This window comes from Borostomias antarcticus (assembly GCF_949987555.1).
Source record: "Borostomias antarcticus genome assembly, chromosome: 23".
NCBI lineage: Eukaryota > Metazoa > Chordata > Actinopteri > Stomiiformes > Stomiidae > Borostomias > Borostomias antarcticus.
In genome coordinates this window covers 6,161,742-6,305,920 of record NC_140256.1, presented here as the reverse complement: position 1 = coordinate 6,305,920, position 144,179 = coordinate 6,161,742, and the positions used below count along the sequence as shown (strand labels likewise).

Here is a 144,179-nt window from a genome sequence, read left to right as displayed (position 1 = left end):
AGTCGACAAGAGCTCTTGGTGAGTTGTGTTTCTGGGCAGCCAGCCACCCCTCGCCTCTCCCGCGGTGCTGAGCGAATCATCTGCTCATATTTGTTTGTCAGCTGAGAAATAAAGTGGCTGCGACCCCGGTGTGCAATTAATTAGAGATCATTATCCCATATCCGCTTCCCCGGATAACATCTGTGCTTCGGTTCGTGTCTTATTAGCAGTAGCAACACCACTGCCACCACAACAGCCGTTGTATATGATTCAGGAACATGGCAGTCAGTGGCTGCATCCCAAACGGTAGGCAGCTGCCTGCTGCCTTGCTGTCTAATAAGGCAGTAGGCTCCTTTGGAGGCAGCGTTTTGTTCTGAAGTTGCCTGGAAAGGAGGCTGAATTGAGACGGACTTCCAAGGAAGCAATGCATAACAACGTCATGATGTCGTGTTGCTAAATACCTGGCGGTCAATCATCACATTCCCAACCCCAACCCCCATCACCATCAAAGGGGAGGAAGTCCCTGGGAGTGCATCTGAACAACAAACTGGACTGGACTGACAACACTGAGGCCCTCTACAGGAAAGGAGAGAGAAGACTGTTCTTCCTAAGGAGGCTCAGGTCCTTCGATGTGTGTAGCAGGCTTCTGAGGATGTTCTACCAGTCTGTCATTGCCAGCACATTGTTCTTTGCTGTCACCTGCTGGGAAGGCGTCATCAAGTCGGGGGAGTCAAACAAGCTGGTGAGGAGAGCTGGCTCCGTTGTGGGGCAAAAACTGGACAGTTTGGAGTCTATGGCAGAGAGGAGGATGAGGGACAAACTGAAGTCTATCCTAGACAACCCCTCCCATCTCCTTCAAGACGAGCTGTGGCAGATAGGGAGCGCTTTCAGCCACAGGCTCATCCCACCCAGGTGCAATACGGAGCGGCTCAGACGTTCATTTGTGCCAGTATTTATAACAGTACCTGAGCGTTCCGCGTGTCATGGAGGTGTGCCATGTGTATGTTTACATGTGTATCACTAGACATACCTAGACAGCTGGGATGTACAGTATGTACTGTACAATGGGGAAAATAAGTATTGAACGCGTCAACCTTTTTTCCAGTAAATATATTTCCAATGGTGCTATTCACATTACATTTTTACCAGACATTGGACATAAATCCACACATGTAGATCACAAAAGTAAAGTCCATTAATAATTGTATGTGGAATAAAGTGGAATGACACAGAAAAAAAGTATTGAACACATCAAGAAAAAGCAGTAAACCAAGGCAAGGAAAAGCAAGGCACTAGCTGAAATCCGTAAGTAATTAGTCACCATTTCTACCTGCTATCTGTGCAAATCAACATCAACTGGGTTAGTGCAAATTGATGGGCTATAAAAAGTTTTTTTGGTCACCAGGCTCTCACACAAGAAACAGCTCATGAAGGGTTAGAGCAAAGAGCTCTCTCAGACATTTGCAACCTAATTGTTGCTCAGCATCAAAATGGAACAGACGTATTTCAAAACATCTGAATATTCCAGTAAGCACCGTTGGGGCCATTATCACAGTGAAGGCTCTGTGTTACCTCCGGAAACACTCTTTATAATCCATCCGGGGCTTATAAAGAGAGTGAGGACCATTATCATTATCATCAAAATGATAGCCTATTGCAGAACTAGAGGCATAAAGGCAAAGCTCCAGAGGAGGCAACGCCTGCATTGGGAGACAGAGTGCTTTTGTCAGTGGTTCTACTATTCTACCACATACTGATCACCAAAGGCAGACACAAGCCTCTCCAAAGGTTTGAATGTACCTTTTATAATAAACAAAGGCATCTGTAAGTGGTGGATCCCACTGTCTACTGACAGAGAAAAAAAAAAATAGTCTACTGTTGGGAAGGCGGGATTTCTAAACTACATCCGCCCACATTGACACTTCTCTTACAGATATTGATAGTGATCCTGTTTGCATCTCTAAACCCTTTTCTAGGAAACAGCTCATCGCACAGGCAGCGGCCCATATAACAGTGCCCCCATATGGCCACTCTGCATGAGTGTCGCTACATTTGGAAGTAGCCAACGAGTTCACACAGTATGAAGTGTTGAACAATTTTCACGCACCTACACTTTACACACACACCATACTTTAACTTTTATTGTATTCTCTAGTGCTGTCCTATTTTATTGCACTGTTCTTTTATTATTTATTATTGTTATTATCATCTTGTAAATTATAATACTATTGCTGCTGCAAGGCTGAGTTGCCAGAACCCAAGCATTTTACTCATAGACAGTACTTGAAGGACTTGGTTCACAATAACAAGCATCTTGAATCTTGAAGTGCATACAGAAAGTAAAAGGTACTGTAGCCCATGACCCGATGACTATTTTTCACTACTATGGCACTGAGCGGCTTGAAGAAGCAAGGTAAAGTGCCTATCTACAGTCACATAGTGCCCATCTACAGTCACATTGTACTAAATAGACTGTGGCTAACATGCTGGACAGGTCAAGGCCTGAAAGTAGACCTGGTTTCCATAGAGACAGCCTGAAATGATAGACACTTGGAATCAGATTGCAACAATTACACCATCCACAGCTGGTCATTGTCCATACTTTTGAATCTAATGATTAAAAGAAATGTGCCACACTTGAAATAGTAATAGGTTTATATGAAATCAATAACACTCCATTTGAAATGGGAATACTTAACACACAAATACCATCTAACCTATACATGCAATGTTTAGGGATATGATTTCAAGAAAGCTGCTATGTGGAAGTTATGAGGAAGGTGTCATGAAGCTTTAATTTCAGACATGAAATTGTGCTCTATACATCTTTCACGTAAAGTGCCACCAAATAAGGGCCATGGCACAAGCATAACAATGTCACTTCTATAATGAGCTTGCAATGAGCCTACTGTACATCATCCAATGTGTTTTAGACAGTCTAATGTAAAAACATGAGAATACAAAGAAATGATACCATCTTTGTCAGTAAACATGATAATGTGGTCAAGGCCAAAATAGGCTATTATTAAATATTGACTCAACATTAAATAAAATAGATTTTTTTTTCCAACATCCAGTCTTCACCATTATTATAATATTAACACATTTATTTTACTTCAGAGACATGCAGAGAACAATACATTTGTGACAACTTCTCACAGGTGAGAAGATTAACAGTGCAAATACAATACTACCTGTATTTTCAAAAAGAAAACATGATTTAAAACACTCTCCATCTGAGTAAAATGTTTGTGCATTCTACTGTGTGATATTGACAATTACAACAATTCTGAGGATTTGAGGAATGTGGAGATAAGTGTTTATACAGAGACAGCTTATCTTGTACAGGGGTGGACAGTAGAGCTTATCGGTCCTCATTTCAAGTCTGTGAAAACAGTGCTACAGAAATGTCGGGACACTGTGTGTCTGTGTGATCATTATGTCATCCCCCCACTACTACTCTATACATCATGTCACTTGTTTGTCAAAGCCCACACTGTCTGGATTTTGTGTTACTTGTGGTTGCCATAGGGACCCATTCACCTTCAAAGTGGATCTTAAATTCCCTTTAGAAAAATTCTTAAGTTTCTGCATGTGTTCCATCATTGCAAACCACTTAGTCTAATTTGTTTCTTAAAAAGGGAAATGATTTTGCTTTAATTTCCGATTTTGTTGAAAGGAATCAAGTTCCAGCCGGTGGGGAGGAAGTGTGCCATTCAGAAACTGAAATGTTACTGGACAATGTGTGAAAATATGCCTTTGTCAAAACGATTTTACCTGCTCTCTGCCAATCGAGATGCACCACACACAAAGGTCTGTAAACTTGAGAAAATGGCACTGCGCATAAAGCAAATTAAAACAAGTGTGTTTTTAACAGGCTGGACACTCATAGCCTGGGAGCCAGACTTCCTTGCAAAAAAAAATCCTTTTGTGATAAGTCTGGACTTCTAGTCGCCCAGAACGATATCAGTAGGTGGGAGTACTTGCCTTGGCAAACTCCTTCAGCCAGCGTAACAAAACTTGCCAAATCCAGTCGGAAGAACGACGAAAACGCCTTTTACTTTGAGAAACTCCACTAGCGCACACTCTTATTCTTGTTTAATTATTGTTATTAAGTCTGTTTCTGCAATAATTGCACTTAAGGCAGTTTATTCTACATGAACATTACTGTTCGTTGCTTCGGGAGACTGTTTTACCAGCGGAATGCATTTAATTTTCATGCATCAACTACAAGAACCAATCAGGGGCTGTGTCCCCACTGCCCGAACAGCAGTCAGAACACAATGCCTGATTGGCCCATTATTTATGTCTATATATCGATGTGGATGGGGAGAAGTCATGGAAAGCAGAATGCGCGCTCACGTGATCAGGCTGGCGACGCCAGGCTAACTACATCAGGTTTATTATAAAAAATATAGTTGGGGTTGAAAGGCTGCGTAAAACTGCTAATGTATCTAATGACACAGTGAAGGCTAACAAACTGGCACGACTACTGTAATGGAGGAATATAAGAAATGAGCGTAAATATCAAAAACACTAGCATTCCTCTTGAAAGCTTTATGTGCATTGGTATAAGATGAACGGAATGAATTGAAACAAAGGGTCTCATCCAAAAACACCTGGTCTAGACTCCCCAGGAACAGTGAGGTGAGAGTCAAGGGGCATCACACAGTAGGACAGGCTGGTCAAGTCAGTAACAGTACGACTGTACCAGGAGTTAGTCTAGAGGCACATCTCCCAGACTTCTCTGGGGCATGGTGGCCATCTTGGACTCCTTCATCTTGTCCAGTCCGAACAGCAGGTCCAGCTGAGTCACAGGCCTCAGTCGCTCCTCAACTAGTGGCCTGGGAGGAGGTTGAGACAAAGGTCAGAGGTCAATAGTATACACTACAGAGATACAAACAGCAGCAACCACAAATGCTAATGTTTCAGGCCTGAGGTTGGCAGTTGGTAAATGAGCATTTGCATTATGAGTCGTACTTCTCCTCCTCCTCCTCCTCGCCGTCCTGGAGATGCTGGACTATCTGCTTCATCTGCTGCTTGCGGACATAGTCTCGGACGCGGTACATGGCAGCGTCGCGACACAGCTCTCTGAGGTCGCTACCCGAGTAGCCGTCTGTCTTCTCCGCTATTTCCTTCAGATTAATGGCATTGCTCAGCTGAGGAGGGGACACATAATACATTTGACACTGTTGAGCAGTTGGTTTCATGTACAATACTGTACATTTAGGAGTGATAATTTAGTCGTCATTGCCATGAGCAGTAATGTAACCTTGAACTGCACAGCAGAGTGGGATGAAAAGGGTTTGTTAATATCCTTGAACAAGAGCTTACATTTTCTCCGTCCAAGATCAACTTCAAGATCTCCTGCCTCTGTCTTGAATTCTACAGATTTCAAGAGAAAGCAATTGTTACACAGAAATCTACATAACTGACACTCAAGTTGTTTTGCTACTGTCATGTATAAGACATATGTGTGTGTGTCTCACCGGCAGGCCCACGTGGAAGGTAGTGGGCATTCTGCGTAGGATGGCAGGGTCGAGATCCTGAGGCCTGTTCGTGGCTCCCATCACCATTACCTGCCAGGACAGAAACGTGAATACAACATTACCACACAGAACCAGCCTTATCTTTGCAACCAGACAGACCAGACATTAAGACCAGGGGTTAGACATCGCCAACTCTGGTGGAATACAGAGTGAGAGACAGACTGTGGTGGTAGACTACCTGGCTGCTCGAGCTTGTATCCAGGCCATCCCACAGGCTCATGAACTGTGCCTTCATCATGGCTGTGGCCTCATGGTCCAAGCTGGAGCGGTTTCGGAGGAAAGAATCTGACACAGGGAGATGGAAAAGTTAGAATATGACCATATACCAAAAGGTGACTTCATAATATGAGGTACAAGGGTGTGGTGTGGTAGGTGCAATGCAAAACATTGCATAACCTCTAACAAAAATGTATGTGTGCTATATATTGAGATTAATATTAAAGCAATACATAGCGTTTTCTCCGGTTTTCTCGGAACTGCGCCCCCACAGGCTCTGCGAGTAAGTGCACTGTCGTACTGTCTTAACGTTATCAGATTGTCTTTTTCTTTTTCTGGATTCCTCCATAATGATGATTATGTCAATGTATTACCATACCATACCATACCATTTTATTTATAGAGCACATTTAAAAACAACAAAGTTGACCAAAGTGCTGTACAAGTCAAACAACAATAATACACAAAGAACACATAGTAAAACATACGCAGTATGTCACATGAAAAAAGGACAAGTCTCTTAGGCCATGTCAGGAAAACGCCAAAGAATATAAGTGAGTTTGTATTCTGTACAATGTATTCTGAGTAGACTGTTTGGACGATTCAGCTTACTTTTAGTAAATCTAATTGGAGAATTAGCACCAGACATCTTTGTAAAGGTCCAAATATCGCGACATATTGCTTCAAATAAAATTGTATACCTTTAATAAAAAAGTTAATAATTTGGAAATACCATTTTGGGCATATCTGAATTCCAGGATAAAGGATAAACTCACCAATTTCATCAATGAATATGATGCAGGGCTGGATCTTGACAGCCAATGAGAACACGGCAGCAGTGAGCTTCTGCGATTCGCCATACCACTTGTCTGTTAGTGTGGAGGCTTGCAGGTTGATGAACTGGCACCCTGAAGCTTTGGCGGTTGCCTTGGCAATAAGGGTCTTCCCACATCCAGGAGGCCCAAACAATAAGACACCTGAAGAGAATATAGATCAAGTAAAGTCACTCAGTTCAAACCAGTTGACATTAGTGTTTCTGATTTGATAATATTTTTTCAGACCATTTCCAAAAAGGTGACACATCTAGTCTACATCATAATTCTATTAACACTGTTAAGTATAATTTCTGGCTGTACCTTTAGGAGGCTGGAAGAGTTTGGATCCAGCCAGCAGGTGTCTCTTCTGGAAGGGAAGGATGACAGTGTCCTGTAGCTCATATATGACCTCATCTAGCCCTGCTATATCCCTCCAGGACACCTACAAGAAGGACACACTTTGCTTAATTGACAGACGTGGTTAGTAGCTATGCAAGAATGTGATTATGAAAGGAGTTTGCACACATTACACTGCCTCTTTACCTTCATACTGCGTGGGTCGACCAGCTGAGAGGCGATGTTCATCTCATACTCAGTGAGTTTGATCCCCTCTACTCCTAGCTGCTTCATCAGCTGCTCTGCCTAACGGAGAAAAGATCACAAGAACATCACCGGAAGAAAATTAGAGGGTGGTGTGAGTGCACAAGTGAGTAAATAAGTTAGTGATCTGTGCAGTACCCTTTTCTTGGCCTGAATCTTCTGTTTGTGTGTAGGGTCCATAGCCTCCACCACCCATTTGATGCTGTAGTAGGTTGCAGCTCCAAAGATAGTCAACCTCACTAACATGCCCACCACTTCATTCCGGGACAGTGGACGCATCAGGGCATCTCGGGGAATGTCTTTCAGTAACATTATAGCACTTAGATGTCAGTCCATTGGCAGAGCTCTGTGATAGGAGGTGATTGAGGAGAGCCGACTGAAAAAATAAAATGCGAAAGCAATTACTTAAATACTGACATCACAGCCTGGAGAAAAAAGTGATGTGGCCAAATTGTGGGAACACACAATGACGTGACATAGCTTGCTGGCTAGCTAACTTTATGTGACTGTATGTTAAAAAAAAATCATGCTAGCACGACACCTCATATATCTGTAACTAATCTTATCGATACTAATACTGTACCATTTGTCAAGACATCAATTACCCCAGACAAATGAATTAAAAATACATTGGTTAGCTAACGTTAGCTAGGCTACGCTTAGTGCTAACGTTGTGTAGGCTGCCGGTTAGCTAGCTTGCTAGCACGGGCCCGCAAGTAAGTAAGCTTGCAAGCTAGGTATCTAGCTAACCACTTAGTATAAAAGTATTCTGGCAAGCTATTTTCACGGATAATTATTCAGTGTAATATTGCAGCTAATAGGGTGCGATGAAAACAAAACTCACGAAAGCAGGGGCCCATAGCATCGTTGTGCACCTGTTTCTGAATACCGGGTATGAGAAATGTACTCTTACTAAAAGTTCCGCTTTGCTTCGTCCTCTCTCAATTTTATCTACAAGGTGGGTACCTTAGCCTGCACTGTTAAATCAGCAATATATAGAGGACAACACAACACAATCAGTTTACAGTAGATAGAAAATATAGGCTACAAGAATGCAAAAAAATAAACAAGTGGCCCATAACAGTAGTCTACATAGATTACTCAATGCCTATAATGCACAAAGTCTCAATCAAGTAAGTACAGTATATATGCCATGTTGTTAAAATGCTGCCTCAGAGAGTGTCCACTGTCCAGCCAGCCAGGGGATGCATTGAACGGTCTGATAGCGGCTGGTATGGAGGACCTCTGGAAGCCAACTATCTTCTAATTTAAAGGCTAAAGGCATTTAGTTCTAGTCAAGACATTCACTTATTTTATTCTGTTAAGGCCAAAGGTGTACATTTGAAGTGATTCGTTGTCTAACTCAGTTGAGAGTATGCACTAATATCCACTTTAGAAGTGGCTCACTTCACATAGATTCCAGTAGATGGCAGTCATAGCACATAACAGAGTCAGCTGAGCAGAGATCAGCACCATGGATAGCAACATAATATGCATCAGGAGGATCAGGCTAATTTTCCATTCACAGTACATCTCCATGGACTCACCAAATCTCCACGGACTCTCCAATTAACCTGGGCGAACCAGACAATAATCCATGATGAAGTAGTCACGTAGAAAGGTTCAGGGAGAAAACAATGTATGTGGTTGAGACAAATGCATCTGGTGGTAGATTGATCCTGTTTCTTTTGATTGCTCTATATACTATACCAACCCCTACATTCAGCCTCAGAGGTTTTAGAGGGAATCTGATCAAACATACTCTATCTGATTAAACAGACTCTATCCCTGGCGACAGGTCTGCATAAATCTGTTGCCATTTAGCTTTTGTGATTGGACACCAAGCTTAAGCCAGGAAGTGCTGAGACAGATTTAAATAAAGCCTCACTCTCTATTAGATTTGCATTATGTCCTGAAGCCGTCTGATAGCGGGTAATTCAGTCTTAACATCAGCCATTCAGATAAGGAGGTAACAAATGAGGCCTCTCCAACAGGCAATTCATCACACATAGTCCTAGAGGATTATGATTATCACAGCTTTTGAGCTCCCATTTGACGTTGCTGTCACAACTCGGGGTATGGTTCTCTGCAGATATTTTGAGTGATACAACACAAAGGGGTGTTGTTTTTGGAGCAATGCTGCTGGGAATGACAGAGAGTTGTGAGAAGAGGTTTAAAAACATAAATAATGATTGCAGTGAACGGTGGTCCAATGATGTTGCCCAAACAGCATTCAAAATTCCAATCCACTTGGTTCGGAAGAGCAATGTTACCCCCCCCCCAAACGCACACACACACACACCTTTTGTGTTAAACGGCAATCCGACTGGAACTGCAGACACCTTTGGTCATGAAACTGCTTCATAAAAAGCTTTAATCCCCCTATACTGTAAAAGCCAGTCCCTGGAGACAGCTGGCTGACAGGACCATTTTGATGGGCCTGGGCATGAAAGCACAGGCATGTGTATCTGCAAAGTGCAGCCAGGCCTCTGCATTCCCACAACACCTTGCACCTCACCAAAACAAGCTCTCTCAGGGAAAAAAAATACTTCAGCTTGCATGATTCTCTTCTGAATTAAAAGTAGCAGCTTGTGGAAAATATTTTCGGAGGTTTCACATGCCAGATATTTTAATTTTTAGCCTACCTTTTATTTTATTTTTACCTCCGCCCCAGCGACAGCGGAGAGCAAGAGGTAATGTTTTCGACAGCATGCGTGTGTGCGTGGGTGCGTGCATGCATTTGTTAGCAGGATTCCACAAAAACTACCTGTCCGATTTCCATAAAACTCATTGGAGGGGTGTAGCATGGGACAACTTACAACCGCTTAAATTTTGGAGCGGATCCGAATCACGGGTCGGGTCCACGTGCCGCTAAGCTAAGCTAAGACTGGCTATTCACCTCCATGAATTTTTTGGACTATGATTACGCAAAAACTACAGTACCAAATCGATTTTTATGAAACTCGGTGGAGGGGTGTATCATAGGCCACCTATTTATTTAACCTTTATTTATACAGGGAAGGCCCTTGAGAGCAAGCTCTCATTTACAAGGATGCCCTGTTACAGTGCAATTTGAAACAATACAAAAAGCAAAACAAGAGCAATCCCTATGTAACATATAATCTAGAAGAACTTTAAATGACTCTATGGAGATCAACTGGTCCAGTTTTAGTGAGTCCTGGAGCCTGTTCCATTTATCAGGAGCATAGAAGGAGAAAGCAGTCTTTCCTGATTCACTAATTCACACAGGGAATAAACAGTCTGATGTGTGACTGCGAGCGTCTTTGGTCATTTGAATCATTAGTACTTAGGAGTGAGGACAGATACATAGGGAGCTTGCCACATAGGGCTGTAAACAGAAGACAGTGTTGCTCTTTTCGAATCACAAGAGAGGGCCAGCCCAACTATATAAAAACAGTGGTGTGTAAGAAACCCCACCACCAGTTACAAAGCAAAGAGCGCTATTATACACCTCATCAAGTGGCTTCAACATGGTGGGTGAGGCATGCATATACACAACATCACCATAAACAAAAACAGACATTATCAGTACTTGCACAATGGACATTCTAGTGAAGAATGAAAAGCAAGCCCTATTCCTGTATAGAAAGCCAATTTTTCTCCTCAGCTTTTAGGTGAGGTAAGGTGTTCTACATGGGTCTTAAAAGAGAGCTTAGTGTTCAGCCAAATGGCAAGATATTTATATGAGTTAACAATTTCAATTTGCTCGCCTGTGAATACTGTATGAATTGTCGAACCTAGGGGACTGTGAGAATAGCATCCATTTAGTCTTGTCAGAGTTTAAGCTTGTGATCAACAAGAGGCTTTTTGAGGAGCGACCGATGCAGGAGTGGGGCCAAAACTATACGAAATTGTAATTGTCATCATAATAATGGATGCCACTGTACAATGCGGAGAGGGGAGTACAATATTATGTATATAGAGAGTGCACCGCATTGGCGCCCACCGTCTGTGACCCGAGGGGGGTGCCACAGAGGTGGCCAAATACAGCCACCCATTCACCTCCCGTCATTTTTGGACTAGGATTACACAAAATGAAAACAAAACTTAGAATGAAGCCAGCTTGGGGGTGGGGGTGCTAGAGACATGGGGCTTGGACTGTGATGTGTGGGGGGAGAGCCCGGAGTGCACTGCACTGCCCCCCACCGCCTGTGACCCGAGGCTAAATACAATCTGACATTTGATGGCTAATTCCCAACTAGAAATTGTGCTCAAAGAGCACAGACCTCCCCCCCTGAATTTCGTGGCTCTGTGCATGGCAAAATTGAATGGCTTCTAAATTGACCCATGCTACACCCCTCCACCGAGTTTTATGAAAAGCGGTCTGGTCCGGACATATTTTGTAGTAGTTTTAGCGTAAACCTGGTCTAAAGAATGAATGAAGGTGAATGGTCGGCCATGTTTGGGCGGCTCATGGACCCACCCCGTGATGCGGATCTGCTCCAAAATGTTATGAGTTTTAAGTTTGCACATGCTACACCCCTCCACCGAGTTTCATGAAAATCAGTCTGGTAGTTTTTGCTTAATCCTGCTAACAAACTAACCAAGAAACGGCTTGTAATTCAGATCTGCTCCAAAATGTTGTGGGCTCTTAGGTGGCCGTCCATCGAGTTTAGTGAAAATCAGTGCAGTAGTTTTTGTGGAATCCTGCTGACAGACGTACGGACATACACACGCCACAGAAAACATTACCTCTGGATGTCCCCTATTTCTAGCAGACAGTAGGAATCTATTTATTTGATGGCTGCAGCTGTTTTACACAGACCAACCTGTAGTTATCACTCTACTTACCAATGACGTCCGCACCCCTAGCCAGCCATCTCTGACTACCTCCAACAGGAGCACTTGCTGGCTAGTGAAATGGGAGGTCAGGCAGTGACAATAGCCCCAAGGCCACCCTGGCTACCACTATAGCACATCCACCAGTGTTACCCCCTCACACCTTCATACAAGAAGTTGCCCCTGACTCAATAATAAAAACCTGACAGGAATCATTCCAGACCATTCCAAGGTACAGAGCAGGGACAGAAGCATACAGGGCTGATTCCCCAGGTGAGTTCCAATAAGGAACCATCAGGGGATGCTGGGGTGGGTTGGGTTTGGGGGGGGGGGGTGCAGAGTTATGGTCTCCTTACAAGATGGACATTTAAGTTCAAAGCGTGTGAGACTTGTCTTGCAGAGTGAAAACAATTGGCCAGTTCCAGCTCTCATTCATCAAAGTGGCAGGCGATGGCTACGTGGAAATGAATGAATAAATAAAGCCAATGCTTTCAGTGTGCAGATGAAGCGAGGCTTACTGGGTAACTCCCAGCTGGGACTGGAAGAACAAAAATGAAGGCTGTCAGCGCAAGACTTATGTCAGCAAATGACATCCCCTATGGCTGCATTCTGGAACCTTTCTTTGGCATAGATCTCTTCTTCACACTGTAGCAGTTTGTATATCAGACATCACTGGTTTATGGAATAGAAGCAGTTGTGTCACCCCCACAAAAGCTTCTTTTTTTTTTTATCCAGTTAGGGAACAGCTGGTTGTTGTATTTTCCTCACAAAGAAGGCTTTCTGGCCATGAGATCAACACAAGCACATTGGAGAATAACATATCTGAGTAAGTTTCTAATGCTTATCCAAGGATTGGCATGTCTATGCAATATCTGTCATAAGGTTTCTACCTTTCCACTGCCCTCCTTTTGAGCTCTGACCTCTCACATACATTATAGATCAGGCCTTCCTCTACAGTAGCTGAGGGGTATAAGTTTGAGTTGCCTTGGTTACCTACTGTATAGAAAGCCACGTTGACCCAGAAGTCCCCTTGTGCGGTATTCACAACTGAATAAAAGCCTTTGATAGCAAAGCTTTGTACATTCCATTTAGACTGGAGCTAAAAAAAAATTGACTCACTGTATGATGCCGGTCTTTCCCAAGAGGTTAGAAAGAAACTGCAGTATTCAATGTACAGTGACTACAAAATGGATTCTTCCAAAGATTAATGAAAAACATAACCATTCCTTTCTAAATATTGATCTACTGATCAATTGATTAGGATTTATCATTTCAAATAAACAACTAATCATCAAATATCAAAATGAAATATTTATTTCATGCTTTAAATTAGTCTGCAACACTTTTCACCACATTATTCTCAGTCACATCTGTCATTCAGAATCACTTACGATTGAAGAGCATTTCAAACTTACTGTTTATGCAAAACCTTGGACCAATCCATCACTGTGGTGTGAAACAGTTTTGTACAGAGCTAGCAACTTTTTCTGAGGACAAAAAGCTGTTACAGTATTTTCATTACCGTATGGGCTCCCTCATCCATGGGGTATCATTCTAAAAGACTGACACCTTCATCATAAATCACACAGGGACTGCTTCTCCTGGCGCCCAACTTTGCTGCGGGTAACCAATGGGTGGGATGACTGTGGAGGGAAAGTGTGCCGCTCCACCACACAGCCACCCTTATTGATTACCACTCATGTTCCCTTTGAATCAATCTCCATCACCCAATGGCCATATTTGCCATTATATTTCATTTGGAGAGACAGATGATAGGTGAAGCCTTATAGAGGGGCCTGTCTGTGGTATGGGAGAGCCTCAATCAAGGGAAGGGCTTCGTGTCCCTCTCACCGCATTGGGTAATAGGAGAAGGCAGACTGTCACAGCCTTGGGATCCTGGAGGATTCCAGAGACAACCTTTACTTTGGCTGATTAAAACTGCCACCAAATAACATCACCTCACCTCCTTCAATTTGGGGACGGGGCCTTTAATGTCTGTAGTGTTTGTGTTTGTGAGCCTCCTCTTCTTGGCTTAGAATACGACACTATCAAAATAGATATATTGCGCCAAGTAATTAGCTTTTGTGTACGAACTCATTCAACCCAATTCCTTAAAATCCATAAAAAATTCTGTTGATTGAAATATCAACAGCCAAATCACATGCCTGAAGAAGCTGACAGTCCAACACAAACAACCTCACTGTGCGATGGGGATGGGTAGTACTGAAGGCCACACAATCTAAAAACAATCTCTCCTTCTCCTCGGATGATCCCCTCATAAGCCTCGTCTGGAGTGAGAAGCGATTAGCTTTGTGGGGCTCCTCTTGCTCGGCTGGTGCCGGGGCAGATTTATCGTCCTCCCAGTGTAAGCCCTCTGTGAAGCCCATGCTCACCCCAACCTCCCTGGAGCTCTCACCAATCTATCAACTCCATCAGTGTTTCATGTAGCCTGTGGTACGCTGAGCTCTGCCTTCCTCCTCTCTCCTCCTCCCATTCTCAGAAACACAACAATGGTTGTCCACCAGGTATGAATTTCTGTCCTCAGGTGGATTGCAGGGTGATATTATTTCAGAGAGAGATGCTTGATGACTTTAGATCTCCTTGAGTTAAGAAAACCTCTCCCAGTGCTCTGCCTGTATCATAGATCATTGTGCAGGGGCTTGCTGGGTGAAACGGTTAGAGGCGGTGAGGCCAACTGAATGACAGTTCTAAGGTATTTTGATTTTATTTCTTGTCATGGCTTTGAATATTGATGATTATAAATGCTCAAGGAATTCTGTTCACGTAATTGCCTACATGTTTGTGTGTATTCTAACCCCAGGTTTGGAAAATCCATAAATATGGACCTCTACAAGGTCAAAATATCAGTATCAGATTTACTCTCTGTCAAATCCTCAGTTGATCATGAAGTGTCAGCCATCTTGTAAAGAGAGGGCTAAGCTTTATATCATCCCCCATTAAAACATTGTGCAGTGTTATAATAGCTGAGCTTGGGTTTATAGGCCTGTGAAGGACATTGCAGGGAGTGGTGATATACAACCACAGCACCCACCTCTCCACCCTGTCAACCCACAGCCTTCTCATGCCAACACAACATGAGCTACACCATTAAATCAACTAGTCATACCTCCTGATTCAATTTAGAAATAGAACAGCCTCTGATTTGTAAAGGTCACCACCACACGGAACCCTTGTGGTGAAAGTAAATATTTTCTCAGGCAAACTCCTAGAGACGTGTTCTTCTCTGTTGAGTAGCTGACCCTATCAGAACTACTGTATCAGAAGAAAAAAAGTATTTTCAAAAAAGACAAGAGCAACCAACCATACTGTGTACTCTGTCTAGTGCTTTATGAATCCCATTAAAAAAAATCAGTTGGTGCCATCTCTAAGTTTTACCTCCTGTGTCTTGTTTTGGTTTAGAGAGCAACTGGGATGCACACTCTCCTTCTGTTCTACATCATCTTCAGAGCAAAGGCATCCTCTTCTCTCCTTCTGCTTAGGTTATGTGACAACATGCTAGAAAATATAGTCAAGAAATGGCAATGCTGTTGAATAAATCTAAATTCTGACCTCAACCATAGGTAACATAGAAAGGACACGTTCCTGTAAATGACTGTGACAAAGTGTGACACAAGACCAATTAAGTACCTACATACAGTACACAGATAGGGCTATACAGAATTGTAACCAACCAGCCTTGAGTCCATAGAAATTACATGAAAGCCTGCTCACCATAGATTACATTTATAAAATATCATCATCTTGTGGATGCAATCATTTGAGAGTGAATAACAGCAAATGCACAAAAAATGTATTCGCTCTCTCTGTTTGCATGAAGAGCAGCCACACGGGAAGTGTAGTGAAATCTCCCATTTCTACACATAGCATGTGTGACAGGTGTCACTGCATCGCTCGTCAGTATAGCTTCCCCCTCACTTGCCCCCGCCAGGTTTGATCTCATGTCCTCTGACTTACAAACGCGTCACCACCACTTACAAACACCTATAGCCAGCTATGCAACCGGAAAGCTAGCGATGGGTGGGTGTTTTTTTTGTGTGTTTTTTTTACTGAGGAGTGAGTTTAACCAATTCAACTTGGTTACACACGGTGCATGCCTCTGCAGTCTGCAGATTCAGCCTTGTGGAGGTCTGGGCGATGTTCAGCTGGTAGGAGCAGGAGGGAGAGCTCAGCTCACATCTGAGAGCAGGGGCTGATGTCCCGTCCTCTGGGCCCGGCAGCACTCACTCTGTCAGACCCCTGGGTCCCTCTCCGTCTCTGGGTGACCGCGGATCACACTCTCTGCCACACAGCTGTCAAAACAACTCTTGTCGTGGAGTACTTTTAAAGAACCAACTTGGAGAAAATATACTGTTTACCAGAGTGATAGAGAAAAATCTATTTAATTTACCAGGAGGACTACACAACTTTGGGCTGATTTGGGTTCACTCCTAATTTTTGTACATGCATCATGAACAGATACCGTCGTTATAACATAGCCTACATAAACAAGTCCTAGTGCCACTATGGCTGCTGGAGACTTGCTAGACCATAACATAAATTCAACAGCTCCGATGTTCCCAGTCCAGAGAGGGATCAGGTGGCCTGTTTAGTCCTGCGGCACCTAAGATGGGGAAAAAAGATAAAAACAATGCAGCACGACAAAATGGGAAAGGGAAGCGTAAAATAACATGCCATAGTGTACCATATGTTGGCAAGATTAATGACTGTTCCCGAGGATCCCAAATTAAAACACCATTGTTGTACATAGCTTTCTGACAAGGGATAATTAATTACTGTACCACCTGCATACGATTGGCTAAGAAAAAAACTAAACATGGTTGATATTTTCTAATTTTGATTCAGTTTGAGGCTCCTAGGCTTGATAGGAAATATGCCAACATGTTTGAAGAACACAGTGAACTACTGGGATTAGGGAGTCACAGCCCACACCCCATCTACCAAAAAATTGAAGAACTGGTTCATTCATCATGTCAGTCGTCGTGTGACCTCAATTGAAAACACAGTGAGTGGATAGTTGACCTACTGTAGCAGTAGAGTTAATGGGGAATATCTTGGATCATGCAAACAGTAAATGATTGGCCTTGTCATTTTAGAGATACAGTACAGCTACCACCAAGACTACAGGGAGTGCTTGCTTCATCTCATCAAACAGAAAACAAGTAGGCTAGGTCCTGTCTATAAAGGATGGCACCTTGCATGTTATTGAGAGGTGTTTGGTACTGTAGGTGCGAATAAAATGTAGAAGTGGAACAGGCCACTTGTGAATTATGGGTAATCTAGATCCAAGTGCAGTTTCAAATCCTTGTTCGTTACGTAAGAGCAAGGGAACATATCGTTGTGTAGCAGCGGTATGGTGTGATATTTCATGAGAGGTGAGACAAGACTGTGGCGTGCATATCTCTCATCTGTTACAGTCAAACATAGGCATTATTTTTGCATGCACATTTATTATTTTTGCATGCACATTTTTGCATTATTTCTCCTCTAATATAAGACTGTCATTTTCAGAGAAGCTCTCACTGATTTTTTTTAACCTTGCTGTAAGCAAGCCTCCAGCATAGCAATAATAATGAATGCATTATTTTAATTGTGTAAAAGTAAAATAAGGAATGTGTCACATTCCAATCACTCTAGAGAAGCTTTTGTCGGTAAACAATGCTGTTGATTTAGTGCTGTTTTCCAACAAGTAGTGGGTATGAACAGAAGCCTGCAACAATATTTTGAAATAAAGCATGACAATGAGTTTTGCTGATGATTTAATAAATTGTTTTTCCATTAATCAACATTTGCTGGCACCGTTGAAGAAATATTCATGTTTACACTTGACAAAATAGACCTATTAAATAGGGATTTTCCATGCCTGACATTAACTTAAAAACAAAGAATCTTTTGTTTTTGGAGTCTGGCGACAATATAAAGGTGAAAAGCAATTGGTCTTTGAAGTGGAGCAAGTGCACTTTCCAAAACAGATAGAGAAGAGAATGAATTCAAGGGAAGAGCACCGGTGCCACAATTGTTTGTGGGTATCAAAGGCTACCCTTTCATTTCATGAAACAAACAAACCATAAATCACTGCTGATTGGACAGTGTGATCATGCACTTGAAAGGTCCCTCAGTAATGGTTGCTTCACCCCCGCTGATATGACCAAGCAAAAGTCATTTCAGACTCGAAACTACAGTCTGATAGCAACTCAGGTATTTTGGGGTTTTATCTTTTAAATGAAGATGTCAGAAGGCTGTTAGTCCCACAAAAAGTTAAGTTCAAGTATAACTCAACAATATTTCAAATCTCTCATAAGTGGAGTTGTAGTCATATTACTATTTACAGTCAGATTACAATGATTTGCTCCCTGTTCTTTTACTTAAGATAGAACTGCCTTCTGTGCTGTTAAACATTTTCCTTATTGCTGTGTCCTCCACATTTATTTATTTTTTTATGGGGGGGGGTTACTGAGGTAATAAATTTGTATGCATTAGTCCACAGCTCTGTTTAAATGATGGCCCACTTTCCCCTGATGATAATCATCTTCCTAGTGGAGCACAGAAATGGTGATTAAATGTTGATTTTCCATCAGAGAAGCAGTGGGTGATGTATTTTATCACACTGTCTCAGAGTACTGCTCACTGGCTGATTGCAGAGGTTATCTACAGAGGAGCAAGAGCTTTTTCTTCCCTCAGCAAAGACCTTAAAGGTCTCTGGCTGCAAAGCTACTATTTCACTAAAGTTGTTCCCCTTGTTTCTTTTGATAATGACAGTTAACTGGCTGAGGTCAGGTCTGACGTGGTCACGTCAGCTGCAGCTGTGAAAATGTCCGCTTCGCACTCCACGTCAAGGGCATCAGGGAGAAATGCATTTGAACAGACATGGATGATTATTTAGGCAGATAAAGTGAAGCTCATCTGTATTCAGATGAATAGGGAGAGAAGGAGAAAGTAGTGAGTACATTAGTGTGGCTTTGAGTCTTTCTTGCAAATGAAAACCTCCTATTGTGGCATAGGCTACTGTATAAGAGGTACCTTGGGCTAATCATATTCTGTCAATGACAGCATCCAACCTGAAACATCACAGGTTTTTTGTTTTGTTTATACTCTATTAATCCCCCCCAAGGGGAAATTGGTCTTCTGGCCTTCTATCTTCTACCAACATTGAGGACAGAGACACTATCATCATGTGCATATTTTATTTAGATTAAGTTATGAATGTGACAATTATAAAGACATTCTCTAAGCAGTGTAGCCTAGTTCGCAAGTGAACATTTTAATGAAGCATTGTGTCAATTTCCTGGTCACCATTTGACTAAACAGGAAAAGTCACACCACAAGTTTCGGACAATAAACTGTAAAAAGTGAAGGAAGATCTTTTATCAATTATAAAGTTTGCTACAGGTACATTGGCTGAGATTGGATCCCTGATGCCTAATTTTCTTTTCATTCAGATAATCTAATCTAATTCAGATAATCTAGGACTGGCATTTAAACAAGGCTTAAAGGGTCTTGAAGAGGATTGACATTTGCACTGAAAATGTCTGGTACTATTGTTTATTTTCTCTCAATGTACCCCTGCACACTGCAATGTATTATCCCCCTAAGAGCTGCAGTAACACTTTAGAATAACTACCCCTTATAAATATTTAATAGATTATCCACAAACTGTTAATTTAACAATGTGTTAAACGTTTGTTAATAATCAGCTAATGATTAATAATCAGCTAATGAGCTTATGCCTCATAAATAATAGATCGGATCCACAAACTGTTAGTTAATGAGTTATTCATGTCTTATTAAATGTTTGTTAATAGTTGGTAAATTATTTAAAACTATGACTTATGAATAGTTAATAGATAAGGAACAAGTGATTAGTAAACTACTTACTAATGACTAGTTAGTAGTTGATCCACCTACAGTTGGCCCATCTGGCCTTCCATCAGGGGACCCATCTAAACACAAATTAATGTGGAAGGCCAAATGGTAAACTAATCATTAAGTGTAGCCTACAGTGCTGCTTGAGTTATCATCATCTTGCTGTTATTTATTTTGTGTTTTTTTGTGTTGATTTTCAGCATGACCACATATAGTGCATGTTTGTTGAATCAATGAATGACTAACATGCCCAATGTACTACCCCTTTAAATGCCTTAGAAAATGTCTGAATAAAAAAATCACTCCATTTGAAATGGGGATGTGTAAGGGTTAGAAACCTCGAAAGGGTGTTCTTTTTCAGTAATGAAAGCAGCTAAGTCTGCAGACATAATAAGCACAGACATTACAAGGTAATATAGGTTGTCATTTCACAGATAGAGATGAGACTTTGCACAGATGAGAACAGATCACCTGGTCAACTGTCCATCCTCCGGTCCAGTGCACACAAAGATATATGAATCTCCCATTACCTCATCCATGTTCAGGAAAGGTACGGGAGATTGACTCCATTCATCCGTGTCATTAGGGGCTTGGAGGGCAGCCAAAGGACAGGAAGCACAGTGCATGGGTTTGTCTTTGACAATTGAATTGGCTTGCTCCATCTTTGCACCATTGAAAGTTGACCTGCTTCAGTAGTCCTTGGTGAAGAGCTGATGGCTACATTTGACAATTCTGCACCTGCCCTTACTATTGATAACTTCTATTGATTTTGTTGATGGCAAACTAAGTATTGTATAACACGTGTAGTGTGTTTCACAAAGGGAGAGACCTTAATATTAGTTTAAGATAAATTATTAGTTCAAAATCATAGTTAATGGTAGCAGATACATTAACCTCAACAATAATGTATAACAAAACGTTGAAGCTACATTCTGTACTTTGTGCCTATCTTTAGAGAGTGACTGCCAGTGTCTGTTATCATATGGATAATGCATTCTAACTCAAGTCACGGAGAGGCTTTTTGTCAGAGGCATTGTTAAAACTATCACTTTTCATGACGCAGAAACAGATTGGCTGATCTTGATGGAACACATTTGCATAAAACAGCGCCTCTGGACTGGTGCTGTTCAGCTACTGTAGTTGCCATGCCAGACCACATTCAGATGGATGTTTCCTGCTGTGCCACACTGCACGGATCGACTCTGGATCCTCTGAATCATGCTAGTCTGCATATTAGTGAGTCTAAAAAAATCGAAATATAAAAATATTGAGAAAATAAATAAATAAATATAAACGTAAGCGGTAATGGGACGGGGTCCTACAGACACGCCCCCATAACCATAATCAGGACCCTGACAGACCGGGAGGCAGACTGACAAGCGGGGGAAGGGTAATAGAGGGTAGACTGACAGATTTTGGACTACACACCAAATGGCAGAAATGCTATTTTTTGTGTGTAATTTGACCACTTTCAGTAAAGTAATATTACAATAACATCCTATTACCATAGCATAGGGCCACTAATAATAACTAGAAATTGTATATTTTCTTAGGAAAATGTGTGTGCCTGCTGACAGCAGGATAATACGTACTTTAGATTTAGGTTTAATAGTACTAGATACTAACATTAATACAAATATATCAAACATAGATTAAGTATGAATGATATATAATGAGAATAAAGTATGAACAGTGGTAACACCAATGGTATCTAAATATGGGTATATATGTATTCAACTCTTCACTCTTAAAGCAAGAGAGTGATAAATAACTAGAACATTGCATTTCATGCAGAAAATGCATGTGAATGCTGAGCATCTGATATAAATCACAAAAGCATTGCTGAAAATGCATAAATGTGAAGAATCTGAAACCTCAAATGCAACACACTGCACACCTGAATAACATGGAAGCTGAAATGTGAAAATGTCAGAATTGGAAGCTGAACTGCACTACCTAAAGAAGCGAAGAACTTAAATACATTGCTACAAACGCTGGAAAAAACTATAATACTGTCAAAGCTGAAAGATGGATTGAATGATGGAATGTATAGCTAAACTTGGAAGCTGAAAAACCTGGGAGCTTCAGCCTGAGTAGTTTTTTGATCTGAGACTGTAGCTTTAAAGATGAGGAAGTTGTTTAAATTCAGCTTATTGACCCTTAGGCATATTAAGTAGAATGTCAAAGGGATGATGCATTAAGCAATTAGACTTTACTTCCTGTTTATGTGGCATTGTTGTTGAGTGGCAGCTACCTTAAATTGTATCCATTCACCTGTAGGAAGCATGCATATTAAATACTGTAGAATGTCAAAGGGATGAAGCATTAAGCAATTAGACCTCACCTCCTGTTTACGTGGTGTTGTGTTGCCGTTGAGTGGCGGCCATCTGACCGTCAGGCAAGTCAGTGATCCTCGGGCCATCCCCATGAACCCCCTGGCAAAGACCACATGGCTCTAGCCCACACAGGGGCCCAGTAGTTGTGGAGGTGTTGGTATGGAAGTTGAGGTGAGAAGTGCTACTACTGTAGGATAGAGTATAGCTATGCCCAGAAGTGACCCAAAATCTTACAAAATCTCGATGGACAGAAAATTAAATGTACAGGGAAGAAGACAGCTAGCAAACTAATCAGCCTGTAGTTTTATGGTATCTACTTATTACAACAGCTCATCACCCAGTGATACTGTAGGCACTGTTATGCAACAAAATTAACCTTGATGAATGGGATACGTCTTGCAGATCCATATAGAGTAGATACAGTACCTAACGTTAGCATAACTGGAAGCCTGGTAAGTCACCTTTGCTAACGTAACTGTTAATGATCTGGCTTCAAAAGTAAGCTGCACATAGTCTAGTGGAAGCCTGGTGAGACTTGGTGTGCACATATTAATCACCAGTCAAAAGGGCAGCTTGCCTGTAAAGGAAATAGCTCTACTCTACAGACACCAAATTTCTTGTTTGTGCTTGAGTGCTAATGCCCCTTTAGTTACATGCATTACAAAAGACACAACTCCTGTGTCTTTTTTTTTCTCTTTTTTTTCAGCAGATGAAGAAAATAATTTAACTTACAACTGATATTTAAAGTCATATCTATATAATACAGAAAAAATGAGAAAGATTGGTAAAAAGAAGAAAAAAAAAGAGATCACTACCACCACTGAATTTGGCCTCTGAATTTAGCCATTTAAATCTTGGAGCTTGATCTCATTGCGTCAGCATGACGGTCAGCCCTACCAGAGAATGGGTGTTTTTTGGGGCTGAGAGGTTTGAGGTGTCTAGCTTTAATAGATGATGGTGTGTAAGAGAGAGGAAGAGAGAGGAAGGATCTCATCGTGAGGAGTATGACACCTCATATCCCCCAAAAGGTAAGTGAGGTGAACAATCATCAAGTCCAGAGATGGATCATCCTGCAGATGGTAAGAAAGGTCCGAAATTTCACACAGTAAGCTGACGTGCTTCTGCCTTTTCTGGGTCTTGTTCCCAGGATGGGGGTTGGCAGGGACTTTGTCTCTCAGAGGAGTGGAAAAATAAAATAAATAGTAAAAATAAATTAACAAAAAATAAACAAAAAATTAATTATGTCATTTTTTTGGTAAAATGAGTAGTTACTGAGTAACTAATGAGGAGCCAATGATTAGTTAATGAGTAGTTACTGATTAACTCTGAGATTAGTTAATGATTAGTTATTGATGGGGACTACTACAGTAGGTACTGAGGAACCAATGATAAGTTAATGAGTAGTTACTGATTAACTCTCAATCCATGATTATATAGTAGATAATGATGGGTTACTAGAGAACAGACCGGGGTCTACTATAGTAGTTACTAAGGAACCAATGATTAGTTAATGAGTAGTTACTGATTAACTCTGAATCCTACTGATTAACTAATGACTAAGTAATGATGAGGTAGTAAAGGACTACCTAGAAACTGTTCTTTTTTATATAACTAAGTGAAAGAAGCACAGTGTCTGATTGGTTATTGATGTGAAACTAATGCAATGTGAGAATGATTCTAACCATAACAGCATGGAGATATGCTCATCTTGGCTTGGGGCAGCCATTTGTTTGAGAACCACATCCTCTGTTTCTTGTTCCCCTGCCATGTTTTTGTTTGTTGGAGCAGAAGGAGACGTTGTGCAGACTCCTCCTCTGTGGGAGAGTCTGCAATAGACCTGAGGAGAGAGAGCACCGCTTCATGGCTGCTGTTCTCTTTTTTCTGGTCCAGTCCACTCAGGTTTTTTCTCTGTGAAAGTCGCACAGGAGGACTTTTGACTCTGGAGAGAACACAAATATACCAATATACTTTAAAGTATACAGTGCAGTTCATATTATCATATTATGATCAAGACGTTGTAGAAGTTATAACCTACTATAGACTGGGCCGTGTATGGGTGTGTAAAATTGCATAGTCAGTGGTAGTGTCTATAATGTGAATTCATGGATATTAAATGTTAATCTGCAACTGTCTGTCGTGGTCCCAGTAATAAGATACAGATATTTATTATACAGATATTTTTGGAAATTTTTGCTGTGATGGTAAACACACTATATGTTAGCTGTATCCCAGCAACCCATTATTGGACACATACCCATATACATAATACACACTGCACATTTAGCAGCAAGCTTGTAGCATTACAATTGTGGTAGTATATGCAAATTAAATGTTAAAAATTCTTTCATGTTGCCTGCACCCAGAGCTCCCCTCTCATTTTCTGGCAAAAAAAAGTAAGGTCGGATCAACTCGCGGTTCCTTTCTAGGTATTCAGAGGACTTAGGGGCACAAATACTGTCCAACTCCCACACAACCTGAGCTATAAGCAAAATAAGAAACAGTATAGGAAGCAGTAGCCCATACTAGGCTAGCCTATATAAAACTCAAGACTCAAACCAAAATGCATTGCTAGTTTCTGGGTGCAGGCAACATAGCAAAGTTTAACATTATTGATTTGCATATACTAGGTTTATTGACTTTTTTTTTTAAAACAAGTCAATAAAGTTATATTTTTGCATCGAAGAAGTTAGAATGTGCGGCATCACCCATTGTCCTATGTTTACTGCCGCTGCCAGCACCTCAAGACAGTAGGTGTGCGTTCCCTCTTCTTCACTTCATTTGCATATACTAGGCTACCACAATTGTAATGATACAAAGCCTGTTGAAAATCAGCTAAGTACTTCTTTAATGAATTCAAACTATTACCTTGGAACTCCGCCTCCAGGGAACCATTTTCCGCCTCACTGAAATCGACCATGAAGTGGCTCGGCTTCCAATCAGGATTCCACTCCCTGAACACAGCAACGGCCTCCCTAATGTCGGCTGCTGTTTCTGTTTGGGTAACAAAAACACCAACCACAGTGCAGTGCACAGAATACCGACAGGTGCGGTACGTGGCATCAAGGAGGCACATCTGTTGCCCATATAAATGTAGCAGCCTTTGTTGCCATGTGGCATGCTGGCAGAAGGGCAGCTTTAGTGAAGGAGTCATTGTCATCTTCCTGGCTGGGTCGATATTTGATCAGACAGTCATGGTGTATTGGTCCAGTTGTCCACCAACCCCTGTAAATTCATATAACAAAGCTTGTGCTATTATAGGCACCAAAATATTGGCTCTGTTCACATCCTAGTTCAAACATGTTCTACCTAATATGGGGTGAGCGGCCTACATTATTCAGTGGCATGGAGGTTAAAGCCATATGCAACCAACGTTGCTCCAATCCTATAAAAAACATGTCCAACCAACCTATGTTACCTGCAGACTGACTTGGTCAATGCTTGACTGTCTTTTGCTGTCCCTTTGTCATCCTGAATATATTTCTGATATCCTAGCTCAGGCACAAAGATGGAGATGTGTCTCCTGACTTCACTGACTTTCCTAGCACCAGCCCATGCTAACTTCTCAGTGTATCTCTCTACCCTGGGATCTACTGGCTCACAGACCTCAGATGCCTGTAAAGTTCAATAATATCATGTATCTTTTCAAAAGATCAATAATATGTATATTTTAGGGAATGGCTATAACTCTTTGACTATGTAATTCTTCATGTAAACGGATCTTTAAGTAAGTCCTAAAAATAAATTATGTTGGCTAATCGCAACTGACCTCTCCTACCACAGGATGGCTGTTGTGCTCCTCGATCTCTGGGAAGCAGGCAACATATTGCTCCTCAAACTTCACTGCTGAGGGGTTCGTTGCTAATGCAAACCTTAAACTCCCAGCACTCTCCTTCCTCTGTTTATGCATGTCATCAGGTATTTGAAAAACATACAATACCAACTGATATTTATAGACAGATATTTAGCCGAATTACACTGTTAGTAATATTAGATGATTACTATAGATTCCAGCTGGGCAGTCCAGTTTCTTCGATTCTTGAAGAAAACATTGCCTCTTTATGAGAGTAGTCTGAGTGGTCATTAAGCTAAGACAAATATGGAGAGAAGATACACTACTGAAAACACACCTGCATGATGTCCGAAGTACTTAAACTATTATTCAATATTGTATTGACAAATATAGTCTACAACAGTTAATTTTGTTCACGCATTGTGATTGGCCTGGCCGAGGGACATTCCATCAGTGTTGATATTTTGTATAAGAGCACCCATACCTGGTTGGCGTAGCTAACATTATTCATAAGAGGAGCTTTAGAGTTCTATGAAGTAGCATGACGGCTACTGTTGCGGAGTATAAATACACTTTGGTGCAAAAAAAATTCCACTTGTGCGCTATGCGCGCTCGCATTACATGTCCCCACCAAGGCTCTAATCAAACATGTGCCCTTGCTCATGTGTGTGTCCAAATTCAAATCCTAACTGACACTGAACATCCCTTCATTCACTTCAATAGTACAAGTTAGAAAACAGGTATGAATTAAAAATTAACAACTCAAAGGCTAGACTGGAGCGCCATTTGTTTGAATGGGGAGCATGGTTGTCAAACAAAAGGTCATAATTCAGAAACTATAAACCACACACCTTAGACACTTACATTGTACAAATCAGCACATTACTGTGAACATTTCGATGTATAATGTGTATGAGCTGTTAAAACTGTAGGGGCGACAGCAGTTTACAAAATGTGTGGATATTTTCAAAAAACTAGCTGCCACACTAAAACCTGAACATCCCATGATATAAGAGATGAAGAAATCAGTTTATATGGTCGGTCAATGGTCAATCAAAAACGATTTTTTACAAAAATGCCAATTTCTCTAGCTTTCAACAACCTATATGGAGACATGCACCATGTGTAAATTTGTGTGAAATTTGTGTGAAATTTCAGACCAATCAGACTTACAGTTTATAAGGAGTTACTTTTTATAGGTTTTGTGAAAATGTGCATGCTTTTCAAGCTACAGCCAACTCGATCAGACAGACTAAAGGTTCTTGAGGCAAATGTGTCCCCCATTAAAAAAAAAAAAGACATAAATGACATAAATGTTTCATACATTTTCATCAAAAACCCAGCCTAACCCAAACGAGGTGGAAATGCCAGCATTTTTTAATTTGGGTTTTAATGGATGAATTATGGTCATTCTTTCTGGCATAGTTACTTGTGGCCTCCAGTTTCAACATGCAAATGTTGAGCATTTTTGGTCAAGGACTTTTTAAGTTATATTGACCAAGACAAGGAAAAAAACAATAGTGGAAGAAAATACCAACAATAACAATAGGGTTCCTACTACTGTAGGAACCCTAATAAAAAGTTTTTCTGTGTAAAATGTTGTATTACTTATTGCAACACTATATTTCATGTATAGAAATCCAAAATTGTTTTGACAGTACATGTGTTCACTTTGCAGGTGCATTTTTTATGAGATCATACTCTGATTTATCCCATCTGTCCAAATGATGTCTTTATGTACAGTAGGTATGCATCCTGGGACCTTAATATAGACATAACCTGTGCTGTTCAGATCAGATCACCCTCATGTTAAGCTAATTCTCTTTATAAATATTTCACGTATACCTGACAGTCTCACTGATTAATTCACCTCATAATTCAGGACTTGAGGGCGTTACTCATCTTCACATGCTCTGCCTTCAGAAGTAGCCTTACTATGGACAGATCCAAATGAATGTCACACCAGTCCTATCAGTCCTATATGGACTAAATTGATGCTATAACGAGTAACTTCTTGCTAAGCAAAATGTCCCCATCAGAGGTAACATACACAGAGCTGTTTCATTGTGTTATCCATGCAGTGATCATACTGTACATACAGGAACAACAGGAAAGTAACAGCAGGAAAGTATACTGCAGTTGCTTCCAAAACACTAAATTATTACATTTCCCCCAATAGTACTACTGTGAGAACACACACACACACACACACACATACACACACACTGAGCATATTCCACGTCTACACTCCATTCACAGCTCTATCTTGGAGGTAGAGCTACATTGGGCCCTAATTGTGTCTTGCAGCTACTCTCCTCATCTCTGGAGATCTCATTATAGGATCCATAAACTGGTCAGATGCGTAGAAGACCTCTTCGCTTGCTCATCACATCAGACCGTAGTTAATATACAACACAGAGCACCGAGATCTTCATTGCGCTGCACTGCGTTGACAGTACATGAAGCAATTACTGTCCATTAGGAAACTGTTCACTGTAACACAAAAAAATACAAAACAAATGAATGTACCTTCATCAAAGAATTGTTTTGCCATCTATACTGTATGCAGTGTATCTCCCTTCTCATCATACTGTAATAAACTAGTTATTACAGTTTATTTTTTCTTATCAAAGTTTTGGACAGATCTGGAAAATTCAACTTTTCCATTATTCAAGTTTCCTCTGACAGCACTGGAATGCGAATCATGCTGGCCAATCCCCAAAGAAAGCTTGAGAAGCCATATTTCAAAATCTAACAAATCTGCCATGTCTATACAGTTTTGAAGTACATCATTATTATCATTAGCATTATCATCATATAGCATTATATCTAAAGCTAAATCTTTATTTCTAAATGGTTTAGTGTGTTCCCACCATCAGTATATCACATGCATGACGGTGTGCCCTAAACAAAGTGAATTCTGGCCATATAAAAGGGATGATATACTGGACAGGAAAATTATCGTTTTGTCTCAGGGGGCTCATAAGATGGCTGGTATTATCACTGTAATATGCTACACAAAGACATGACCCACTCACACCCCCATAAAGTCCCTGTATTAAACAATAAGAATAAAGATGTACTGTTCATTACTGTTGCTGAAAGGACTAGCATCCTACACAATAAAGACCAAGTCTCTGTATCAAGTCTCTGTATCCTGTATGTCCGCATTTTCCTCGAACACTGTCAGCCTGATAGCACTCATATTTGGCACGGGTATTCGAATGGTAGATTTTTAGCAAATTTACGTTTTGGCTAATTTTAACATAACATTTCTCTGGAGCTGCCATTCCTTTCACAATACGCTGCACCGGCTCCAAATACAACCGCACCCAGATACAAACGCTGACCTATCCTTGCGCTGGTGTTCCAGTTGGCTACTTTAGAATTATTTTGCCATTGGTCAGCTTTGCCTGAAATCAATGCAGCTAGCTGCCCTGATACAAACACTGAACATTTACCTCGTGCCAGCATTCCAGATACTCTAGAATTTTTTGCAGTTGTTTGCAGCCGATTAGGGTCGTACTATGGGGGTTTGGGGGGGCAGACCAACATCTACTGTATACAGTTTGTTTTCTGAGCCTTATTAGACTATGCTCATTAAAAACATCCTCAAAGCTCCTCCCTTCACATTGGCTCCAGAGCTCTCTGCTTACTGGAACTTTCATTGCTGTCAGTTGCTTTGCATGGCATGTGCAATCAAAAGTCGGACAAGATTCATGGAGTAACCCATTTGAAATCCAGAAACTCACAGCAGAGCCAGCTGTACCAATTGTAATTGTACAACACGGTAACTGCAACAGTTATCAGGTTCTCTCGAACGCACCCTCCACTCTATTTGTCACAAGGGCTCTGTCTGAATAATGAAGTCCCCTCTCCCTCTTGGCAGGGACCCAGGTGTAAAAGGACTATTGTCAGCATGACAATGAGAAAGTACGTTGTCCCCTGCCCATGAGAGGTGTGTGTCCTTGTCCACATGCACCCCCACCCCAACCACTACCCCCCCCCCCCCCTCCCCCCACCCCCCAGGCCTATCACTCACTGTCACACTGTCTCTATGGCACATCAATGGAAAAGAAATGTGTAATGCATACCCAGTCTATTATGTTTTCCCACAAGGAGGTGCACAGTAGCTATTGTCTGATGTTTAACTGTGTAATGCTAATCCACACACACACACACACACACACACACACACACACACACACACATTTACTGTACACACACACACACACACACACACACACACACACACACACACACACACACACACACACACACACACACACAAGCAGTGAGATTTAAATGAAGCCCAGGCTCATGGAGGCTTTTAAGGGAAGCCACATTCATTTCTCTGCTGGATGCAAACAAGCCAATACTGTACTGTATATGCCATGTGTGTGTATCACTGCTACAGTACCTGCCGGGTAATTGCAGAAATTGGTCTATTTCAAGACAAAACAGTTAGTTTCTGTATCCATTCTTTCAAGTACATCATTGTTAATATGCAGTACTGTGTGTGTGTGTGTGTGTGTGTTCAGGAAATGAATATAAACAAAATGATACGTTCTTCTGGAGGTTATACTCCTGACACTGAGCTAAATTGCATTTATGGTGTTTATAAATTCTGCCTGAATAAAATAAGATATTGGAGTGGTAGGGCGGTACATGTTTAGAGGACAGAAATGATCTATTGCTTAAAATGATTAGAAGCAAAGAAGCGTAGCATGGTGCAGGCAATTTCTTGCCATCTCTTGTGGTACACCAGCTGGAAACCAAATTAAAATTTGGCTGAGAGGCACATGGGTGGGTAGAATGGCTCTTTATTGAAGGAGTACATTTTTCTTGGTTCTGTGTGCTGTACCTGGACAAGGGTTTGAAAATTGTATGATATTTGGACATACAGTACAGTACCCTTTTGGCAAGAAGATTAAAAAGAGTATTCTTACATTTGTATGTAGGACATTAGCTACTACGTGTGTAACATTTTACTGCAAACACGAGTCTTGGGTTGAAAAAAATAAAATAAAAAAATAAAAAAAGGATCAAGAATAAGTACAGCCATGTCTTATTTGCAGAATATGGCAAATATTTGTAAACATTTGCTCTAAAGCTGTGTACTTTTTGGCCTTTCTGAGCAAAGAGAAGAAAATACAGGTTGCTGACGTAATAAACTGGAAAGCTTTCAGTCATTTCTGAAGATATGTTATCCTGTGGGAGGATTATAACAATTTGAGTGCAAGGCCAGAATCCTGTAGGAGGCATAGGGAGGCTGTAGTAGAATCACATCAAACACAGGTAATTGTGCTTTCACTGTTAGCAACTGGCAACAGCAAAAACTGTCCATGGCTTTTATGAAACTGCCAAAGACAACATATTGAGAGAATCCCTAAAGTTGTAGGCAACATTTTATGAGTTGAGAGAATAATTGAGTATGAGTACAAGGAGTATAAAACACACTTATAGACCATCATAAAAATGTTTTATTTTCCTCATTGTTATTGGTGGACTGATACCAATTGAAATTTTACAATATATTACTATTTTTTAGACATCTTTACACTGGTTTATATATTATTCACTTTAAAATCATTTGTACTGTACATGCTTGAGGGATTTGACATTCCCTGGTCAGAAGAAGCAGAGGGATGAAAAAGGCACATGACTGCTCTAGTGTATTATGAGCAATACAGTCAAAAGAAAAATAAGAGAGGCCTTTTGTTTTGGAAAAGAACTGTTTCTTTCTCGGGCATGAGCAATATAAATCTCTCACCAGGATAGTATGATGTCTAAAGCAATTTCTGAAATCATAGTCTGAACTAATTATATGTTGATGTGGCAGTTGAAAGCAATTTCATCTTTTCATCTGCTCAAAGGCTTCTTTGAAATTGCTCTCCTTTTGCTCATCAGCAAAGATTTCTATGACTGGCCAAAACCAAAAAAACACATTTGCTTGAGATCTTTAACCACCTGGGAATTGCATTCCAGTTTCTTATTACTCTTTTCTTATTACTTTTCTCTTTTTTTTTTAAACATGAATGTGGACATTATAAATGTGTTAATAACTTTCTTGTCTGTCCTCCATATTTTGACCTCAGGCTCAGCTCAACATACTGTAGGTATTGATCATTATTCTTCAAAAGATTCAGCAGTTGAAAGCTCTTTGCCCTGAGGGAGGGCTCAGCGCCTAACGTCCATGGTTGAGTTGACACACTCTGTATTCTCCAGTTCAGGGCCTATGCTTCATATGGAAAATGCTCCAACTGTTGATAGTTTTACAATCCAAGACTGTCTCTTTCTCTAAGGTAATGTTTTGCTTCAGTGCCTCGGATGTTTTATCCAGTTTCGAATCATCCACTTTTGTCCAGAGCACCTCTGCACCACCAGTCGAAGGCCAAAGTTGGCATCTTTGGACATCTCAACCTCTAGGCAGCGTCCGGTATCACGACTGATAATTGGACCATTCTGTAGACAAGACATGACATTATTCTATTAGCATGAACACTTTACAGACAAACTTGATTCCAGCGATCATTGTTCAATGACTGTGATTACCCTCTCAACAGAGACAGACTTCAGGGCAAAAAACACATGATATCGCTTCTATTATTGAATGAGTGGGACACAACAGTGTTTGAACTGCTTGTGTGTATAGACCTCCTAACATCAATATCATAATCATTATTTTAGGGGGAGACACTACAGGCAAAATGGAATTTTTTCTTTCACTCATACATTTTTTTCTAATTTTTTCTCATTATTCTACTATAACATGTATACTATCACCATATTAACACAAAATGCCCAGACTTCATTAAAAACATATTTTTTAACGTTTTATCTATCCATACCGATGAAAACATCTACAGGTGAATAGTACTTTTTTCCTTTAAAGATATCCTCATGAATTTCTACCAGTTTAATCTTCACATTAAAGGGGTAGTGTGCTATTTTTGACATTTAGCCCTATTTGTGGTCTGCCTACCATGAACCTGAAAAATTGAGACCATAATTTCACTGATCGTTCCAGTATTGAGCTACAGTAGCTACAGTTTTTATGCAGGCTCTCGCTGGACTACAATGGAAGTCAATGGGGCATACGTAAATGCGTTGAAAAACTATGATACATGTGCTTTTCTGAGACGGGAAGATCAGGGTGTAATTTTACCAGTCTCAGTATGCTCTCCTGTGAAATGTATCGCAATCTGAATATTTTTAGGTGTTAAGCATGACTTGCCATAAGTGGGAACAATGAAAACAAGCGACAGGGGAATGCTTATGTCCAAGCCATGCCAAACATGTAAAAACATTTGGATTGCGATACATTTCACAGGAGAGCATACTGAGACTGGTAAGATTACATCCTGTGCTTCCCGTCTTGGAAAACCACTTTATCATAGTTTTTCCAACACATTTTCATATGCCCCATTGACTTCCATTGTAGCCCAGTGAGAGCCTGCATAAAAATTGCAGCTAGCAGTAGAAAGTCAGGATGTCTTTAAAGGAAAACAATCAACTGTTACAGTATGTCTCCCCTTAAAGAGCACATTGCAGGTTGGAGACCCCAGTGAGTCAATCTGTAGGAAAATTATTTTCATAAATATTTTATAAAATACACACTACAGCAACTTCTGGAGTTGTTTTTGTTAGTGAGCAAACCGGAAGTGACATAGCAGGGGGGAGTCCAGAGTTCAACAACAACAATACACTGTGTTCACATTATAACAATCAAACAGGTTATTTGCTCATTTGAGCTATACCAATCAATTATGGACACTATAGTCAATATTAATTTGGAAATAAGAATAACAGGAGTCACAGAAAAAAAAATACAAAAACAAAAAACAGCCAAGCGGAGTTCCAAATAAGTTAGACGCTAAATCCCTTGTTTTAATCACTCGTGTGGCTAGGCCTACTCATTTTGACAAATAAAGGCTGATCTCAATCTCAATTAGAAGGTGGGTCGACCTAATATTGTTCAGACTTTGGCTTACAGTAGCCTAGGCCTATTATCTGCCTCGCCTACCAATATGCTTTGTGTTCTTCAGAATGAACATAATGAACGAATGTAAGTCAATCAAATTTAGAACCTTCTCAACTGAGTTGGCTGGGGAATGGAAGGAAACCGTCCAGCGTAGGTTCTTGGCATGAGAGAGCAAACCTTACGTTAGCAACCTCAGCCTTCCAGGTCAGTCAGGTCAGAGACGGTCAGCCACCCAACGCCATGGAGCGGCGGTGAAAGTCTAATATTCAATTTCTCACAGAAAAAAGTACCTGTTTAGCTATAGGCTAGATCTATTTGAAGCTACATGCTACAGTACAGTATGTCTAAACTCGAGCTGACTAATAAAGCTAGACTATGATTCTAGCCAAGAAAAAGATACACTTGAAGTTGATTGCTATATCTTGTAAATCACCAGTTTGATTGCTAGGCTAACCAGCTAGTTATCTTTCAGATGTAACTAATTAGGATAGCTGTGTGAATGGTTTACCCCAACAAAAATGGCAGGATGCATTTGCTTTTTCTAGTTAATGTAACTTTGCTGCAGTATGTGCTATTGCAGATAGCTAGCCGTTTGCTGTAACGTCTATGGCCGTGACAGCCTGCAGAGTCAGGGACTCCCCCCTGCTGTCATCGCTGAAATATGAAAAAAATGAGTTTTTGGTGCGCGGCATAGAAAAACCCCTTTTCATCATATTTCTGCCCTTTGTGTCTGTAAAGATGGATTTTTAGATGTTATTTTTAATATATAAAAGTTGTCCTAATTATAAGATCAAAAATGTCGATTCTTTTTTCCTTTTTTTTCTTTTTTAATTATGCTCTTTAATATCTATGATCAGAATACCAATTTTTCACCTTACTGTAAGGAAAGTGAGTATAATGTGAACCTGAGTCAGAGTCTTTCTTACCTGTGTGAAGTCCCACAGCCTCTGGGACATACGTGAAACAGTGTCACATTTCTTCAAGCTGGGAGTGCGTCCTCTTCCATCGTCTACTAGACATTTTGTGTCAGGCAGGAAGGTGGTGGAACCCAAGGGTCCTAGCTGCAACAGGCCCTCTGTGGAGTAGCGGGCAAGCTGCAAACAAGATGAACAACACCATGCTGTGAGTCAAGATAGCTGCAGCGTGACCCCATCAATGCTCCACTTTTCCTTGAATATTTTAACTGACTGTTGTTGCATCACCCTCACCAGTGCACCAGACAGAATGTCATCATCCAAATCTTGTTTCATATAGCAAAGTGAATGAACCACAGTTTGTGTCGCTAAGTTTATCATATTTCTCTCTGAGTATTCCAATGCAGGGTACTGTATATCCTTTACTAATGCTATAGATGTTCCCCACCAAACATGATCCTGGCCAGTTTAATCCAGCACATGAAAGGCCCAGTGTCTGCGCGTATCTATTACGTAAGGACACAGTAGAGATAACATAAATTATTCATACCAGTGATCCTCTCTGAAAAATGAGATGCCAGAGATAGGGGGTCTTCAATACGGCTTAGTGTCACACACACAATCACCCATAAGTAGGTACAATGACCCTGAACAGGAGGCCAGGGTGGATCAATTGAACTGAATAGAACCTGGCTTTACAGGAACAATATGCGAGCCCGGGAGCTCAAAGCCATGTGTGCTGTGCTGATAGTAACTCTCTGGTATTAGAGACAGTTACTGTCTACTAGCTACTAGATAGTTGTGACTGTTAGAGCCTTTACACCCACTTCTGTTGGAGACATAGTAAACAAGGTGTTCTTTGGGTAATGTTGGGCACCTTAAAAACCCATTGAGAAGCATAGATAGAGAGACTCCCAATTAGAATCAATATGTTGTTGAGTTCAAGGCTCTTGTCAGTGGGATGTTTGTTTGAAGAAGATGAAATTAAAATATTTTGATTATATAAAAATTCACTGAGCTCTGCTTACAAAGCTGTTCTTCTCCACACAAAGGCGGTTAGCTTCACCCAGGCTGAACATTGCAGCCCTGGCTACAAGGCTAATAGACACTAAAAGATAAGGCGATTTGTTTTGTCATTCACTCTCCACTTTAGTTTCCCAGAGCTTAAACTGACTTGACACTCTGGTCTATCGGCATTAAGAAGCTCTAAGCTGATTTATATCAGTGGTGTAAACGAGCACAGGGCTCAGGGAAAGCCCCTAGAAGCCCTGTTAAATATGTGTTTACAGCTTAGAGTGGATGCCGTCATATCCCTAATGCACTTAAAATAGGACCATAACAAATTATTGACAAGGGGAAATGATTCTGCCAAGCCAATTAACCTATTCTCAAAGAGGAACGTCAATGCTTGATAGCTTTCTTGGCACTGTTAAGCTTGGAGACACTTTTTGGAGGTCGAGTTAATCACGAGTCCTCCTAACAACTTCATTTCCTGTACTGAATTGTAACACGAGGGTAAATATGTTTGTGTTATACGGCGCTGGAAAATTTTCCAAAGGAGTTCTGTAAACTCTGGCCCATACTCTGGCCCGAGTGACAGCGCCGCAAAGTGCCACACAGATTACGGCTGGGCTTTAAGAGGGGCCCAGATCATATCCAGGCCCACCTTAGCCATGATCACCACCAGCACATGGCCTCTGTACTGGGGGGTCAAAGTAGTAGGGGCACGTGTGAACAACCCCACCCTCAGACCCCAGCCACCACAGATCTCCTGGGGACTTCAGTGGCCTCTCTTAGCAATACGTCATGGCGAACAACACAAGGTGACACCAGACACATCCGTGTATTGCGCTCCACACATACTGTAGCTGCGCCATTCCTGCAGGTCTCAGCCCAGGGGGTAGAGCAGACTAGAGGGAGGTCAGGTCTGTCTCCCACGCCTGCCATACTGAACACTGCCTCAGCCCGGGGCTACTGTCCGTCAACGCATCCTCAGAGATCAAGGACAAAAGACAATACTTTTTAAAAGAAACACAATAAATATTCTTTCAGAACTTGGATTCGACCTAGGCTAGTATTAAAGACTTACATTGCTGGTTTACATTGCTGGATTGCACAGAAAGTCCCCCAGAAGGAGGAGGAGGGACCCTGCCAGAGCTCAACAATTGATTTATATGCGGCATGCGACTGATAATAAACATGTCACTCGACGTATGGGGGGGGGGCATGAATAACATTTGCATGATTATTTCTCTGGCGTAAGCTTTTGTTTTGCTATGCACAACTGAAATAGTCACAGCCCTGCTTGTCCTAGCATTAACCGGTCAGCACCTATTGAACATTTTTTTATATAACTTTCAGGGGGCTTAAAGAGGAAGTGGATTAAAACAAACAAATGAGAGAGAGAGAGATAGAGAGAGAGATAGAGATGGATGCTGCGTTCAAGTGCCCCTCAGAAGCCCGTACTTACAGTTGTGAAGTCGTAATTACAACATACACACATTCAAGTGCTCTTGGTTGGAAAGAGCAACAAAACATCAACAAACATGGACACCAGGGGCCTCATTTATCAAAGAGCGTGTAAATTCTGGTGTAAAAGAGGGCGTACGACGAAAACGCGGAAAATGCGAAATGTAGCGTACGACGAGAATATTTACACGCTTTTCGGATCTATCAAAAATGTTGTACGCCACGAAATCCGAGACTGGCGGAGAAGAGAGCGTACGCGCACGCGCCCCGTGTTCCGCCCTCTCCACGCCCAAATTCAACCATATATGGTCAAAACTATGACAGGGCACAACGTGGATACCCCGGAAGGAACCGACATAATATAGCGTGGAGCATTAGGACAGACAAAGACGTTTATGGAAAAACGCGGAAAGAAGAGAAACTTTTCGGAGACGGAGGTGCATGTGCTTGTTGGTGAGGTCCACGCGAGGAAAGAAAATCATCTTCGGAAGGTAAGCTATTTGTACGAGCCTACATTTGTCTGATTGCTCCTACAGTTTAGTAGCCTACTGTACGTTTCGTGCATCCTGTATGTGGCGTAGGCTACACGGACATGCTGTATTATATGGCTGTGAGGAAAACAAACATTCCACACATTCTGTGGTAGGCTATGATTGATTCAGGACCAAAAACAGGGAACGATAACACAGATGACCACTTCATAATGTTAGACCACATTATTAAGACTCATCTAAATCACCCGGTAAATCACACTTAAGCATTTATTTGGCTGCCAACAGAAAAACATATCAATTGAATATGGCTACACAATAAAATGTTTAATGCATAATCAAGTTAACAGACAAACTCAAAGAAAATGACTGAAATTGTTTCTCCAGACTCTGACGTGGGGTGGGACTCAGAGGAGGGGGAGTCTGCAGTGGTCCTCGACCTGACGGTCGTGCCCCCGCCGGTTGCAGCCTCTACATCCAGTGCCACGACCTCCAGTGCCTCCACCTCCAGCGCACCGGCCTCCACCTCCAGTGCCATCTCCAGCGCCTCCGTCTCCACCGCCCACGCCTCCACCTCCGGCTGCCAGCGTCCCTGCCTCAAGGGTCCCTGAGGGCTGGGCTTCCTATCAGACGCTGTGCTGGAGGCTCATGACCCTAGAGGCCCAGAGGGAAATGGCAGAAGGGATTGGGGCAGTTGTTCAGCAGTTGGTGGAGGTCACCACACTACACCACCAGAGCCAACAGGACATCCTCACTGCACTTCATTCCCTCACACATGCTGTCACGGACCTCACACTGTCACTCACTACCACACTCACGGACCTCACACAGTCACTCACTACCACACTCACGGACCTCACACAGTCACTCACTACCACACTCAAGGACCTCACACAGTCACTCACTACCACACTCACGGACCTCACACATTCACTCACAAACGCACTCACACACCTCACACAGTCACCCACCAACAGACAATAGAATGGTAGAAATGTGAACCTTACTTGTTTATGTCTTCATAGCTGGCGGATGACCTCAGTGTGGGCCCTTTGGCCCCGCTGGTAAACCTCATGACGGGGAGGGGGCTGAGGGCTTGGGTCCTCATTTTGTGGTGGGGTCTTGACTGGTTCTCATTCTTATCAGCTTTGAATATACATCTTGGCAAACATAACAGAATGATGTACAAGGAGGGGACAGATACCTAGTGAAAGTACTATTGGTTGCTAGTAAAAAGACAATAATGAGGGCTTGATATAAGGTGGAACCCTCAACCAAGGAGCAGTGGTGGGTGTTGTGGAGGAGATTTATGAGATTTATTTATGCATTGAGGATGCAGGAAGGAAAGTTTGAAGGGAGATGGGAAAAATGGATGGATTATAGAAGGAAGTGTGATGATACCACTAATATTAAAATTGTCATATTTGAGTAAGAAAAAAAAGCTGCATGGATGGAAGTACCCATAAGCTGTTATTGTAAGTTTTTATGTTTTATTGTATTGTCGTTGTATGGATGGAAAATGCTAATAAAGATTAAAGTAAATAAGACAAAGAATATGTATCTTGGCTATGGACACACCAACAAGCCAGCCGTCACGCGCAGCGCCTGCCTCCAGTCTAGCCCCTACCCTGCTGTGCGCCAGGATGAATGAGTCATGCGTGGAGCCAGGCCACCGTGCCACTACACTTGTGATGAGCATGTCGGCGTCACATATGATTTGGGTATTTCTAGTGTGCACATTTTAGCGATTCACATAGACGTATTCATTCACTGATGGTGCCCTTATGTGGGTGCAGTCGCCATCGCCGTCACCTCTTTGGAGTTCTATCTCGGCCAGTAGGCCGAGTAGCGCCGGATTCATTTAGGCTCGCATTACGCACAGGAGGACTGTCATTTATATGCTTACCAAAGAGCAAACAGGTCCACATGATCACATATTAATGACAATCTAATTGGTCAATTATTGCCGTTTGATGGAGTGCCTGCATTAGGTGTGTGACATATAGCGCGGAAAGGTTTGGGACAGCGCATAGGTTCAGTTTGGGGAACAAATCCATATCGGACCATTAATGAGCCGGTTAGAGGACACGTCTAATCTTGCATTGCGATATATATTGGTGCTGAATTGGGCTATTAGCCTACATGATTGTGCGTTCATGAACTGTCGCTCTTATTCTCTCCGTCAAACATAGTAATTCACCGACGCACCACCTGCGTCGCCAGTTCCCCCTGTGTTCAAAAAGGGCGTAGAACACCGTGTAAATCGGTACGACAACTTGAGAAGTGTCGTACAAAAGCGCGGAGAAAGGCGACTAAATTTCCGCCCTTTCGGCTTGATAAATCGCAATGTGGGGGGGGAAAATGGCGTACGCCTGAAATCGCGAAAAAGACTGTGTAAAAGAAGGCGTACCTCAATGATAAATGAGGCCCCAGAACGAAGGTTGTTTATTGTGGCTGATTTATAATCACCGAAAGCAAGTAGCACAGAGTTCCTGGTCCTATTTTTGTAGAATGCAAGACATAGGCTAATATAACAAGGCATAGTTACACATTTAGACTAACGTTATTTCTTTCATTGAACATTCTTTAATATAACTCTCAGGGGGCTTAAAGAGGGAAGTGGATTAAAACAAACAAATGAGAGAGAGAGAGAGAGAGAGAGAGAGAGAGAGAGAGAGACAGAGAGACAGAGAGACAGATTCTGTGTTCTAGTAGAAGTACTAATGTTACGTCTTTCATTTAATGTTTAGACTCCCTCATCAATGTTGTAATGTTATTGTATGCCTGGCCTGCATCAATAGGAAAAGGTTTGCTTGCTTGCTACAGCTAATAGCTGAAACACGAAAGTGTGCAAATGATAGCTATATGAACAGAATAACGAAATGTTATATAGAATTGTATGTCGTCAGTAAGCTGACACGGTTTCCATAGGCTACTTTCTGCCATCTTTGTTGTACAAAACGACGCGCAACGTCAACCTGGAAACTCGGGTAGCATCGTTATTTCCCAATTTCTCAGTTGTTATTACAACTTTGGGATGCCATTCATGTGCTAATAACTTGTAAATACTGTAAATACAGATATTACTAATATACGATATTTCTGAGGTGCACTTCAACGCAGCAAGACAGACAGACATACACAGGGGCAGATGAGTTACTTCCACTCCAGGATGACATGGTAGGGTCTGGACTTCTTAAGACCACTGTGAAAGGCTTGACGGGAAAATTAATTTTGTTACATTTTGTCATGATTTCGTAATGATTTTAGCTGTGTTTTTGTTGTGAAAAGACCAAAATTATGGTTTAGAACGCAGGGAAAGAACAAGAAAGAACAAGTCTATCCTCTGACCTGTGAAGACATTCCATGGCAGGGGTAGAGGATGGCTTTGTCATCGTCCTCGGACCCCTGGTCCAGACAGTAGCCACTGGCCTTGCTGTTCCTGACCTGCAACACACCACACAGGACAGGCAGACGTGATGACGGAAAATGGGAGATGCTCACTGTGCATCAGAGGGCCTAAGTCATGACATCCAGGGTTCGTTAGTGCGTAAGGTCCATGCATCTGTTATTTTTCCAACCTTTTTGTATTAGCTTTTGATCTTTATGCAAGACCGTGTGGCTTGTTAAGCTTATAGTATCTCATGGAGTAAGAGTATACTGTAGTGATTAGTCTTCCTCATAGATATCTCTTAGGATAACGCTCACAGAGACCTGTACTCTGTCCCAGCTGTGAGCCTGGTGGCAGGGTGCAAACAGGGGCGTCTGACTGTGTCATCTGAATGTGTTGTGAGATACTGTACAAGGTACATTGTGAGATATCTACTCTATCATGTCTGTTGTCAGATAGGCTCCGCTCCGCTGGTCTGGTCAGTGCTGGATTCCAGCTGTGCCAACCAATGACAGATGAGCTCTCACTTCAGCTGCTCTGCTATGGCAACACGAGGTAACTGTTCCGAGGCTTGTCAGATTTGAAATAGTGCCACCCAAATGGGATTTGCTCTGAGGAATCCATTTGCTTGGTGTCAGAGGTAGAGCGTTCATACAAGACTAAGTGGACCTGGACCAAAGCGCCTGATGAATACAGAGGTTAATTTTGATATATGCCGACAATGTGTTTGAAAAGGTTATTGATTTTTTTCTCTTTCTCCATTGGAGAAATCGATAAGGGAAAAGGGGGTACTTTGCAGTGATTTCAAATGGAGTCTTACTGTCAGCATTACATTTCTAGACCTGTCATAATCTCCACTGTGCGGGGTTGTGCAGTCGAGCTGAAAACAATCAAGATGGCATCAAAAACTAATAAGTGTTTAATTAAAACTCATTATGAGGAAATTCCATCTAATCTTTTGGCTGCAGTGTGTTGCTATGGAAACAATATACCTTACTATATCTTTGGATGACTCATAAGTTAATTCCCCTTCAAAATATAATATTTGAAGCACAGAGGGAGTGAAATAGACTGTCAGCTGTGGATGTTGTGAGTGCTACAGTATGTGAACATTTATTTGTATAGGCTATACCCTGTACTGTATCTACTCTCTCTTTGGGCCGGCACTGTGCCAAAGTGTCCTCCACTGAACCCTAAATTCGCTCACGTGCGGCATGGTGGCGCCGTGGAAGAAGAAGGTCTCTGGGCCTTCCTGTTGTCTCACGCACAGCTCTCTTTCGAAAGCCCGCGAACACCAAGGCTATAGCCCAAATGAGAAACTGACTGAGAGCCTGTATGTTTCTTTTTTGTGTTCAGAGAAAATAAATCAGCGTTCGCCAAACATTGCATTTGAGTCCTGGCAGTTTATCACCCAGCACAACACAGCGCAGAACTATATTGCACCGGCTACACCCGGGCGCCATGAACAATGGCTGCCCATTGCTCTTGGCTGCCCCTGGAGGAGGACGGCTTGGATGGGACAAATACAGGGAATAATTTCTACAAGGGACATCTGAAGAAAGCATACTCTAGTGTGTTGTGTGCTGTGTTCGCCGCTCACACGTGTAATAATCACTGTCACTGTGTGGCCAATGAAAAAGACCCTTGTGGTCATGGTATTTTCTATAATCGCAGAACTGGAGGACGACGACCGGTGTCCACGATTATCTCAACAACCGGCCAATGTACTGTATGAAGTTTACATTCAGCAGCTGTATTCTGTCACTTGTAAAATTGTGCATGAACATAATCATGTACAGCTGTTGCATGAAATTGGTCATCTTCGCGGTGAGTAAAATCAACCAAATTTCAAGAGGTGGACATCATTGGATTCCTCTTGACCACATACACACATCTACACACACAGAAACAAGTTAGTGTGTAAGATGCCAATAGACTGTAAACAGCTCTGCTTTAGATTGTAGCTAATACAGTAGTAGCAGCTATCGTTAGCTTGCTAGCTAACTATAGCAGCTACATGTTAACAGCAGCTAACGTTATCGTGGTAATAGCTAGCTGCATAAGAATGTAGCCGCAGCTTTTAGTCTGTCTTCTGATAGTAGCTATGTAGCTATGTGCTGTGGACAGAATTAAAAAATGCACAATAACTTTGTGAGCTTGAGTCTTTCTCTCACCTCTCCATAGGTGATGGTGTTGTTGTAGATGCGCATCTCTGGGTAGACGTGCTCCAGGTACCAGCGGAAGCTTTGACATTGCAGCTTCTTCCTCAGAGCCACACGCTCTGACACATCCCCAAAGTCAACGCCTGGGTTCTGTTGGCAACACATGAGAAACGTGTGTTTGGTTAAGAGATGGATGGATGGTTCCTGTCATGTGGGACCCTCATTGTTCTTCCATTAGACATGATCCTCTGCTGTGCAAATTCTAATCAGCTGCTTAATTATGAGCCCTCACGGCCTTTCTGGCACCACAGAGGTGGCTCCCCAGATTGATGGAAGGAATGCCTAATAACTGCACTACTCTGTGCCTTGGACTCCCCTCTTATCTCTCTCGTATTCACACACACGCGTGCGCGTGCACACACGCATCGCCTCATTAACACTCTTTCTTGCCTCTTTAGACTCTGAAGACATCCCATCAATGTCAGCCATATTTCAGCGTTTGTAAATAATGAACGCCAGCATGGTCTGCTGTTTTTATGATTGCAAAATTAACACTGAGAAGATTCTGCTTGGACTAGTGTGGCGACTGCGTCGATTCATATAGGCTCTGCCCTCCCACCGAAAATAATTGGACTCTCGGCTGGCCGCCTAGCCAATAGCACAACTCTGTATTTCCATGTGGGGGGGAATGGGAGATAGATTAGTCATACCATTAGGTATTTGTACAGTACATAAAATAACTCAGAGGCCACAGGACAGCTTGGGTAGCATAATAGCGGTGTGCCACGGTGTTCTTAATTCCATTGGACGAACGATGTTGGCTGGTTTGTCAGAGGGTTGCACTACCCTGTGGTACATTGTGTGCCTGTCTGACACGTTCAACTCTGTGGGCTGCTCCAGTCTGATTCCATTTCCAGTGGAATTCCTGATTCCTCCCCAGAACGGGGTTTCTGCCACATTTGCAGATGCATTGGCCCCCTTTAAGCTGTGATCATTACGTCGATTTGTCCCTTCCAGGTGGCTTGGATTGACTGCGGCAACAATCCAAGCTGCTTCCTATTGACAATAATGTTTGGAAATCATCACATTTACAAGGATTGCATTTCAAAGCCTTGGCGGCTCATTTCTGACAATGACATCGTTCGCAGTAGGCAGTGCTCAACGGAGAAATTAGTATTCGACATTAACCTTGTATTATTGATGAGGATAGCTGTTTATTATTTTTGAGTGCCGTTTCAAAGGCCCTTGAAAGCAATTAAGTTTAAACCGATGTGTAAACCTCTCAATCTGTGCGCTTCTAGTCTTCTCAGAGGCCACGAGTCAGCATTCAGAAACCAACCCTGAAGGTTTGAAGGTCAGACAGGATGAAATCTGAATTCTGAATATCCGTTGATGCCTGTCTCCAGAGAGGCAGATACCTCGCTTGTCGGCATGTACAATACTGTTCAGAGGGACTGGGCAGGAGGTTTGGAGAGAGGGAGGGTAGGAGGGAGAGAGGGGAGACTCACGTTCATTGGGATGTTCCAGGCCATGTAGACGTGGGATTTGTACTCGTCCATCCAGACCTCTGCAGCCCTCAGGGCATTCCTCTTAGCGTAGTAGTCAATGTCGTTGTTGTAGGGCTTCTTGGTGCGCTCAATGTGGGCCACTCTGGCGCAGGGCAGCACCTCCATGCTGCCTCCACACTGCCACGCCTACAGCAGAGAGAGCACAAGATCATCTAGAGTGAGTTCTATGGTGGTTTAAAGCTGCATTTTTTTTATTGGATTTTTTTAAGCGGTGCAGCTGCTTCTATACAGTACATGACATGTGTGTCCATCTGTGTGTGTCCGTGTGTCTTCGCGGCAAACACAAAGCTAACTGAAAAAAGGGTTAGGGTTAAAATAGTTTGAAATAGTTTGCAAATGTTCACAAACATTTGCTATGTTCGCTGAATTTGAACACCCCCCAGCACTAGAGGCTACTAAACCTCTACCACTTACTTCACCACCTGGATGTGTTTTTTTTATGAGGTTCTAGTGCTGATTACATTAAACCTTAATTGCAAGTTAGACAGTGGGTGGGATGTTCTTTTGCAACTTCATATTGTACATCATTCATACTCCTATGCACACTCCTGAGACTTGAGACTTGAGACATGAGACTTCTCAAAACAAAACTACTGTGGGGGCTGTAATGTGAGATGGAATCCGGAGTCATCCTTTAAAGTCGCACTGAAACGGACGATCTAACTTCTGCAGTTTGACATATTTCCGACACTAACAAGCTATGAGGGTGGGACATAAGTTTAGAGGAATTTGATTGGAACATTGACAAGTGGACGGATTTTTAGAACTTTAGACAGATTCGATAGAAGGATAGCGTTGATTGACGGGTGGATGTCGTGAGATTACTGGCCTAAAATCTAAGGTACCTGTTGTCGTCATTGCAGGTGACCTACCGTTTTCCAGGAAGTAAGAAATTATATACTTTGATATAAGATTACAACAAAAGTAGGATTTTGTAATTGTGTTGGCATACATCGTTGAATAGGTGAACACTATGACCAATTATGTGAACCAAAATGGGACAGAATGCTTTTTTAATTTCAGTGCGACTTTAAATGCTACAGAGCATTTGTATTGGAAGGATTTCCGGTTTGCTGCTTGTTTATCTTCATGAATCGCTTGTTTGTACTTGATGCAGCAAATAGGCATTAAGATCCATTCTTTTCTGCTGAAGTGAGTGGAATAAGGGAGATGAAAATGGTTTTGTTAGGGAATACCCGTAAAGATGAGTGTCCCAGAAGACTTGCCTTTGACACACTGGAAGCCTGACACTGGATCGCTGAAAAGTGTCTGCGTGTGCACAGGGCTAACATATAAAAATAGAGTGTAGATGTGTGTCATGCTGGGAAAAAAAGTCCATCACTGCAAGGAGTATTGATTGACTATGGGGGTGGAGAAATGCAGCGACACTCAACTGTGACCAACTCGATACCCAAGTTAGAAAAATGGTGACAGTCGCCCCCGCTTGTGAATGAATTATGGGTTCTAGGAAAAGCATTTTGACTCAAAAAGAAATGTGAATCGCTCTGCAAACACAATAATGAAGGATTTATATTCACAAAGAAGCTGTCTAGCAGTTAGCTACAGTTAGCAAGCAGACATTAGAAAAGAATAGCATACGGTAATGCACTCTAGTCTTTTAAACGAAAGAGCCTGAGCCACTGCCACCCACAGTCTCTTAATGACAATGATCACAATGTGTAACAGATGTTCCAAGCCATTAACATTCCTCTGAACCCCGACTTTACCACATGCTTTTCCGCATAAAGTGATCCCACTTCCACAGAATAATACACAAACTACAGCCAGGAGCTGTAGCAGCATTAACCAGTGCTACTAATGCTTATTTAATATCTTAAACATGATTTATCACCTCAAGGTGTTAGAGAGTAATAGGACTGCCGGTGTTATCACCATTGTTTTGAAGAACATGTTCAATTATAATGGAGCAATGTAAGAAATGCTGACACTTGATACAAGGTAATATGCACTGTGGGTGGTGTTCATGCTCACTTTGTCCCTATGTCAATCACTAGGGTGATACTATATGGCCTCAAAAATCGTGCTATGCAGGGCAAGCTTCACTATTCCACTGTGATTTGTGGAAGCATACTGTACAACATGGTTGATTTCCAGAAATTCACCACACATAATCCTATTCTATGTTGCCGATAATTAGAACTTTTTAAAATTCATGTAAGGAGCTATTTTTACCACTTTATAAAGCATTGGTGAGATCTCATCTAGAATTTGCATGCTCTGTCTGGTGGCCTTACAGATAAAATTGAGAAGGTTCAGAGAAGAGCTACTGTAAACTAAACTAATTCTGGGTCTGAAAGAAATGTCATATGAAGTGAGGCTAAGTGCCTTACAATTACCAACCCTAGCATCTACTGTAGGAGACATAGAGGAGACATGGCTGAGATCTACAAGCTTGTTTATTGAATATAATTACAGTATGATTCCACAGCCAAGACTGTCATCCAATTCTGGAATAATGAGTTAAGAGGGAACAAACATTTCTTTATACTTCATGCAGTAAGAGCATGGAATTAACTTCCAGAGGGTGTTGTGCAAGCTCCTTCAGTTAACTCTTTTAAAATTAAATTAGATAAATTCTGATCAACAAAGGAATTTTTGTATAACTATATGGCTGGGGTGCGATTGCACTGATTGATACTTGGTCAATTATGGAATTTTAACTAACCATATTGTGGTAGCCAAGTAGGTGTCTATGTATATTGTATAGTGATACTGTACTGTACAGTATCTACTGGACATATAGAGCATGTATACTGTATGTACAGTATACTGTATGTATGGATATGTAGAGTCTGTAGGGATGGTGTGTGTGTGTGTGTGTGTGTGTGTGTGTGTGTGTGTGTGTGTATGTTGTGAATGAGCTTAAGTGGAGGAGATGTGTGATTGTGATTATTTGGGTTATAACATGATGTTCAATATATTTGTATTGCCTGTTTGAATCTGGTATATAGGATTTTATCCTGTACCAGAAATTTCATTACATTTCATTAAATAATAAGCCCCATTGCAAAACAAACATTTCACTAATAGAGTAGTTACTGTACTTGCTGAGTGTTTGCTTACAAAACGGAATAAGCTGTGTAAATTCCTAAGAAGTAGGTCTGTGAAATTCACAGAGGCAAGGTTTTTGCATCACTGAGCCCCAAGCAATATGGTAAAGTGTGTCATGTTCATGGAAATGAGGGACATCAAACATTAATCCAAGCCTCTATTATTCTAACTTCCATGTGCAGTTACACTCAAGTGTGTTTATGTCAGTGTGTTTAACTAAACTTTAAAGATACACCGAAAGGGAAGTTGGAGAAGATTTTGCTTCCGCGCTTTGAAGTATTTCTGCCTGAAACGGGCTGCAAGGGCAGAACATACGTTTAGATGAATTTCATTGGAACGTTATCGAGCGGGCAGGATATTCAACACTTGAGGCTGCAGAGTTTTGATTGACAAGGTGGATGTCGTGAGATTATTGGCTGAAAATCTAAGGTACCTGGTGTCGTAATTGCACGTGACCCACCGTTTTCCAGGAAGTAAGAAATTCTATACTTTCATATAAGATTACAACAAAAGATTTTTTTTTATTTTTTTTTTAGCATACATCATTGAATAGGTGAACACTATGAGCAATTATATGAACCAAAATGGGACAGAATGCTTTTTTCATTTCTGTGCGACTTTAATAAAGGCCTCCAAAGCATTTGTCCTTTGACCCACGACCAAGCTCTGAAAGATGACTCTGTCCCACTGTTATACACCCTTGGTATAGTACAATAGTTTCATTCGGTTGACCCTCCAATTGGTGAACCTCATTGACTGAAAAGCCTCTCAAAGCCTTTTAAATTCAATATTGATGATCCGTGCTGACCCTGTCTTAAGAAATCAATCTACTGTTTTGGATTCCTCTCTAGTATTTTGCTTGTCTAATCTATTACCGTTCATGTCAACAGTTCACTGACTTCAGTGGTAAGATGGTCAGACATAACATTCTAAACTAGAAGTGTATGAAAATTGGTGCGGTATTTTTTTGCATAATCCTGCTGACGTATGGATGTACGGACGTAAACACGCCACCGAAAACATTACCTCTCACCTAGCTCTCGCTGGGCGCAGAGGTAATGAAGTTCTAGCATGTTATCCGCCAATACACCCCTTTCCTGGATGATTAGATTTATTTGTACCATTTTACTCACAGGTACTATAGGCCCTATCCATGTTGCCTAGCTACAGCTTTATGTCTGTCCATGCATTTATATCATCCAGGCTTGACTACTGTAATTAATTGTTCACATGTCTCAATCAATCATCCATTGACCATCTTCAACTTGTCCAAAATGCAGCTGCCAGATTTCTTACCAGGCCAAAAAGGTTTTGTCACATTACACCCATACTCGCCGCCCTGCACTGGCTACCTGTCTCTTCTAGAATACAGTTCAAGGTGTTGCTCTTCACCTTCAAAGCCATCCACGGACTAGCCCCCAGCTACATCTGTGACCTCATCCACCACCACACCTCCAGCCGGACCTTGAGATCGTCTGACCAGGGGCTCCTGACAGTGCCTCGGACGCGGCTAAAGACGAAGGGGGATCGGACTTTTCGGGCTGTGGCTCCTGGACTCTGGAACGCGCTCCCACAGGATCTGAGAGCTGCTGCGTCTGTGGCGAGTTTTAAAGGGAAGCTAAAGACGCACCTACACAGACAAGCCTTCGAGTGCTAGGCCGTCTCTATCTGCCACACTCTCTCCTTCAGCTTGCCTGTTTTCCCCTGATACTGAACTCTTTTATGTCACTATGTTTATGTGTACTCTTTCTCTTTAATGTATTCAGTGCACTTGTATGTATCTGATTGGACTTTTAATGTTCCTACTGTAAAGCACTCTGTGCACTCGTGCTATGAAGGGTGCTATATAAATAAAAAATTACTTACTTAGCTAATCTTTGTATAGCCTAAGCTCTACTGTACTGTGTAATCAATAAGAGTGTGGATTGTGTGTTGCGTTGTGTTGTGTGTGCAAACACTTTAAGTACAAGAAAACCTTGGCACCAAAAGTAAATAAAGATCAATAGGTTTCTGGAACAATTTCCTGAAGGTCAGAAACCCATTAACTAACTGGGTGCCTCTGATTGACAGGAGGCAGTACAGTCCTTGGAGTTTCTTCAGTATCTCAGAGACTTTCACTGATAAAGCCTACAGCATGCTTGACTGTGACTGCTCAAGCAGAGTGCGATGCCTGGATGTGACATGTTTGGACACGTTGTGGGCAAGGCACATCGGAGAGCGGATAAAACACACAGCGCTAGTGAGCGTAGACAGAATGCAAGGAGTTCAATTAGCCGTGCGGTTTCACGCTCACCACTAGGCAGCTATTTGATGTTTTATCTGTCCATCTGAAATAGCTGTGCTGAATCCATGCAATGTGTTGGTGTTGCTTGTCACTGTGTTCTCCTGTGAGTCCCAGCCACCACAACAATAGCTAGATCACCGGAGGGATATGCCAGCGATATGTATCTTTAGTCAGGACAGAAATCATCCCTACTGGTGCTTATATCAGCTTGAACAAGCAATGAAAAGATAGTTATGGTAGGCTAGGCCTATATCATTCCCCAAAGCCCATAGCATTGGTTGATTCTAGTGGTTTAGCCTAAGCCTCATTTGCATACCGGGATATCAAAGTCTATGTTTGATCCAGCTCAGTATTTGACTTTAATGTTTACCTACAGGTAGATTTTCATTGTTCTGAAGGGCATAGGCTACTCTGAAAAGGGGTCATCAGGGCAGGCAAATGCGGTTGAGGTTGGGTACATTTCTCCTGATTAAACAGGCAACCACACAGAACATGCCATCTGACGGGCACCACGTTTCATCAGCGACGACCTTTCCAGGGAGAGAGGAGCACTGGTGATTCAGAGAGGAAACAGGTGGTGCGCGGCAGACCGCAGACTTCTCATGTATGTCACGGCCACGTTCCGAGTCGTCTTATCACGCTCCCTTGTAACTACGTAGGCCTCCACCGCAGCATTAGCAAAACAAATCAGCCCAAAAGCCTTATTTTCCCCGGACACAAAAAGCACGATGATGGTGTGATGATTGCATCGCCGCTGTGTAGAGAACACATCGACGCCATGCTGAGAGAGCTTCTCCCCCGTGATGCTCTCTTGCCTCACATCCCCGCGTACCCAGTCACTGATCTGCAGGTGTGATCATCTGGTCTGTGAAGCCAAGTTATGAGACGTTTTTTTTGCCAGAATTAATTAACCACAGTACAACAATGTTTAGCCACGTGAAGATTATTGTTTCCAACAAAACAGCATGCATAATGCAAAGCTTAGAGCTACTGCAATGCATATGCATAAACATTTATGTATATTAGATATCAAAATATTATCCTTCCATATTATACTTTTTAAGTTTGCCCTCCTTTCAAATAGGAGATGGCAGTAGTGTGAGGCATCTATTAATCAAAGGAGTGTTCAATTGAATGTAATAATGTATATTGCTAATCTCACTGCCACTGTTCTTGTAGTTAGTTAATTAAGCAGGAGCATTTGGGTGATGAGCTCTGCGGGGATCCAAGGAAACATCAACCATAAAAACCATAAACGCTATTAACAGCAGTAAAGAGATTTGAACCAGCACTGTTGCCCACTTGGAGAATCAAGGGTGAAAGCATTTCTTTCAAAACATTTCTTACCACTACTGTATGTCTACATTATATGACTAAATGGAATTGATCATTACTCTCTCTCTGTTGCTTCTAGTTTTCATTTCATTTTACTTAACAGTTGTACAACATTTCCTTTCCTCAAGAGAAACATGTGAGTGAAAGTTCCATAATATATCCTGTTCTAGGTCGAGAGAGAGAGGAGACAAGGGAAGTAATGGTCTGAGTACTGGGTCTGGGACACAATTTGGGATGATTGGAGGTTGCTGGAGGCAATGCAGACTTTAATTTGACTGTCTCATCTAGCATGGCAGCAGAGTGATTTGACAGACAGTGCAGAAAATTGTCCGTCAGCAACTCTTGAGCTTAGCTGGTCCCCTCTAGTAACTGGAGCAGTCGCCTGGGGTCACCCACAGTTCATCCCCAAATTTATTGGCTGTTTTGTATTCATGGCTAAGCCAAGTGCCATGGACTCAGGCATAACCTCAGACAACCTTTGATTACTTCAAACTCAGCTTCCATCCATAAAGTAGTCAGTTATTGAGAGCTTTATTCTGCTGATGTGGAGGGTATTTTAAACCATAGCATTTATTCAACTTCTTGACTGACAGGCAGTCCAATTAACTGCAAGTGCATCACCTTTGCAAATTCTATACCTTTTGGGTGTAGTAAACATTCATATTGTACATTGTAAATCATACATGTCTGCTGAGTCTCTGCTTGACAGTCAAGTCAGTCCTGACTCCTGACATGAGCCAGACGCATATGGGAATCAATCCCTAAACTAATGACCTAAATCAACGATGACGCAGATAAGTAAATTACATTTTCTCAGTCACAGCACTTGGGCCATTCAGGAATCTATGCAGCTCTGAGAGTCACACATGGTACTATATTTAGTATTCCATTCAGCAATCTCAGTTGAGATTTATGGCAGTGGTTCACAAAACCTTTCTGCCTCGTGACCAACATGCTTTTTTTTTTTTTTTGAATTTCACGGGTGACTCACCAAATAAATAACGCCAATGATTCCATTGGTGATCCAGTTTCTAGTCCAGACCCAGGAGGAACTACAGCCTGCCTGACCCAGCGTTGCTCCTGGGGCCCATGCTCCTTCTGTATGGAGCCCAATTGGGGACAGTTCTTTGTCAAGTCTTTATGCAGCAACAAATGGATACAAGTATATTAAGGGGATTGTGAGGTCTTATCCGTTTTAAACAACACACACCAGGTGAATCTCTCTCACTCCAGTCAAAACCCAGGACAGAGATTAACAGTAGAGAGGAGGAAATTAAAAGAACATGTAAAATTAAAAGAAGAAAGCACTCATAGGAATTGTTTTATCAGGCAAGATAATAAGCAGTGTGTATTCAGTTATGTCTGGGGAATCTGTCTGTTTTTAATTGAAATGCTCACCCTTCTAGACCAAAAGTGCCCATGGGATATCTCTTTGAAACCAAATATCTGCTCATTTCAAAAGAAGGGCCGAGAAATGTCGATTAATATACCGGAAGACCACTGTTCATATTTGCTCTCGTCAAGCTGAATTTGTGGAGTGAAAGATAGATATTCCTCTCATCTGTCCTTTTTTAATTCCTTGTGACAGTTTGACTTTGATGACTGACTCCATTTAAGAGCCCTCTTGAGTAGTGTTGATGCCGAGCAATCAAAGTTATCATTACAAAATACATTAAAAGTGTTGACTAGATTCAGTAATGAGGGGACGATCATAATAGTTAAAATTGTTCTGAGACAAAATCATTCATACATCATACATAAAATATAATAGGATGCTGTACTTCAAATCCTTTATATTGCACAGCATGTACAGACAGGCTATTTTGCCAGCAGTGTATAGCATTACAGGGCATGAAATATTCTACACCTTAAGCTGAAATATTAAACACCTTATTCTACCTTTAAAACAAAGTTAAGTAAAGATTATCAAATCAAACCTCACAGTCTCCCCACCTAATGGCATTACTAGTATTGTCACGGTTGGGAAACCATACTAGCCATGTTGATCGAACTACAGGTGCCTAAATAAGAGTCCTCTGATCTATGTTGTTAAATAAAACAACTATAGCTAATGATAATTGTACCCACAATGCAGTAGATGTAAAGTAGATGGGCTCCTGAGTAGAATAGACTATACTCTCACTGAGACCAAGCATTGTTTTTTATGTACAAAGTAGAATGTACTTGGCAATAGAAAAATGAATTGTGACGAGCTCCCCCAGCATGTGTGACGTGTGTGACGGACAAACACACATGTACACACGCACGCGCGCATAAACCAATGTACATAGGTCGATCTAATACCCCCCTCTACCGATTACATAGATCAGGGGGTCAACATAGATCAGGTCCTCCACCCTGATGCATGTCGTCAGCATGTACAGTTGTTGAATGTGTAAGTGAAATGGGCTTTTCTAGTTTAGACTTATCTACAGTATAGAGCAGGTATATAGGCTCGTCACATTTTTTGTTTGGTTTTGTTACCTGCGCCCCAACGACAGCTGGGCGAGAGGTCATGTTTTCAGTGGCGTGTGTACGTCCGTACAGTACATGTACGTCTGTCAGCAGGATTACGCAAAAACTACTGATTTTCATAGAACTGAGTGGAAGGGTGTAGCATGGTAAATGAATGGTAAATGGACTGCACTTATATACCGCTTTTCCACCTTGAGCGGCACTCAAAGCGCTTTACAATGGCCTATCATTCACCCATTCACACACACATTCACACACCAGTGGCGGTAGCTGCCATGCAAGGTGCTAACCTGCTAATTGGGAGCAATTTGGGGTTAGGTGTCTTGCTCAAGGACACTTCGACATGTGTACAGTCGGAGCTGGGATTCGAACCACTGACCGTTCGATCATTGAACGACCCACTCTACCATCGATCATTGAATGACCCACTCTACCATCATTGAACGACCCACTCTACCAACTGAGCTACAGCCGCCACTGGCCACTATGGACCACCGTAGTGGCCATTAAATTCTGGAGTAGAGCCGAATCATGGGGCGGGTCCACGAGCCGCCCAAACACGGCCAGGCCGGCCACTTTTCATGAAATTCGGTGGAGGGGTGTTGCATGGGCCAATTTAGAACCCATTCTATTTGTCATGTCAGACAGTTCGTTCGTTGCCGCTCGCAACTTTACCGAAAGGCTCAGTGTAATATGACACATATGTAACTTATGAATATTGTGTTTCATTCGTCTGTGCCTCACACATCCTCCTGTCGACTTGCACGCTTTTTACATGTCTGACCGTTTGCAGCTAAATGAAAGGTTTCGGTGTAGTATGATACTTAAGTTCTATGTTACATTCATCCTGCTTCTCGCTCGGAATGTCGTTCGTTCTGTTTGGAGTTTTGTTTTCAAAGTGTAATCTCAAGCAGTGAACGCAGAACAACAAACATATATGACCGAGCCATACTCTATCTCTGATATATCCAACATGATTGAACTACTTACTGTAAATAAGAGTAATCTGATCTCAATACATCAATCTAATCTCATTGGGTGGGGGACAATTAAACCAACTGATAAAAAAAAAAAAAGGATGAGACAATTTACTTTAATATCTATTCCTGTGAAAGTGTATTCTAGTTGTGGTGCTGGCATGTTCAGAGAGAATTTTATGGTAATTAGCTTCAACTTTATATTCCATATAATAGACTCTGAAAAACAGAAGGACGTGAAATGCACAATACATCTGGAAGAATCTTAATTGCCTTGTCAATGTGTGTTTAAAGATAGGTGCGAATGCAGTCACACTTGAAAGAAACCTTTAATGAAGTTTATGAGTCATGTAGATAATAGGTGCAGTGACAGTTCTGCCTAATTACTTGTCCCCCTGGCCTTGCGGGATAGAGCTCCACAGACTCTCAGTCGAATGGCAGACTGTGGAAGAGGTTTTGAGCCCACAGAGCCATAGAAATCTCCAAAAGGCCTCAGGGATTTTGTAAGACATGAGCATAACATGGACGCTGTTGTTGTGGTATAAGATTTGCTTTCGTAACACAATTTGTCTCAGCATAAATTACGGACGGATACTGTTATGGCACTACCTTAAAAACAATATGAGGCCGGCTGAATTATGCAAATGCAAATAGTAAGCGCACTGTACAGTAGCTCTGACACAATTCGTTTTGAAATGATAGTGTATTAAAATGAGATTGAGTGATGTTTATTTGCATACAATAATATGCAATACCGACACAGCACAATATGACTGTAGTAGTGTAGCCTTTTCAGCTGTGAGACATTCTATGAACTAAAACCAGTGTGAGAATCGACAATAGAATCCCTTTGAGATCCAGTGGCAGCCAGGACACCATGTCTCACTGATGTATCTCAAATCAGTCCTCATTCCCCCGACGAGCGTGAGGTAAAACATACAGTAATGAACCGCTCTCAGTCCATTAAGCCCCTACAGATTGATCTGGACCCTCTAAATAATGCATGCGTTGAAAAAGACAAATGCTTGATCAATATCAAATGGTCTCCCCCCATTGTTACCTTTACACTTTGCCTATCGATGGGAAGCAGATCTCTCCTCCCACGTCCGGGACTGTATTCTCAGGGAATTCATCACTCATGTGCGAATGGAGGACCAAATAAAATCATCAGAGAGATATGCTGTACGAAGCCAAAAGGTGATGAATGGCAGAGAGGTCTCCAATTATAATGTTACTGGACCTAATGTAATAAAGATATTCAGTTTCATAATAACTGTTCTAATGTATCTCTTTCCAACGTTTATATTTGAATTATGATACAGTACACTGCAGTGTGATCCCTGATCTAAAATCAGTCCCATCATTTAGATGATGGTACTTGCTTTGGGCCTAAATGTGGTGAGCGCCACGGTCATTTAGCACTTGATGGACATGGCCATGGAGGTGATTGAGCAGCTGCTGGTGAGAGGCTAGTGGTGGTGACCACAGATGGTGCTGGCTTAATGTCCTCTTGTAACGATGCTGTTGTCCTTCTCAAGGTTACTGCATGGTCCGTAGCAGAAAAGGCAGGGAAAATGTCTAGAGAGAAGCCATGTCAACTTCTGCCTGTACCACTGTCTATGTCATTCTTGCTTATTGACATGTGGGATGCTGTGTGCATGGGGAAAGAATATCATTGCATACTTAAGACTGCTGGATTGCTTGTCTACTGTACGTTCCAATAAACAAACAGCCTGGCACAGAGAGTCGAAGGAGGAGTCTTTACTGCACTTGGCTGGAGGAGCTACATGTAGCGAAGGTTAATTAGCCCCTTAACTCTCCTTCCTACAGGAGTATTTTGTGCAGAAGCTGGAATTGAATTATCTAGACAGATTCTACCCTGAGGAGATATGACCATGGGCTTGGAGAAGTAATTTTTTTTTTAGGGATAATACATTTTTTGAGTTCATTTGAATACAGAGATAAGTACCCTGTGGTATCACAATGGGATCTACAGTAGGTGTGTAGGAAGTGTGCCTGGCCAAACTGAACTGAAGAGCGATTTTTCATTTCATATTGATTTTGTTGTTATTGACCAGTGGACAGGGAACAAAGTTAACCTTAAAATATATTTTCTTTGTGATTATTAACTGAGCCACACAGTACAAAGCATGTGCCTAAGGGACTTGGGAATGAAAGGCAATGTTGTGGTCTCACAAGATGCTTTATCAGCAAACAGGGAGGAATGGAAAATGCATGACGCAGTAAATGTGTATTGACAGTTCTGGCAGATATCATCAGTTCTATTCTATAAATTTTTTCAGTTTGCAAACTAGCCTCATAGTAAGCAGTATTTTAGTCTCTGGGTATGAAATTAGTAATTTACGTGTCACAGCGAACAGTAGAGAAAATGATACTGCTATTTTAGTGGGGGAGCTGCATCAGCATCAATGAATAACATAATAAAAGATGAGTTTATAGGAAGAAGATGGCGTAAAGATGGTGTCATGATATATAACCAACTTCCTGTATTGTGTTATATACTAACTGGTTCGCCTGCTGTTTGAAGCATGTCTATCCTCTGGGCAGTTCAGAGGTAGGCTATCCCCCCCCCTCTCTCTCTGCTGAATGCTTTGCTGACCACATTATCAGGCATGTTTTGAATTTGAGATGTATTACCCTACTATTACAACCACTTGCTTGTGCAACCATTTTTAAGGGCCTGGATCTATAAATGTACATCAACCCCCAAATATTCAAGAAAGAGTAACGCCCTTGCATGCTTCACATCAATCTTCTACGAGATGTTACACTAATGTCTCTCTCTGACCCTCTTGCTTTTGTTTAATTCTCTTCATGCTCCTAAACTACCTGGGCGGTTCTGAGCTGCCTACTATCTTAACCTTCTTACATAAAGAGGTCAGAGCCTTGGTGCCAGAATGCCTTTTAAAAAGAGAGCTGCAGAAGGCGTTAAGCACTGTAAATTATAAATACGCCATAACCTCATGTGTGAACTGTGCCTTTAATCAGGGCCCATGGTGAAATGAACTCAGACCGCCTGCTATTGAGAGCTGCCCTTGCTAATTGTTAAACATGTTCCTGTCAATCAAGCCTATCCCAAATGGCAACTCCTTGCCCGCCCCACAATGTGCTGCCTCAGACAGAGTAGCTAGAGGAATAATTGCTCTCTGCAACCAAGGAGGAGATCTCCATTCCATTAGGCATGTGTTATATGTATGGTTAAGTTGACTGCTAAGGCTATTCCTACCGGTATGCCAGTCCTGTGCATTTGCTGAATAGCTCTAATGTGTTTAATTTAATACACTGACAGAATGGTGGATAGTACTTTCATTTGTGTTGGAGATGTGCTAATAGACATACACTGACCTTTGTCCTGTAGCTCGGTGGTACGTTATTTCATAACATTCTAATATGTCAATAGTGCAAATGTCAGACCCTATGCAACTCCTGCTCCTTGGACGACTACGCTTCCGCTGGTAGACTGAGCAAAGAGAGACGGGCACTATGGCAGTATAACACGGTTCAGACGGCTTGGTCAAAACTCAACTCTGTTTAGTGTTTCTATTTGAATTTATCTCCCTATGAACCCTCAGTGGCATGGTTTGTCAGCTATCAGCATATCTACTGAAAAAGAAAACATAATTTAACCATGAGGATAGCAATCGGGACCAGCATACTATACTTTATAATGACCAATAAAATCTATGAGAAATTGGATTGTTCACTGGTAATGGTGCACTTGGCATTCACAATAGAGAGAAAACAGCCTGCTTGTGTCTTATTAATGGAGGACGCTGATAAGGCAACAATATTGAAGTCCATTTGAAATTATGAGGGCACTGAAACAGTCATCAACAACTATAAATGTCTGCCGGTTCCATAAAGGGTTGAAGTGATCTATAAACCTAGGTCTCTCCCCCTGTGTGTTCTGAAGTGCTTTTTCAAACACTTGTGAAGCACCATTCAAGCCATCTCATGGTCTCAAAATGGATGTGACGATAACGTCCAGTGAAGAGGCGGGATCTTTCAAGCATTTCTCATTTCCAATAAGCCAATAGTGAGTTTAGATTCAGAGTGGTTCCACTTGACTGGAGAGAAACATTTTCTGAATTTAAACGCTAGAGAATTCCTCACCAAGCCTCAGCTCACACCAACCGTTAAATTCAACTCAAAGAACGGGTAAGGATTTACATTTTCTGTATACCGATTTTAATGCCTTTGGCTTGACTGGAGATTAGCATTACGTTTTACCCCCCTTCCCATCTAAGAAACACATTTCGAACCTTGCAAAGTTTAAATCTTTCTGTTGATGCCTCTGGGTATTGGATCTTACGCTTTAGGCTGTAGGCTCCAAAACATAAGGAACCCTCATTACAAGCCACCTAAGAGCCTGAATATAACATTTCATAAAACATTTCCACTGGGACTTTTCAACTGAGTGCTCCTCTACCTAATATTGGATTTGTAATTACTGCTATTTGTGATTCTACACTAGTCTTTCTGCTCTTCAACCACAGCACAAATCCTTAGCTGAATGTCCTCATTAAGAAACCCAACTTTCCTTACGGCACGGCTCTCAGATATTTATTTTGCTGATGATAACTGGTTGGAAATTCTAAAAGTTTAGATTTCAGTTAACCAAAGATGTTTTTCTTGTGGTGGATTTATGTGATATAGAAATACAGAACATCTGGACTGATACAGTAGGCTACTGACCCGCATGCCAAGCTCGATGTTCTCGCCCCCGTACACCTCCATGCCAGGATCAAGCAGGCCGATCTCTCCAAAGTATTCTCTGTCCACCACAAAGGAGCAGCCAATCATAGCGGGTGTTCTAGATGAAAAGAGAAACAGAGAGAGACGGGTGTGAGAGAGGGAGAGAATTTTATAAATGCAATCTTCAGCTCTATCCTTAATCAGACACAAGCCCTTCATACACCCACCATTCTCGTCTGTTGATTACCCTGCACTAAAAACACCAGGATTTGATATGATATTTGAAATAATTACTGCCTGCGAGATACGTTTATTGTTTATATCCTGGGTTGGGGTACAGTGCAGATAAAACATGAATTCTTTGATCAGAATGGAGATTCTGTTATTAGAGTTACTTAAGGATTTACTGAAGGTTAAGCTGCTGCTGTCCTCACAAGTCTAGTAGCACCACAGGAGAAGAACTGTGATGGCCACTCAACACCAGACTGTTCTCTCGAGGTCCCTGAAGACCTTGTTTGATTCCGGGCCACTGTTACTCTCGGCTTGCTTTTAGTGGGCTTAGCCATGGAATATAAAATGCCCTGGGACAAATGCTTCATAAAATGGGATATTCAAATATAAGTGAACTGTGTGATGCGTTAAGATTAAAAAGGCTCTTTTCAATATACACTACAATCAGTAAGCAGCTGTTACTGTATGTGCTAGAGCCTGCAGCAAGGGCAGCATTCATTAACATGCATAGTGGATAATGTGCATAGGCTACTGTAGGACTACCCCATTAAGCGAGAGGTTATATAAAAGTGGGAGAAATGTGGAATCCCTACCCCCACTTTCAGGAATGGTTGATGATGTTACAGTATTTGGCACATACTGTAGGTCATAATAATTGTGCATGCCTGCAGGTTAAACGGTTATTGTAGCCCAGTTAGATGAAACATGCACCCACACACACAAAAATAACACACACACGCGCACGCATGCACATACACACACACACACACACACACACACACACACACACACACACACACACACACACACACACACACACACACACAAAGCACACACAAAGCACAAAACACAAAGCACAACCTCAGCATGGCTTAATCCCCTCCCAAAAATGCTCGGTCACCACAGACCTCTGCAAAGTCAAGTCTCTATTTCTGCCAAAATAGCTGTCTTTGTCAATAGACAAAACTGGTATTGAACTCCTAGACTGGATTCTGACCCTTGTTCCTCTGTTGAAAAGAAACAGCGTATATTTACTCATTGTCTGGCCACCTGACAGCCAGGCATCCATCTCAGATTTGAATAGCCGTATGGCTTCTATTGTTGATGAGCAGGAAGCTTGAGGAAACAAGTGGAGGAATGATTTCCAATAGGGATCCGCACCACAGCTGCCTCTCCAGGGGCTCTGTCCATTTGCCTCAGAGTGTCGATAACAGGATTTCACAGAGCAGCATCGCCTCAATGTCTGCATCCATTCCTCTGCTGGTTTTCAGATAGGCTTCCTCCTATCTGACTTAGATACGTTATTCTTAGTTAAGACAATCTCCCATTTAATATGACATTTTGTGACTAGTGCTCTTAAGCTGTTCCTGTGTACATTTTGTTTATTTATTTTTCAGCTTGTAGTCTGTCTGTTGGACCACTGACGCCTCAACTTGACACCTCATTAGAATGGTTCGATTTTATGCAATGGAGACTCAGTAACTGTCGATAAATATAGGGGTGTAGCTAAGTTGTCAGAGCAGTCAGATTCAAATCTTACTGTCTATGCTGTCTCTGTTGGTTGGCCCCTGACATTGTGTGAAATTTCACAAGCTAACGTGCTTCAACTAAGAAGGAAACATCCTATAAGTTGAGTAATCACCTTAAGTCTTCAGAGTAAATATTACAATAGGTTTATCAATTATAAATATATTATCTGGGACATACATACATACATGTATAGGCTAACATACCATAATCACCATTGTATTTTTTTTACAGACACATGATACTGGTCAGCTTTGAATGAGGAATAAGAGCTCATACACGGCATGCAATTACACTAATAACACTACTGTACATCACGCTAGCCCCATGAGCATAGAAAGATATTCATCATGGTAATTAGACTTGACTCGTGTATCGGTTGACTCATGTACAGTATATGGGTTGACTCATGTGTATGGGTTGACTCATGTACAGTATATGGGTTGACTAATGTATATGGATTGACTCATGTGTATGGGTTGATTCATGTACAGTATATGCTTTGACTCATGTACTGTAAAGTATATGGTTTGACTCATGTATGGGTTGACTCATGTAGTATATGGGTCTGAACAGTGGACCATTGAGCCAGGGGTTTGACAGTTCTGGACATGAATAAGTCATACCCTGGCCCGTTCCTATCCATATTTCATCAAACATCTTGATCTATAATGGATGGGGTGACAGCAGAGGCTCACCTGATAGGGGCTGTCTCGTCGCCCTTGTCCAGCCACTCCTGGGGAGGGATGATGTACATGCACCACAGGCCCCAGTTGTAGCCGTGCGCGGCATTAGCGTACTGCTGCACCTCAAACGTGTTGAACTTGATGTTGTCGATGGCTGGCAGGATGATCCGAGTGTGATCCTCCTTCAATCTGCTCAAAATAGGCTCCGCCCTTTGGGAGGAAAAACAGTAGAGAGAGATGTCATCAAGATGTTATCATGCAAACGTTAAAGCACTGAAAGGTTCATTTTCCACATTCACCTCAAAATATGAATACAGCGGCATTAAACTGGGTAAGGAACTTGGGGTAGAGAACCTACGGGTAGGGAACCTAGGGATAGGGAACCTAGAGGTAGAGAACCTAAGCCAAAGTCAATTTTATTTATATAGCACATGTTAATACAAGCAAATGTAGCACCCAGTGCTTTACAGAATAAGAAAAAATAAATAAAAACATAGTTTATTAGTAAATGGTACAAAAAATAAGAAAATAAAGCAGGACAGATAATATACCTAGGGGTAGAGAAACTAGGGATAGGCAACCTAGGGGTAGAGAACCAATAGGAATATGGAACCTAGGGGTAAAGAACCAATAAGAATAGGGAACCTAGGGGTCGGGAACCAATAGGAATAGGCAACCTAGGGGTAGAGAACCAATAGGAATAGGGAACCTAGGGGTAGGGAATCTAAGCACTTCTCATGTGTATGGGTTGCTAGTCAGAGCACTCTTCAACAGTGGCTTGCACCAGGGATGCTCCACTTGGCACATTTTCTTTCAGAACACATCAAGCAGAGAGCAGATCTCACTGTTTGTGTCCCTGGGTCATCGGAGTAGGAGGATACAAGGTTGACTTGATTTTAGCTTTGGTTTACACTCCAGTCTCTCTTCGCCTATGGCATGTCTGCTGATACGTTGAGAGTCACTGTCAAGGTTTCTATTCATACTGTCAGCCTTTGGCAATTACATGTACTTTTTATGTATTGCACAGTAGTCTAGCATTGGATGTCTTGATGAATGTCCCCAAATGGTGTATACTGTGTAGCTACATCTGCATACTGTATAATGGGCACAACAGCTGCATATCACATGGTTTCCTCTGAAATAGTAGGCTGCAATTATGAACCTATATGAATACATAGCATATATACAGTATACAATATGCTAGCTATATGAATATAACTAATATAACTACACCTCCTATCTCTCTCCCTTTCTACCCTATCCCCCCCCCCCCCCCCCGCAGCCTTTTAAACTTTCCGTCACCCACTCTTTCTTTCCCTTCCAAAAACCAAGGCCATTTATCTCCTAAAAGCAGAACAATTCTTTATCACATCAAAGCAAAGGAAAGACCGCAGGGGAATGGATCCAAATGGAGCTATAAGCGGAGCTGCCAGCAAAAATGACTGACAGAAGCAGCAGAAGCAGTGCTTAAAAAAACATTTAATAATTGGAAAAAGTGCTCGTCTGAAGATTGGCAGATGCCATGTGCCTCACTCTCCCTTGAGGGTATAGTGGCGATGATGAAAATAAAAACATGTGGAAGAGCGATACAGTAGGTTGCGAAGTCTACCATTAGAGCTTGGTGTAAGTACAGGGTAGTATGGGTGTTGATGTGCCAAAATTTCTCTTTGACAAAATAAGATGACATTATGGATGGTTTTGACATCATGGACATATTAAGAGAACTGGGTGAGGTATTCAAAGATCTCCAATGAAAGTTGCTCACCCAGAGCATGAAGCCGAAAAAGTTTCTTTCCAGTAGAAGACTACAGAACATGCGCAGTACTGTTTTCTTGGCCCCACCTATCCCTTTTCCCATAGACAATCAGGGTTTTTGCTATCATTTTTTTCCCCATCCGCATCAGTCATACCAAGAATGGTCACCTTTCCTCTCAGGAATGTGTGTGTGTGTATGTATGTGTATGTGTCTATGTGCTTAATATGAATGGAGGCAAGTAGCCTACAACTATTGTATCTCAAACACATGCTAACCCTTACAAAAACCACATACTGTATCTACCTACAGTAACATCCCTCATCACATGCTAGTCAATACCGAACTAGGTCTGACGACTGTTTGGCTCTTGAGGTTGAGTAAAAACCGAAATGGGAAGGACTGCATTCAGTTACACTAACGCTGCTCCTAGAGCGTGGAATGAGTTTCAGGAGTCTTTTAAACTAGATACCTTTGTCACCTTGGAGATTTTTAAAAATATGATTCAGGAATATGGGGTCGAGGTCTGTGTATGTTTTGGATAATGTTGTCATTGTATTTAAATGTTTAAAATGTATGAATGTGAGTTTATATTGTTTATATTGGTTTTATACCGTTTTATATTGCTTACAGTATGATGTACTGCATTGTGTAACCAGAGCACCATTGTGAATGAGACCTTGGTCGCAATGAACTCCCCTGCCAAAATAAAGGTATATAAATAAACAAATAAACAAACAAACTAATAAATAAATACATTAATAAATAAATAAATAAAAGCATTCCTTGACCTTCACTCCTCCGCCATTCACACCCTCATCAAAATACGAGTCACTCATTTTCTCCCGTCCTTGAGAGCCTAGACTAGCCCAGAGCTAGCGAGCAGCGTCTGGTACAGTATCTACCAGACGGGATCTACCTCAGGGATGCCATGGTGATAAGAGAGAGGACACAAGGAGGGATCTGTTGTGACTGATGAGCCTTGTCACTTTCATCTTCTCTCTGCCTCATCATTCCATAGGCAAACCACCATTACTAATTCAACTTGATATCATATTCAAATTATCCTTTTTTCAGTGATGACTCATACAATAATGTGAATACATTGTGACAGCAAGTCTAGCCATTAGCTGTTCTAGATCCTCATCCTGTTTTAGTATTGAAAGATTACCCTCAGCTGTGTGATTCATTCAATATCTGTCGTCTTGTCTTACAATTTATGCACCAAAGTACTGGAAGATTGTCTAATTCTGATGTGATAAGCAAACGTTACCCCATGCCCTAAGCAAACAAATGTGTGCAAGTGGACCGGTGGAACAGTACATCATACTGTATATCTTGATAAACATCTCCGTAATCTCAATCTATATGTACTTGACTCTACATGCCATCATCTGAGAATGCTTTCCTATCTGTCCTACCTTTGTCCTTTGCACAGAGCCCAGTGGCAATGCCTAAGAGATTACAAGCCCATTTTTCCAGATTAATGGGATTCCTGTGTGACACATCTTGAATTGCGAAAGTTTCTCAAACATACATTTATCAGATAATGGGATCTAGCTCCATTCACAACCATGCCCATGAACGGCAGGCCCCCGGGTGCCTAGTATAGGATCTTCAATTCGTTTCTAGGATAAATGCGCCAGAACATGTGGGTTGCCCATGCAGAAAGTTGAGGGTATTTCATTGTGACATACTGTAGCTTTCATTTACGAGCAAATTAAATGTGTCTGTCTCTATGTGTGCGTATGTGCGTGCGCATGTGTATGGGTGTGTGAGCAAGAGAGTGTGTGTGGAGCTTAGTCAGATATCTAAGCCTTCAGAGGCGTATAGTGCCTCTAGCCATGTTCGGACTGTGCAGATCTTGGGCCATCCCGTGAGCCAGTCACGTGTCTTCAGGGCTGTCTGGACAGCACGTACCATAACAGAAATATGAACCTCAGGCCATACTCTCCAAGGTCAGCTGACTAAAACAAAGATTTAGCAGAAGTCTAAAGTGTTGAAGAAATATTGCCATATTCCTTTCACCTTTGATGCCACTTGAGGTAGGAACGCTTGTTGTGGGCAAGGCTAGTAGATTAGTGAAATCATAAATCTCTGTAATTTCTATGTTTTTGGATGTATGTAGACATATGTTTGAGCTCTGTGAAGCAATCACCTTGTAAGTGTTTACACCATCCTTCTCTTTTCAAGACAGATAAACACTGAACCAAGACCAGTCACTCTGAGCCCAGTGTAAAGACAAGATTCACTTTACCTCATAAGAGGTTTTGAAGCGGACAATTGGCTTACAATTCTTAGAGTTGTTGAAATGGAAAACAATAGCTTTCCTTTCACACCTGTACCACACTGCAACCATACACTGTAGAGCACCCAATCCATTAAGAATGATTCATTATCAAAAGTGTGGGATTCATTTTTCTTATTGTGTATTACAATATAAAACAGTATCTCCATCCATCCACCACCAGACTGCAGTCCAAGAAACTCGGTAAGTGTTTTGAGTGCTTCACTGTCATCAAAATGTAGAGGTTTGGAAGCATTGTGCATTTCATTATAGCCCAACAGCATAGACGGCCTCTTATCTCCTTCACACACTCAGCCAGCATACCGCTAATGCTAAGCGTTAATCATTAATAAACTCAGTTGGTAATAGCGTTGGATTCAAACTCAAATAAATATCAATTTATCTGGATGCTCTTCTGTGAGGCCCACAGTTCAAGAGGCTTGGGTGCTCATTACAACCCCCTCACATTTCCTCCCATCAATTATAGTTATTTACAGAACAGAGAAATGAAGCTTAGCAAAGTTGCAGCACAGATGGATGCACTGTTTCATATGGTTGGATGGATGTCACACTGCCTTAATGAGGAAACAGATTAAGTACATTTATGATGTACATTTATGACAAAAAACTATAATAATGATATGTAATGAAGAAATGTACAAACAGAGGGAAACATATAGCCTCATGGACATATGATTTAACCATCCAATTAACTATGATGTAATTCAAAATGAGTGGAATATGCTAGGGAAAGTAATGCAAACTCAACACATTCATGCTATCAAATGTTGCCACGTTCTCTTTGGCTCTGCATTCTGGATGCCTGCATGCACTATCGGTTTCCCCAAGGTCATTCAGCTGCCTCATGACTGAGTCCAGGGGAACCATCCATCTCACTTATCACTGTATGTGCCATAGTGCATAATCATATGATGATAAATAGGCTGCCTCCTCCCTGTAACAAATGGACACATACCTACACCTATGGCTACTGTTGGAGAATTTATTTGAATAAAGGCCAGCATAGCACTACTGTGCACACGTGCAAACACACACACACACACATACACAGGCACATGCGCGTGTACACACGCACACACACACACACAGACACGCACACACACACACACACACACACACACCACACACGCACGCACGCACGCACTAACACACACACACACACACACACACACACACACACACACACACACACACACACAACCATACACATGCTCACACATCTACAACCGTAACACAAACTTACTGCCTTCAAGGAGCCTATCCTCTCATCCATCTCCATATCCCTCTGTGTAAAATGCACCCTGAGAGAATCAGAGGTGTGCAAATCAGCTGCCACGCTCCTCATGTGCCACTGTTCAAATATAGCCTCATGTAAAGCAAACACGAGGCAACGCTGAACAAAGAGGCCAGGTTATGAAAAACAAGTGAGAACTACATGAGTAAGAAGTGCATGTGACTCACGGAGGCGGAAGAGCTAACGCAAAGGAAATGTAGACAGATTGTGGCATGTTAAAGAGAGAGTGGGGCGGGCAAGCATCAGAAACAATGACGGTGGTTTCTAAGGAGGCGAGGGGGTCGTTGAGGGGGGCGGAAAGCACATCCATTTTTGAAAAGGAGCAGATGGGGAAACAGATGAGGGAACCACCAGAGTATCAATTATCTTCAGCTTCACCGGTGCTGAGGCAGCCCACTCCCACAGCGCACGGGGCTGGGGCTGACTTTTGGTTTAGAAGTGTCCATTAGGTTTCATCGGTCCTCCTGGGGGAGGATCTAGATTAATGTGAGATGAGGGGTCAAAATGCCAGATATGTGAATGCCTGATCAGATTAGACTAGACAGAATATCTGTGTTCATATTTGCGTATGACCTTGTATTCGTTATATGTAGTAAATCACAGTACCTGGCCTTTGATCTTTGCTGTTGATTTAATCATGTCAAATCTGTTTAATAATCATGCTGGGTGGAACAGTGTTTTTCACGACTCCAAGCCAATTTCCATATACTTGATATTCTTGACAATATTACCTCAGTTCTACTGTATGCAAGTCATGAGCTTAAATGTCTCACTAAAGATCTTTGCTTCCTGGTGGGGTGAATATGAGTGATGATGCTGTGACAGTATCTTGTTAGGTGAAGTGGCTGAGCTGCAGCAGAAACAGCAGCAAGACAATTTATAATCTAAACGTTTCCCTACACTCTATTCCTCCTTCCATCCAGGCAGCGAGTTTCCCTGAGAACAAACTGCACTCCGTCTTCAAAAGCCGACAAAATGACAGGCTCAAATTAGGTGCCAATTACAAGCACTTGAGTGAATTGTTTGGTGGTAAGTCTAAGTGTCGGACAGACATTGGGCTGAGACCCCCTGAAGTAATTTCAGAACGCTTAGAAGCATGGAGCCAAGCGGGAAACAAATGTGGCAAAAAAAAATAACTTTGGAGTTTTTCTCTCTTTTAATTTTCTCCCAGACATAACAATGTTTGTCCTCGGCTTACTGTATGTCAGTGAGAAAGCATTATTTCAACCAAAACAATGTCTTTACTATCCTTCCACTGTTCATTATTCACAGTTAGAGAGCGTAGGCCCAGGGAAAGCTGATTAGCTCTAAGCTGCTATTCAAAATGGGGGTCACATTCCCCCAAAGTGCTGCCTCAGGTAGAATTACTAGTGGCTAACTATGCAATATTAGGCTGGCAATTTATCAAACTTTTTAAATTCTTTTTTTACTCAAATCTGCATTTCATAGATACGGATGATAGTTTACCCAGGCCTTTCAAAGCCAAAAAGAGAGGAGAGATGGGGTGTTTTCTTACCAGGCAGTGTTGAACTCCACATGGGCATCGAAGAAGCCCACGACAGCGGCTGAGGCTGCATTCCAACCATGTATCCTGGCTCGGATGAGACCCTCTCTCTTGCTGTTCCGCACAATCTTCACAAGACCTGGGTAGCGTTTGTTCACATACTGGTCCAGGTTGAATTTCAGCTCCACTGCATGGACAGAAAAAATGACCTTATAAGAAATAATGAGAAGCAGCTTCTGTACTGTGAAATGAAGTACAGTATGAATGCAATTTCATTATGTATGGCAAAATAACAGCATACAAAAAATATTCTGGCATGTAATATTGACGATGTATTGTTTGCCTGTGAAATTTGTGTTGACACATTTTTAATCATTGCCTCAAGGATAAGAATGGTTTCAAACTACAGCATACAGTACGTACAGTATCTAGAGCAGTCGAACAGAGATGACCTTATTCATGCTGCTCTGTAAATATTTTCCTGCTCCACTCTCAAGGATAAGCCTTTGGTTGCTGTCTTCACTGGATACAAACCACTGAAGGTAAACAACAAGCTCTACAAATTGCCCAAGCAAATCTCTGTTTGTGGAGGATGGATGAGTGTTTGAGAATCCTCCCCCCAGGTTGCTGAGTGCTCCACTTTCTATGGTGGTGGGAGAGTAATAAGGGCACTTGCAGAGCCAGCGCAGCTTCAGGACTTTGTCAACGCCTGGATCTGACTTTGGCTCGGAACATAAATCAACCACAGGATGAACCCCGGGCCTAATCTGTGTCTCTCTGAACAAGGAGTTGCCGTCATTGGGGATACAGTCCGTCAGTACATTGGAAGTGTTGTCAGTGCATTGGAAGTATTGTCAGTACATTGGGAGTGCACAGTACTTTTCAGACTGAAGTTCTCCAGTGAGTGAGAGAGCTGCGAATGATGGAGATGCTGGGCAAAGTCCCCCTCCCCCCACCCTACCAAGCAAAATGACTGAAATGTTATTTATACAAAAAAATATGACTGTCTGGTATCTACTGGGTGTTTGTCTGGTATCATCGTGTTGAGCCTTGGTTACTTAATATGATTTGTGTGCAGACTATGGACACACTGAGACGGCAAAAATGATGAAACCCAACAGAGTGCAATAATTGCCGGGCTGTGGAAGAGAGAAGCTATAGTCTCCCCTTTGACGCTCAACAAACAAATGGAAAGATAGAATGCTTCCGCGCGAGAATTATGGACCAAGAACACATTTTAAAGGATTGGCAGTGCAACACAGCAAAGAATAAATAACTATCCATCAAACTGTGAATATGAAATGAAGTCATACTGGGCATGTACTGTACAGTGAGCCATTGAATTTCAGGGTGAAAATGAAAGATTGTAGAAGGCTGCTGTGCGTGATAGATGAGATATAGAAGTGAACATATATTGGGTTATTTAAGCAGGGTTGAGGACTAACACATTTTTCATCTCCAGGTATTGAGCAGTATAGTTTGATGTATGTTAACAAATGGAAATACTGCTAGGTGTCTATGTGTTCACCATGGTCCAACATCAGTATACATTAAGGACCTGGTCTATTGGCAATGCATTCATAACTCAACAGTTAAACCTTTTTCATGAGTTACCCATAATTTACATATGCCTACCACTGACAGTCTGGTTATAATATAATCGGACTGATAATATATTTAATAGCCAGTATCCATTAAGTTATATAATGGAATCAGACTCCATGTCATGAGCTGTATTCAAGAGGGTCTCAGTTTTGTAGACCCTATTTTTATTATATGAATCATTAGCTTATCATGCTTGCAGTACATTGGGTATTGGATTGTACTGTAAAGGCTCATTAAGCATTGACACATAATAATATGTGTACAACAATGACAAGTACTGTAGCTACCCCTGATGCACACAGCAGAAGCTGATCAGGAACAACATGAATCTAGCTCAGCTCGCTCCAAAATAAACCTCTCAGCCACCAATAAATGTCAGCCCTTGTCTCGGCGAAGGATATGTGTCACACAGACAAGGCCAACATGCCTCCTGTGTGTGATTCATTATTCACAAGTGATCCTCGCTCTTCCTCTGGTCATGTCACAGAGCCATCTCCAAATGAGAAGGGGCAGGCAAATCCAGCCAGAAAAGGTCAAGTAGCCAAGCCTGCATGTTAATAGTCTACACGTCACAACCTCTACAGCCTCCGCATCAGCGCAAATTACCATCACCAATCACAAGCCTCCGAACAAAGGAGGCGTGGCAGATGAGTGGGCAGATCTCATGTGGAGGCAGAGGCAATTGCTGCCATTTTTGTCTCCTCATTGGCTCTAAATGGTTGCCTATTTAAGAGCCTCTACAGGGAGCGCGGACGTGCCAATGTTGACTCTTTACTTGGTCCTCTTTCATTATGTTATTTATGCGTCTCTGTTCTTTGCCAACCTGAGGGAGACTGCGGCCCAGCTCTGTGCCAAGTGATGAAGGGCCAAGTGTCGGCTGGAATCTAGTTCACTGTCCCTCATCTGAAACAGATGGGCTTCTCTGGGGTGGGAGGCTTGGCTGCGACAATCCATGCAGGCAGGAAGCTACCAGAACCTCTGTACGCATCGCCCCTGCATCATCATGGAGACAGGGCACAGTGGCTCATCAGAGGACAGTACAGATCCACCCCTGCGCCTTCTATTTATATACTTGTACTGTACAAGTGTTCAAGAGCACGCCCTTGAGGGTTCCCACATCTCTGTCCCTTCCTCACTCCCCTCCCTCTGTACTTTTCACATACGGTACTCAGTCATCGCTCTGTATGCAGTACACACTGTTACACAACATGTCCACATGCACGCACACACACACACATACTGTACACACACCAAGTTGTTATACTTATACTTAATACGCTAAATCTAACCCATAACCATTTACCCCTCATCCTAACCATACCCCATAACCATGGGAGCTTCCAAATGTCCTCAGAAGTCCCATTTTCTTGTTTAACAATATATTTATGTCCACATTGTGAAAAACATATAGGAACACAAATACTGACAATTAATATACAGTAGATAGCCCTCGGGAGTAGTAATACTGTTCATTGACGCATAGCATAATGTAGCATGGTCTATAGCCTAGTCCCACATTCAATTCATGAAATCAGGAGACTAAAAGAGAAGGCTCTCTAGAGTTTACAGATTGCCTCATTACTGTTATCAGGTTCCCTAGTAGCATTGGGTTTAAATACGAAATATTGCCAAGCATGTGCTTTTGCCTTTGGCATCACTTTTGGTTTCGTTTGCGAATGTTTCACAGAAGCTGCTGTAAGTTTGAAACGCTTGTTAACATGTCTGTTTATCATGTTTAATGCAAACAATTAGAATGTTCTTCAAAAGCCATTCAAATTTAAGCAGAACAGACACTTGTAAAATGTCCTTACGGCAACACTACAAGGTGAATTTGCAGTGTAGTATAGGCAATCTATTCAGTAGATCACCAGATTCCTATAATTCTGAACAGATATTTGTCTTTCAACTTTCTCCATAATCTGCAGTGTGATTGTTAATTCCTTTTGTCAATTATGTTTTGTTTTTTAAAAATCACCAGTCAATCAAAGGTTACGATTGAACACTCGCCTATCCGTTCATAGGCCCGTTACAATAGGTTGTACCGGGCGAGCTTGTTGTAGCCTACAACAGCACAAATTACAAAGCCAATGATGTGACGTTTCTTTGGAGGAGGGAGCAGTGGCTGTCAGTAGCTTACTTAATTAAATAAATTTTATAAGGCTGCGTAGCCTACATAAAAATGGTGGTGGTATCGGCTGTGTAAATATGAGCTGCATTGAATGCATTTTGTGTCTGTATTGGTTTGTAGGAGAATAGCCTACAAAATTCAGATTATGGCAGTTGGTATGAGTCAACATAGTGACAGGGAGGTTTGCAAACAGTCCCGACATTTTTCGGAGGTGCCCCCATATACAACAACCATCTCTTAAGTAGCCTACAACGTGAGCAACCATGTGTAATGGTGACAGCCTATGTTTCCACTCCATATGTTCAGGTGGCAGAGTAGCGAGCTGCATCGTGGGAATTAACCTGCAAACCTCTCTTATGCAAAAATCCATTATTGAAATTCAGCCATCTATAGTAGGCCTATGCTCTACTGCAGCAGTTCCCAACCTCCGGGCCACATTTGCCATCACATCAGTGTTATGCATCTTTATTTTTATTTGCATTATTACCTACTAGGCCGACAATAAAGATGATTATGATACAATTAAATTATGTAATGGCAGTGCATGCATCTAAATGTATGTAAATAATTTGGATGGATGTAGGCTGTTAGCCCTGGAAAATGTGATTATGGTCTGCTCCACCTCACACTGTCTGCTCCAAACTGAAACTAATAAAATAAATTAAAGTCTACACTCATTTTATTTAAGCTTCCCTTGCAAGGCTCACAGGGTTGCAGCAGAAAGAATAAGATACTGTAAAGGTAAGATATAGGTATGGGCGACAATTGCTTTACATAAGAATATCCTAGCGCAATAATGATCTAGCCTACTTGCGTTCATGAGGCAGTTTGTACATGAAAGTCTGAAGAAATGTAAAAAAAATAAAAAATAATAATAATAATAATTGTTAAACAGGATCTGTTTGATTTTTTCCTGAAAAAATCAAACAGCTGACTGATGGCAGCAGTGTTAAGGATTATGACCCCTCATCAGTTTTTAATAACACTATAGCGTTATACTAATATACAATCAATAAATAATGTAACACTATAATGCGATATGCACTTGAACTCATGTGTTGGATTACGGCAATACATTCCTTTCCGGCCATGCTGGCTTCCTAGTCACTTATCAGTCAGGAGGGAGGTTTAATTCATATTGACACCCTATAGGTGATCTAAATGGCTGGGGGTCCTCGCCCATTAAGGGCTTTTTATATAAGGATGAGGACCTTAAAATCATCTCTAAATGTTAGTGGAAGCCTGATTAGGGCCGGGTTCCAGTGTCCCTCAGTTTATTTTTTTATATTAAAACTTTATTTTTTGAACCTGCGCTGCCTGCCTGCCGTCTGCTTTTGGGTCCTACCTCCACCAGCCTCAAGCCCTAACAAATAGGACAAAAATTGAGACCTTATTTGCATCAGCGTTAAAGTCTGAGGTTGCTGATAATTTTAGTAAGAGCAGTTTCAGTGCTGTGGTGTGTACTAAAGCCTGATTGATGTTTCTCCAGGATCTTATTTTCTTTGAGGAAAGGAGTTTATTGTACTATCTTTTCAAGTATCTTACTAATGAATGGGAGGTTGGATATAGGCCTTTATTTGTATGCATTAACATCTAGGTTGAGTTTCTTTAGTAAGTTTTACAACAGCTGTTTTGAAGGCATCATTGAAGATGCCTGTTTGAAGAGACATGTTTATGACTTGAAACACTGTCGAACACCCGCTTAAAGAATTCCGTAGGTACAGGGTCAAGACATGAGGTAGAGTTACACTGTCACCTGTAGTGACAATCTTACAAAGCTCTGGTAATGTGATGCGTATGAATTTCCCCATGGTTACATCTTTTTTAGAGGTTTTGCTGAGGTCGTCTAGGTTTGTCAGAGGTAATACTGGCTCTAATTGTTATTTTGTTATCGAAGAATGCTGCGAGTTCTTCACATTTTGGTGCTGAGAGCTGTGGAGGAGGGGGGGCAGTGTTGATTAACTGGTCTATAGTGGAGAATAATACGCTAGAGTTTCCAGCATTCTTTGTAATAATCTTGGGAAAGTAATCCTTTCTTGCAAGGCATGTTGCTTTGTTGTAGGCAGTCATGGTTTCTTTGTATATATTTTAGTGAACTGTAAGCCTAGTTTTCCTCCATGTTCTTTCAGCTTCCCGACATTGCCTCTTAATTTCACTAACACTGCTATTATTCAACCATGGGGAGATTCTGTCAGCTGACCTCTTTTGTACCTTAGGTACTGTGGAAGTTTTGTACCATCTAATTTAAAGAGCATTCATAGCTGCATGGCTCAAATGATCTAATAATATTGTTGAACTCTTTTGAACTAAGTTTTCTCTTTTGGTCTCTGTTAAGATTAGGTTGGTATCAAAAACACACAGTGATGGTCAGAAATATGTAATTCGAGCACTGATACATTATCAATGTTAAGACCTGTTGTTATTAGTAGGTCCAGAGTGTTACCATGCTGATGAGTGGTTTCATTTACATGTTGGGTAAGTTCAAAGCTGCCCAGTATATTCAGAAACTCCATTGCTCTGGAGTCATCCTTCTTATTAATATGAATGTTCAGGTCTCCATTCAAGATTAATCTATCATATCTAGTGAGACCAAATTAAATCAGCTCTGAGAATTCCTGTAGAAATACTGAATATCTTGGTGGCCGATATAATGTAATGATGAGAACTGATAATTCTGCTTTGAGCTCAAGAGCAAGGTATTCAAACGATGTAAATTCACCCAGGTCAATGTCATTACAAAAAAAAGTGAGTAGAGAAAATGTCTGCAATCCCTTGTCCTTTCTTGTTTTGTCTAACTGACTGATAAAAATTATAGTTTGGAGGACAAGCAGTAAAGTTGTTTAGCCAGGTCTCGACTAAAAACATGCAATGCAAATTATTTTCAGTTATCAGATCATTAACCAAAAAGGATTTGTTAGACAACGATCTGACATTAAAAAGAGCTAATTTCAGCTGTAGAGTTTCTGTGACAGGACAAGAGACTGGCTGTGGCTGAACACATTTAAGGTTACTGAGACAGGCACCAGATGGTCTGTGATTTCTACTACGTCTTACTTCTCGATGTGTTTGACCATGCCACCTGCTACAGTACTTAAGATCACTGGTATGCTTAAAGGAGTGGCATGGGGTGTGTCTCATTTCTGGAGGATAAATGGAAGATGGTGTCTGTGATTATTGGTGTGCAGTAGATAAATGAGAAAGAAACAACATCTCAAATTAGAGCTACTGTAAGACCTGTGTTTCATCCTGTAAAATATCCTCTTTCAACCAGTAGAAGTTGTGTGGTTGCAAGGGGAAAGAATTAAAAGAGCGAGTCAGGTAGGCTAGGGTTAGAGGCATAGCCCCCCTCACCTCGGTGGTGAGATACAGTAGGACACGGATAGCCTATTTGATGACTGTCAGCATTATTAAATAGGTGACGGAATAAACCTACCCATTGATTTTCATTTGTTAATTTTGATTGCATGTAATTATGTCACCAATATAGTCATGGCATTGATTGCTTGGTGTAAGATTAATTTCTTTTTCATTTTAAGACTTGTACGGCTATCTAACAAGTAGGCTATGTCAAAATGAGGGCGAAATTACTCCTACACCAAAAACCTGTTTACCCCATGAATTGCAAACAACTGGAAAATACCCATTTATGTTAGGGATATATGACACATAGACGAGGCCTTCACAAAATAGAATATTTTGCCATAGGGTAGGCTAGTGATATGTGGCTGTGTCATGAAAAATGTGTCCGCTTGCCAAACATCTCAGTATTCATAATAGGCCCCAGAAATATAAATAAAACTGTTTGGAAAATAATGTTTTTACATTACATTTAATGGCATTGAACAATATACAATAATGGAAAATTGCCAGTTAATTGAGGTAGGCTTGGACTAGGAAACTCATATCGGAACTCATATCGGAGGCTTGCTCCATACCAACTGCTATTGAATACAGTGTGTTACCCAATGTTGAATTGTTAGATAGATACGTTCATCATAACTAAATTACATCCCGAAGGAGAAAAAAGATGAATGTGTGAAATTGAATGATCCAATGATCAGACTATATATAGATATAAGAGAAATACACTGTGAACCAAGCCTGCTAAATCTGTTTAAAGATGCCAACTGGCAGTGGTGCGTCACTGAAATGAAATAACACAGCCAGAAATTTCACAGGATTTCCCCAGTGAAATATCACGATGGTGAGATGCTGCAGCAGGGATAAGTGCTGAAGGCTCCCCACTGTAAGGCCCCACAAGCTCATGGACCAGCGGCATAGTTTTCTTTTTCACACATTCTTCAAGGGTACAAGTAGCAGCGTCTCCCCCATACTGTACAGTATATGGTGGCTGCCAATGACAGCAGAGACAGAGCAGTACTTAGCAAGGCATTTAGCCCCCTTTTTGGGCATCCTCAGTTGTTGGAACCTTCTTACGATCAACTAATGTGTACTTGTATGTTCTAGGCTGCCAAATATGAACACAAGTAGTATGCATCTGCACCCTAGCTCTGAGATAGTATTCAGGTGAGATTGGTACTTAAAGACGTTGGTCATGAAGGCTAAGGTCAAATGTGTAGGATACCTCCAGAACAAACATCTCTTTGAATGCTTCATTGACAACAGCACCTGGTGTATTACTGTAGCAGTCACATGTGTAAAAGTTGCTGGGTTACTGCAGAGATGGAACATGGTGAGATTGACACAGGAATGTTTGTACATTTTCACTGACGTTGGAAAATGGTTATCTTAAGCAATAAACCACGAGAGGCTGTGGGTTACAGTGATTTTAGAACAGCTTGCATTGTTAGGCACGGCGTCAGTGTTAATTTTGACAGCAAATTTTGATTTAGTTTTAGTCATAGTCTTTTGACTAAAAATGCTATTCAGTTTCAGTCATATTTGAGTCATCTGAATTTTTTTTGTTTTAGTCTAGCTTTAGTTGACTAACTAGACTTAAGATTTTAGTCGACTAAATCTACAGCAGAGTGTAAGAGTAAGGCATTATTTAACCATTTCTCAATCATTTCCAAACTCATACTCCTGGACGAAACATCTATGAATGGACATCATTTCTATGCGCTCTCCCTGCCTGTGTTCAATTTTTTTTCAGCGTGAGCCGTGTAGGAAATCTCAGCATTCTGATTGGATCTCTTCCCAAATCTTCCAAACATTTTCGTCGGAAATCAGTCAGTAGATAAAAGTATTCATAAAATAGTTTTTATTTAGTTATCGTCTTGTGACGATAACTAAGTAAAGGCCGTTGATAATTAATTTTTGGCATAGTTTTCGTTGACGAAATGAACACTGTGAAGACGTAGCCCTGGTCCAGGTCGATATACTATTCAAAGCAACCCCTCCCCAGTCAGTAGCTGTTTAGCTTGTATTCCTGCCTGTGTTGTATGGCAACCATTTTGTAATTTGAGGAACTATATTGTTTGGTGGTGTTTTATGTTTTGTGTTCAGTAAATTGGCGCATTTCATGTTGCTGTGTGTTTATTTTGTGGAATCTTTGTATAATGTCTTTTACTATCAAGTCCACTATTCTTTCGTGACGTGCTATGTACATTCCTTTCTAAGCATAACAGCCATTCAATATGTGTGAGATTGACTCAGTGACCTGTTCAGTGGTGTGATGCAAACCTGAGTAGGAAATCAGGGCTGCGTTCAAATTCAGTGAACAGAAGCGAGGGCTTGTGGCGAACATGTTTTCTTTGAACAGTTACACTTGAACAGTGAGCCCTTCAATCTGTCCTTCCTTTGTTCACCACAAACTACCTTCTCAGATTTTGGATGTAGCCCTGCTAGTACAACCTAATTTAACATTAAAAGTAAAAGGGCCTCTGGTATTCAATTAATTCATTTCAAATCATACAATGACATTTCCCTTAGTCCAGCATCTATTGTTGTTCACTGCAAACTACCTGTCAGACTGTTCACTTATGTTTGCAAACGTTTGCGGCGAACACAAGGCTAACTGAAAAGTTTTAAATAGTTTGCAAATGTTCGCAAACATTTGCTATGTTCGCTGAATTTGAATGCACCACAGATAGGTTGCATCTGGTGAGAAGGATGAATTGAATTTCTATCCATGTCAAGGTGCTCTGCTTATTCATTTCATGATTGAATCCGTCTGGCACCATTTCATTTATAACAGACAAAAACCTCATACTACTGTACCAAAGACTGAAAAGTCATACTTGGCCTGCCTTTTCAGCACTTACGTAGCAGCTTTATAGCAACATTACACAATAACGCACTGTGGCCCCAAGGGCTATTGTGTTCAAGGTCAAATTTTATACAGGACAGAGCATACCTAGTATAGCTTGGAGTGGAGTAACATGCTTCATATAGAAAGAGATGGATCTCTTACCACTGTCACTGTTGTCATCTACTAGGATGATCTCCTTGAGGAGGTGAGCCGGAGTGTGGTTGACCACACTGTGAACCGACCGCAGGATGACTGAGAGAGCCTCGTTGACGAAGATGAACACCACCGAGATCTGAGGGAGGTCTTCCGGATAGGTCAGCTGCTTGCACCTGGGGGGGGGGGAGGGGAGGCAGGGCATAAGAGTTGTGGAGTGCAGAATGGTGCAGTGTGTGTTCTGTCAGGCAGTCCAAGTGAGCAATCATCTTGTGAAGGACTGCTTCTGCCCTTCACACGCATCGGTGATGACAGTAGATGTCTATATGTTAAGAAAAAACCCAAACCACTTAGGGAAGCCGTCTTAAGTGGGCTTCCAAAAAAACAATCACCATTCCAAGCGAAAAGGACGGGGGAAATTCCATTTGAAAAAAAAAATCCATTCCATTTGAACACAAACTACTGTTTGAGGTTTTGTTTCTTAGCAGTTGCTGTGCAGCAAGCATTGGAGCTTCTGAATCTAGTAGGCGGAGTGTGATATATCAGCTGGAAGTGTGCGAGGCTAAAGGCAGATACTGTAAGGTATGAAAAACAGGGCTGGAAGGATAACACCGGTGCAGGGCTCTCCTCCATCCTCCTCAGCCCAGAGGCTCTGGCTGGAGATACAACCTCTCAAACGGCAACAATTGGGTGCCAGTGATTACATCGACACCACGGCCACTGCGTCTGTGGAGCAATGATTGGAACATGATTTCATGTTGCCATTTTCATTGACTGAGTTAACTAATTGATTAGCACCTACTTTACGCTCATGCACACGCACATGCATGCATACACATAAAACATTTGTGCTGTGAAGCTAAATGCAAACATGCAACACTATTTTTTATTCCTGTTTTCTGTGGATAATCTTTGTTCTTAAGAGTCCACAGTATCTGATTTCTCCCCCTTCCCTTTAATAGTCACATAGCAATGAAGACAGTTTGAGCAAAATTGGTCACACTGCTAAGGATGCCTGATTTATATGGTAACCGTGAGCACCAATGATCAGTTTTTTCTAAAGCAGTCCCCACCACTCCAGTTATGTTATTATGACAACAGCCAAATGTTTTACACTTGCTTCTGTTCTCTAACCATCTTGTTGTGTTGTTCATTTGTTCATATTGATTGTTCTGTTCTGTTTACACTCTGCAAATGTTCTATTATTTGGTTGAAATTAAGTGTTTATTATGAGGTTGGCAAAACATAGTAAAAATTTGTTACCATCTGTTGTTTTGCAAATTGAGGCATCTTTCACATAAAACTAGTCCTCTAGTGGGCATGGTCCACACATTCAGGCTAGCTCTGCACACTTCTATGCTTGTCTGGTGAGATAACAGGATTCTCTGTCTTGGTGGGAGCCATTTAAACTATGCCGGTAGTGTGGGGCTGAGTTCAGGTGTAGTCACGCGCAAACATGTCATGTTGGGTGAATCAACGCCGAAGGCCCGGCAACGGTAGAGCCAACCTGGAGGGATACAAGGGCAGCAGATGGCACCCACTGTGGTGCTACATCCTCTACCCACTGAAGCTCGTTGGGGAGTGAGTGTGTTTGCGTGTGTGTGTGTGTGTGTGTGTGTGTGTGTGTGTGTGTGTGTGTGTGTGTTTGCGTGCGTGCGTGCGTGCGTGCGTGTGTGTGTGTGTGTGTGTGCGCGTGTGCAGTCAGTAGCCTACTCCAGACCAATGATGTCAAAAGTCCCATCAAAGGCATGTGGGATTAGCCCGTATTGACTGTTGTCTCCGACTTCCAAATACAGGACATGATATGAGAGACTGACAATGATATGGAGAGAAAAGACTGAGGTGGTTTCCTACTGAGAGGTGATGGAGTCAGGGTAGTAGGCTCAAGGGTTTCAATATGCTGTACATTACTGTACACTGTATAAGCTAAGAACACACTCAGACTATAATAACGGTAGTCCTCAAGCTCAAGAAAACTACAGTACAGTTTCCAGCATTGTAGCCTACAACAATTCACAGCTGAGAAAAATATAGGGGACTTGTCTCTATGGTTGAGGATTTTGACAGGATACTGTATAGGAATTTAAGTTCTAATAAAAAATGAGGCTATGCAATACCCATTTGTCTCATAATGAAAAATATACAGTACATATTTTGCACCTGCCTCCCTCTAGTTGTACGAGCAGAGATACACACTCATTTTGATTGATAAGTCCTTTCACTATATCTCTGAAATTCGTCCACATGCATTCCTTTTCTCCCTCAGTGAGTTTCTTTTGTTCCTTTACCAAGGTTCTCCATTGCCTCATTTAATCAGCCATGCAGGCCACAGAAATACTATGACACTTTTGGCAGTGAGTACAAGTGAATCTTTGTGCAATGGCTTTCCTTTGTAAAGACACAGCCATGAGATGACAACCATAAAAACAGAATTAAATATAAGATTGTTTTAATGGTCAGCATATATTTAATGAATATTATTACCATATCAATGTCTTGTAGCTGTCAGAAGGGGAGAGTCCTACCATCACTTTGGCTTGAGTTCTTGTGTCTGTGGCGAAAATTCTGTCTCGAGATTGTAAAGTAATACTGTACAGTAGTTACATTGCCCTAGTTACTGAATCCAATTTCAGACATTGTTCAACCTAAAATTTTTACCTGTCTGCAGGACCAAAGGATGCTTGTAGGCCATAACAGGATGAGCGATCGACTCATCTGTTTGTAATGGAACTGAGCTTACTGGCAAACTCTCATAATTTGACCTGGAACAAGCTCTGACAGAAACGGAGTGCCAAATTAAGACCTATTCCCATACTGCTCCCCCCTGCGCGGCGCGGACGGCAGGCCCGGCCCAAGCCCGTCTGCTTCACCACAGACCTGTTATTTGCTGTGAAATTTCACATTAACCTTCGATAACCCGTGCAGCACAGGAAATGTGAAAGCAACTTTCCAATAGAGAAAGCTCTCCTCCCAAAGACAATCATTTGCCTTGTCATTTCTCTGCCCAGTTGGGGAGATAAACTCAACTGCTGTCGCAGGAGCAACAATTTGATCCGAAGGCTTTTACTTATAAATGGTCGCCGCCGTGACCTGGCAATCCCATTCTGTGGTATCAGAGGCTTACGAGACGAGGTAGACCCTGCTCGCTCACCTTCCTGCTGCTGTACTCTGGACTTATCTCTCTGTGACAGGCAGGCAAAGAGAGAGATCCTCAGGTAACAACAGCATCTTTTGCCTTTCATCTATAGACTTTAAAATATTAATGAATATTTTGACATGACATTCGTCATGCTAGTGAGGACATACTGTACTGAAGATGCTATGGTGATAGTAACTGAAACAGAAAATTATTGTGAAGAATGATTCTCGAGGATTGGGGAGGGACAACATAGCCTGTATGAACAAGGCAACAGAGAGCTAACGTAGCATGGCAAATTGCATGTCTTTGTTTTATTTTTTCATTCATTGGCTATCCTTGTGCTGTATACGCTCGGTAAACCTCAGGTACTTGCATATTTTTTCTTTTCCATTCCCACAGAGGTGCTTTTATTGTAGCTCGGCCGCCCAAGGACAGCCTGTGACCACCTCGTAGTGATTATAAATCCTCTACTTAATATCCTCCATATTTCAGTTACAAATGTCACCACTGGAGGTGAATGGCCACATAAAGTGCAGACCAATGGACACTGAAAACAGATAATAGGTTTTGTTTTTTAGAAACGGTCACTTTACGAATCCAAATTGTACAATGAGCCGATAGTGGGCGTAATTAGAATTAATAGGTTTGTGATGAGGCCGCTAAATCCCTACAAAGGAGAAAAATCAATATCATATCCAGTGGATAGGGTAAACAAGAAGAAGGAGTGAAAATATGGAGATCATTCAATCATGGGCCTGCTTCCCTACAGTCCTCAAAGACCTCTGCTCAATGACTCCTGTGCAATTAAAAGACCATTACACAAATCTCACATTGAAATGCAGTTATGTTCAAACAGCAATGTCGCAATTCACCCTGAAGAATGACTGTGGCACTGTACACTGTGGCACTTCTGTTCCTACATTGAGAAATTAGTCTCACCGATGAAATCTCTGTGCTTCTAATGTCTAATCAATCACATCATCAAGGTCATTGGAGATGAATGGACAGTGCTGTTCTAATTTCAGCCGAGCTATAGTTCAACACAGATGCAGCAGTCTGGCAATACATAGGAACAGTGTATACCTGTAGTTCAACTTAACATATTGATTTCCATTGTGTACATGGAACACACAACACTTTATCTTCATCATACAGTAGTTTTACTGTGCCTGTACTCTATATGGTTCTAAACTACTACGTGGAGGTTTTTCTCTGTCTGAAATAACTTGTTTACAAATCATTGAGGACAGCTCAATGAGCAATATTATTTGTTGATGGAAGTGTCAATAATTGTTCATCTAAAAAGGAAGTGTGGTGTACACTATGAATTCCATGGAGGATTCAGTATTCTAACCACATGCTTTATTAATAACAGATCCAACCCTGTGAAAACGGTGTTAAACGCACATGACTGACAAGATCAACAATCAGGCGAAAACAAGCAATCATGCGGAAACCAAAACACACTATCATGAAAATGACTGTGAAAACCAGTAACACAGACTCGCTGTGGAATTGGCTGTCTCGTGAAGAGTAATTTATTCAAATCCTCTTTTCCACTAACCCGTTCAAGCCTGTGTTATTAATTAGTGCCCTTCTTTTCACTTGTCTTCCCTCCCATTTCCCTCATCCATTTTGCAGCGTCAAAGAAGGGCGAGAACAAAGGGGGATGTGGATGGAATGGATTGTTCGCCCCACCAAGCCAGCAGACAGTCTCTGGCCGTCATGATTCCCTCCCGGCATCTCTGTCTGTATTTGTTATCTGACACCGTGTGATCTAAATGCCAGCGGTTGGTTTTATTATCACCCTCCCACTCACTGTACGGGAGATATCGTCCCACGTTCTAATAATAAAATTAATTTAAAAAGACCATTAATATTCCGACTCTGTCTCCGCGGTCTCTTTCATAAAAACTGCTTGGACTTTCTCCTGATTGCATTATGAACCGTCCCCGACTATCAACATCATCTCAGCAGCCGGGGTACAATGTCCTTTCATGTTCTGATTTCACGTGCCTTTGGCAATTTCATTTGTGTGGTGGTGCCACACAGCCTAGCGTGAACGCTGCCCCCGGCTGCCCTGGACGCCTACGCAGACCAGGGTTCTCTACTTGGAAGGGGAAGACAGGCAGAGGTGAGGAAGGCAAGTGAGGGATGAACAGGGGTGGTGGAGGAGGAGGAGGAGGACAGAGAGGTGAAGTAAGCAGAGGAGAGGGAGCAGGAGGAGAGTAATGGAGGACACAGCGCGGGAGGAGGATGGATTGCAGGAGAGGGGACGTCCACCTACTTTTTGGGCCTGTAGTCAGGTATGCTCCTGTCCAGAGAGATGCGGTCGCTGAGCTGGGCGTTGTAGCCGTACTCCTCGTACTTCCCCTCCACGTCCCGGCTGTCCTCCCCCAGTGTGGCAGCGGCTCCTCCCTGGCCAAGACCCCCAGGCCCTTCCACCAGCCCCATGGGCTTAGCTAGGCCTGGCGAACACACACGCACGCACACACCACACACACACACACAGGTAGAAGCAGGTAAAAGGAGAGCCCCATGCAGAGGGCCAGCTGATTGACATTCATGGGTTGTGAGGATGGTGTATGGAAGCTCTTCGACTCTGTGGGGCTGTTCTGTAGGGCATCATTACACAGTCTGTCTACAGAGAAGCTGCCTACACCAGCCTGGACAGGAATCTCAACGCTTGTCACAGCATAGCAGAGAAGAGACATGGAGAAGGAGCACTGTGAATGCGAACATTGTTTTATAGACTTATACAGTACAGTACATGCTACTGTACCCCCTAATGAGTATTTGTATACATCAATTGCGAATTATCACCTGGAATGTCCGGATCATCCCCTTTTGAGTATTTGCTGTGATTCAAATCAGGCTGGATAGTTTATAATTGGGACATATGGAGGCTTGCCAGAGCAAAAGACACCGGTGATGATTCTCCTTATTCTCTACATTGACTGGGCTCTACAGCTGGGCAAATGCAGAACATATCACCACAAAAACATATAGCTGTCCATCTACAGAATGACAACAGTGCTGAGGAATGATTATCTTCCCATCTCCTGGGTCTCGTCTTCTGACGCCAGATTCCTTGGATTTAAATCACCCCGAAGCTCTTATTAAAATTACGCGATGAGTTTCTCTGTGACTGACATTTTAAAAAGAGAGTGCAGCGGCTATGGTTTATCAGAAATGCGATTTTCAATCCATCTCAGCTGATCAAAGGAATCTTTAAGTCGCCGTGTCTTCTACATCTGCAATTGATCAATGTTGACGTTGTTTCTTTCCATGACAACATCAAAGTCTATGTCATAATGATAGTGCTCGCTTATACTGTATCTTCTCATTTTACCTTTCATACATTGTCTTCTTTAGTTAGCAGTCCCATAACTCCCTCTGGCTACTCTGAAGTGACATTGTGGGGACACAATTTGCTATTCCTGTCATACTTCCAGTGTGGCCTTTCTCCACAGTGGAATCAAACAGCCTCTCCTCAACAGATGGACACAGAGACGACGAGTAAACAGTGCATACCAATGAAGAGCTTTGGCCACAGATTCCCCTACGAGGAATAGCAGAACAATCAGTTTGGAGGGCTACTAATCTTGAGCTTCTATTGGAGAATTGTAATTGGAGCTGAATAGCTGTAAACTGTCAACACACAGGGGAAGGATTAGGACTTTGTCAGCCAATGGCATGCAAGAATCTAGAAAGAGCGGGGTTAAGTTAGTTCGATTTTTTCCGGTCAGTTATACACAATAACAACAAACTTGCCGTACAGTTATGACAGTGGTGAAATGCTTCATGCTGATGATGGCTTAAGGCCGAAACACGTCCGTTTGCCTATTAAACTCTGAAGACTATACTGTCTATTTCGGGAGTGCCGGTTCTTCTCTTTATCTAGTGGTTAAATAATACTAAATCGTTTTAGCACAAATAAAACAAAATCAAACAGTTTTCTCTGGGGTCCACGGTTGTGTAGCGGTCTAAGCTTTGGGTTCCAGTACAACAGGGGTTCGCATTCTGGTCTTGCCAGATCCAAATAATGGCTGGATCCCACAGGGGAGTGGCATATTGGGCCGTCACTCCCGAGGGTGGTCAGTTTCATTTTAGCGCGAGGGTCCACCGCTGTCCGAGTCACGGTCACTGGCTTGAGAGTCAGGCTGGCTCTCTCTTCCAGATATGAAGACAGATCATAACCTTCAGACATTTCTGTCATTTCTTCAGAATGATTTTTTTCTCTCAATCTTTTGTATGTTTCAAATGTTATTTTTAAACTTTCTCTTAAACTTGTATATATTACTATAGTATTTTAGTTCATTAATACAACCATTCCATGATTCATAATCTGACCCACTTTAACTGTTTCCCGTTACAGATAGATTCTAAATCTGAAAATCAATCAATCAATCAATCAATCAATCTCTCTCTCTCTCTCTCTCTCTCCCTCTCTCTCTCAGCATGAGCCCTGGAAGCTGAGACATCTCTGCCGGTTTGTTTTTCCCCCAGCCTTGTTATTTTGCTTCTTTCCCCCCCTGCTCTCTCTGTCTGGTTTTAAAAAATCCATTACAGGATGAGCAGATACACTATAGTGAGCCCTGAGAGTCCCTATGTGGCTGACTGCTGCTGCAGAGTGGAGGGGCATTTTCACTTTGGCATGAATAAGAGAACTGATACAGTGGTACCTTGATCTTGTGCATCATTTTTGACTCTTTACTGAGCAAAAAGGGAACAGGACCTTGAGAACTGACAACAGTTCATAGGCTTTGCTGAGGAGCCTTTGTTATGTTGCTAATAGCTACATTACAAACTGCTTTGATAAAGCCTAAGAGGATCATTTGTGGTAGTTACAATGCTCTGCCTCATGCTGATTCAAATTTCCATGTCACTTTTTTATCCTGGAGGCTGACTTTTCCATTACGAGCAAAGATATCCTTATGCTGTGTTCACACCGGGCGCAAATTTTTCCGGCGGCGCGGCGAGTTTACATAGAAAGTCAATACAATTTGCGCGAACTGGGGGGCGGGCGGCACGGGCGTCGCGAATCGCCGAACCCGGCGGCGCGGCGGCCAGGATAAGTAAAAGCTGGAGGTAAAAGGATAACAAATCCAGGATAACTTTTCGCTAGCTCGCTCGAGTAAACCAAACAACCGCAATCACAGATAAAGGGTACCACAATGGTGGCTATCAATTCTACCCAGCTGATCCAATCTAGCTATGAGCGTGTTCATGTTAAAAGGGGAGGTATTTGCACAAAATGACCAATCGCAACCTTAGTATGGGTATTTGGACACGGCCATGCTCCAAGCTCCGTCCACCGCATTTTACACATGAGGAGCAATATTAATGAAATATGAACTATATTATCCAGGCGCAACACAGTCGCTGCTGTCAAAGGCAGGAAGGAAAGTTGACAAAATATTGCCTATGCTGTGAAGGCTAGGCTATCTCTATAATTGGGCCATATATTTGTATGCCATGTAAAGCCTATGCCTATCTTATTCTTTCAGCTGCAACCCTGTAAGCCTGGCAAGGGATGCTTAAATAAAGCAAGTGTAGGTTATAATTTATTTGATTAGTTTCAGGTTGGATCAGACAGTGATGTCTCTATACAAGAGGAGTTTAGAACTCAATATTAAGATGGAAAAAGTGAAGCTTAAGGTGGAGAAGTAGGCTAGCCTACGAAAAGAAGGTATCCTATTTCAGTAGCCTACAGTATGTCATTTATTACCAGGCATGGGTGCTATAACAATTCAACTAAAATTAAGGCTAATTATCTTTGTTCCTATGAATGGGAAGCTAGTCTAATGAATCACAATACTTGAAAATGGAATAAAAAATGTACTTAATTAATTAATTGGTTAATTGGTTCTCCACATCACCAGCCTAGCCTACATGAAACTGTAGCCTAAATGCAAGTGCATATCTTACAGTCTGCGGGACTGTAAATGCATACGTTCGGGCAAAATATAATCTGACAAAGCCATTTCGCAATCTGTAGGCTAGCTACCTTTCATATGATATCAGAAAAAAACAAAGAGGGGTTTGTCGGTCTGTAAAATAACCTCTCACTATTTGCGCACTGAGATTATTTTGCACACGGAAGTTCCACATGCCATTTTCCAAGTGAATTGATCAGTCAGCGGGCAGTGCTTAATACGTTTTGATCCGTAATCTGGAATTTAACCTGCCCCAGAGCAGGTTATCTTGGCAGCATAAGTTACCATGGCGATATAGCATGGGAAAAAGTGATCCACCTTTGTGATACGGATAAACCAGGCTTGAGCCTTAGGCTGGGTTGCACCAACAAGGATTAACTATTAAACTAGGTTTAAACAAGGTTAATCTTTTAATCCAGTTGCACCAAACTTTAAACCTTTAATCCAATTAATCCTGGTTAAATCTAACCCTTTGGTAATCTCAGTTTAACTTCCATTTAAACCTATTAAATTCAAGTCTGTTGCACCAGTAATTCTAATCCCAGTCTAAACCTCAATATTTAAACCACCCCCAGAGCAGATTTATCTCAGTGCTATTGACAACATGGCTAGCTTTGAACATGTTCTGTATATTTGTTGTGCAACATATCAACTGTCCAGTTCCCAGCTAGCAATCATTTGTTCTAAGAATGTTCTAAGAAAGTGAAAAAATTAGCAGAACGTGATGGGAATGTTCCCCAATGTTGTGGGAACATTCCCTGCTAGCTGGGGCTGTCAAAACTAACACTTGTTGTGTTAGCCAGCTATTTTTCCTGACAGTATTATGATCATTCACGAGACAGGAGTGACAGCCTCAGCTACTGTAGCTTGCTTGACATTATTGTAGGTCAGTTAGCAAGCTAGTTTACAGAGCTCTATATTGTGATATTGAGATATTCTCCCCCCCCAATGAATTAATACTTACACTAGTGTTTCATTAACCATCCACAAAAATCGGAGTGAAAATAAATGTTCAGAAGTATTAGAAGATCTTCCCCAAACCAGCTAATTCTGCTAACCATTTCTCATGAGTGTGGGCATGGCAGATCAAGTTTTGATTGACAACTGTGCCGATACCGTTAGCAATACCGAGATGCAAGTGATCTCTCACAATTTTACCTAAACAAAACTCAAAAGGTTACGACAGCTAGCTAATTAGCTAGATAGATTAATTAGCAATGGTGCAAAAGCTTGACGAGCAAGCTGGTTTACTAAGCTGCTTTTTGTCTGCCGTAAAACTGCGGTCTGATCACTCCAGACCAGGCCCCTCATCCCCAGGCCAGAGCGTTATGCTCAGCCCCAGCACAGGCCCTCATCCCTGGACAACAGGGCTAGCTGTATCCGCTGGTGTGTCAGTCTTTGGAACTTCCTGTTTTTTTTCTGCTAGTTAATTTTAGATGTACCAATATTCAAATAACCATATCTTCTTCAAATTGTGCAGATTTTTTTTTAAGTTTACAATTTGCATTCTCATAATCTGTAAATTAGATTGCAAGGTTGGATAAAGTTCCATCATCGGTAAATTGTTGACATTATCAGAATCCATCATGGACACATAAACAAATCCTGTTTTAACCCATGTTTAAACTAGTTTAACAAATCCAGGGTTAAAATTAAGTTGTGCAACACATCTCTGATTAATTATAAAACCGGTTTAAACCTAGATTTACTAAACCTAGATTAAGTCTAAACCAGGATTAATTTAATCCATGTTGGTGCAACCCAGCCTTAAATTATCTCGCTAACCCTGTAATCCTGTTTTGTAGTACAGGGCCCTGTTCCTTCCATTGCTCTGTAGGCTAGTACCAGAGTTTTAAACTGGATGCGAGCTGCTACAAGGAGCCAGTGTAGGGAACGAAGAAGGGAAGTTGTGAGGGAGAACTTGGGCTGGGTGAACACCAGGCGAGCAGCTTTCTGGACAGGTTCCAGGGGTTTAATGGTTGACGCCGGGGCCCCAGCAAGGAGGGAGTTGCATTAGTCCAGGCGGGAGATGACAAGGTCTTGAATGACGTTTCATCAGTGAGGAAAGGTTGAATCCTCCTGATATTCATGCTGTATCAGTGGAATATCGTCAATATCCTCTACCCACCCGAGTCTCCTGTAAAGTGCATGCTAGCAAAATAACTTAATTATACTGTACTACAATGAGGTAATTACAGCAACTTCTGGCTCCTTCACTCTAAACACATGGTTAATTCCCTATCTGAGGGGATTAGCACATTACTGGGATGAGGATGATGTACTGGGTAGGGTGCATGAGATCAGATGGAGAGATTTGCGAGAAAGAAAGGCAGACTAAGGATCAAACATCAGTCTAGGTGCACTATGTTCAAGTATATCCTTCTCAATGGCCTCTCAATCCATTTGTGGAGAGCAACAACATGATGTGTGAAAGCCATAACGGTAATAAATTATGGAACCTTCAAAAAAGTGTCTGATACAGCCTGGTTTTGTTTCAAACTAAAAAACACCCACACTTTTGTAAATGATTTACAGGAAGAGTGAATTTATGCATGTGAAAAGTGATGTTGAGGTGCTCTAAATATTGATGTCTCAGACGATGCTGAGTGATCTGTTGTTGAAAAAGTGGAATATCATGAATCCTTTGTTCTTAGCTAAAGTGCTGAAATGTTAGTCTTGTAAGACCATCCTGATCTTGCAAGCTCACATTCAGTTTCACTCCGCATCTCAATCTGGACCTCTCCCTATCTAGAACTATTCTCCGATTACGTTTTTGACTGGGCCAATCAGGGACTGTGTTCTGACTGCTGTTCTGCCCCCCCCAGTAGAACGTAGGCCCTGATTCGTTCCCGTAGCAAAACAGTCTCCCAAAGCAACAAGCAGTAACGTTATCGTTAGTAGAATAAACACAGCCATACATGCAGTTATTAAAGAAATAGTATGAGATACAACAAGAGTATGCAGAGTTTCTAAGCGGAAAATACGTTTTCGCCATTCTTCACACTGGATCTGGCAACGGTTTTGTGGCTCCCACTGGCTGAAGGAGTTAGCCTGTCAAGGCAAGTACTCCCGCCCACTATAATCGTTCGAGATGGGGGAAGGCCAGACTGATGTACGGAGAGAAACAGAATGTGAGCTCGCTAGATCAGGATGGTCTCACAAGGCTACTGAAATGTGGGAATGATTCATAAAACATAGACCACAGGGGTAAATGGCTGGTGCTCAGTATAGGCACGCCAAGAGATCACCAGGATGGCATGATCATCGAGGGGTGGCGTGGCATGAGATCCAGTGATTATTATGCATGTCTCTGCACGAAGAACAGCCATGGTAACCGTTCAAGCTCACATGGCAACACATGCACACCACTGACAGTGGATAACATCTTAACATATTGTAATTTGCCCAAATAACAAAAATAGAGGTGAATTATGAAATAGAATGGAAATTATTTTGTGATTAAAGGCTGTGCAGTCTGTCTCTGAATCACAGAAAGCCTTCAAGTGCAAGGCCATCATTTCACACTAATGTTACAGTATCTACCTTTAGAAAAAAGAACAAATATATATATATTTTATGTTTGTTAGTTGCATTGGCCAACTGTGGTGCTTTGTCAACCATAAATGATTTCTAGTGCCTACATGTATTGGTGTTCCCTTGCAGCCTTGTTCAGAATGCAGCTTCTCAGATGAGCCTGGGAATAAATTACTGAGATTTCTAAAAGGCGGGGATGAATTGATTCTCATCACTTACTGCAAATGTTTTGTCTACAATTTCTCATCTACATCTCATTATTAATATTTCATTTAATCAGGCTACATACTTTACAGTTCTCCAGTCCGTTTCTCTGTCTGTAGTGCCACCATCCACACTGCACAAAATGATACACACATGGTTATGAATATCATTAAGGTGTGTGGTAAGAGCATCGAGTATGTGCCCGAGAGAGAGAGAGAGAGAGAGAGAGAGAGAGAGAGATGCATTCTTGATTCTTCAAAAATTCCCCCCTATGAGCTTAGCATAAACAATGCTGCATTCTTCAAGGTAATTGAGCATTATACAGTAGGAGGCATACTGTATCAACATCTACATACTCAGGATGAAACCAGGAACGACAAGCATCATTGATGGCTTGCCGTTGGTCTGTTTTTGCACTTTGCACTGGTTGAACTGGTTAAATACTCCTCAGTATAAATACTGGATATACGTAGCTTATCGGCTAAAAGTGGTGGTTATGAGAGGAGTGTGTTTGTCAGTCAGAGGATCCGAATTTGAATCTTGTGTGGGCAAGAGGGTGGAAGGTATTGTATACTGATGAGCAATGCAGTGACACCTGTTAAACACAGAAATATGTTTTACTCCACTCCATTTCCTAAGAGCTTTTTGTTATTCAATACAGTACATTGAAAGAACTATGGGATATCTTAGGACTAATGGAAACCAATAGAAATGTTTTTACACAACGGGATGTGCAAATAGCTTAACTTAGGGCAAATTGCCCAAATTGGATTTCACAATAAATGCACATTGACCCAAATATTCAAGACAAAGTTACACAGTATGCACGCACACGCTACAATGCAGGGGACTGAGAATGCTCTCTTTGTGGTTGTATTCTTGTATGTGGTACAGTATACTAGGTAATATAAACCCTGCCCCTTCTAATGCACTACCCAGATCAAATCACTATTCTATAAGCCTGTCGTCAACAAGCAGCTTAGAACAGAGATGCTGATGACTCCTGTGTCAGTCACTTCTGAATAGAGGGAGCTACTGAAAAATGTTGTTTTGTTACCTAAGGTTTTGTTTTGTTTGTTTGTTTTGTTTGTTGTTTGTTGTTACCTAAGGTATTGCTTTCGGTAGCGTGTTCATTTGTTTATTTGTTAGCAGGATTACGCCCAAACCACCAAACTGATTTTCATGAAACTCGGTGGTGGGGTGTAGCATGGACCACCTTAGGACTCATTACATTTTGGAGCAGATTGGACTCATGGGGCAGATCCACGAATGAAAACAAAACTTTGAGTGAAGCCAGCTCCCTGTGTGGGGGTGCTAGAGACACAAGGTTTGGACTGGGGGGTGCGGGGGGAAAGTCTGGAGTTCACCAAACCACCCTCTGCTGGCTGCGACCCAATGGGGGCGCCAAAGAGCGGCTCAAACAAGGCCGCCCATTCACCTCCATTAATATGGATCATGGCGAAGGTCAACTGCTTTGAATTAGCTAGCTAATGTATGCTCGTAGCTAGAAAGATTACTGCTGTCGGTTCTGTTATATCTACTGTAGCTAGGTATCTGGGATACATCAGAGAGCAGAGATGAAGAGCACCCATTCGGTTAATGTCCTCTAAGTATCACTGTACACTGATGACATGTATTCATGGGCGGAGGTCTGCGCTCTCCGAGTGTCCTTTCTAGTTGTTGTTGTTGTTGTTGTTGTGGTTGTGAGGATTCACCTGTTCTTCCATTATTGTGCAAAGCCCTGTGAGTAAGAAAGTGTAAAATGCCCTTTAAATCTAATTAGGCCTTGTTTTAATCCCCTCTGCATGTCATTGTTAGACAATAAACAACTGAATAATATTTCAAATCACTGCCGGGACATGGTAATTGTTATTGGCTGTTGGCACACAAGGTTGTACTTACAGTACAGTGCTTTCCAGTGGCAATGGAATGCAATTAATGGTCTGTGCACCATTTAGAAAAGGTGATAAAATGGAATATTATGAATGTATGATTGTGTGTTTAAATAAATTGGCAAAAGACAGAGCATGAATTGATAGTGACAGTGGAGAAACATTGCCGCTCTAGACTCCAGGCAAAAATAGAGAGACTTGCACAAAGTAACAGCCTCTGAATGAGAGGACACATTCTACTTTTCTTGAGGCTGTGCCTACTGGCTTGCCTCCAGATGCAAACCATAACTCAAACTGACAGAGTGACCTCTTTCATACACAAATGATGCCAGGACTAGGGCATAGTAATAAGATCAAATAAACCACTCCAGAGTGGGGGGTGTTTGGGGACCATGCAGCTGAGGATTGCTTGAGTGAAAGCATAAGAGCATTTCTGACCACCTTGACTTGTGATGATGACGCTGGACACAATGAATCTAACCTCTGCTCATATTAAAAGCATGAAAAAGACCATAACATATCACCAATGTGAATAGCAAGTTTAGGGAAGTGAAAGGAAAGGAAGTACAAAAAGAAAAAGACAAAAAGAAACAGCTTATTATAATATTAGTATTAGGCTCATTATAACATGCTGGTCTCTCTCAATTATGGAGATTTCTATAAAATGCAAAATCGTTATAAATCATGCAATCCCTATAAAATGCTAATCCTGTTAGCTGCTTCAAATGAAGTGTTTTACAATTTAGTTTGTGGATATAGTGGGACAAGAAAAACAAGGGGAATACTGAGCCTTGAGTCTATTTTAACATGATTTGAGGGATCCAGTTTGGGCATCTAGACCAACCCCCCTTGCATTGCAGTAACTAATGGCTATATAATGAAATAAGGCTGGCTTTTCATTATATTAGAGAAACATCTTATTTGAACGTATCTCTGATTTCAGAAAGATCAAAACATATGCTGTTTTGAGGATTTACAGGCATTTTCAATGTTCAACTGCAAATACAGGGCGGTTGTTTGTCTTCAACTGTTGATGCAGGCATGGATCATGCTATTGATTAGGTATCTGATCATTGATTAGGCTATACATAGTAGATTCAGTCTATTGACTTGATGAAGATCATTTCTGACAAGTAGTAGTGAAAGTAGTAGTAGTAGTGATCTTCTACTAGTAGCCTAGTAGTAGAAGGTCAGTTCTGACTAATAGTGCACCAGCAGTCGTTATGGTAATGGCTCTTTACAGAATGGCAGGTGGAGGCTATCAGTGACACATTGCATTGTTAATTGTCTCATTATTTCCAACTGATGACAAACTCCTTAACATGTAGCGACTGAGCATAGTTTTACATGCATTCAGGCCTCTATGCATGCAGGCCACACGAATCTAGGCTACTGTAGGCAAGCCCAACTAGGCTAATAGGCTACATACCATTCAATTGATTGTAGACAACATCTTCCAGCCGCTCAAGCCTTTGAAGTATGGACTGTCTGTCCACCAAGTTGGAAACTTTTCCATTCCTGGCTCGCAGTCTCTGGTCTGTGATTCGGCCGATCTGTATAAGTTCCTCAGATCGGTCCTGAATCCTGCAGTACACTGAGAATAATATAATTCCCACAAAAACTAAAATGTTTACCGTCAGCAAAGTTTTTATTTTTCGTGCCACTGCCATTAAACCGAAAAGAATAGCCGGGCTGACGCCGTCAAACCAGATAATAGGCTAATCCATTTAGGCTAGTGTGCCGCCTGAAAGAAATGAAAGGCTCACGTTCTTGTTGAATCAACTTTGAGAGACTGGAGACCAGCGGAGCTATCCTTTCAGCACCACGGACCTACGTTTGCAGGCGTGCCGTATAGGCTACAGTCATGGAGATGGAGAATCGGATGAAGAAATTCAAGGTTGACGAGGATACTCAACGATGATGCTTTGTTTTCCTTGCGATCATAACCAACGCCGTGTGCTCAGATATACGCTGATGTAGACGGTAAAAACAGACACTCTACTGTCATTTTCACTACAGCTAAACAGCGTCAGACATACATCTCTATAAGCGAATCTTAGTTTCGGCAAAACATTCTCTGCCATGTGAAAATTGTCAAATCCTAATCCATGTTTTGCTCCATTCTAAATATCACTGCACTATCCCGTATTTGAGAAGCATCCTCTAACACTGCTTTGACATCTCTCAAAGGCGCTGTGGTCACAGGATTCCTTAACAGACGCGAATATATAAAACTGTACGAACAGTTTCTCTTGTCATTCCACAATTGATCGCAGTCGAATATCTAGGTGGCTATAGATAGAAGTTGAAGCGCGTTTTGTCCTCAAACGCTGTCAAACGGCCCCGATGCTCCCGCTCTCTGCATGGTGCGAGCCAGCCCTTCTCTGTTGCCAGCTCTCGCATGCTGCCTTGCCTCCCACCCTCTTCCCTCCCTTTCAGCCTCTCGCAGGAGAGAGCGCTACTGCGTTGTGACGTTTAGCGGCATAATCATGAATATTCAAGACCTGACTCAGGATAAAACAAACATGGATAATAAAAAACGTACGCATTTCAATGGAAACATATATTTGTTCTTAAAATATAAATAGCCTTCTATTTTATAACTTGAGATTAAGCCTACCAGTGGACTAACTACACATTTCAGTGGAATTGTGCACATAAACAATTGTCTTTTCCAAGTGAAAACTGCCATAAAATGCACTTTTAATATAGATATTTTCATATTTAAGAACACATGGATTGTATGGTTTGTTGAAATCAAACTCAAATGATATAGGCTACAGCTGACCAGGTTGATTTACAGTAGCTTCCTCAAGCTTTCCAAAAAATTACAATTTTAACATAGCCTAGGTCTTATATCCACATAGGCCTACACATGGTAGCCCCCATCAGTAACTACACATTAACTAACCTCAGAGTTAATCAGTAACTATCTCATTACCTAATCATTAGTTCCTAAGTAACTACCATAGTAGTCCCCAGTCTGTTCTCTAGTAACCCATCATTATCTACTATACAGTGATGTGAGAGTTAATCAGTAACTACTCATTGGTTCCTCAGTAACTACTATAGTAGTACCCATCAGTAACTACTCATTAGGGGTGTTTCTTGCTGTGTTTCTTAACCAATTGTCTTCAGTGGAGTGGTTGCTAGGTTGCTGTCATTTCACGTAGTCTGGACTGGCCGACCACATGAATCAGCACCATTAATTGGGCAGTAATAAACAAATGACAAGGCTTATCTCTAAAGCAGGGGTCTCAAACTCAAATTGGCTTGGGGCCACTGTTGGTTTCGTCAACTCATAGGAGGGCCACTTCAATGTCAACTTCAACTACTACTAACTATAAGAAAGTGCAATATTTTGGAAAATGTTATTTTTCATTTCCATAACTAGACTCACAACTCAATCTCTAAATGTTGCAAGACTATTCCATAACTAACATTTTCATCATACAAATTCAAACCAGTTTCCATTAATTTTAATATATTTTAACAGTTAGTGCTGCAAATCTTTTTTCCTTACTTTTATTTTATCTTGAATAGCCTACATTTGTACTTTACTCTGTTTTAGCTGCAAGATGCATCACTACTGTAAGCCTGCCCTGGACCTGTACTTGCATTTATTAAAGTTCAAGTTTGTTTCCATTTCTTACCAGACACTTAAATACATGTAGGCTACTACTCTATTTCTTGCCAGACACTCATCTTGAAAGACGGCTGAGACGTTTGCCCTCTCAGCTGTGTGGCTCGTTTTTTCCTCTCGTCTCCCTATGACACTGTTCTCCATGTTTAGTAATGAATAGCTCTTGACATTATATTCCTTTAGAACGGCGACTTTTTTCTTGCATATCAGGCAGGTAGTATTTCCATTGAACTCTATACTAATACTGAAATGTCAATATTTCTTGAAACTGTCTGTGTTCCTAACGTTAGTTCACCATGAAAACAGCCTTTCGGTGGCGAGCTGCATTCCGTTCATTGTTCATAGTCGCGTGCAGATTGATTGCACCTGTGACTGTATTCAGCATTCACCTCGCGCTCTGCATTGTTGGCCTGCCTGCCGGCGCCGTTTACAATAAGTTATTTTGCGGGCCGGATTACATGATATTTCTGACATCATGTCGCGGGCCGGATGGAGTGGTGTGGCGGGCTGCAAATGGCCCGCGGGCCGCGAGTTTGAGACCCCTGCTCTAAAGCCTACATCTGTTGAGTGAGACTAGTCTAGCACTAATCACCTCCATCCCAATGCCTTCCCTGCTTCCTCCCTAGCCACACCCCACAGTGACCTGAGGGCAGGATACTAACTAGGGCCACACTGTAGTAAAAATATTACAAATGTAATAAATGGTTGGAAAGGATAGCCACGCGGGCCCTGTCTTGTCTTTCCCACTCTATCAGCTTTATCTACTCACAGCTGAATGTTGGAATCTTGTCAACAATAAAAGAATCCTCAAAAGAGTGATGGTGCAAAGGTCATTTATTTTTTGCCTTTTCGTTGAGAGCGTTGGTTCTTAGCTTTATCTTCTGTTGGACTGACGATTCGGAGTAGGAAAGCTGGTGAATTCTTGTCCTAAATACAAACAGAGTTTTGGATCTAAGCAGTTTCTGGACTGAGCAAATTCCAAATATTACTTATTTTCCCACCACTTTTATATTCTTTTTTATACTGTTTGTCTCCTCTCTCCTCCCAACACAAATTCTTACACTCATAACGAAGTCAACTAGAAATGGTGCTCAGAGAGCACAGACCTCCACCCCTGAATGCATATCATGGCTCTGTGCATGCCAAAATTGAATGAGTTCTAAATTTAATGAGTTCTAAATAGGCCCATGCTACACCCCTCCACCACAAAGTTTCATGAAAAGCAGTCTGGTAGTTTTAGCGTAATCCTTTAGTCCAACAAATCAATGGAGGTGAATGGTCGTCCAGACCGTGTTTAGGTGGATCGTGGACCCGCCCTGTGATTAGAGATGAATGGGTGGCTGTATTTGGCCAGTGAATGGGTGGGTGTATTTGGGTTGTAAGTTGGCCCATGTTACCCCCCTCCACAGTTTCATGAAATTCGGTCAGGTAGTTTTTGCGTAATCCTGGCTCAAAAAATGAATGGAGGTGAATGGCCGGCAGCCTGGGGACCTGACTTGTGATTCGGATCTTACATTTTCCCTTTACTACTCCTTTAAGGTTAAAAAAAAAAAAAGGGGGAAAAATGAAAGGATTTAACAGACTGATTAGTGGCACACAGTCAATACAAGATTCCTAAATTCACTCATCTCAAAATCGCACTGCAGATTTTACTATCGTTACCATTATATTAATATGAGAGCTAAGCTCATGTTACTGTACACCTTGCTAGCTCTGAAACACACACACACACACATTTGAATTCTTTATTTCCACATTTCAAAATATTTTGCATACAGTAATTCTATTCAGGTTGTGTTGTTACAAGCACGCTTCAGGATGTACACAATATACTTACATGCACATATACACACACACACATATATTGGTGGTATAATGTACATAATAGTGATGTACAGTAAGCATACAGAAAATACAGAACACACATATAAATGCTGCTTTTCCTGTAGTGTCTTAGTGTCCATTGTTTTTCTGAATGCTCTCTCCGCAGTTTGGATAGAATCCATTGATGTTCAATAGGTACAGAGAACGCTGTGAAGTCTGTCGGGCGTTGTCTTACCCACCAGGTGTTCCAAAATCTTGTTGTGGGAAAGCCATGTCTGTTGATAAATTCTTCCACTAGTCAACGCTTGTTTGTAGACAGATTTTATCACCGATACAGCGCACATAATTAAACAACATTTTGCAACTGACTACTATGGCAGGTGTGAGTTATGACGTGTGTGGGTTATGACATGTGTGGGTTATGACGGGTGTGGGTTATGACGGGTGTGGGTTGCTGTGGAGTTAGATGTTTTGAAACGGTGCTCCTACTTGCACCTGCAGCCAAGGCGCAGCAGCCATCTTGCCACACACACACACACAGATTCTGCCTTGGCCATCTTACTCTACTACCTCATTTGAGGCCTACATGCTTCTCAGAGCAGACATAGGCCCCAAGTCGAATCTTTGGATTGGGATTCCCTTCAAAGGCCTCAGGAGACCTCAATCCTTTGACAGCAGCATTGGTTCAAGTCCAATTTGCATTTCTGCAACGGATATTTCAATCTCACTTTCTGAATTTACCCCCCTTGAAACCTCACTCTCAGATCAATGAAAACTGTAAGCCCAACCCTTACACACACACACACACACACACACACACACACACACACACACACACACACACACACACACACACACACACACACACACACACACACACACACACACTTCACACTGAGCCTGCTGAGTCAAGCAAAGGATAAGGGCAAGAGGTCAAATGTTTAATGTGTTGATATCCAATAAACCATTTACTTGAACAAACAACACAACTGTGTTTGTGAGAAAATAATGCTATAAGACAATCCAATGCAACTGCACCTCAAAAAATACTGTAATGTTCCAGCCATTCCCATATTGAGACCACCGCACTAGACAAGTGAGAAGTATCTGGGTGGTCTCAGGAAGTATTGGAGAAAGCCTATTATTTTTGCTATATTTTGGTTACTAGTTAAATCCCACAGCATTATTGTATATAATTGTTTATCATTGGGTTAGTTAGTAATGCCGGTGACTTGAAAGTAATGAATGTATGGTACTTGTGCCTTTAATAGTTCTGAGTGGTGTGATTGTCTCGTGAAGCGCGAGACATGGTTGGTTCCTAGTATTTGGGCCTGGTTGCGGTTGTAATACTGTGATAGTGTGTCAGTGTCAGCGTAGTCTTTTTTCGAGCAGTGCACAGTGCAGTGACCAAGCGCTGCAGAAGGAACAGTTCGATTTAGAAGGGCTGTGGGCAGAGCAGAAGGAGGAGAGCGAGCACCAGAGGCTGCTAAGAGAGGAAGAGTGGGAACGTGAGTTGGAAGAGAGAGAGAGAGCTCTAGCTTAAGCTTGAGAGGATCCGGGCTGGATCACGTGACGCTGAGATTGGCTTTTCCTCCCGTGAGAGTAGTCTACTCTGAGCTAGTACCCATTTCCACCGGTCAGGTAATGAGCCTGTAGACGGCAGAGTGAGCAATGCTCCCCCCCCCCTCTCCTCAGAGCCATGTGAAATGGTGGATACGGGGAGACAGGCCCTGGAGGTCCTCGAGGTTTCAACGGCATGCGCGGGCATGCGCGGTCATGCACGCCCAGACCACAGCTGATGCCCATGTTGCTTCTGAGGAGAAGAAGGAGCCCTTGTGGTGCAGTTAGTGCTTGAGAATCCCAGTTTGGGGCGAGAGGCACTAGCAGCCGCTCAAGCAGCTTATCATGACCTGGCATCCTTCATCCGGCTGGTGGAGGAGCAGGTTGGAGAGGCGGTAGTGACTGATGGCTACTGCCAGAATGAGGCCTGAGGGCCCTCGCGAGTCTTAGAAGACTGCCCAGCGAGTGAGATTGTCCCAGGTACTGAGAATTGAGTTCCCTGAGGTCTTGATGGCAGGTGTTGAGACGCACACGCGGGCAGCGTCCTGTTGATGTAGCTTCCGGAGAGGAGTGGGAGCCCTTGATGGGAATGGCAGATGCGTCTATGGTTCACTTAAAGCAGGGATGTGATTGGCGTGGTGATATTCAAATGTAACTGTTGTGTGTGCCGTTGAGGTATGTGGAGGCCGTGTGCAGGTGGTGCAAGGAGTATAGAGCCAGGAGGGGGGGGAGTGGAGGAACACAAGCCTTGTTAATGAGTCTGATGGCCGTGGGAAAGACGCTGTTTTTGTGGTGGGTGGACCCAATCCCGATGGACCGCAGTCTCCTGCTAGAGGGGAGTGGTTTAAAGAGGCCGTGTCCGGGATGGGAGGGGTCGGCCACAATCCTTCTGGCATGTTTAAGGGTCCTGGAGGCACGCAGGTCCTGTAGGGAAGGCAGTCTACAGCCGATCACTCTCTCAGCGGAGTGGATGATGTGCTGCCTTTGTCTTTGTGTGTTGTGGCGGAGAACCAGATGGTGATGGAAGAGGTGAGGATGGACTCGATGATGGAGGTGTAGAAGAGTACCATCATTGCCTTTGGCATGTTGTGTTTCTTCAGCTGCCTCAGGAAGTACATCCCCTGCTGTGCTTTTCCGGTGAGGGAGCTAATGTTCAGCTCCCACTGGTCCCGGGAGATGGTGGTGCCTAGGAAGTGGAAGGAGTCAACAGTGGTCACTGGGGTGTCATTTAGTGTGATGAGGAGGATGGGTATCAGCTTCTGTAGCTGATACCTTGTTAGCTAATAGCTTTGCGGTGAAGGGAGCAGTTGTGGACAGGACCGTAACTTCTTATCCCGAGAACCCTGTAGCAGGAAGAGGTTTGTCAGCTCATGCTGTGTGAGGAAAAGGTAGAGGCAGGCTGTGCTTGTGTTGGGAGTGTGATTGAGTCATGTCCAGGATTGTGTAGCGACACCTCTGGCCTGACTCAGCTTGCAGTGTCCAACATAGTCACTAGGGGAGCTGCCCCAATCGGACAAACCTTTTTCTGGTTGTCCCCTCTGAGAGTGTACAATATAATATTTATTAAGTTGGAATTAAATACATTGTACTACATGACCTCCTTTATGAACATTGGGGAAACCAAATTTGATATTTTGGCCCATTGGGCATGAAGAGTAATATCTGAAAATACTCAAGGGATATCTCCAGGCACCCTCTTGATTTTGAAGAGATATCCCCAAGCTACAATAATCAGCAGAGAAAAAAACTTTACCTGACAAAACCAGTTTCAACACCATGGCTCCTGACTGTAAAACATGTATTGACCGTGCAGTTCTCGCTTGGAAAATGGTGGGGTAAAAATGTTTCTCACACTGGAAAAAAAATCCTTAATTGGTCATTTCAAGATAGAGGCGGATTCACAGTCAGAGGTAATAGTCTGTCTAGACCAGGGGTCTCAAACTCGCGGCCCGCGGGCCATTTGCAGCCCGCCACACCACTCCATCCGGCCCGCGACATGATGTCAGAAATATCATGTAATCCGGCCCGCAAAATAACTTATTGTAAACGGCGCCGGCAGGCAGGCCAACAATGCAGAGCGCGAGGTGAATGCTGAATACAGTCACAGGTGCAATCAATCTGCACGCGACTATGAACAATGAACGGAATGCAGCTCGCCACCGAAAGGCTGTTTTCATGGTGAACTAACGTTAGGAACACAGACAGTTTCAAGAAATATTGACATTTCAGTATTAGTATAGAGTTCAATGGAAATACTACCTGCCTGATATGCAAGAAAAAAGTCGCCGTTCTAAAGGAATATAATGTCAAGAGCTATTCATTACTAAACATGGAGAACAGTGTCATAGGGAGACGAGAGGAAAAAACGAGCCACACAGCTGAGAGGGCAAACGTCTCAGCCGTCTTTCAAGATGAGTGTCTGGCAAGAAATAGAGTAGTAGCCTACATGTATTTAAGTGTCTGGTAAGAAATGGAAACAAACTTGAACTTTAATAAATGCAAGTACAGGTCCAGGGCAGGCTTACAGTAGTGATGCATCTTGCAGCTAAAACAGAGTAAAGTACAAATGTAGGCTATTCAAGATAAAATAAAAGTAAGGAAAAAAGATTTGCAGCACTAACTGTTAAAATATATTAAAATTAATGGAAACTGGTTTGAATTTGTATGATGAAAATGTTAGTTATGGAATAGTCTTGCAACATTTAGAGATTGAGTTGTGAGTCTAGTTATGGAAATGAAAAATAACATTTTCCAAAATATTGCACTTTCTTATAGTTAGTAGTAGTTGAAGTTGACATTGAAGTGGCCCTCCTATGAGTTGACGAAACCAACAGTGGCCCCAAGCCAATTTGAGTTTGAGACCCCTGGTCTAGACCATACGTTTTCAATCGTGCTATTTTCTTTTAGCAAACCACTTTCAAGCAGAGGTCTACAAGTATTAGAGAACTATTTTTGAAATATTCAGCATGCCCTACTTAAATGTACTATAGCTCTTTCTGATCTTATGTGTCTTAGCACACAAACTGGCAGAAATACATGCTCAGATGGCATGTTTACAGCACTGAGATTAATAATGAATTGCATGAATGATCTAATATTCTTACCCGAGTGAATGCAAACTCTCTATAGTGCCCTCTACTTTTATAATGAATACATTTCTTCCAGGGGTGGGGTTTGTGTAGGGGGAGTGTGTAATGAATTATCAATGGATACTGAATAAATGCTTTTATAATGTCATAAACCCTTCAAATTAATCAGTGGTACCAAACCTCTAACTTGGAGTCAACAAGATCACAGGTGAAGCCTTCTCCTCGTATGCTTACTCTACATTTTACATTTTAGTCATTTAGTAGATGTTAGTATCCAAAGCAACTTACAATAAGGTCATGGGGCTAGAATAAGTGAACTGACTGCAAATAAAGTCAGTAAAGCAAGTGCCACCAGCAGTCACAGCACTAGAACAAGGAAGAGGATTTTTTGACGACGTGGAGAGGTCAGTGGAGGAGCCCTGTATATGTACAGTATTTATGCTACAAGCTGTTGACAATCAGTACCTCTCCGGTTTTTATTCACATTATCTCTTCCCCCCCTGCTTTGCATGACAAGCAGATTTTAAATAATTGGCTTTATCTGCAGAACTTAATTAGGTGTCCTGCTGAATATAAATTACGTTACTAAAATATGCTGTTTTGGTTGTGTTAAAGTCTGATAAAACAGATGGCCTGTTGGGAAATCACAGTAGCCCACTCAACCACTGGTACTGCTGTGCTGTTTATACTAGGCCTTTATGACAAGAATAGACCTACTAAAACTAGTATGCGTACATGCTCTACATATTAATAATACCTTTTTCTGGTGTACAGATGGCATAGAGATGACACCAACTATTGAACAAGACATTTCAATCCTCCCCTTGTCTCTGTGTTGTGCGTTCAGAACACTGCTCAGCACTGTGAAGCCAGACACTAGCTACCTCCCTAGTGGGTAACACTTTAGAATAACTATCCCTTATTAATAGTTAATAGATCATTCACAAACTGTTAGTTAATGAGTTATAAATTACTTGTTAAATGTCTGTTAATAGTCGGTTAGTGACTTACAATTATTCTTTATGAATAGTCAATAGATTAATTTATTAATGATGTGCTAAATGCTCTTTAATAATTGGTTAATGAATTAAAACTACACCTTATAAGTTAATTGCTCATGAACAAGCAATTACTTAACTACTTACTAATGACTTGTTAAGTATTTGTTAATAGTTGATCCACCTGCACCTTGGCTCTGTCTGGCCTTCCATCAGTGGACCCATCTAAACACAAATTAATAAATGTTTGATGGTGCTTTCAACACCTGCCTTGTGTTTGGTTAAACTGTACCAGAGTTAGTTTTCCCCCTTGGTGCGGTCCATTTGGGCAGGTGTGAATGCACACCTCGATTTGACCTAACTCCAGAAAAAAAGACATATTATTGGATTATACTAGCTTCCCCCAGTGCATTGTGGGGCGCGCACATTTCCACAAACATGAATTGTGGACAGACCTGTAATCATTTTTTGTGGGGGAAATGATCACAGATTGCACTAGCCTAGCCTTGTTTTCCAGCTGCTAGCCGTTTGTGGATGATCTATTAACTATTTATAAGGAGTAGTTATTCTAAAGTGTTACATGGCATTTGATAAATACCGATTCCCCTGGAACATATAGTACATCATACTATACCACAACATTAGCATTGGCGCCTACCCACTTTTTTCATCACCACTTTGCTTTTATGTTGTTGTTTTTGTCTGTTTATTTTTTATTTGCCAATTTTGTAGTCTAAAAATTACATTTATAGCATGCTCGGAAAAGACGCACCCCCCATCATGGACCTATTATTGACGGTCCCCATCGTTCTATGAATACATCCATGGTCCCCATGCCATGCACGCGCTAGACGCTTTAATGGTGCGTTCGTTTATAACTGGGAGGTGGCAAATTGCGACTTGCTACTAGGAATTATTAAATAAAACGCTGCATGAACTCGCACTTCCTCGTCGCAAATTCGGATATGTTTCTCAGCCCCCAGTTTCCGGCTGACGTCAATATCATATATCATCATCGTATCATTCACTATAGCTCGAATGCACACAGGTCGGAGGTAGGTATTTTGCCACTTGCGACTTGCCACCTCCGACCACAAACGAATGCACCATAAGCAACAGCTGAGCTCACTGACTCAGATGGACTCCAGGCTTGAGATCTGCACGAGGTCGCTGGTCATTCACAGAAGAGGCGGCAATGAGACCAAAGCGGCAAAAGAAGCTTACATTTCAAAAGCTCCCCATAAACCGAAATGATGGACAAAACCGGTAGCTTGCTGGAATGATGTCAAAGAAGCATAAAGGTGGTCTGGTCGTTAGCCAGACGTTAGCTAGCTAGCTGCTATTGCTAGCTAGCTACGTCAGCACGAGTTAGCTTGTTTGCACAGTGTTTACCGAGGTTGCTAGCTGACTAGCCGAAAGTTACAACGTCAGGTCTGGTGTGGGAGTGAAAGCTAATATTGTGAATTGAGAGACTTGCTGGATTGATGCCAGATATAAAGGTCGCTAGCTGTATTGGTGTTGTTAGTTTTTTTTTAATTTCCTTTATGCCGTTCTCAGGCTGCTGACTAGCTAAAGTTAGCTAACGGTAATTAGCTTCATAGCTAGCCAAGGTTAGCTAACACAAACTTCTGTGCGCATTTCCCGCTCGCTCTGCCCAACGTGTTACAACTTTTTAAAGGACTAAGTAACACTATAGTTAACACATCAGGTCTGTTGGTGTGCAAATACAGTGAATCGGCTACTGTTGAGGTATGATTTAGTTCAAGAAGTAAATAATCGAATATTCAGCTAAGCTTAATACTACTGTACTCTGCAATGAAAGTCTGTAGGCTACTAACCTATAGAAAGTATCGTATGTTAAGTATAAGTCCTAGCCTAAATCAAAAGCACATTCTAGGGTGGTTTGGCTTCTGTAAAGCTGTTCATCTAATTTCAATAGCATCACACTATGTTGGGCATTGGTAATGAAAAATGGTGCCAAACCTGTACAGTCTATTAATCTAAGTGTATTGCTCTCCTTCATGTAGAATGATGAAGTGACAGTCACAGAACAGTCTGAGAGAGGAGGCAGAGGGACCCAAGAGTTACAGGTAAGGGAACTGACAGTCAGCTGAAAGGATAACTTAAGAAATAACACACTTCACACGCCAAGTCTTCCGATCACCTCAGCAAGGAGCAGCATGGAGCGGCACAGAGCGCGCGGCCTGTATATTATTGAAAATAAATAGTCCTAATGTGGGCGCGACAGTGGTTTTGAAAGCGCATTTAGGCAGAAATATTTAGAAAGTTTTATTTATGTATAGCCTAATTTGTATTATTGTTTTTTGTATCAAATGTTTGGTGTGGCGGCAAGGATCTTGCCAGCGGAAACGCTGAACCAGTATAGTGTATTCATAAGTGTTTTGCTCTCCTTAATGTAGAATGATGAAGTGACCTTACATGAGAGAGGCAGAGAGACCCAAGAGTTACTGGGCGACTGCACAGCCTGAGAGAGGCAGACAGACCCAAGAGTTACCGGTAAGGACACTTGAATCAAATGCCCCCCTCTTCTTTAGAGTAGCAGATGTATTGTGTAACTAGTTTACTGTAATCATAAGTGTATTGCTGTCCTCACTGTAGAATGAGAAGGTGACCGTACGTAAGAGAGGCAGAGAGACCCAAGAGTTACGGGTGACAGCACAGCCTGAGAGAGGCAGACAGACCCAAGAGTTACCGGTAAGGGAAATATCAGTCAGCTGAAAGTGTAGGAGAACATAAGAAATCAAGCCACAAACAGTAACAACCTCTTCTTTACAGAGTAGCATAAGTATTGTGTATTCAAACCAGTTTAGTGTATTCATAAGTGTATTGCTCTCCTTATTGTAGACTGATGAAGTGACCGTACGTAAAAGAGGCAGAGAGACCGAAGAATTACGGGTGACAGCACAGCCTGAGAGAGGCAGACAGACCCAAGAGTTACCGGTAAGGGAAATATCAGTCAGCTGAAAGTGTAGGACAACATCAATTACGACAGTCTTGGATCATATGCTCTCCCTCACACACTCCTTCTAAACTGATTTTTCTCTCTTCACATCCATTAATAGGGCTATGCCAATAATTGTCAGTTTGTATTTCAATATCAGTGTGGCAATATCAGCGTTTGAATTGAAAAAAAAAAAAAATGTTTGTAAATCAATAGCCTAATAAACAGTAGGTGGATGTGGGCAAAACACCCACTGCTAAACCACTCAAAATAATCGGCTAGTTTGTATAGCTGTAAGTAAAAATGACTTTGGGAAAATAGATTTCAGATCCACTTTCCCAACCTTAACGTTGAACCCTGGTCCTGGTGCCTGCATTTTGTGTTTTCCTTTGCATAAATAAAGACTGACAGCATACATTGGTGAATATACACTCACCAAAATGCAGGAAATCAAGTGTCTGAAGCTGACCCCTGCACCCCCACTTTAAACTATAACTAGGCGCCCATGCACATTAGCCAAATTATTCTCATTAACTGGTAGGATCAGTGTTTGGAGTCCTACAGTACTAGAAAACCATCACTTTCATCATACTGACTTTGGTTCACAGGAAGCAGTAATGCTCGGTCGATTCTCCTATTGGAGCAAGACATACAAGATGTTATTTGGCAAAGACATTTTTATAGTATACTCTATAATATACTGTAGTTACATTGGGGTAAAATATTGTTTTTATAGTTTGAGGTGATAGAAACTAAATGAGTCTCCTCTGTTGGATGCTGCTATTGTAGTGAATATTTAAGTGAATGCACATTGCATTTTGTGGAAATATTGGAGTCATGGTAAGAATTTGGTTACAACGATTCTAAAAATAAATGTACATGAAAAGGTTAGAATTCTCTCAGGCGGAGAAGCAGGACGACGAAACCCGGCCATTTTACCAAACGTTTAGCTGAAAAGAGTGAGCGGAAGTGGACGGGAAAGCTGCCGTTTTATAGTCGCACACAAACTTGATGCTAACCAACATCTATAATGCTGCTAATTCATGGAAGTTAGCTGGCTACTGCTAATCTCACAGTGGTGAAGCTAGAATAGTAGGCTACCTGGCAACCCAGCGCGCATTACCAACGCTGTAATACTATTGGCTGGTATGATATCAACAGAGTGTCATTGTCGGGCCGTCAGAATTTCATAATGTAATAATTTCAGACAAAATATAATGTTAAAAACCACAACAAGCCCTCGCTCTATGTAAGCACAACTAGCGATTCATAATGACAGATTGATGAAAACAACCGTTTTGTCACCATTACATGGATATACTTGGCTCGCGCTGGATTTTACATTTCTTCTACAGGCCTCCGAATTACACCAAAGTTATCACGGTGAGTCAAACTTCTTATAATATGCCGTAAATAAGGTCCAGGTTGTCAAAAACGAGCATTCTCCCTTAATACAGTGGTGTCTGTGAGCCTGCCAGAACTAAGTTCATACATTATATTATATAATGTTTATTATATTTGACCCCAAGCTACCAATTACTGTAAGACCCAGTTACAGTATGTCAGTGTACTGTATGTGCATCAAGACATTTTTCACTCAAAGTCATTTTTATTTGACACATATTACATCATACAACCAGCTCAGTGGCCTTGTGGTTAGAGTGTCCGCCCCTAAATTGGGAGATTTGGGGTTCGATCCCCAAATGTATGGTCTTTGGAGATGCAGGAGAGACACCCCTATGATACATTTGTTCTGCTGACCATACCACTCCCTGCAGAGATTAGTAGAAGAATATTATTCACTCAAATGGACTGAAATCTCCACCATTAACTTGAGGGAGTTAAGTCTTTCAATTTTGCACAGATTAAAACAGGCACAGAAGGCAGCCGGCTGAATATTGATTAGCAGCAAGCCTCATTCAGACAATGTGCTGTTTGACCTTTTCACACAATTCTGTCTATACCCACAATGCTTCACTTTCAACCAGTCCATTGGCAGATGCAGATGTTTATTAGAATTTTGCAGCAGCTCTGCGGGGACTTGATGAAAGACATGGGCAACAGTGGCTCAAATGTACAACACATTGCCAAGCTGAGTTAGTTGAACCTATGTGCCACCCTGAGGAAAAGAACAGAAGGGGAATGTTTATAATTGAACAAATCGGATATCATATCAAAATGAATAAGTGGGTTTCACAATATAAAGATAAAGCCAGCATTCCATGGCATTCATATTCCAAAGTCCTGAGACTCATGAATATTTCTTGATTTATTGCAGAAGCAATTATGTCTTGCTAGTGTACCGAACACTGATGGGAGAATCTGTGCAGGTGATTAGAAGGAATAATGAAACAGTCAGCCAAGGGAATGAATCACTACATCAAAAATATTCTAATCAAAGATAAATGGATGATCCATATTACCTAGACATCATGCTAGATAGATTGTTGTTTTAAATCCCTGTGTGCACTGTATGGACACTGCGCAATTATTATTCTACCGATGCTTTAGTCTCACAGGCCTGTTATTTGCAGATTGAATGGGTCTCCAAAGATTTGTTGGACCCAATGAGCTTTCCCAGAGCTTATGGCTCTTGTTTTTTGTTTGAAAGAGCATGACTACATTTTTTTGCGTTTTATATACCAGAGGCCCTCAAAAACGATCCAGACTACTGGAATGTTCTGTGCTTTCGATCACATGTGGACCATATGTACAGTACTGTGTGTATTCAACATTTGCTCTGCTGAATGGTGTATACTGTAGTAACAAGGTCTTAGATGGGTGGAATGACAGTGAATGCACTCTGTTGTGGAATCCAATGTTTTACTGTTGAAGTGAAGACCCTAGGGATGAGTTGCACAATGTACAGTATATCAGATAGTGAATGGTTGAAACATGTTTAGTGTACTGTATGGGCAGTTATGTTAATGTAGTTGGGGGTAGCAAGCACAAGCATACACACTCACTCACACACACACTCACGCGCGCACACACACACGCTGGTCAGTTATATTAATGTAATTGGGGGTAGCAAGCACAAGCATATACACTCACTCCTTCTCAAACACACACACACTCACACACACGCACACAAGGATGAAAATACATGACCAGGTACAGTACAAACACACAACACATGCTAACAACACAGGCCATCAGCAGACAAAGACGGACCACATTGAAGGAACGGTGCCGCAACACTACACAGAGAGAACATAATGGGCACAAAAAACAAAAAAACACACATAACATAACCAACACCTATCAGAGCAAGTTGCATGCCTTTTCTCTAAGCCTTTGTAACCGACTGTTAACAACACTAGTTTGTATCCTTTACTATCGACACTAGTTTGTATCCTTTACTATCTTCTACAGAGAAGATACTACTGTAGCATGCAGTGGGAGTTGACAACATGATTGTAATGCCATCCCCTGCTCTCCACCCTCCCCGCCAAAAAAAGGTCGAGTGGAGGCACAGGAGCAGCAGACATCATAGCTGGGTGTCACTACTTCCCCCTACTCAAGCCCCCATCTGGGTGATTGTAATTAAAGACAGAGGCGTGTGCCATTCTCCCAGATAAAATAATTATGTGATGCTGCAGAGAGGGGGTTGGAGACTGAAAGGGCTGTGAGGCAGGCAGGCGGCAGAGAGGAGGGCTGACACACGGGGAACTGCAGAGGCTCAGGTCGGAGGAGAGGAGGGAAGAATGGATCAGCCGGACAGCGCTCCTCTCTCCCTGGAGCTCTTTACTCCTGCGGCCCTGATAGCTGCTGAGAGAGAGAGAGAGAGAGAGAGAAGACTTGTGGTCTGGAGATAGAAAAAAGAGGGACACATAAAGAACATTTTTCTGTACTGCAATATCGATATTGGAAGACATTTACCTTGACAGTCAAATATGAGGTTTTGATTTATACAGTATACTGTAAAATGCTGCAACGAACATTAGGACTCAACAAATTATGGCTTTTGCATCCTCTGCTAATTGAAAATGCCTTGGAAAAGCACAAATACCGCCAATGATAACAGAACAAATTGTACTGGGCAAATTGGCAAATGAAAGTGTCACCAGCTCTTACGACTTTTGCATTTGAGTTATTTTTGTTAGGCCTATTGCACCACAGCAGCTAACCATGTTTAAAGCAATACATTGCGATATTTGGACCTTTACAAACATGTCTGGTGCTAATTCTACAATTAGATTTACTAAAGTAAGCTGAATCGTCCAAACAGTCTACTCAGAAAGATAATACAATGATATTTATTACCTTTTAAAACTCGCGCCCCAGGGACGCAGCATTCAGTCGAAGTGCGCATGCTCAACGTTGTGCCTAAACAACACAGTAGTAGCTAACTATTCCGGCATCTATGGATATCATGCGTTTTTTAGCTCAATGATATCATGGCGGGGGTGAGAAAACCGAAGCGAAACATCACGGAGGAAGCCAGAAAAAGAAAAAGACAATCTGATAACTTTATGACAGTATGACAGTGCACTTACCTGCCTGTGGGGGCGCAGTTTCGAGAAAACCGGAGAGAACGCTATGTATTTCTTTAAATTACCGATTGGTTGCTTATCTGTATGCCATCTATTTTATACCAAAGGGCAAGATAGTCAATTGGAAGTTAATTCCTATGTGTTTGATTAATGGTTACTGGGGGATGCTTTCCTTTAATCTCTGCTCTGTTCAACTGTTTTGAAAGCACACACAGGTAATTATTCCAAGTGCTCTCCCAGAGTAAATGTTTCTGTTCCACCTCTTCACCCCACAGCTGGGTATCTTCATTCGATGCCTTAAAAAAAAAATACTCACACTGGGTCAGTTGTTGAAAGGCATGCATCAACATGGACAAGTCACTGCACAGTCCAACCTGACAATGGTTTTAAGTAGAATGGTAGCATTATATTGTATTAGGTAGGCTAATGTTTTATTTAAATCAATCAAGTTGTAGCCGACATGTTGATAATAAACTTAGAGTGATGAAGTCAATGCAACAAATCTAGCCTTGACAATATTTGTTTTCTTTGTCTCAATGACTGGACAATGGTTACTACTACTACTACTACTACTACTACTACTAAATGGTTATTACACTAAAGCTGCTTGTACAGTTTACCCCCTGTAACCAACAGCAGGGCATTGAGACACTATATAATACATCACAGAACAACCTCAAATAACCTCTACAAATCCAGGCTGGGACAACAGAAATCACTGTCAAGTCTGTGGGAAGATGTATCTTATCAGCTCCAGAGCGTTGGAAGGAAGTTAATTGTGTAAAATGTCCATGGCCTGAAGCAAACAGAACAATTTAAAAGCATGCTACTGAATTATGCATTGCTTCATTTTGTCATGTTTAATAAAACCTCAGTTTAAATATCACTCTGAAGTTTGCATATAAAAGCCCCGATGTTCAGAATTGTTAGTGCTTGACAGGACAATAGACTGGATGAGATGCTGTTCCGCAGTATCAATGTAGTCATCATGTAGCACTGCAAGTTCAGACACTGACCATATTTGATCATAATGATACGCTATAATGGTGACTATAGCATTATAACCACTAAGCAGGCGAATATACAGTATGGTCAAGGGAGTTAAGAAGACCTCAACCTCTATTTTCATAAAACATCCTTTGCTTTTCACAGAATTGGCTCTGTACTGTACATCCAATAAACCACATCTATTGAAACCCTGATGGATTTCACTCACATTGGATGGATAGTTAATTTTGGTCCCCTTGTAAAGGAGAACATTCAGTCCCCAGCTCTCAGGCGGTGTCTTAAATTTGTACAACACATCACTCTTCTCAACTGTACATGCCCCATAAGACCCTGGGACGTCACCAAGGTAACAATTGAAATGGCAGTTGGAAGCACTCTCAAGCTGAATGAGTTAAGCTCATCTACAGCCGTCACAATCCATTTCATCAGTCCAGTAGGCTCTCTTATCAACTGTCTCAACTCATCTCATCCAATTGAATTTGCCTGGCTTTTTATCACTGACAACCTTGACGCCATACACTCTCTTTTAATCAGATTAACCTAACATTTTCATGAAACCTGTTGTCTTGCCAGCAGGGGCAATGTTGATTAACTGATTACATAAAGTCAATCTTAAAAAGCCCAGTTAAACACGACCTCACTATGAATACAGAAAATGGTCACTTACATTTGGAGCGGGGCTTCCATTTGAATGTATTCAGTGTCAGATTTGTTAAGTCTGTGCTTTATATATTGTTGAATGCTGTTCTCGAGATGGATTTCCTGTTTCAAGTCTTTGGCCTCTCTGAAAATCTTACCAGCATACTGCACCTTTGAGCAAGATGATATTGGCCGGGTTTCCCTATAAAGAACCTTCTTAAGGAACCCTTCTTAAGCAACCCTTTGTATGGGAGTTAAGAAGTACTTTGGAGTTAAGTGCCTCTTAACTCGTTCGGAAAACCCGGCCATTGTTAGCATGATAAACAGATGGACATTGATCTGTGGGCACCGTGCTGTGAAGGGGATGGCACCTAAGCTAAATATGACAAGAACACTCTGTCCCTGATCGATCCAGACTCTCAGTACCCTCTACAGAGCAGCTAAAGGACAAATAAGGAAATAGATGTCCTTGCTTGTCACTTTGGCTAATCTGACTATATCCTAACTGGAAAATATTGAAAATATGTACTGTTTTCTGTCTGAATGCCAAGGCATTTGCGATGCCAAGTACATCTGATGCATAGAGGCAACTCAGAGCTAAAGGAAATATCTCCACTAATTAATCCTGTCAACAAGATGATATATGGCAGGACAAGTACAGTATGATGGGGATGTGGGTAGTACAGGACATTCAGATGTCCTCCAGTTGTGCAAAAGCTTTTCGGTAGTCCTCGTTTTTGTCATTAATAACCAAGCAATAATTGAGTTGGAATATTCTACTATTTAAGCCATAGAGAATTACAAAATTACAAATACAGCAATCATAACAATTTAGAGCAATTACCCCACATTTCCAGGATGTTACACCAGAATGCTACATGCAGCACTGGACATAAATCATAGCACGCACATCAGTATTGAAGATCTGTATGGAGAGAGGCCAAGGATGAGTGGGAACAGATAGCAAGGAGAATGAGGCTTGCTGGGCACTGCTACAGACACCGAGAGCTACCAAAATATTTGTGGATATAATCAAGATGGATGCAGAAGTGGAGACCACCGATAAGATGGCCAGGTGTATGGAGGACCGGGATAACTGGAGACAAAGATGGGTGACCCGTCTGTGGATGACCTGATGATGATGATCCAACATACTGTACATTTATAAAGTGCCTTTCTGGGATACAGTACATTTTTCACACACAAAAAGGTGATTGATGGTTTTAACCTTTTTAGAGCAGACAGAAAAGAGAAGGTGGAGGTGTAGCTACAATATTAATGTTACATTACATTAGTCATTTAGCAGACACTTTTATCCAAATAAGCGACAATAATTGCCAATGTACTGTTACTTGTTGATGAAAATGTCAAAATTATATCTCATAGTTTTTGTCATTATAAATTAGGTTTTATAGTTTTTATTTAGTTATCTTGTAAAATATTGTCTTGTGACGGTTCTGACATGATCTGAATGTGTGTGATTTTAACAGGGTATCCCTTATAACTGATCCAGACCTGGCCCTTGCATATTTCACCAATGCTGTGAAATAGATGTACTATTATGGTCAGGAAAGCTAAATCTGCATTTTATCTTAATTCCTTACATACTGTATGAGTGCTGGTGATCCAGCTAAATTCAAGAAAACTATTAAGGCAATGAAGAATAACTCCCCAATAATAATAACGCCCCAATAATAATAATAATGCCCCAGAACTCCTCCAGCAGTTACTGACCCTGGTTCCATAAATGACAAGGTGAAAGTTTGCAATGTTTTTAATGATCAATTGATTAATGCAGGACACATTTTTGATAAATTAAATCTGATAGATATGGCTTGTTGGGTAATTCAGCATAATCTACATGAGAGCTGTGTAGCAAACCCAAAGCCCTCAACTGATGGAAACCCTTGTAGGTTCTCCTTTATATTGTTCACTGAAAGGGAAGTGGGTGACCTTGGTCTTTTGAGATTAGGTGTTTCGGCTATATTCAGGCACGTAACACATATTTTAAATCTTTCACTTAATTTGGGTATTGTTCCAAAGATTTGGAAATCTGCTCATGTGCTTCAACTTCACAGGGGTGGTGATGGTAAAGACCTTGATAATTACCACCCTTGAATCATTAGATAACAGTCAGCTCTAGCTGTCTCTGAGTACAATAGTAAAGGTATTTAAAATACTTCAGTACCTAGAAGGACCAGCTGTTCACTTTTGTCAGAGAGTTTTTTGTTTTGACAGTTTGGATGAGGTAATTGGTCTCTCATGAGGTTAAAATAGCAAACTTTATGAAATTAAACAATGGATATGATTAAATGCACAAATGAGTTTTGGATCAGAACGTTTGATGGTCGACTGGCTGAGTTTGAGCTTAGGCTACTACAGTTATACTGTAAGGCCAAGCTGGCTGGCTTGCAAAGACGGCTAATTATAGCTATGAAAATGGCTTGTTTATATCAAGTAGCTATTCAGTTCTGTGACTTAATTGGCAGGGACCCATCTCTGACTTCCAATCAACTAAATGCTTTGCTGTAGACATGCATCACTGCAACCATATATTTTTAGGGAGCAGGACGACAGCAACAGTATGGAGACAAGAGGAGAGGAATGAGGTGAGGTCTTAAAAAAGGCTTAGTGGTAACATTTTCTTCTGGTGTAAACAGAGATGTCAGTCTATGAGTATTTGTGCATCTATAAATACCGTAAATCCTCTAATAGTGGCCGGGGCATTTATTTACTGAGCTGCAGAGAGCCCCAGACCTTTATTGGAGGCAGACCTATATTAGAGGCAGGCCTTTATTTCTTAAAATTAAACTCTCATGGACATACTCCCTTAATTTCAGGACCTTTATTGCCAAAACATTGCACAAACCAAAAAATATGCCCTGTGTCATCCAACAAAACAAATCAAAGAGGCCTACCGGTATGTAAACAGCCAGTTTACCTATTAACAATATAGCATCATCACATTCACAGCTTTAGCGAAGCAGCTAATGCTAACGCTGGTGGCTCTGATAGCAATGCTGCAGTAGCAGATGAGCCAGGCTAAAGATGCAGGTAACACTCATTCTCATCATCTCAATAAGTCTGTACAGTGTTTCCCCAACCCCCCCCCCCCCAACAGGACCTCCCGCCCCTCCTGAAAGCCCCCCCCCCCCACAACAGGACCTCCCGCCCCTCCTGAAAGCCCCCCCCCCCCACAACAGGACCTCCCGCCCCTCCTGAAAGCCCCCCCCCCCCCCCACTGTCCCGGTAAAATGTCTAATGACTAAAATGATATTCAAGTGTAGAAATTTATCCTAAAAATATAAATGAAAAATCCATGGCATAACTGTGTTAGTGTTTGCAACAATATATAGAAAAATGGGTGACATACTGTATCTAGAAAATATTCTAGAAAATCAAACTTGAATAACTTGTTCCGACTTTACTTATGGATACTATTCCGTATCCATAAGTTTTCCTTGGATGTGACTCATCACCATACGGCCTGTACTGTTGTACTGTGTAAGGGCCTACTACACATCCTTGCCCATTCTGCAACGAGCCATCGGCTCCGCGCCTGGCTTTCCCTGTTTGCTATTTCAAAGTGTTGGCACTGAAGCGACGACGGGGGTACAATACCTAAAACATCTTTCTGAAAAATGTTCCCCTGCCAAAATATTTATCACCGGCCGTCTGCAGCCAGCTTGCCTTTCTAAGCAGGGGAGAGGAGAGGTGAGAAGAGAGAGAGCTTCCTACAGAGCGGGCTACTCTGTCAAAGCCGGCTCTTGGCCTGTTCAATTCTAGCCTGCATAACTTGCCTCACAGACCCATAGTCCAACAATCAGTTAGCAATTTCCATCACTTAAAACAGTAAGCCATTCACTTAAAATCAATGGTGTTTTGATTGTGGGGTCCAATACTATAGACGTGTCTCTCTCTTTGGTGTTAAGGGTTGTTAAGGCCTCTGACGAGTGTATTCTGGGCTGACCGTGAGCTGCGAGGGGTGGATCAATATCTCACAAAAGCCAATGGATTTCTCTGAGCCCCTGTGCAGTTGATTGGTGTGTTTTACTGGTGGGCTGGAGCCTGGGGGCAGAACGCCACACAGCTGCTAAATATTACAGGGAAAGGCTGTGCTATAAGCATAATTCCGGGGGAGAGTGCAGATTCATCCGTAGAAGCCTTGTGTCCACTCAGCACAGCAGGGGGTGACGCACTGCCCTGGCTGCCTGGAGAAATGGATTCCCCTAGTAGCCTAGCACACCGGAAAAACAATACCCATAGAAACTCATGATATTGATTGCCAACAAGAGCTTTACTACAACACACACGTATGTAAGCTGTCTACCCTCTGGGCACAGCTTGCTGAGCGAGTTTTCCCTAGAATGATATACATGGTATAATGACTATGGTTTATAGGGACACAAGCTGTTTTGCTATTGAACAGATGTCTGTCCTATAGCTGCATTTCTCTAGTCGCTCTCCTGTCTCTCCTTAACAACTTGCTAAGCTAGCATTCACAAGGCACTTCTTCACTAACCAGTATATCTCACACCCAATTTATAGAGCTATTACAATATGACACACCAGCTTTTACTACACTGTGGCTTTTAGTGCATCAGTTTATGGTCAGTGTAAAAAGACTCATCAGCCGCCTTCAAAGAATGGGTCTGAAGATACACCTGCACACACCTGTTCAGACAACACAGCTTTTGAGACGTGTCACTACTGAACAGGTCTACATCAGGAATTTTTTGGACCATTTTCAAAGTGAATCTCTTTCCCGTGATATGGATATGGCAGCACGTGGAAAATGGCGACTCATATGTTCACTACGATGGCACACTTCCCTTGTGTTGTTCACATCGTCACACTTATTGATATTCATTCACTTGGCGTACATCACCACTGTGAATGGTTTTCATTGCTGCTACTCTCCCAGTGTGCGAAATGCCTCTCCTCTCCACTACAAAGAGAAAGCTGTCATCATTTATTTAACTTCATCGCCTCCTATTAGCGTACTACAGCAGCGGTACTGAGTATATCTGGTACGGTGTCAGAGGAGCTCTCCTCTCTTTTTCTCCCTCTCTCTCTCTTTGCCCCCCTCTCTCCCTCTCTCTCCTTCTCTTTCTAATGCTCTACTTCTTTGCTAATTCATGCTATGCTCTCTTCCATTTTGCACTCAACCTTCTCAGAATCTTTCCCCAGTCTCTCCTTACCCACTGTCACTTCAACCTTTCTATCAGTCTCCTCTCAAAACCGGTTTTATTTCTTCTTTCTCTCTCCCTCCCTTTCTCACCCCCCACTTCCCTCTCAAGCAGTCATTTCCATTAGTTTGAGTGGTGTGTAGAGCTCTGTTCCAGACTTCCTGATGCTAGCTGGCGGGGATGGCGGGGGATGGGGGAGGCTGAGAGCAGACATTACGTGTCACTGTCATCTCTGGTCCAGTGCCTCCTGGAGAGGTCTGGACCCCAGTATGACCAAAGCAGCACCGGCTCAGGAGCACTTCTGGAGAGGGGCCGACCCCTGTCCCAGCTCCCCTCCTCCCTCCCACCTCACCCCATCCTCTGATCAGCCTTGTCCTCTGATGCCCCTTGATGGGATGGACTAGAGGGAGTGAAAAACAACCTAGCCGTCACAGCTAGTTTCACTGTCTGCGTGCTTCATTATGTGGCCCGAGCCTGGTGTCAGGCCGACATTGTAATATTCCAAATGTATATTATTCTTTATTTATTTTTCATTCTTTATTTATTTTTCTGCCCCAAAACATTGACGTCTATCTCCTTTGTCATTCTTTGTCCTAGAAACTTCATTCCGACGTCTAAATGTTCAGGAGGTTTAGGAATTGCGCACGGGTCTGTTGTCATGTCTGAGGGTTGTGTTGTTTATTTTCCTATTTTTTTAATGCTCAAATATCCCCATAGGCTCTGTATTGGGACTTGGCGGCGCTGTCCCGGAAGTCTGGGACGGCTAGAACAAACAACGTCCGCAAAGGAAGTTGAATTCATTTTGAAGCAGGCTAATTCTGCGTTACATTTGTCTGCGAAGTAGTGAGATGGGGGGTGGGAAAGACGGAGAACGACATCACCCACAAGGTAACCGCGGTACAGTAGACAACAACAACAGCTCGGGACAAAGATGGACATTAGCTAGCTATGCCAAACCAGTAGATAACAACGCAGTATTTTGTGCATACAAAAAAGGTTGCAAACATGTCCTCAGATAACAGTTGGGGAATACTGTGTGTACGACTGATTTAATGAGACAAATAAGACAGACATGCTAATAAAACAGTATTGTATTGTCCCTGTGTAACTAAGTTTCACTTAGTTACTGTACACAGGGAGCTGCCATCTTGTTCACGACTTCCAGAGGGTAGGGGCGAGTGGTACGAATTCACGAGCCAAGAAAACAAGTTGTGAGGGGCGTTCCAGTTAAAACTGAGTTGTATTGCGTGAATCATGACTTAAAGAAATGGAACGCAGCATCAAAGTTGATGTAAAGTAGAGTTGGAGATCGCTGGCTTGTGTCAATGCTGTCATCTTAAAGGTATAATATGTTGTATGTGGATTATTTCCCCCATCTAGTGTCTAAAGATAAGAACTGCAACAACACAACGTATTGGTTGCCAAAATGCCAGATAATGCACTGTTTCAGTCATACTGTGATAAGATCTTCACTCCGAGAGGAACATAACGTTACACTGATCAGCAATCACAATCAAGTATTTCAGAGTGCCATGTAATAAGTTACATTAGATGTGTGGAGATAATGTTAGGTCTGGCTATGCAGATTCCAAGAAAGATAAGGTTTGCTAGTTAGCTAGCTTAAAAGTAGTGTACCGTGCAACTTTATCCCATTAAACTCCATAAACTCCGTCCAACGAGCAAAGGCTGGCCCGATATTTATCTGACTTTTGCTCCTTCTTCGGTCACTGAGCTTTTGAGATTCCTATCGCACGGTTCGCCGGGCCTCAGGCGGAGAAGCAGGACGACCAAACTCGGCCATTTTACCAAACGTTTAGCTGAAAAGAGTGAGTGGACGGAAAAGCTGCCGTTTTATAGTCACACACACTTGATGCTAACCAACATCTTAATGCTGCTAATTCATGGAAGTATAACGTTAGCTGGCTACTGCTAATCTCACAGTGTTGAAGCTAGAATAGTACCTGGCAACCCAGCGCACAGTACCAACGCTGTAATACTATTGGCTGGTATGATATCAACAGAGTGTCATTGTCGGGCTGTCAAAATTTCATAATGTAATAATTTCAGACAAAATATTTTTTATGGAAAAGCAATACTTTTACTCTGCAGCCTTCGCAAAGCCCTATGGATGTATTATTTTTGAAAAAAAGTTTATTTTAATCCACATATAACATATAGGCTACCTTTAACTTACACCACTGTGAGATCAAAAAAGTGAGTTCATTCATAACATATCTAGCTACGGTGGCAGAGGCAACATAACTAACTGATTACATTTTAAGAAGCTACTGCATATTTTTTATAAATTTATTTATTTAGACCCAGTTGTGTTTGGCTGAGATGTGAATAGGACCTAACTTCAGACGCAAAACTAGCAATTAATAGCCGATTGGCTACAGCTGTGTCAAAACCAGCTGCTTAAACAGGTGGTGCACAATTACATACACATACTGTAATTGTGACACGCAGTTGACACATGTATTCCAAACTATCGTTATTTTGATACCATTGGAATACAGCTGAGGAAATTGATGAACTAACATTAGCAGAAAAAAATGGTTAAGGCTAGTTCCCAAAACATTTTGGAGCGGATCTAAGAGTGTATTCACACAGACACTAGTTAGTGCGCACCAAATGAGCTTTCGGCCCGAGAGCGCTTCGTTTTGGCCTGTGTGAACACAGCAATCGCACTCAGGTGCGCACCAAAACAGCCACACCGAGACCCTCCAGAGGTGGCTTCAACTGAATTCTTGTGCGCACCAGTTATGGTGTGAAAGCGTGCAACAACGCAACTACCTTGTGCACACCACGTTTGACCAGGTTTTTCATGACGCTCTTGCACCCGCCCCCAGAAAGATATTGACCAATGACAGCACTGAGCCTTTTCATGTGACTTGTCGTGCTGCATTTGGACCAGAGTAAAGAAAGTGCTGTGTGAAAGCGAACCGCAGTAGCTGAGAAATGAAAACAATGTATCACTTTCGCTTTTGGTGCGCATCAATGGTGCACACTAACATATGTGAATACGCCCTGAATCACGGAGGGATCCACGAATTAAAACAAAACTTAGAGCGATGCCAACTCCACGTGTGAGGGCGCTAGAGACAGGGTTTGGGCTGTGGGGTGTGTGGGGAAAGCCCGGAGTGCACTGGACCACCCCCTGCCAGCTCCAAGGGGGGCGCCAGAGTCATAACCAGAGTCAGCCCACATGCATACTCTGCAGGAAATGCTCATTTCTAGTTTTTACATATTTCCCTGCCCAAGTTAGTTAGTTAGTTGACCTATTCCCAAAATGCAGATTCAAGAGTGAGCAAGCCATTATGATACTAGAATAATGTAGTGTTGTTTTAAATAGCCTTTCAAATAACCTTTTTGAATTGTTCTTTAATTCAGATTCAGTTCAGAAAAATTTGATTATAAATGTGTTGTACTGACTTGCTTGTTTCCCTTCCCATCCAAATGGAATTTCACTCCTGTCACAAATGAAATGCAGTAATTGTTTCAGTCATATACTGTACGGTAACTGAGCAACAGTGAACTAATGCGTCATGAATCACAGAGGTAATCATAGAAAGTAATGGAAATGTGTAGATTCTGGCATATCCAATCAATATGTCCTCCCAAGCATTTATGTTTTCTCTCAAAAATCCAATTGAGAGCAAAAGGTTCATCCTCTATGTTGCAATATACTGTATATTGGGTCAAATGGATACTTTCTGGTTCTGTGCTTTCTGTACAATTTGGCTGTGCAAGTGTGTTCTCTTGAGAAAATGCACAGCGTGTCTCACTTAACACTGGCTGACATGTACAGTACTGTATTTCACACATCATATTCCACACATCATTCTACATCTGATATGATTGTGATGGAGATACAGTCTCCCAGAGGCAGAGATCATGAGGGGTGAATGAATGGTTCAGACATACTGCAGCTCTGCTGTGAAAGAGAAGGGACATGGAGAAGTCTGGGAGAATGACTTCATTCTCACAGGCAAGGACTGGAATCGACAGGTCTTCCCTCTGGGGAGCATGCACACACACACGCGCACGCACGCACGTAATCACGCTGTCTGAATGAAAGACAACAGGCCTGTGGAGACAGCCAGTGACAAACAATGGGCTTGTCACACTGGGATGTGTGTGGGACCGTGTTGGAGCATCAAACGCCACTCGGTAAGGGAACACCGCACTATCCTATCTAGTCATTTGTACCAATATAATGCAACATGTTCCCAACAACACTCCTGCTCTTTCTAAGTTGCATTAAAACCAGCCTTCTAATGTAGAGTGTTGAGTTTTTAAATAGCATCATGACATGTTTTCATGTGGTAAAGGTTTGAATTTGCTTTATTGGGGTGGTATGTAAGTGGGCCAGGTGGCCCATGACATACAGTATGGGGGGGGGGGGGGCAGCAACAGCAGTGGGGATGTAATCTGTTCCATCCAACCCCCTCTGCGTCCATCCATCTACGTTTGTTGACGTACAGTATGAGAGGAATTCTGTCTGTGGAAACCCAGGGCCTACAGTAGCTGCCACTGTGTCTACAAATACTGGAGCTGATTTGGGACTTGTTCATGTACCAGAGACATGGGTGGTAATGCTACCAAGCCGTGTCTGTGGGAATGTTCCCACCAGGAGACACGACCATGCCGAGACAACACCTACTGTATTTCTAGGTTAAAATGGACGATTTTAGATGTTCTGCATAAATGAAAAGTTCCCTGATGACTTCCTTGCTGTGAAAGGCCTTATTCCCAGTTCAAGTGAATGGGCAGCAGGGTTAAGGAATCAATTTGTGTAAAGGTTAAGAAGATATTTGATTTGTAATCTCAAGGTTACACCGCTAGACTTGTTCCATCTCCTCTGCCCATTACCCAGAGTGCATCAGCGTGTCATTACACCGCCCCCCCATAAGAAGAGAGGAGCGGTATCCTAGCGGCTTTGTAATGGTGCCGAGTTGTGATTGTAAATCGAGACTCGTCTGCAATTCAATCACAGCCAAGCTAGTAGCATGGAAGGAAAGACCACAGCCATCTTCATCTCCCCATCAGTGGACCGTTCAAATTATGAGTGTCCTGCAGGGTTTTTATTTTATTTTATTTTTTTACATAATTTCATTTAATTTGCACCCACTCGGTTTGTCCACATGAGGGGTCACAGAGGGCATTGCCGTTGGGGGTAGGGATGGGTCGTGGGGGGGCAGAGAAAAGGGGAAGATGAAGAGAGGTCCCTGTCCTCCAGTCGTCCTTCCCTCCCCTCCCCTCCCCTCCCCCCGCTGCCCTTCATGGACTCATGCATTGCTGAGCAATGCACCACGGGAGGCTCGGGAGGCTGGGCTATGCTCTCAGAGTGCTGTTGTCAGGGGCAGGTGCCCCAGGTGACATGCTGGAGGGGGGGTCACACACTGGCCAGGAGTCATGGGGCTCAGCGGTGGTGGACGGATCTCACTCCACTGAGATTATAGGATACTGCTGCCTTTAATGGTAGAGCAGTCAGTGTAAAATCTGATCACAAGTATTTGAGTTGGGCTCAAATAACCTATGAAGAGAGCACAGAGTGTACCATGCATGCCGGCAAATGAAGTGCGTAGGCTGAGCTGCAAACCCATTGAATTCAGGTCCCGAGAGAGTGGCGGAAAGATATTGTAGGCTATTAGACAATGGCATGGTTAAGCATTCTTATTATGTTCAAAGTCATTTTTCACCCAAGAACTGAGTGAAAAAATGTCCTTAGGCTTCTGCGTTCTGAGGTTTTGTCCTGGGGGAATGGTAAGAGAAACTCTAGAGTAGCAAGGCTCTGAATATGCAAGAGCAGACAGACAACAAACATTGGGTTTAATTTGGAAGGTGTTTGAAAAGGTGGCAGAAATCCATGTTTTTCTGTCGTTACTAAGCATTTCTTCTTCCGAGGCCCGCAAATAACTAACAAGACTTTCAATTCACTGAATTGTCATTTCAAGTTTCTATCATCTCTCAGAAGTTTAAACTTCTCTGTATGTCTTTGCATGCTAGCATATTTATTTTAGCACAATAATAACTAATCATTCAACTCAAACCATGATTAGGATTTCAGTTAGGCTTTAATGAAGAAGGGGACTAAAACACTTCAGTGAAGTCATGATTTGATCTTTTTTTTTTTTTTGGTTAGGCTCTTATGAAGAAGGGAACCAGAACGCCCTTTGAATGTATCCCATGTGAAACAATTAACTGCCCACTGTGAAACAATTAATTTAATTAACGGCCCACTGTCTTAATGCCCCCTCAGATCAATAAAATGACGCAGTTACCATTAGTGGCAATAACTACCTGCCAGAGACAATTGCTATCTTCCTCACCAGTTGTTCATTACTGCTCACCTTCAGCACCCCAGTCGCAACTGTTATTATTCTGCCACTCCTGTCAGAGCTGTGGCTGGCGCGTCGGCCGCAATGCGTCACGGAAGCTGGTGGAGAGCGTGCCGAGACAGACATGGCGAGGGCAATGACATTAAAGGCAGTGTGCACGTCTACTCTCATCACACCTGGGCTGAGTCACTCTGCTACTCCCAACGTGACTCCCCCCACCGCTGTCCTGTCCTCACAGCTGCTTTGTTCCCCTTTACCTCAACGCGGGCAATTCAAACACGCCCCGGGAACCCCGGGAGTCGCCGCCGCCGACTCCGCTGTGATTGCCACCGCCATCATGCCTCTTTCTCTGGCCGCGGAAAATAAGCTCGGCGTGCTACCTCAGGGGTCGATGCAGGGCGGCGGACTTATGAGATTCGCCCGGGAGGAGGGTTGGCCACAGGGCTTCTCTAACAACCACCGCCACACAGAGGTCAGTTTAATAAAGATGGTGGTCCTCCCACTGTCTCTGTGGGGGAGGGAACAGAGAAAGAGCAAGCTCTGGCATTTCCCTCAGATCAAAGGGAGTGTGATCCACACACACAAACACACTCCCACCCCCCTCCAACTGTGATACACTGATACGGGGGGTGCCAAGCTGTGCTCTACAGTCCACACCAGTGACAAGTGAGTGAGAGCGTGTGTGGCACTGGACCTGGCCATAGAACAGGGTTAGCAGTGTTGGGTTTCAGGCCCCCCACTCTGCAGTATAAGGAAGTGTGTGTGGGGGTGGGGGGGGGGGGTACAGTAGCACATCCGCTCCCAGTAAGTGAGTGGGGTGTGATGATGGATTGTGGGAGAGCAAGTTTCAGCCCACTGCAGGGACTGATGAATGCACCTCTCCAGCAATGAGTGTGATTTAACTGGAGTCGCAGCGTGGGCCTGCTTCAAAGCCGGTAGCAGTGGACGGCGGGCAGGAAAGTGTGACCTAAAACAGATCATCTCCTCTGTCCATTTCTCAGGCTGGTTTGTGTGAGTCTCTTAATGGGGAGATATTTCAGTGTCATTGGGCTCTCCTTCAGTCAGTTGGTCTGTGGGGGGGGGGCAGTGATCAGCTTGCTCCCCCAGGGCTGGTTATCTGACTGGTTTTATAGGTATCTTTTAATTAACGGCTGATGAAGGACTTAGTGTGAAAATGTGAAAATACACTGATCAGTTGAGCACTTAATTAGATTATAAATCTTTTAAGATATAAGCCTTTCAAGAGGCCGCGGGTGGAGCAAAATGGGAGGACGAGGCATGAAAATGGTCTGGTTTTGTTCAATTGTTTTCTGTTGTGCTCAGAGACCCTTTTTATTTACATTAGATGGTAATCTCAGGCTCAAGTGTGGAGGTAAGGTAGAATTGAAGATGGGTAGATACTGCCCTCTGCTGTCTGAAGACAACCTCTGTCTCTGTTTCTCTCTCCCCCACCCTCTTTCTCTCTCCCTCTCTTTTAAATACACACACAAGCACACAGATGCAGGTACAGTTGGTTTACACAGGTTCCACCCTGCTAAATATAAGAGAATGGATTAATGCAGAGTAACTTCAATAATAAGATCATCTGTGGCTACTGACATCTGAGAATATTTCAATTAGGACATTGTTTAAGCATGAGTGAGTAATTGTGGGCAATACAAAACGAGCTTTGGCAGTGACATTCATTACAAACATTTGTGATCACACTCACAGTCACCTCGCTATGAAAACTATCCAATTACACAAATGGATTCCATGTTTTGTTCTCCTTTATTGCGAGAACAATGCTACTTTATAGATGCCATAGATCCGTATACTGTAGTTAAACTTGGACAGATCAACTTGCTCTAGTGTGACCAATATAAAAGGTATTTCCCCAGCATTAGTCATCTTCATGTTCATATACTGTATAATCCCTATCCTCACAAATTGTGTTGAAGTACATGTACAATTTGTTCAGAATTGTTGTTCAAATACACCTGAGGCTTTTATGAATTCACTGTGTGATAGTACACAATGAATTCATAAAAGCCTCAGGTGTATTTGAACAACAATTCTGAACAAATCTGGACAACAACAAACAACCAAATACAATCAGAGTGCTGTTGATTGATTCATAACAAAATCACGCCACAGCACCTCTATGAATACCTATGATTTATATTTGTCCCTTTGATAGTTTGCTATAACAAGGTTATTCCCGTATCTATTTGTTTCTCAGCCTTAGTAAATTGTATTGGAGGGATCCACTCCACTTCTCATATCCCCCTGCTTGCAGAATAAATGTTTTATTCAGTCATGTTTAAGGCTGGCGGGCCCTGCTTGAATGGCTGATGTTGAATTTGAATACTTTTGACACCAGTCGGAAAGAATGGCATTGGTTTCAATTAGATTATTGTCTGTATGTGATGCATTACATTGTCCTGCATTACATTTGAATGAATGTTTGTTAAATTTACTGGAAAATGTTTTCTTTCACAATTGATTCATGTAGTGGAGGCAAGGTGTGAGGAGGTTTCCTTCTCCATTAGTTATGGAACGGTCTCACTGCGAACTGGCTCTGCAACAGAATGCTAAGGAATGGTATTGTTTAAATGCAGAATCTAATCCACTCACTGTATACAGATACTCAACAACTTCTGCTGCACTCTCTTACTTTCATATGAGACCTACACTGTGATTGGAGGAGATTCCCTTCTGTACCTTCAGCCTGGCCACCCTCCCTCTTTTGAAGGCCATAATAGACCTGCCTGTATGCTCCAGGGGGCTCCATAGTTAAAAGCTGACGACTCTATGCTAAGAGCTTCAAAGGGCCATCTGGTCCACACTCTGGCAAGGTAGAAGATGGTCCTTGATATACCAAATCAGAAACCCTTTGGCCAGATTATGACAACACCACATGGAACATGTGAACACACAATCGGTCATTCTAGGGCGGTACTGCACAGCTTCCTAATCAGCCCTGTGCTATGAGATCCATGTAGGGATGTACAGTACGCAGATGTACAGTTCTGGTGGTGGGCACACAGAGCCAGGATAGAAAATCCACCAGGATTGTTGTCATATACCCAGACAGGGATGATTTACTGGAACTGTGAGCCAGTCTGAAGCATCTGGGCCCTGTGATGAGACTTTATACGATTTTGGGGAGGAAGAGGCTAACTTGGCTTGTGTTTCCCATGGTCCTTTTTTGGAGCTAACCGCAGTGGGAGGCCACAGAAGCATAAACAGGCAGTTAGTCATGATTGACTGAATGGTGAACCCAGCTACACAATGCAACCGGCAGCTGTGGCCCCCACATGATGTTCACTGTGGTTTTTGGATTGACTTCAACTTCACGACAGCAATGGGATGCAGCTAATGTGCATGACTGGTAGATGCCGATGCACATACTGGTATATCACCTGGCCTGTATCGGAGGGAGGGGAATAAATTGGTGTTTGAGATGTATGTTTTCTATTGTGAGGTCATGGTAGTTTGTGGATCATGCTGACATAATGCCACTAACATTAGTAGCTTAACAATAACTATAACAAAAACTTCATCCCTCTTCTCCACAGAATTCAAACAGCCAGAGGGACATGTTCAGTCGTACAGGAAGTCAAACTCCCCTATGAAAGAGGAAATGAGAACAGGCTCCCCGCCTTCTGTAAATCAGACAGGAAGCACTTTAGACATGCTCTACTTGAGGCCAGGGTGTGTAGAGAGCTTCTCACAAGTACACAATCGCAGGTCACAACTAGAAATGGTGCTCAGAGAGCACAGACCTCCGCCCTGAATGCATTGCGTGTGCATGCCAAAATTGAATTACCCAGCACGGAGCAGTGCGATGCACTCCAAGCTCTCCCCCCGCACACCCCAGTCTGAACCCTGTGTCTCTAGAACCCCCACACAGGGAGCTGGCTTTGTTCTAAGTTTTGTTTTCATTCGTGGATCCGGCCCGTGATTGAGATCTGCTCCAAAATTGAATGGGTTCTAAGGTGGACCATGATACACACCATCACTGAGTTTAAAAAATCGGTTTGGTAGTTTTTGTGTAATCAAAGTAAAAATAATAGATGGAAGTGAATGGTTAGTCCGGCTGTGTTTGGGCAGCTCGTGAACCTGACTTGTGACTCGTATCTGCTCCAGAATGTAAGAGGTTGTAGTTGGCCCATGCTACACCCAGTTACAGGAAAATGGGTCAGGTAGTTTTTGTGTAATCCTGGTTCAAAAAAATGAATGGAGATGAATGGCCGGCTGTGTTTGGGTGGCCTGTAGATCCGAACCCTGCTTCGGATCTGCTCCAAAATGTATTGGGTTCTAAGTTGGACCATGCTACACCCTCCCACCAAGTTTCATGAAAATCGGTCCAGTAGTTTTTGCATAATCCTGCTAACAAACGCACACACACGCACGCATGCCACCGAAAACATAACCTCTCGCCCTGCACTGGTGGAGATAAATATTGTATATTTAGACGATCCCTCAATCTGAGCATCCTGCATCCATTCTATCTGTGCATCCGGCATCCATTCTAGTCTGTTCTATTCAATTCCTTCACACTTGGGGGTAATTTACATGCAGCCTTGACATCAACTCAAGTAGTGTCAGTCGTTGAGATGGCTACTGTAGCTGAGATGGCTGCTCTTTACTGTACTGAAGTGTGCAGGAATAGAATAGATTGAATAGTAAAGATTCAGGAAATTGTCTACATACAATATTTGTGACCTGTGATTGTGTACTTGTGAGAAACACTCTACACACTCTGTACATCAAGTTATCGAGGCACAAGTGCCTTTCTCTGACCCTCACAAGCAAGATGAAGTGGAGTGGACAGCTCTTTTTTCGGACACCGCAACAGCTCTGATATACAGTATGTGAGGAGACTACATCTACCACTGAAGCTCAGTTCCATTGCTCCCTTACAGTGGATCAAGCCTAAAGCCTGGAGTCCAACAGCTCCATCCACCCTTGACAGACAGTGGCACAGGGATAGTCTAATTTCAGGCAAGCCGGGTGTCAGCAGCACAGAGAGTTTTACAATAGCCTTTCTCAGGGGGTGAGACAGATAGTTCCCTTTACCTTTCAAGAGTAGTTTCCCCAGCAAATAGGATTAAAAACGAATGCCGTTTGACACTGCAGGCCTGGCACTTTGAATTCATTGGGTTTTATTGCGCTGACATTTCCAAAGGTCGGCCTGTGTGGCTGCGGCACAGGGATGCAGAGCTGGGTGACATATAGAGGACCCAGGAGAGCCAGTCTTTAACAGCCAGCACAGGAGACACTGCCCCAGCAGCATGGCCTTGCCAATATTGCCCCTTTCTAGGCATTAACATCCGAGACTACGGATCACACCACGGCTGCATGGGTTCTACACGATTTGTTTTTTTTTTTTTTTTAAATTGTGGTGAAGTTAAGTGCATCGTAGCCTACTTGACCTCAGATGTGGCCTATGGATCTTTCATGTAATATTCCATAGGCGTAGTTTTAGGTATGGACGCTATGGACATGTCCATACCAAAGCCACAGAAACACGAATTGTCCCTACCAAAAATAATACAGAGTGAAAACTGTAGTTTTTAATTACCATTCACAACTTGCGAAAGCAAAACGGTTGGGAATTAAGGCCTGGTTGACAGCTGCGTTCAGCAAGCTATCCAATCAACAAAGTACAGTAGCCTACTTCCCCCCTCCCTCCCTCAACAAAGTACAGTTGCCTACTTCCCCCCTCCCTCCATCGCCTCTGTGACCCAGAGAGTGCCTGCCTCGCGAGCTCAGCAGCTCACAGCACATCGAGCATCGACTGTCGCAACAGCGGGAATTTTGATTAGGCAGCAAGTAAGATTGAAGTTATTGAACAATAGGGAATAAAATATGTTGACCGACAATTATTTTTCTGTACAGAGTTGTATCAATGATAATAGTTTAGTTTACATCCTACTGAATGCTTATGTGAACTAATGTTAGTGCTATCTGGTGGTGCAGCTAGTCAGAGCTAGCTACTGTAGCTATTAGCTATAATGTTAGGTCTCCTAACGTTTGCTGAGGCAGAGATGAGGTGCTGTAATGCTGTCATAACATAAGAGTTGTCTTTAGCTAGTAATAAATCAGTTTTGGTATAAACGTTGCAAACTCCTAGGTTTGAGCAATGACTAGCTAGGTTCACTCGCCCACTGAATTGCATAGTAGGCGACGTTCAGTTCAATAGTCCAAGTCCAGAGTAATTATGTTCATATTTCATATGCTACACAGAATAGGCTGTAGGCTACACGGAAAAGAGTCTTTCATGTCTGCAAGTAGTTTGATAATGTCAATCATTTCACTTTTATGATAGATGGTGAGTGGAGGGCAAAAGGCCACCAGAAAAAAAGCAGCAGAAAGGCAGGATCAAGAGAGGCAGGAGATGCATCAGGGTTACAGGTGAGATTATAGTCTGACTAAACAGATGTAGGTTTTGTGGATAAACCTTGTCATTCATTGTCACATTGCCCAATCAGTGGCGACGGAAATGAATCTTATTCGGCCACCACCCAGATTCAATCCAGACTACGTGAAACAACAACAACCCAGTGTGTCCCTACCAAAGCTCAAATCAAACCTACGCCCCTGTAATATTCATTATTCTAAATGCAGAGACCATATGGTAGCCTACTACTGTACTGTGCGGGTGATTAAACAATGGTATCATTTTTGGTTCGTTTGCGTTTAATTTCAACTTCTATCAACAAATCTCTTCAAGGTTACTAAATGACACTACTGTGTTCTGAATTTGAATAGAATGCCTTGCCTCTGGGCTCATATGCTATTAAATGCTCATTCAGTGGCATACAGTACTTGACCTGAATAACAATTTCAACACTGAAGACTCAGTCTCTCCATGATATAACTATGAGAGGGCAATGCCAACAGCACTGCAATAGTAGGTCTTGCTTTGCTACATGTATGATTTCACGTTTTATAATGGAAATGTTTCCAACATCTGTTTGAGGTTGACTGGTTTGTGAGCATTCTCTTGGGTTGTTATAATGGGCTCAGTGGCAGATGGTGGTATTGATAGGCTACTGTATGCATGTAAAGTAGGCATTTTCATCTATTACTGCCGACAACTCCACAACTGGCTGTCTCTTGACGACTGCCTCATGCACAATTGAGCAAACCTTAATACGCATCTGCTTTACTGCCTTCAGAAGTCATGGCATCAGTTTTCCACAACATGCTGGTTTGACAGCAATCCATTTCATTATGTGCAAAATACATTTCACAGTGTGTACCAAAATAAGTGGTTTTCTTTTGTGTATTTATTCACTGTAAATTGCAATCAGATTGCATATCTGCCATATCTTTTCACGGATCTAGGCTGAAGTAGAAACCACAGGCCGATAATGAAATGTAAATGTAAATCTACTTATGGGCTGGCATTTGGCATTCAGGATCAACAATGTAGATCATGACTTATGTGAGGAGTGCGTATCAAACAATTATCTCTACAAAAACAAAGTGAGAAGGAAAGTGGAATGTATTAACCGACCAAAATTAGATCATAAACCCCATTTGTGATCAAAGATTATTTATAGCATAAGTCATACATCAAATGCAACTCCCAAATGCTGAACATAAAACGTAGAAATAAGAGTAAGTAAAAAAGAAAAGAACATTAGTTTAATTAATATATATTATATAATATAAACAAACTAACAGTAAAATAAGACAACAGTAAAATTAAAAATTAAAACACATTAGATAAAGGCCAGGCTAAACACACACACACACACACACACACACACACACACACACACATGCACGAGCGCACACACACAAACACACACCACTGAGGATCTTGTTTCATTTATTACTAATTAAAATTCATGTTAACTATCAATGCAACTATTCTCATGCCCATGGGATAACATACTAGGCTAATCATATTAATCAAAGTATGGAACAATAGCCTAAAGTAGTTTCAAAATGCTAAGTCAAGAAGACGCATTGTTTAATTTGGGTGTTTCAGCTGTTGTCTGGTTTAAAAAAGAAAGATGAATCAGATTTGACTGTGTAAATTCTTAGTCTACACCATTACCTACAGATTAACACTAGCAAAACTTAATTTCAGAGTGAACTGTTAAAGGCCCTACGAGGAGTTTCGGGAAGCGGAAGTGTTTTCCGCTCAAAAATACCACATTTCCCATGAGCCTCCCTGCCCACTGTCGTAAAACTTAGCTACCTGAGCCAGGTGTTTTGAAGACGGAACGATGGCCACCGACGAGGTAATTACATAGGTCTTACTAGTAACGTTACTTTTGACAATATATAATGGTCATATTTGCTTGCGCTGACTCTTGTCGGCGGGGTAGGCTACTGCAGTAAATCCTTTCGTCATTCAAGGGAGTTCTGGACGACCCGACCACAAAATAATAATCTAAAAATAAACTACATAGAAGAAACGACATTTGTCAAAAATTGACACATAAACAAGTGTGGGTAATGTAGATTCACCCACATTAAAATGAGACATCTTTGAGCTCCTGCATGACCGCTGACGCGTTGCCAATGTTGACCTTCCTGCTGGCTCGGTGTTGGGTTGTCACTTTTGCCAAATCATCGCCAAAAAAACGAACAAGCACGTTGAGAACTTTGTCCATGTTGAGATATGTCGCTTCGTCCACATTCATTGACAAGATGGCCTTTTTGGGCTTTTCAGACAGCTGTTTCTTGAACTCGGGGGCAAGGCCGTGTGTGTTTAATAGCTGGCGTGGTTGTTGGAAACCGAGAACTTAGACAACACGTGGTTGGGCCATTGTGAACGAGAGATCGTGTTCAGCTATGAATGCACACACTCGTATTTTCTGTTCGCAAACACGGTCGGTCATAGATGTAGTAGTGGTGGTGCCTGTAGCCGTCGCTCCTGGTAAGGTCGTTGTGTGGGAGAGTGCACTCACATAAGCTTTATGACCCGGGTCTGAAGCATGACGAACCAAGACTTTCTTGGCATATATTAGTTTTCTGGAACATGGCGTACATTTATGGGGCGCCCTGGTAGATCAATGGGCTGGGGCGCTTACCATGTAAATGCTAGTCCTTTCTGCAACAGCGTGGGTTCGAATCCGGCCCACGCCCTTTGCTGCATGTCTTCCCCTCTCTCTCTCTCCCACCTTTCCTGTCTGTCACCTACACTGTCCTATCATAATAAAGCAGAAATGCCTTAAATATATATATATAAAACTACATTTATGAATTCCTTGACCCAAATAGTCTCAGAAACCATGTAATATGCAGCATTGTGGGCCAAACCATTAAAAAGATCATTTCCAGCTTGATGGTAGATTTGGGTTTGGGATTTGGGGCTCTCACAAAATGTCCCCACAAAAAAAAACACCCTCGCAAAAAAAAGGAAATCTTTAACCTTCATAGATGACAAATCCAGTGAGAAACTAACCTCTCCTTTCCACGGTCACGGAATTGCCACAGATGACCCAACTAAGTCGCCAATACCGTTACACAGCACCAGCAGAGGGCAGTAGAGATTGGTCATAAACCTGCATTTCACTTTACTTCACCACATGGGTGTGATTTTTCTTAAAACAAGGTTGATATCATACAGACTTGTGGCTTCTATCGGACTTGTGGTCACGATTGATCAGCTAATTGGCTTGGTTCCATGCTTAAAACTCTATATGAAGATTTTCGAAAATGTCAATGTCAAATTCATAGCCTAATATGAATAATTTCCACCCAATGTGCGCATGCGTCTCTAATCTCTGTTAATCTTTTGAGCTTGACCGCTTCCACGACTGCAACTAGCTAGCTAAAATATTAGCTAAAATATTAGCTAGCTCATTAGCTAGCAAATTTTAGCTGGGTAGTAGCCTATGCCATTTACTGCAAGATAAACTGTAGTTTCGGGGGCTTTCTCTTAGGGTTAGGGTTAGTTGATAACTATTACACTATACTTTCGGGAAGGTTACCCTTCTCCACAGGGAATTTCGAAGGCCTAGTAGTCAAACCTAGATTCATACCCTTGTTTTTCTGTGAGACTTCAGTGGGCCTAGGAACCACATGACTGTGAGAGGACCGTCATGCTGTCACAGAACAACTCCTGTTTCACAACTCACACAGGCTCAACGAGCCACAGCTGAGGCTTTTAAGCCATTTTTCTATTAGCTTTGTAAGCACCATTAAGAGGCTCCTTTGATATTTTTCAATGAGGCAAACAAATAAACACAGATCACTGTTGTGGAGATGCTGGTGGTGCATGCTCTCCCTTGAGCAAGACCCGGATTGCTCCCAGCTGGTTGTGAATTGCAAGGCTCTTCAAAGCCGGCAGCAGACTTCAAAAGAGACCCCTAATCCCTGACTAATGACAGTCACTGGGAGGGTGGCAACACCACCTTCACCGTCATTACGCTCGCAGGCAGAAACACGACACAGCTGTCTAATGTCATTGTGAACAGTTTACCCTGAATAAGGATGGATGGCGATGAGCAGGTGTCATTTACCATTTGCTATGATATAAAACGTGGCTGCTACCCTGTCCCTGTACACGGATGGTTTATTGTCTGATGTGCCATAGAGGAAGTGCTGCTTGTCAGATAATTCAACCAGCCAAGCTGAGGAACAGATCAGTCTCAGAAATGTCTCATGGCTTGATAGGAGGTGTAGTTTGTTACGTAACCACCAGATGGCACTCTAAGTCTTCTCTCTGAGATACTCTGCATCCTAAACCATGATGTAATCCTTCTACTGTTATATCACATTGCACAAAATAGGCTTTGTCCTTTACTGTGTGAAATGTTTTGATAACCCTGTCACTATCTAGCTATGTCACACCAGACACATCCTACATGTAGCTTAATAAGCATGAACTGAATCCACATTGCACTGGTGGCCTAAACAAGACATATTCTGCTGCGGTCTCCGTCCACGATCCACCACTGCAGCTCATCTCATGGATTATAGATGTGGCTCTGACCTTAACGTAATAAAAAACAATTGCCATGCCTCTAATCCACTTTGCTCTCTGTAACTCTTAACCTTCTCTGCCACTGAATAACCGAGAATCTGTAGCCTTGTATCAATAGACGTGCATATACCTTAACACACCCTCTGTGCTCCCCATTTAAAATCACGGCAGCCTGATATTGGCTCGGAGCAGACAGATTACCGCGGGGGAGAGCATCTGCTTGAGGGAGAAACAATATGACTGCTCCTCCCTAGGGAACCATGTGAGTAAAAGACAATCAGAGCAAGCAACCAGCCTGAGATGCTTGTAGCCATCATAGTCACACATCCCGAGGGAGCCTATGTTCCCGTGTGTGTGTGTGTGTGTGTATGTATGTGAAGCTGCCTGGTGCTTCTGTACATAGAGTGTTATCATTCCATTACCATAGCAATTTGACGTTCTCCTAACTGGAACTGTTTGCCTTACAATGGCAGCATGACAACAGCTGCTTTTGATTTGCTCTAATAAGGCTTGAAGGAGGCTTTGTGTCCAGTCCTTGAATGTGTGGTGTACTGGATAAAAATGAGTCAATTGTTTAGGCTTCATAAGGGGTGGCACGTAACTCAGGAGGTAGAGCGGCCGGTCCGGAGTGTGCCGAAATGTCCTTGAGCAAGACACTGAACCCCAAAACCAGTGGCGCAGTACCTAGTACTGTCGCCTCACAGCAAGGCCTCCGGGCCTTTCTGTGTTGGATGTTTTCCCCGTGTTCGCAAGGGTTTCCCCCATAAAGAACCCAATATGAAAAACATGCAGAAGAACAGATCGCTAACGCTGTTCGTCCCTGGCGAAGACGGACGGGAGCACTTGGTTGGCCCCCGGGCACGTCCCAGCATGCACGCTGCCTACTGTCTGCTCCCAGCTGCCCTTGGGGGAAGGACGACAGGATGGGTTAAGAGCAGGAGAAACATTTCATTGGTGGACGCTCCAGCCACTAGAGAAGGCTCAGTGCACATGTTCAAAGCCGTGGTCAAATCAACGTTGACCAGGCATGTGGACACCGCCCCTGGTCTACTCTCTGGGTTTTCATAATAAATTCTCACATTGACTTTGTTTCCCACTTCCCTTTCACACCAAGCCAAACTACCGTACTCTGACCTGCAAAGATAACTCTTACTTCTGTTCTGGCCACATGGGAAATCCGCCTGTACAGTGTAGCATATCTCTCACACTGGGAGTTTTTGTACAGTAAAGCAGAATCACATTCTACAGGAACTATCCTGATAGCACTGTGGGAGCTGTAATCAAACAAACATTAGCTGAATATCGTACCATTGTGCATTAGATGGACAGGACATTAAGTATTTGCTGTAATTCAACAACTACAGTTAATTCCCTAAACATCCCTCACCGTCAGAATGAAATAGCAACTACAGTATTTGCTATTGCTCACAAACTGACTGTTGAAAAATGTAACCCTTTAATTTATATTTTCTCACAATTAATCAGATGAAAGCAGCACAGCTTCTCTCTCTCTCTCTCTCTCTCTCTCTCTTTCTTTCTCTGTCTCTCTCTCCTCACTTTGTGAAACCCACCGCCAACGGAAAGGTTAATGAGCTTAAACACAGCTCAGACTGAGCTCATTAAACACAGGCTGAAGAGAGGAGCGAAGGGGGGTAACTAGAGGGGGTTCAGTGGTGGGAGACCGAGGAGGAGGAGAGGGAGAGATGAGAGACAGAGAGGGGGTAGAGGACGGGAAACCAGTGTGCTTGAGGGATTACCGTATTCCAAAGACGATTGAGCCTACTGTATTTCAAACCTGTTGGTATTGAAACCTGTTGACTGAAACAATTCACAAGGCTGTGACATGACAGTCCATGCATTCTGCTGGGTTAGTAGGTGTAGTAGTATGCATGGCTGCCTCACTAGCTGTCCCGTTTCCCTCTATGATGTATCTGAGTAAATATTGTCTGACAGTTGCTGGCGCAGGAGTGATTTGCCGTGGCTGTGTGTTACCCTTTCATCCGGACGTCCCGGCTCAAGTCCTGTCTGTCTCACACACATTCATCACCCTGTCAGTCTCAGTGATGGGTTTATTCCTCCCCACAACACCCCTCTGTACGTCATCACGCTCTCTTTTCCCTGACACGCGCTCACACAGACACACACACACACACACACACGATATATGCACACACCATGCACACCACACATACGCACACACACAAGATACATGCACACACCATGCACACCACACACACACACACACACACACACACACACACACACACACACACACAAACCAGACACACACACACACATAACCGTCTATGTAACTTGGAATTGTGTTTGCATGAAGTGAGCGCACAGTAGCTAAGTGCAATAGCCTATGTACTGTATACTGAGCCTAATGCAAACATCATGTAAAATGTTTATGGCTTTGATTCAGGTGCATATTGAACATGGATTTACTGTAAGCAATTTGCAGTGAATAAACCATGTAAATCAGCCATTTCCAACAGCATAGCTTGCAGTGGCACTTCCTTGGCGTACTGATAGACTGAAACTCTTATCAGCTGTAATGTACTGTTCAGTATGTTAGACAGAATCATCACCTGCAATTGTTCCAAATTTTCTATTCGAAGAAAGACATAAATCAAAAGAGATATCCAGCAGATTTCCATTGATCAAATGAGATCACTAATTAGGAGTGTATTCCTTTCAAAGTAACGCAGAGCAGCAAAGGGAGTGGTTAATTAATCGGATCATTGTCGTGTTCATTTTAGTTCTCAGACAGAATGAAATGAGAGAAAGTGAGTCGGAGGCATGAATGTGTTTGAGATAGGAGAAGCTTTGTTTCATATTTCCCTGGGTACAATATTGTTGTACCAAGACTGTTCTCCGCCATATCTCATTTCCATCTCATTGAAATAGGAGTTTGTCTGATACAGAGTCCAAGAGAAAATCTACATACCCACCTTTTCTCAGTAACTCTAGGTGTGAACCCAGGTTGATTTCATGCAACATATTTTGCTCCACTTAATGGTCTATCCACTTGATATTCTACGCTCTCTACACTGTATAAAAGGTGTGCTATCCCGAGGCAAAGTTGTGAAGATCTTATTGATCTTAAACTGTGCTAACGTTTTCCGCCCCAGACAGGCTGCCCTGTGGCCCTCTAGGCGTGGACAGTAGTGTTGCTGCCTGTGTGGAATGTCACGGCCCGAGGGGTGGCCGAACGCCAGGGGTCAAAAGGTCACGGTGTTTACAGCCGTGCTGTGGAGATAACCTCTGGTGTGATGGCAGCGGACTGGCTCCCTGAAAGAGGAGGCTGAGAGGGAAGGCTAACGGCATGTGTCACAGGCACTTTTCAGCGGCAGCTCTTATCCCTTCCTGTCAGGGGCCTGAATGTCCCTATTGTTGTGACATGTTTGCTCTCCGTGGCCGTTCCGCCACGCTGTGCTGGCGACACAGGACACACACCGTGGAAAAGAGGGAAGGCTTTTTCAGGATTTTTCAGTCTGTCAGAGGTGTGGCCTTGTGTGGTGGTGGCGGTGCAGGCCTGTCTGGTCGGGAGAATGCAGCGTGTGGTTGACAGCACTCCTAAAGGACTATGGGCAGAAAGCGTGGAAGATAGCTATCGCTGTCATATCCCCAGTTACTTTGAGAATGATTTTTCCTTTTTCATCTCCCCTTATGCGCCCTCCTCTGCTCGACGCGTGATTTTTTTTACCAACCAACTTCTGCCATAACCACGCCCCCGCGAGTTTTCATTGGTTAGGGTTAGGGTTAGGTTTAGGGTTAGGGTTAGGGTTAGGGTTAGGGTTAGGGTTAGGGTTAGGGTTAGGGTTAGGGATAGGGATAGGGTTAGGGTTAGGATTAGGGTTAGGGTTGTCCAATGAAAACCACGCGGTTATGGCAGAAGTTTGTTGGTAAAAAAAAGCACGCCTGCTCGACAGATACATCAAAAACTACACTGACAAGAAAACTAATTTTGCTGTCTCAACCTCTGCTCTGTCTGTCTGTACTGTACAAACATTACTGTACAACTCCACCACACATGCATTTGTGATCACCCCAACATGAGCACAATGCCGGGTTTGTGACTTAATTCCCCAGTAATGCTCCGGTGGGCGGAAAAAGTTAGGAATCCAACCAGGGTGCAATCAATAAAAAAAATTGTGTTAGTTTTTCATGGTGTAGAAACCTCTATATGGATTTGTCAGCTGTTACCGTGCAGAAAAGAGGGGGCCCCCTGCTGTGCTGTTCTGGTTTCAGAGCTGGGCAGAACGGGTTAGTGGGGTCGGGTTGGGGTGGTGGGGGTTGAGCGGGGGGCAGCGTTATGAAGGGGCTCGCGGGACTCCGAACGGCAATTTCCCCCTGCCATAACACAAACATCAGCACTTATTTTCGGTTCAGCTCTGAGGTGGCCCGAGGAGAGCCGTATTTCAGGCCACTCTGACAGACTTACGATGTAGACAGGCGGTGTATTTCACTTTCAGAAGGAGACTTGATGTTGACTTAGCAATAGAGAGAGCCGTTAACAGCAACTGACATAAGGGATGCGGACTCCATGGAGTTGTCGTGGAGTCACTCCCTTGGACGGCTCCCTTCACTTTCCCTCATCATTTTGGGAAGAGGGTAAATTCTGTCATTCGTTCGCAGGGGAGGTAGTATATTCCTCCTATTGAAGCAGAATACAGTTTATTCATGAGGAGTTTGGAGTCATACATAACACATGGCTTCTAGGCTTCCATTAATTAAGACTTGCTGAACACACATTCACACATGGAAGCATGTTGTGTAAATTGCCTAAAGAGAGCTGTAAGCATTATAATTCCAGGAGGGTCACATTCCAATCAAACCTGCTCGCTGTAAGTGCTAGCCAAGGGGTGACAAACGGATCACTGCCCTACCGATCTGAGAGATTAAAAGGCGAGGGCATGTACCAGGGCGCCATTCATAATGAATGAGGAGGAAAGAAGGAGTGTATCTAAGATGGCTGTGCAGATCAGCTAGCTATAAGCAGTGCCTTCGTACCCGCAGGCGGCTGCCAGCCGTGCCCGTCCTCTTAACTGTGGCATTTCCATTAGAGCCCCGGTCAGAGTTTAGCCAAGGAGGCTTTCTACCCAGAGGTGTCAAGGTAGGTTCACCCCAGTCATCATTAAGCCACAATTCCCCTTGAAGGTTTTTTATTTTTTTGTCGCAATTACCATTATTACGATAATATGTTATTCAAGAGAAAAAAGCCCTTGGGGCCTGTCAATCAGCACAGGGCTTGAGACTAAGCCGGCTGGACTGTTACTCTGGGCTCCCAGCTGTGTCTTGTCTGTCTGTGGGATGTGAATGAGGGAGGAGGAGAAGAGGAAGGGACAGAGGAATGTGTCAGGGCTGTAATTTGGGCCCGAGCTATTTCACACTGAGCTGCAGCATTCTGTAGCTGGGGCAAGTGGTGAGGTGACATCATGTGCTCTCTGGTGAAACTCTGATCTGTGTGTGTGTGAGTGTGTGAGTGTGCGTGCGTGCGTGCGTGTGTGTGTGTGTGTGTGTGTGTGTGTGTGCGTGCGTGTGTGTGTGTGTGTGTGTGTGCGCTTGTGTGTGTGTATGTGTGTGTATGTGTGAGTCATAAGACTATTTATGAATGATATGACTGCAGAGGTTACAGGAATTAATCATCCCACTTGATTTATATCTAGTGGCGATATGGAGATCATTACTCATTATCCAAATGATGCTTCAATGACTTCTGACAATTACATTTATTGAATCAGAAACTAATCAAAAATGGTATTACCTGGAAGCAGGGGAAAGCAAAACTTTAGAGCTCAGTGTGGTTTCAACCATTATACATTTTATATTCATAATTCATTACACAGTAAAAGAGCAGCTATTTGCAAGCAGATGTCTCATAATTAAAAAGCTGCAAATAACCTAGTGGGGATTCCTGGCTATCATATAATAATGGACACATTGTAAAGTGATGTTATGGAACTGTCATAAAAGACAATCCAGCCCATCTAAGCAGCACAACAATTTCATTCCAGATAGATAATTAGTGTCACGCTAGTGAATGGACGTTCACATAGTTTAAATGCAGGCTAGTAATTGTTAGGTTGTAGTGTAGCTGCTGCATATCATCATGTCATGTTTCTCTGTAATCGCCCATTGTGTTTGACAGTGCAGATCATATCTGTTCACTGAGTGCTCAGTATGCAGAGGCTCTGGAGTGACGGGCTGCAGTTTGTGTTTGCTAATGAGCCCCAGGCAGGGTTTCTATTAGACGTCTCCTGTCACCATGCAGACAGACAGACTGACAGATAGCCCTGTGCCGTGGTCGTCACGGCCGCGCCATCTGTGTCCCCCAAGTTGAGGACAGGGAAGTGAAATGGCACTGAGAGGACGCAGGTCAAGGTCACATGGGCCGTCTGGCCGGCTTTCATAAATCTTTGCCCTGATCCCCTGGATCGCTTGAAAGCCTTCGTATTCTTTCATAGGAACACTCTCATGCAGTAGCACAGATCCAAAGGTCCGCTCATGTTAGTTCTTATGGGCAGTGTCAGTATAGTGTAGTCTGTACAGAAGGTCTGTCGAGGAGGAGACATCTGTCCCCAGTCTGACATTGAATAGAGCTCTCCTAGAAACCCCTCAACAGCTTGTATCCTCTCAATTATGCATATGGGCCATGCAATAAGTCTCCCTGCACAGTACCCTCAGTCACACTGCTTCCTAGGTCTCGGCAAGATGATTATGGGGCTTAGGCAACCCAAGTGGTTTGAATTATTCAAATCTCTGTTAAGACTCTATAGTCTACATCAGTGTGAGAAATGGATTAGAAGTTGACATGTTTTCCCCTGTGTCCTCTTCCCCCAGCACATACAGTATACCAATCCCACCCAAACCTCCAACCTCCCTACAGTTTATGAATTTAAGACCGTATATCCTTATATATGTTCCGTTTGGCCTTACTGGGATTGGGATTATGTCATGGGATTAAGTACGGGATCAGAGCCTGCAGCCGAAATCGCCCCGGGAGGACAGGGAGAGCCCCGAACTGAGATGCCGGCCGGCCCTGCTGGGGTGGGCTGCAGGCCCTGTTCTGTCATGGACAGCACCCCCCCACACACACACACACACACATGGCCTGAAAGAAAGCATGCAATCAATATTCCTCCAGACTGCCTCTGAGCTCTAATAAATGAAAAACATGGCTGCATAAAGAAATTAATAAATAAAAAGATGGCACTCTTTTTTACATTAGTGCTAGGATCGTACACAAAGCCAAGCAGATATTGCATTTAAGAGGGATCTTAATAGCCTTTTGTGCTCTCAGATGGACACATGGTACTATTTTATGTCTAAAACCAACATGTATTTACATATAACAAGTGAAAAAAACGTCCTGGCGCATCCGTGTAAAGACCGCCCCTGACCTATATTTATATACAAGTATTTAGTATTTATAAATAGAGGGGCTGCAGGAATCCAGTCTTACTTTCTGCAGGTTTGTGTGAAGTGATGGATTTGTAAATTGTTATATTCATCCAGACTAATACAGACACTGCAGTTGGAGGGAGACAGCGGGCTGTCATGGGCTTGTCTG

The 144,179-nt window shown here is 42.3% G+C and overlaps 2 protein-coding genes across 2 annotated transcripts; both read right to left on the bottom strand.

Annotated features, from left to right (window-relative positions):
• Nucleotides 1-2,696: 2,696 nt before the first annotated feature.
• On the bottom strand, nt 2,697-8,020 carry atad1a (ATPase family AAA domain containing 1a). Its single transcript, XM_084456805.1, has 10 exons — nt 8,004-8,020; nt 7,298-7,535; nt 7,103-7,201; nt 6,881-7,001; nt 6,521-6,721; nt 5,707-5,813; nt 5,469-5,558; nt 5,314-5,364; nt 4,960-5,138; nt 2,697-4,823 (listed from the first exon to the last, which is right to left on the bottom strand). Exons 2-10 carry the CDS (start codon nt 7,469-7,471, stop codon nt 4,697-4,699), a joined length of 1,149 nt encoding a protein of 382 aa, XP_084312931.1. The 5' UTR covers nt 7,472-7,535; nt 8,004-8,020; the 3' UTR covers nt 2,697-4,696.
• Nucleotides 8,021-32,284: 24,264 nt separating this feature from the next.
• galnt9 (polypeptide N-acetylgalactosaminyltransferase 9) lies at nt 32,285-95,582 on the bottom strand (the record flags this gene model as incomplete). Its single annotated transcript, XM_084457676.1, has 11 exons — nt 32,285-32,431; nt 34,877-35,044; nt 41,176-41,271; nt 43,390-43,527; nt 44,886-45,071; nt 59,805-59,922; nt 62,261-62,458; nt 69,120-69,294; nt 79,214-79,380; nt 84,631-84,811; nt 95,342-95,582. 11 exons carry the CDS (start codon nt 95,580-95,582, stop codon nt 32,285-32,287), a joined length of 1,815 nt encoding a protein of 604 aa, XP_084313802.1.
• Nucleotides 95,583-144,179: the final 48,597 nt, after the last annotated feature.

Bases quoted from the DNA above. Each gene is read 5' to 3' on its own strand.
- atad1a (XM_084456805.1), bottom strand. From the start codon at position 7,471: ATGTTACTGAAAGACATTCCCCGAGATGCCCTGATGCGTCCACTGTCC. The intron at 7,202-7,297 runs GTACTGCACAGA...TTTCTCCGTTAG, and splicing joins AGATTCAGGCCAAGAAAAGG to GCAGAGCAGCTGATGAAGCA. The intron at 5,559-5,706 runs GTAGTCTACCAC...CTGTCCTGGCAG, and splicing joins ATACAAGCTCGAGCAGCCAG to GTAATGGTGATGGGAGCCAC.